The following is a 108,119-nucleotide window of genomic DNA, read 5'->3' as shown; positions in this document are numbered from 1 at the left end:
TGTAACCATTGTGGTAAAGTTAACATTTGGGGAATCTGGGTTAAGGGCAAATGGGAGTTTTGTACTCTTTTTGCAACTTTTCTCTAAACCTAAAGTTATTTCAGAATAAAAACATTTTTAAAAAACAAAAAAAATTATTCCAGATCAACTGAATCAAAAACTCTGGGGGCCCCAGTGAACATGTGAGAAGATGCTCTGCATCAGTAGTCATCAGCAAATCAACAACAAAACCAGCATGAGATACCATTTCACATGCACCAGGGTAGCCAGAAACAAAAAGTCAGATGGTAACAAGCGTTGGCAAGGACGTGGCAAAACTGGAATCCTCGTACACTGCTGTTGGCAAAGTAAAATGGTGCAGCCACGCGGAAAAACAGCCTGGTAGTTCTTCAAAATACTAAACAAAGAGTTAACAAATGACCTGGATTCCCTATCTTAGATATCTATCTATCTATCGCCATCTATCGTATCTATCCACCTGTGTGTCTTGGGCACATATAGATATGAACAAAGAATACCAAAAATACGTATACACAGTTTGAGAAAGGAAAAAACTGTGTTAAAATTGTAATACTAGGCTCGGCACCCAAGGTGGCTCAGTGGTTAAGGCACCAGCCACATGCACTGGGGCTGGTGGGTTTAAACCCGGCCAGGGCCTGCTAAACAACAATGACAACAATAACAACAACAACAAAAAATTGCTGGGTGTTGTGGCAGGCACCTGTAATCTCAGCTACTGGGAGGCTGAAACAAGAGAATCGCTTAAGCCTAAGACTTTGAGTTTGTTGTGAGATTATGACAACCATGGCACTCTATCAGGGGCGACATAGTAGGACTCTCTGTCAAATAAATTGTAATACTAAAATAATCAATAACATTTGTTATTTTGCATATTGTATCTCTTGGGAGGTTTCGTGTGTGTGTGTGTGATTTTTTTTTTTTTTTTTTGAAACAGAGTCTTACTCCGTGGCCCTGGGTAGATAGAGTGCTGCAGCAGCATCATAGCTCACAGCAATCTCACACTCTGGGGCTCCAGCAATCCTCTTGCCTCAGCCTCCTAAGGAGATGAGACTACAGGCACCCACCACAATACCTGTCTAGTTTTTTCTATTTTTAGTAGAGATGGGGTCTCACTCTTGCTCAGTTCTCAAACTCCTGAGCTCAAGTAATCCACCACCATGGCCTCCCAGAGTGCTTGGATTACAGGCATGAGCCACTGAGCCTGTGTATATTCTATCTCTTATAATTGCAGAGGTCAAAGGTGATGGGAGTATTACAATTTTAATACAGTTCTTTTTTTTTTTTTTTTTTTTTGAGACAAGAGTCTCATTGCCGCCCTGGGTAGTATACCATGGTGTCATCGCTCAGAGCAACCTCAAACTCCTGGGCTCAAGCCATCCTCTTGCCTCAGCCTCCAAGTAGCTAGAACTATAGGTGCCCATACCATGCCCAGCTAGTTTTTAGTAGAGGTGGGGTCTCACTCTTGCTCAGGCTGGTCTCAAACTCCTGAGCTCAGGAGATCTACCCACTTTGGCCTCCCAAAGTACTAGGATGACAGGCATGAGCTGCCGTGCCTAGCAGTTTTTTCTTTTCTTAAAATGGATATATAAAGTTTTGGCACGCTCTGTATATACATCTACATATACCCAAGAGAAATGAAAACATATGCTTATTCAGAAACTCATACACCAATGTTCATAGCAGCATTATTCATAAAAGCCAAAGGGTGGAAATGATGCAAGTTTCCATCAAGCGATGAACAGACAAACCAATGTATCACATCCACAGGGTGAAATACTATTCACCCATGCGGAGAATGAAGTACGGGTACACAGCACAACACGGATGAGCCCGGGAAGTATTACACTAAATACAAGAAGCCAGAAAAAAGGCCACATGTTATATGATTCCATTCACAAGAAATGTGTAGAACAGGGAAATCCACAGAAACAGAAAGTCGGTCCATGGTGGTTTAGGGAGGAGGGAGTGAGGATGAGGGGACAGGATAGCTAAAGACTATGGGGTGAAACGTCTTAAAATTGTGTCGATGATTGTACCTCTCTATGACTATATTAAAAACCACTGAATTATACATCTTAAATGGGTGAATTGTATTTGAATTATATATCAATTAAATTGTTTTTTAAGACTCGGGTTGTGTGTGTGAGAGAGAGAGGAGAGGGGAGGGCCTGGGCCTCCCTAATGTCTCCAATGTGAAGAGCCCTCAGGGACTCCAATGAGCGCAGGGCTGAGAACCACAGAAAGGTGGTGTCTTTGTACTGATGGTATGTGGATACATGTTTAAACCATCCGGTTAGTCTACAGCCAGGGTAATGTCCTTAGAGGTCTACAGTTGAGCAACACTGGGAACTTTCCTTGTCTAACCCATAATCATTATCTAATCAGCCAGTCTGTGTCCAGATGAACCTCCATGTTGTCCTCCCTGCAGGCTGGGAGTTGCCTGGCACCGAAGCCTGCCCTGCCCACTGGGCCCGGACAGTGCCAACCACATAGCAGGCATAGTTTTGTGTTTGGGGGTATTAAACAGATGCTTGCGACAGCAGCCAGGTCTGACATGAAAGTAATACATTTCTATCTTTAATTTACTTTCTTCCCTTGAAGTCCATTTTTGATGTGACTTTCAGCTGTCAGCTGTCTGCACTCCCAGATGGGGCAATGGCCTGGCACCAGCACAGCAATATCCCTGATGAATCATGGCCGAGGTACTTTTCCACTGGGCCAGCCGCCACAGCCCCTTCTCCATCCTTTGTGAGAACCCTGCCACCTTGCACTGGAGACGCTCGGTGTCTCTTGCACTGGCCTCCAACCCTCATGAGCAATTTCTGGAAGCTTAAGCCTAGCCCAGCTCCTGGCACCCAGTTTTGAAATTAACTCTCTATTCTTTTAAAAAGAATCATCTCCACTTGGAGAAATCAGACCTGAAAGTCGAGTCTCTGCATTCTCATCTGCCTTCTTTTCACAAAGACCTGCAACTTGGGAAAGGGGAGGGAGAAATAGCCCTGAGCTTCAGGAAGACCAAGCCCTGCCACTGTGATGATTCCAAGGAAATCGAGGAAATCCTCACTAAGGGCTGACCTTCCCTGGTTTGAGATTTAAAAGGAAATCAGGTCCCCCGGGGAATGCTTTTACACTCAGCAAGAAATGCAGATTATAAAACTGCATTCTGTTGCTCATGAATGTTTACTAAAGTCATGTTCAGACTCCAGCCTGAAGGAGCTGAGCCCCTGGGTGGAGGGGATAGCTGACATTTTCTGTCTTTTATTTTCTGCACAGGCCATTAATACTGGGGGAGATGAACCACTGAAATAGAAGGAAGAAAAGGTAACGAAAGCCAGAGCCTCTTCCTGCTGTGGCCTTGCCCGTTGCTGCCGGGCCATGCTGTCCTCGAGGCAGGGGCTCTGTCTCTGACACCCAACCCGACACCGGGCCCAGCTCCTTCCTGTGGTCACTCCTTGCTCCTCATACCTTCAAACTCCACCTCTCTCGCCTCTGGGCTCAGCATCTGGGCTGTGCCCTCCCTTTATGAATGCCATCCATGACTTCCTTCTGGGAGATGGCCACACACTTAGACCCGGTGATTACAAAAAGCTTATTCCAGATGTGTATTTCTTTGACATTGTAAAAAGAGAATGATTTTCCACACTTTGTAAACCCCCTGCCCCCTGAACATCTGTACATCTTTTTACAAAGCGCCTTTCAGTCTTTAGAAAGCTCCTTGAGTATCTGGACATGTCTTATTTGCCCCCTCTATTTCCAGTGTCACCTCTCCCAGTCCTCATGGCCAGCACTTCTGTTTCCTGGCACAGAGAAACAGCCTTGCAAACCCTCGATACAGGAGCAACTCCCAGGACACTTTTAAAGATGGTGTTCAGATATTACAACATACTTTGACAAGAACGAGGACAGTTTGGTATTGGTAAACAGGATAATGGAATAGATGGGACCCAAAGCCAACTCACTCGCCTACAGTCACCTGATTTAACAAAGACAAAGCTATAATTCAATAGGAAAAGGATAGCCTTTTCAATAAATGGTGCTGGATCAACTGGCTTTTCATGTGCAGAAAAAAATGAACATACATACACAAGATATAAAAGTTAGTTCGAAGTGGTTATAGACACAAATCTGAAAAGCCAAAACAATAAAGTGTCCTGGAGAAAAAGGGTCCAGAGAGGAGAATAGCTGTATGACCTTGGGATAGGCAGGAGAACTCATCCCCAGAATATAAAAACCACTAAAAAAAAATTGATAATTATGACAATTAAAATAAAGACTTTACGTTCATCAAAAATGAAAAGGTTGGCTGAGCGCCTATCGCTCAGCAGCTAGGGTGCCAGCCACGTACACTGGGGCTGGCAGGATCCAAGCTGGCCTGGGCTGCCAAACAACAATAACAACTACAACAACAACAAAAATATAGTCATATGTTGTGGCAGGCCCCTGTAGTCCCAGCTACTTGGGAGGCTGAGGCAAGAGAATCACTTAAGCCTAAGAGTTTGAGGTTGCCGTGAGCTGTGATGCCACAGCACTCTACTGAGGGCAACATAGTGAGACTCTGTCTCAAAAAAAATTGAAAAGGTTAACAAACCATCAATTACACTTGTGTCCAGAATATTCAACTCAATTCAAAGAGAAAAAGGCAAATAACACACTCAGAAAAAAGTAGGCAAAACACTACACACAAAAGAAATATAGGCAGGGCACAGTTGCTCATGTCTGTAATCCTAGCACTTTGTGAGGCCAGGTCACTTGAGGTCAGGAGTTTGAAACCAGCCAGAGCAAGAGTGAAACCTTGTCTCCATAAAAAATTTAAAAATTAGCTGGGCATTGTGGTGAGTACCTGAAGTCCCAATTACTGAGGAGGCTGAAGCAGGAGGATCACTTGAGCTTAGGAGTTTGAGGTTGCTTTGAGCTATGATGATGTCAGTGTGCTCCAGCCCAGGTAATAGAGCAAGACCCTATCTCAAAAAGAAAGGGGTAGCACCTGTGGCTCAGTGGGTAGGGCACTGGCCCCATACATCGAGGGTGGCGGGTTCGAACCCAGCCCCTGCCAAACTGCAACAAAAAATAGCCAGGCGTTGTGGCGGGCATCTGTAGTCCCAGCTACTCAGGAGGCTGAGGCAAGAGAATTGCCTAAGCATAGGAGTTGGAGGTTGCTGTGAGCTGTAATGCCATGGCACTCTACCGAGGGGCGATAAAGAAAAAAAAAAAAAAAAGAAGGAATCTTCTTCTTTTAAGAAGGTGTCTCTTAAAAAAAAAAAAAAAGGGCAGCGCCTGTGGCTCAGTCGGTAGGGCGCCGGCCCCATATACCGAGGGTGGCGGGTTCAGGCCCGGCCTGGGCCAAACTGCAACCAGAAAATAGCCGGGCGTTGTGGCGGGCGCCTGTAGTCCCAGCTACTCGGGAGGCTGAGGCAAGAGAATCGCCTTAAGCCCAGGAGTTGGAGGTTGCTGTGAGCTGTGTGAACGGCACTCTACCGAGGGCCATAAAGTGAGACTCTGTCTCTACAAAAAAAAAAAAAAAAATGAAGGTATACAAATGGCCAGTGACATCATCAGGAAAATGTAAATTAAAATGACAATGAAACACACCCACAAGATTGGCTAAAATTAAAAAAGCAAAAAAACTTAAACCCTAAGGCAGGCAGAATTCTGATGTGATCTCCAAGATGTCCACCCTTGGAGTGTACGCCCCAGGTGCCTTGAGTGTGAGCAGCATCAGTGGATATGCAGATGTCACTTCCGTTACTTCACATGCTAAAGATGGTGGGATTTTGTACTGCATAATTAAAGTCTCTACATTATTTTGACTTTTGAGTTGGTCAAAAGGCATGGTACCCTGGCTCGGCCTGACCTTGTCAGGTAACCCCTTTAACAGACAGCTCAGGCCCGCCCTGAGCTTAGACAGATTTTCTTGCTGTCCTTCAAGATGCAAGCTGCCCTGAATTCTTTCTTCGGCTGCCCAGAAATGAATTTGGCCAGCAATGGCGTGAACTGCACTAGAGCTCCCACGAGCTCCCCATCCCATACTGCCTTCCCACAGGTCATTTATGCCTGGTAGGGGCACAGGAGCTAAAGTCTCTGCCCCCTCCGGACAGGCCTTGTCTGTCAGTCTTTCATTGCCTCTCCCAACACCTTACGCAGAGCCTGGCACATGGCACGGACTCAGCACATTTTAAGTTTATTTATTTAGACCTGTTCCTTAAAGTTGAAATCCAAAATCAGTGGCCCCTAAATTCAACAAAAAGGTTTATGTGACACCCCGGTGCTTTTATTGCCCATTTCTACACAAGAAAACATTGGTTGTTTGTGGCCATCTCAAACGAAATACAGTGTTTCTGAGTTAAAATTTTCACCTGAAGTTTTAAAAAAATCTGATAGCTATTTTGCAATTTTGTTGTTAAGGAGTAGATTGCATTGTTCAAATATTCATTGTCCTCCCTATAGAGAATTATGCTAGGTTAAACCATATTCAATTTAGATATTCAATATAATTTTTTTCTGAGACACAGTCTCACTGTGTTGCCCTCGGTAGAGTGCCATCGTATCATAGCTCACAGCAACCTCAAACTTTTGGACTTAAGCGATTCTCTTACCTCAGCCTCCCGAGTAACTGGGACTACAGGTGCCTGCCACAACCCCTGCTATATTTTTGTTATTGTTGCTGCAGTTGTCATTGTTGTTCTAGCTGGCCCGGGTCAGGTTCGAACCTGCCAGCCTGGGTATATGTGGCTGGTGCTCTACCCACTGAGCCATGGGCACCACCAATATTCAATAATTTTTGACCTAATAAAATGACAATCTCATATGGTTCGAGCTAATATTTCCCTGCTCCTTTGATGGCTACTTTGACTATGTCATTTTCCTTCTAGGCAATAAAACACAAGCTTGTTGCTTCTGAACAAAGTGTTAGGAGTGATCGCATGTTAGCCAGCATATGTTTTTCTTCTGCCGTGGCCACTAGATATTTTCCAGATAGAGGCTGTTTAATTTGCTTGGGTCCCAGGGTGAAAATGACGAACAACAGAGCCACGGCCGATCCCCAATGGACATAAAGCATAGTTGATCAATAAACCTGTATGATCAGTAAACCTTTGACATTGTTGTTACTGCAGCATAACCTAGTATGTTCTATCAACTTGTTCTCTTTCAGTCTACCTTACAATAGAGGTAATTGTGGCTGCCTCACTTATATCCCAGAGTTCAGCAAAGTATCTCATCTCACTCTTCTATAAGAAGCCCTTGCATAATACTGATTGAATTTAATTAAGCACAGTATTTCTTCTGCTGGGGAAAAATAGAAAAAACTGGTTGAACTCAAAGACACTTTGTTGATGTGCACTTATTAATATGCATTCTACTTTAAGCCTAAGGACAAGAATCAACTGTGAGCCAAGCCATATTATGTCAGCAAAAATGCCAGAACAATTAGGCTCCTTGAAAGTCAGCATGTTGTTGTTTCCAAAATCAGAATGAAATTCAGTTCTCGGCACCTATCACTCCAAGCAGGAAGATGGCTTCAAACACAGGAAGCAAGAGGTAAGCTAGAACTAGACCATGCTACGCTTTCATAGACCAAGAGCTGCCAAGCGGTGGAAACCTGTCTATGGAAAACTATCAGAGCTTTTTATGCAGGGGAGCACCCATTTGATATTTTAAATGTTGTGACAGCTTATTGGCTAGAAAATAGACTATAGGGAGGCATGAGTAAAAACAGGGATGGAATAAAAGATTTTCTCAGAAATCATAAATTACCAATTTTGACAAAAGAAAACATCTTAAGTAAACCAGTATCTATGAAGAAAAAGAAACATTTATTAAAAACACACAAACAAAAATCACTTTCAAAAAGGTTTTGAAGCCAAAAGTTTTTATGGTTGAATTCTTTGAAACTTCAAGTAAGCAGATAATTTCATGTTCTTTCAACTGAAATAGACCACAGAAGAAAATGACGAATTTTCCAATTCATTTCATAAATCCGAATGCTAAAACTTACCAAAAATGGCATCCCTTCTCCTCCTGCAAAAAACAAAAAATTTACCAATCACAATAATTTATGGGTACAGGCACGGAACTACTAAAGATAATATAAGTACATCCACTTGGTGTTATGTTAAGGAATAAAATACAAATGAAATAATTGTATAGTATTAACACTTATATTAATATACTTTTCACATCATCTCATAAATTGCCAAAAAGTATCTAATATGCAATTCCTAAAGACAAAAAACATTTTTGGTGAACTAATAAGAAACTCCCTTCCCATGATAATGAATATCTTAATGGCCTTCATCATACAAAATAAAAAAACATCAGAGATGGGCGGCGCCTGTGGCTCAGTCGGTAAGGTGCCGGCCCCATATACCGAGGCGGGTTCAAACCCAGCCCCAGCCAAACTGCAACCAAAAAATAGCCGGGCGTTGTGGCGGGCGCCTGTAGTCCCAGCTACTCAGGAGACTGAGGCAGGAGAATCGCTTAAGCCCAGGAGTTGGAGGTTGCTGTGAGCTGTGTGAGGCCACAGCACTCTACCGAGGGCCATAATGTGAGACTCTGTCTCTACAAAAAAAAAAAAAAAAAAAACATCAGAGACATTCCCATTAATATACGGACTGCCTAGTGGTAGAAATTCTGGCCAATTCAATAAGAAAAAGAAAAACCAAAAATAAAAATGGTAAAGAAGGAGGTAATAGGGTCATTTATTGCAGATGACATTATTGTATTACTAAAAACACAACATAATTCATTTAAAAAACTAATAATTCAGTATGGTGCCTAGTTTAAAAAATTAATTTATACAAGCATTAGCTTCCCTATGGACCAGCAATAAGAAGTTAAAATAATAGGGAAAAAACATTCAAAGAACCAAAAATATAAATAGAAAAATTAAAAATAATAAAAAATATAAATAAATGTAAGAATATTTCTAAAAATAAATATAATTACCTAGGGATTTACTTGACAAAAAAATATACAGGAGCTATATAAAGGATTTAAATAAAGACTTGGCTAAGTGGATAGATATACTATATTATTTCTAGATGGGAAAAATATTAGATAAGTGGAATTTACAAATTCCTTAGTCTGTAGATAGGCAAATTTCCCCTACTCACAGGCCCCTCCTCCATGACTATAGACTCCACCTCTGACCTCAAAGTTTCCCGGATTATTTCTAATAACCCTGAAGTATTGCCCATCACATAAGAGCAAGATCTTCTGCTCTTCCTTTGCAGCAATTCAAGCCACCTGTTGGCAAAGGAGGGGCAAGTCCATACTGTCCCAGAGCCAATGGTTTATGGGAAGGTCCCCAGAACTGTTAAACATCCCATTCCCTTTCCCCCATATGTACAACACATGAAGCAGGTGTGCTGGTAAATGTTTCCTTTCTCCCCCAAAATATTAAGTTTATTATAAATGTTACTTATATAAGAAATAGGTGGCATATGATTATAAATAACATACAATGCTCTAAATCCAGTTCATCCCTTGATTTTGTACAACCCACAGTCTAAAAATTGTTTTTGCATTTTTTAATGATACAAGAAGGTCTAAATAGTAATATTTCACGGCATACGAAAATTATATGAAATTCAAATTTCAGTATCCACAAATTAAAGATATATCGGAACACAGACTTGCTCATGCATTTACATATTACCTGTGGTTGCTTTTGCTCTGTCACAGCAGAATTAGTTGTGGCAGAGACTATATAACGCTATACGGCCAAAAACACTTATTATCTTATCCCTCACAGAAAAATTTGCCAGCCCCTTGTCTAGGCAATCAACAAAACAATAAATCAAAACTTAATTTGTAGCATTTGTCAATTTCCATGGTATAAATACTCCCACGGGGCCAATGTCAGGTTTACAACGTGACATCATTGAATTTCATTATACAGTAGACATCATTATACAGTGTTTCTTTGCTTTTTTTTTTTTGAGACAGAGTCTCACTATGTCACTCTTGGTAGAGTGCTGTAGCATCACAGCTCACAGCAACCTCAAACTCTTGGGCTCAAACAATTCTCTTGCCTCAGCCTCCCAAGTAGCTGGGACTATAGGTGCCTGCCACAAGCCCAGCTATTTTTGTTTGTTTGTTTTAGCAGGCCCAGGCTGGGTTGGAACCTATCAGTCCCGGTGCATGTGGCTGGCATGCTAACCACTGAGCTACGTACAGGTGCCAAGCTACAATAGTGTTTCATTATGCAAGCAGGAATACATGTAAATAACCTCAAGAGTACAGGTAATAGGAAGGTGTAGGAAAATAACTAGAAGTGATGATTTTTAATCATTTATTGCTTTTGTTCTTAACATTATTTAATTATAAGTTGATATAGTTTAATTTTTAATAATGGCTCTATTTAACAACCAGCTTGCAAAATTCCTGAAAATCTAACAGTTGGCCCTCAGGAGCCAACCCCAGCACAGCATTGATTAGGAGTGACTAATTGTTCTTGTCCACACTGGGTTCCACAAAAACAGGGAGAGGGCCCTTTTCTGTGCCCTGCTCTGCCACTGTGGTCCTGAGGCGCAGCACTCCTTGTTATCCCGACCTTCCAATTGCAGCTTTTATTCACTGCCTTCTCTGTGTTCAGAGCACTAGCCTGATCTTTCTCTCTCCATGCACATGGCATCCTCAGAGCCAATCTCCCTCCCTCAAGGCAAACAGTTACCTGAGAGATCCCCAGCTGGGAGAATCATCTGTCCACAATCACCAAACACAGCAAGGACTATAGTCTGACTGTTGGTGTCCCCCAAAATTCACATGTTGGAAACTAATATCCAAACTGATAATATTTGGGAAGGGAGGGAGACCTTAGGTGAGTGATTAAGTCGTGAGGGCTACACACTCAGAAATGGGATTAGCCATGCAAGAGCAAAGGCTCCAGCCAGCCCCTTCGCCCCGTGGCCATGTGAAGACACAGGAACAAGAAGCCATCTTTAAGCGGAGAGCAAGCCCTGGCCAGATACCAAATCTGCTGGTGCCTTGATATTGGCTTTTCCAGCCTCCAGAACTATGAGCAATAAATTTTCACCGTTACAAATTACCCAGTCTCAGGTATTTTGTTACAGCAGGCCAAATAGAATAAAACAGGCAGAATCCAAGTGTCATCTCTGAGAGGTCAAAGACTGAAAATAAAAAATTATTTTGAAACGTAAACGAAAGGAAATGGAGTCCAGGTTCTGTGTGGGCAACATAGGCCTTTATTTCTACCTGGGTGCAGTGAGCTGAGTTTGAGAAGGAAGTTAGCACGTGGGTTAGGGTGAATGGAAATTTAAAGGGTTGCAGGGGTAGGAATTGGCACATTCATTCTTTCCTAGGTAGAACATTAATGCATTCATTTCTTCCTGGGTGGGTCAGTTCTATTTGACTCTATCAATCTCAGGTTTATAGGAATGAATACCCTGACAATATTATAAACTTACTGTAATTCCAAGTTGGTTTTTTTTGTTTGTTTTTTACACAGTCTCACTTTGTCACCTTTAGTAGAGTACCATGGGGTCATAGCTCACAGCAACCTCAAACTATTGGGCTCAAGTGATCCTCTGGCCCAACCCTCCCGAGTAGCTGGGACCATAGGTGCCCACCACAATGCCTGGCTATTTTTAGAAATGGGGTCTCCCTCTTGCTCAAGCTGGTCTCAAACTCCTGAGCTCAAGCAATCAACTGCTTCAGCCTCCCAGAGTGCTGGGATTACAGGCGAGTCACTGTGCCCAGGTCCAAGTTTTTTAAAGTAGAGCTTTTTGGAACTCCAAAATAAGCGGTTGGATGTTCAAAAACTAGTGAGAATAGAAAAACATTTCTATTGGATGTTAAAATGTATTCTAAACTGCAATTACTAATATTACATGATCAGAAATGGACATCATTGTAAGAAACAGTGTCTGATACGAGTAGTGTTTCAGATCAGGGGGAAAAAATAGATTTTAAACACAAATAGCATATGGGCAGCGCCTGTGGCTCAGTGAGTAGGGCGCTGGCCCCATATACCAATGGTGCCCCGGCCAAACTACAACAACAACAAAAAATAAACAAATTATTCAAACAAACAAATAGCATAGAGAAAACTGGCCAAATTTTGGTCACAGGGTAGGGGAGTATATTAGATCTTTATGCCATTTGCCTAAATTATTCCACTTGTATTTAACTTTTAGAAGTAAAAAAATAAAATAGAATAAATATATACAAGTATATACAATAGAACCCTTGTACATGGACCACCCAGGGGACTATAACAAACGGGTCAACATACAAAGGTGGTCAACACAGGGAACTAGGCCCACGGTACTGATATGTACATGTGGAACATGTCTGGTCTATGAAAATTAGGTCAACTGGCTCGGCGCCTGTAGCTCAACAGCTAGGGTGCCAGCCACATACACCAGAGCTGGCAGGTTCGAATCCAGCCCCAGCCTGCCAAACAACAATGATAACTACAACCAAAAAAAGAAAAAAAAAATAGCTGGGCGTTGTGGCCAGTGCCTGTGGTCCCAGCTACTTGGGAGGCAGAGGCAAGAGAATCACTTAAGCCTGAGTTTGAGGTTGCTGTGAGTTGTGACGCCACAGCATTCTACCCAAGGATGGAATAAAAGATACCCATAAATAAAAGTACCATAAGCAAAAGACACATGATAAACAAGAATTATAGCTAAATACAGGGAAAAGTTAAGTAAATATAGAACAAGGATTAATATTTTCCACATAAAAATTCTTAGAAATATGAAAATGTCAAACAGCAATTGGACAATAGAAATTAAAAATAGGCAATTCACAAAAAGGATACATAGAAATGGACAATCAACATTAAAAAAACTTGGGCAGCACCTATGGCTCAAAGGAGTAGGGCGCTGGCCCCATATGCCAGAGGTGGTGGGTTCAAGCCCAGCCCCGGCCAAAATCTGCAACAACAACAAAAAAAAAACATTAAAAAAACTTAACTTCTAATAATTTTCCAGGAAATATAAATAAAAATCACAAGATACTACTTTTTGCTCATCAAATTGCCAAAAGTTAAAAAAGTATTGACAAAACTCAGTATGTCCATGATGTGAGAAAACCGGCACTCTGGTGCCCTGTTGGTGGGAATGTAAATTACCTCATCCCTCCCAGAAAATCTTTTGACAATGTCAGGAGGTGACATGCACATACACACCTCTGAGACCAACAAACATATGTCTAGGGAATAAACCACCAGAAAAGATGTGGCCTGTGGTATTGTTAAAATATTTTTAAAAATGGAAATTTAAAACAAATGTCCAATAAAGGAATGGTTAAAGAATTTTTTGTATATAGACGCAAGGGAGGACTAAAGCTTTAAACCTTTATAATAAATAGGGGTGTCAATACATATTTATTAATAAGTAAAGGTGTCCATAATATATTGCTACCTGAAAAAAGGCTACAAAACAACATTGTGATGTTAGCAATATATTCCATGGAGCAATATATATTGAGGGGATCACGGGGAAACCTGCCCTTTTCCCTTGGTTAAGATTTGCTGAAAGATCAACTCACAATTATAGCAGGTTAATAAGAGAAAAGTTTATTTCCAAGTAGCATGCGCAAGGGACCACAAGAATGATCACCTAAGTCTCAGTGAGGGTCAGAGACCTTTACAGATGCCTTTTGGAAGGGAGGGGGAGATTGTGGAAAGTCTATCTACAGTAAGGGGTTGGGGGCGGGGGTGTGTGTGTAGAGGGTGGAAACAGACTGATTTGTAGATTAACCTGAGGGACAGGTATTGTGCTTCAAATGACCTTGGGGCCAGGGCTATCAGGTTACTCAGGTTTTATGTAGATAGAGGAAAGGCCTCCTGGTCATGAAAGGTCTTTAATTCAAAATATTCTTTAAAGAGTCATATTTGGGGGTAAAATCTCCTTAGCTCCTCCAATACATATGCACACATATCACGATCCCAAATACGTCAACTTGCCACTGAAGGAGCTAAGGAAATTTTACCCCAAAATACAACTACTGAACATAAAGAATATTTTGAATTAAAAGCCATTCACAATCAGAAAGAAGTGGAAAGGGCTTTCCCTCTGTCTGCATAAAACCAGACTGACCTGACTTCCTTTCCTCCCTGAATGCTAACAGATATGGCCCAAATCATTTAAAACACAATACCTGTCTCTCAGGGAAGTTTACCAGTCAATCCGTTTCCCCCACCGGGTCCTCCTCCCCAGAAACCACTTACTGCACCCATACTCCACCTTGTCTCCCTTCCTTCAAAAGACATCTATAAAGGTATCGGACCATCGATGAAACATTGGCTAATCATTCTTATCATTCCCCCTCTGCATATGGTATTTGGAATTAAACCTTTCTCTTATTAATCTGCTGTAATTGTGAGTTGATCTTTCAGTGAACCAACCAAGGGAAAAGGACGGGTTTCCCGTGATCCCTCCACCACGCACTAGTATAGATACACACAGGCATTCAGAACAAAGCTACGTGTTAAGAAAGGTGATTTTTGCTTTTTTTATTTTGTGTGTTGTGTATGCGTGACATTGGGCTTGTTTACAAAGAAGATGGGAACATTTTTACACACAATTAAAGCTACTTACATATACATGTAGTGAAAGAGATGGGATAATCACTGCAAATGTCACTTCTTGAGGATGAAATTATAAGTTATTTGCACTTTATTTTTTGCTTTCATGGATGTTCCACAATAATGTGTTTATCTTAAAATCAGAAAAAAAAATTAAGGCTACTCTTTTTTTTTTTTTTTTAATTAAGACAGTCTCACCCTGTCACCCTGTGTAGAGTGCCTTGGCATTATCATAGCTCACAGCAACCTCAAACTCTTGGGCTCAGGAGATCCTCTTGCGTTTGTCTCCTGAGTACCCAGCTAGTTTTTTCCTATTTTTAGTAGCGATGGGGTCTCGCTTTTGCACAGACTGGTCTCAAACTCCTGAGCTCAGACAATCCACGTGGCTCTGCTTCCTGGAGTGCTGGGATTACAGGTGTGAGCCAGCGCTCCCAGTGAAGGTTAGTCTTTTTTAAAACAAAGATCTTTGTCGTGAGGAAGTCTTAGTCTTGTGAAAGAAAAAAAAAGTTACCAAATACAGTGTAGAAATAGTCATGTCGCTGTATTCATGGGAGCTTGGAGACCCCGAAGTAAGGCATGGTCACTGCCAGCCAGGGAGGTCAGGAAAGGCCTCTCAGAGGATGTCACCTGTTGTCATGTGGTATACTGAGTCACGGAAGGTGGCAAGGTGGTTACAAAACGCTCAGAGAGGGAGGCAATAGGTGTTCCAGCCAGAGCACACTCATTCCCACAGAATTACACTAAATGGATTGTTCTTGGTTCTAAGGGTGGCTGTGGAAAACCACCTACAGAATTAGCCATTTTCTACAAAAACTGTTAAGGACATTAGTCTTCAAGGTACTCAGCGTCTCCTGTAGCACAGTCTCCATGGCAAAAGTTTTTGCAGATTTAATACCCATTATCTAGTTGGAGAAGGTGACATGCTTCATTCCATCAAATGACAAAAGACTATTCTAGAGCTCAATGTTTGCCTTTTCCATTTCTGCGAAAAGCTCAGAGTCAGGGGGTAGTAAGCACCTTTCCAAGATTCCTGATAAAATTCTGACTGTATAAAAGACTATCAAGTACAGCTACTCGGGAGGCTGAGGCAAGAGAATCGCTTAAGCCCAGGAGTTGGAGGTTGCTGTGAGCTGGGTGAGGCCACGGCACTCTACCGAGGGCCATAAAGTGAGACTCTGTCTCTACCAAAAAAAAAAAAAAAGACTATCAAGTAAAGAAAGCTTTGTATTCCCACCTGTATTTCTCGTTTGATTGGAGAGAGCAGGCCATGCATCAGCGCTTCTCACTGGGCTTCCTCATCTGAACCACAGAACACAAGGATTGGGGGATCATTTCCTTAGTCGATGTAACGGATGCCACTTGAGATGCATAGGAGAGAGGTTAGTTCAGTACATGCAAAAGCAGCCTAAGGTAGGGGACCTCAGCCTTTAATGGGCCTCAGAATCACTTTGGCCCCACCCCCAGAAAAATCTGATCCGTAGGACTGAGTTGGAGCCAATAATTTGCATTTCTATTAAGTTCTTGGTGATGCTGAACTTGTTGGTCTCAGGGACCACAGTTTGAGGATTACACCTGTAGGGGATTAGAGTTTAATTTCTCTTATTGCAGGCAGAGAGGAACCCATGGAGTTATTGTAAGCCCCTGAAATTGAATGTAAAATTGAACATGTAAAATTAAGAAAAAGGCCCAGGACCAGCTGCTGAAACCACCGCATCAGTACAGGGCTTATACAGAGTGGCCATTACCACCAGAATCTGTTTGAATTTTCCTTCTTTCTGTCTCCTTTGAGCCAAACTAATCAACAAAGAGCTGGATGTGGCTGTTTTCATTTTATGATCTCTTCCAAATTTTGAAGTCATTGGCTTTCAAAAGGGACTTTAGTGAAGAGAAAAAAGCTTATTTAGTCATCCCAGAGATGAAGAGCAAAAGTTTACGGTCAATTCCATTTGCACTGTACTGAAGGGAGAAGGGAAGCAGGTGCTTTGCGGTCATCAAGGCTTGTGGTGGGAAAAGATGAGAAAGCATTATAATCCTAACACCTCAAGGAGAAAGTTGCATTTTAGCGAGAATGGAAGGATGGGTAGAGTTAACAGATAATGATCATTAGGAAAATGGCATTCAGGCAGAGGAACAGCCAGAACACTAGAGGGAGGTGGGAGAACCAGGAAACGAATGGTCCAAGTTAGAGACAGGGAACAGGGTGAGAGAGGAAAAAGAAAAGCAGACAATTGCCGAGACAAAGGAAAGTGGGCAGTTGCGGGGACAGAGGAAATGTCCTTAGCTTAGACATAAGCAGGGTAGGGAACAGAGACTATTCTGGGCTGCTAGCCAGGAGTGTGGTTGGAAAGTTTTGAAATTCAGGTACTAGTCAACTCTTAAGACCCCTACAGAGGGCTTGATCCGTAGCAACTCCCCATGAAGAAGCCAGTCAGCAGCCCATGATTAATCACTGCCCGATCAGGATCTCGGAGACTTTCCAAAGGTGTTAGTTATGTGTAGTGTGGAGTCAGCTTGATCAAGACCCTGCATGAAAGGTATGAACATGAGTTAGGAAATACATAAATATTAGAAGTAGGCAGGGCAAAGGTAGTAATCAGGCAATAAATACGAGCAAAAAAGTTTATAAGGCGTAGAGATCCCTGCTCCCTCGTCGTGTGCTCTTAGAAGAATTAAGCTTTCTGTTAAATGGACACTGCTGCCTGACTTCCTTTTTTTGTGCCATCGCTGCTGCTACCGCTTGGTTTCCTCTTTTTGTGCTGGCCGAGTCAAAGTGCTTTCAGATTCTGGGGGGCCACTTGCTAGTGACACCCAGAGGAAGCTCAAACTGGGGCTGGGGTCTTCACAACCCCCCCGACACTTCAGGTGAATTGGAATGAAGGCTATACGCAGTACAGGACTTCACTGTGTGAAAAGGGGGAAGCAGAGGGTCGTGATATAAGCTAAAAAGTTTAAACACTATTTAAAGGATAGTATCTCTGAAATAGGGAATCTAGACATGTTCTCCAGGGATCAGAAGTTTTTATGAGAAACTACACACTCTACTTTGAAGGTTGAATTTATTTTTATTATTTTTGAGAGTCTCACTACGTTGCCCTCAGTTGAATTATGTGGCGTCATAGCTCACAGCAACCTTAAACTCTTGGGCTTACGCAATTCTCTTGCCTCAGCCTCCCAAGTAGCTGGGACTACAAGTGCTTGCCACAACACCTGGCTTTTTTTTTTTTTTTGGTTGTAGTTGTCATTGTTGTTTGGCAGGCCTGGGCTGGGTTTGAACCCGCCAGCTCCAGTGTATGTGGGTGGTGCCCTAGCCGCTGAGTACAGGCACGGAGCCTTTTGATATCATTTTTTAAAGAATGTAAGGTTGATTTAGATGGCCTGCTTATACTTGACTACTACCACTTTCTTCTGGGGGTGTTTTTGTGATCACGTTGCTGCCAGGTAAAAATCAGAAGATATCACAACTTACCACATAAAGTTTTCACAGTAGTTGTGTATTCTGAGTTGAAAACAAAGTGGGGTTGCAATGTGCTTCTCTTTAAATAAGGTCTGTATATTCTGCTCAGATCCATGTAAATGCAATAGAAAATTTAGATTAAATGCATAGTTTTATAGATATAATTTATCAAAATTGACCCCAGAAAAGATAAACCTAAGCACATCAATTTTCATAGAGGAAATAAGGAAGTTCCCAGAAGTAAACTCTCAAAAGAACATCAGGTCCAAAGGGTTTCATAGGAAAAACCCACCAATTCTTTAAAGAATGGATAATTCCAATTTTTTTTTTGCAGTTTTTGGCTGGGGCTGGGTATGAACCCGCCACGTCCAGCATATGGGGCTGGTGCCCCACTCCTTTGAGCCACAGGCAGCACCCAATTCCAATTATTTTTAGCCTATTCTGGAACAGCTTTTAAGAAGAAAACCTCCAAAGTTCTTTCTATAAAACTAGTATAACACCACAATACAAAGACCACATGAAAGAAAACTATAGACCAGTATCACTTATATTTATGCAAAAATCCCAAATAAAATAATAGACAGAATCAAGCATATTAAAAAAATAATACATCTTGGCCAAATGAGATTTATTCCAGAAATGTAATAATAGCTAAACATTAGGAACTGGATTAGCATTTTTTACCAATTAAAGAAGGAAAAGATTATTTCCAGAGATACCTGACAAAATTCAGCCACCATTCTTCATGAAAAACCACTCGATAAAATATGACTAGTTGGATACCTGTTTAATAAAATATTTCCGTTTGTCCAAAAGCCAGCAGCATCGTTGACGGGGAGCCACTAGACCAGAGGTCTTTCCAGTGAGGTCAGGAGCGTGGCAACAAGGACTACAGTTACTGCCGTTATTTAACCCTGTGATTCATGAGCACAGAGCTGACGGGCTCTCCGCACCACCCCAGACACCTACACCTCCTTAGTCCCTTCCTTCTAGACAAGTTCACATCTATTCTCTCGGACCTCTTGCGTCTCCTCTCCCATCTTACTGGCATTTGAAGGTTCTTTTTCCTCCCTGACTGAGACAGGTAAACAGCCTTCCACCCTCCACATCTGCCGGCATGCTGAGCCTCTCTACACCAGAGCGTCTGTGTGCCTCTGCAAAGTCCAGCTGTCTACTGGTGCCCTAGCTTTCATCTCTGCTCACCTCCTTGTTCCAACAATTCCTGTCTCCTGCTTCGCTGATCTTTCTTTTGCTACTAGGTCATTCCATCAACAAAAAAACTGCTTTCCATTAAAAAAAAAAGAAAGAAAAAGAAAAAAAGGTCTTCACTTTCAACAGGAGCAACCATGATCCCATCTGCGTTCCCCTTGCAGCAAAACTCATGAGTTCTCTGTGCTCCTCAACCCCGACTCCCCCAGAACCACTCCCATCAAGGTCACCAAGGCATGTTGTGAAGCACAGCGGGCATTTGTTGTTTGACACGTCTGATTACCCTCTCCTCCTTGACTAATCTTCTTCTCTTTCCTTCCAACACACCATATACTCTTGATATCCTATTGACCCTGTGTTCCAGCCTTCTCATGCTCACAGCTACTTCCTCATCTTCTTCCACAGCCTTTAATGTTGGAGAGCCCAGGGCTCATTCCACGCAGCCTCTTGCGTTCTTTCTTCTCCAGTCTCTCTAAAGGTGATCTTATCCTGTCTCAAGGCTTTAAAAAGCATCGAAGATGTTGAAGACTTTCAAATTTTTATTTCCAATAAATTATTTCTCTCAAGATTTATGTACCCATGGCCTGCCATTTATTTTTGGATGTCTAACAGCCATCACAGACTTCACACATTGGATACAGTAATCATGGTCTTCTCCCTCAAACTGCCCTACCCGTAGCCTTTGCTACTTCAGCTCATGGCTTTCAGTTGTTGAAGCAAAAAAAACCTGTCTGTTCCCCTTAAATGCTTTACTTCCCCTCAGTTGCTGTATCTAACCCATGGGAAAATCTTCCACCCTCAAAATACAAATAAAGAATGGGAAGAAAACATAGCATGAGAGATAACATGAACCAAGACCAGGATGTATGTGAAAGTCATCAAGAGACAGACATCACGGGACCAAAGCCTCCTATTTGGAAATAATAGTAAATAAGTTCTAACAGGGAACAGGTTACATTCATATGTAACTTTTGTGAGCCATGAAGGTACCAAAGATAGGGGGGAAAAAGCCCAGCAAGGCTTATGTGGTAAATTCCTGAATCATGGAAAGTTCCCCACATTCTTCAACCCTCCCTCCTCAAGAAAACTAGCATGAGAGGTACAAGCACCATAGTTCACCAGAGAGAAAAAAGCCATGAACCTTTAAGAGAACAGTTTAAATTTTATGCACCACTTTGGACCTTTCGAATTTCACATCAACATTTACCAATCTGCCTTGTCACACAGTTTTGACTTAAAAGCACCCTTTTCTCTTTGGGGGCCTTCTAAAGGCCCTATCTACCACAAAGCTTCTCTTACCCTGCCATCATCCACAGACCATTTGTCTCTGGATGTGTAGTTTTCCATGCTAGATTTTATCACATAGTACACTTTATACTTCTTTGGCAAGGTGTCCTCGTGGACATCATCATCTGCTTGGGGCTCCTGTGTGCTGCATGCTGGACCCTGAAGGCACTGATTTGACCTAGATGACATCTGGTCAAAAGCTTCTTCACAAGGAAGAACACCTCACTCTTCACCCACACCAACTAATGATCTTCATAATTAGTCTCTAAAACTACTAACTCAAGAATTTGGCATTTTAAAGCTACTTTATTTTTTGAAACAGAGTCTCACTCTGTCACCCTGGATAGAGTGCTGAGGTGTCATAGCTCACAGCAACCTTAAACTCTTGGACTTGACCAATCCTCTTGCCTCAGCCTCCTGAGTAGCTGGACTACAGGCATGTATCACTACGCCCGGCTGGTTTTCCTGTTTTTAATAGAGAGGGTCTCGCTCTTGCTTAGGCTGGTCTCAAACTCCTGAGTTCAAGTGATCCACTTACCTCAGCAGCCCAGAGTGCTAGGATTACAGACATGAGCTACAACACCGGGTCTTAAGGCTATTTTAATCTAATAATTTTACTTACTATTTACCTTGTTCTGGTAAGCTTATTAATTTATATAATGCCAAATATCAGGGCTTGAAATCTTTCAGGGAAGTTGTGATCAGTATACTTACCTATGATTTGACTCTCACATGTTAACTTGAAGGCATGCATAAAGAAATGTGTTACTACCTGGCTTATTGTACCCTCAATGAATCCCCAACAATAAAAAAAAAAAAAAAAGAAATGTGCTACTTGAAATAGTATGGCTTTACAAAGGTTGAAAATAGATTGAATAAAAATTCATTTCGTTTTATCTGAAGATAATACAGTATTAGCAAAGTGCAGTTTTTGACTCCTACTGAGGCAGTAATACCATAGAAGTTAAGAGTCCAAACTTTGATATCAAAAGGATACCATTTTAAGCCTCATGGGACTTTGGGTAAGTGACCAACTCTGTTTCCAAATCTGTCAAATGGGAGATGGATGTGACTGTAAAAAGGCAACAGAAAGGGATCTTTGTGGTGATGGAACTGTTCTGTATCCTGACTGTATCAGTGTCAATATCCTGGTTATAATACCGTATCACAGGTTTTCAGGATGTTATTAGGAAAAACCGAATGGGTACGCAAGTTCTCTCTGTATTATTTCTTACAACTCCCTGTGAATCTACAATTATCTCCAAATAAAAAGCTTAACTTTAGAAAGCCATTTGTAACTGTTGGGTTAGATTTTATGTTGATTTCAAACTACCCTAGGCAATTACGTATCTTCTCTAATTTTCTATGATGGGTGAGATAAAAGTGAAAAATAGACTCCACCTTACTTCATTTTGAATTTAGCAATAATATAACCAGGAGGTGGCGCTGTTATCACATGAATCTAATATGGTAAGGCACACTTCACTTAAACACATCAAAAGATAATTAGGATTTCAATCAAAACTCTAAGTGCTAACCTCGGTTCAGCAGCATTTTCAATATATATCTTACTTGATGTTTGAAAAATAATTTTCATAAATCATTTAAAATGCGACAGCATACACAAATCCTGCATGGACTAACAAACCCTTCCAAACACAAAGATCTGGTAGTCATACCAAATCTGGTACTAAGTGTATATGCAAAGACACACATTTCTCATGGAAATACTTCTTACCTCATTAACTATTAACAGAACTTTAGATAAAGGCACAAGTACCACTTCAAGAAAATTCCTGTCCTACAGCTAGAAAAGCTGAGGAAGGGATCTGTTTTTTGTTAAGGCAAAAAAATCTAGAACTTTTCCTGCCCATTTTGGGTTTAAGATAAAACATTTAAATTACTTTTAAAGGGCAAAAAATTAAGTTGTATCAGTTAATGAAAATTTCCAAGGCAGAGAGATATCTTTTATCTGATTGTCATTTTTATATAATATAGAAAGTGAAGTTCCAAAACACAGAGACACTGGCCTAAAGTCAGATACGGCAGAGATAGAGTTGAATCCAGGGCCTAGGACTCCCAGGTTAAGACAGCCATTGAGTACAGACCAACAAGACACTAAGGCAGAAAGAAACTTCTAATGAAAGGCAGTGCTTTTGCCTTAACTGTGTATTATTAGTCTAATTTTAATAGTTTAGTTTCCACTAATTTGAAAATGTAGCTCTTTTTCAAAGCACAACCACTTAGAGGAACATGAGAAGCATCAACAAAACCACAGCAAACAGGACAATAATAATGAAATCTCCAAACCCAATGGGAAGGAGAGAACCAAAGGTTGGAACATCAGTCACTTCCAAAGAGGGAGACTCCCAGACAAACGTGATTCAGATTATTATCCTGGTTATGATTGCCTCCCATGGCTAGTGTGAACAAGAAATCATGAGCGATTCAGGCAACGGCACTGTTGATAATCTCAATCTTTCAAGAAAAATAAACCGACAGGAAGGATGTAATAAGAAACTAAAACCTTATTTGCTAAACCAGGTCAGTCCTTGGAAATAAAGTTCTTCCCAAATAAAACCAATAATACATGCATTCTCCAAGTGTTGAACATGCCACATGTAGGCATTATCAAATTAATATCAAACATAAAATATCTACGGTGTAATAGAAATACAGAAAACAGGTTTCTACCAAGTATTAACACACAGACCCAAACCTCAAGTTCCTTGCATTCTAGGGCAAATTATGTTCCGATGTAGCAGCAGCAAATCAGAACACACATACCAACTATCATAGTTAGGCTGCTGTTCCATAACTAGATTTTCATAAGTCATTTGACTCAATAGAGACCTGAAGGCCTAAGATGAAGAAGCATTTCAGAGAACAAGGGGCCTTAGTAGAGAGAGAGATTGAGAGGAAAGAAGTAGCATACCAAATGACTTATGTTTGGGAGACGGCTGGAGGGACTCTCAAAGGACAATAGGCTGAGTTACTCCAGGGTAAAGATTCTAATGCCTTTCTCAAACACAGTGAGAAGCCACTAATTCCAGCTTTGTTGCTCACTTGCTCCATGGGTTAGTATAAATCCTCTTCCTTCCTGGAGCCTTCATTTCTCTTAGCTGGCACTGATGACGGCAGGGGTTTGGCCTATCTGATCTTTAAGATGTCACTCAGTTTTTGTGACAAAAGTTTCTACTTTGATGCTTACCCTGAGCAATGACAGGAATAAGGTGATCCAGAAGAGCCCCAATAGGACATGAAAAGGTGAGAGGAGACACTTTCAATGGCATTCTAGGCTGCATCTCCAAGGGCATAATACAAACACACAGGGAAAAGCAGTAGGATTTGACCATAAGCCAGATTAAGGCAGCAAAACAAGACATCTAAAATGATTGAAGGTTGCTCTCTAGAAAAGATTCCACATTTCAAAAGTAAGCTTTATATTTTAAAGGAAACTGGGATACACTTTTCTATAATGTCCAAAGTCTGTACATTCTGTATTTATACCCTGTCCTCACTCATTCAAGAAGTAATCCGAGCTTTATTTATGCATGATGCACTGTGCTAGGCTCTGGATATGGTGGTTACTGAGACAGACACAGGGTATTTATTACCAACAGGGAATATTTGTGAGAAGCAGCCTCTAACACTGGACACGAAGTCTTTAATGAGTACATCTCAGTGCCCAACTGGGGATCAAAAGGCCCTCTGCATTCAGTCTTATATCATGCCTCGGCTAAACAATAACCAAGTACTATAAGCGGCCCAGGTGATTTGAACTATGCTCTGACACCAACATAATTTTGCTTTTGAGAACATGTTTGTTTTTTTTTTTAATTAAGCAAAATAGGCAAGTATTTTCTTTAAAAAAAAAAAAAGAATTCACAGATCTGAAGTTTCTTATTCTTTCAAAGATTACCAAATTATTACTTTGCCCTTAAACATGTAAATTCAAGGCAATTAACCACTTTCCGTACTAGTTTTATTTACTTGTTCACATAAGAGCTGGACTAGACAAAATGAGAAATACATTAGAATAAATTCTGAGTTTATTCTCAAGTCATTACAGTGTTCAACCAGTGTGACGTGTATAAAGATAACAGTAAACATTGGGAGGCACGCATCTATCCCCATTCCAGAAGACACGTTATATATACAGAAAAAAATGCAGCAAAAATTAAGGTATTCCAAGTAATTTTTTGACAACTCAGATGTGACATATTTACAAAAGTGTAAGTTTTAAAATAATTAAATAATTTCCATAGACTTATAAAGGAACTGAGATAAATATAAGGAGACCCTGACAATCACAAGAATATTTCCTACTAGAATAAAGGTAGTTCTATAAAAAGTCCCAAAATAGAGCTAATATTTTGCCACTGAGAAATATATCAAATTGCCAATACCAAAATATGCTAAAATAAACACACAAGGCAGAAGCTGTACGAAAGAAAACAGTTATCAGGCTCGTGAATATTGCAAAGATTTCTTAGGAGTGTTCATGAAAAGGGAACTTTCAAAAAAACCATTATGATGGATATATCAGCAGAAAAAGTAACTGCTTAAAACTTTTTCATTCTATCATTTTAAAATGTAGCTGCAAAAGAGAAAAAAATCTAAATATACCTTTTAAAAATATTAGCTTATGAATAAAAAAAACTGAGTGGTGCCTTCTTTATGCAGTTTTTAAACGGACAGTATGTAGTTCTGGTACAATGCCTCTTCCCTTCTGGGCCATACTACCATAGCAGGAAATTTCTCTCTGCCTCAGATAAGAAGTCATCTTAGAAAATAAACAGGACAAACAGTGATATGTATGAAATCAAAACAAAACAGTATTATAAAATGGCAAAATATCATAAAAATAGCAGCACATGAAATTCAAGACTGTTTTCTTAAAGCAAATGTTTAAGACTGAAAAAAAAAAATGGTACTTGCTCAAACTGGTCTATAATTCAACACCTGAAACTCAGGATTCTTTAAAGAGGTGCTTATATTTGTGATATCCCCAGGACTAAATGTATACTCAAATTTGTTTTTAAAGGATATATATTGCACAGGTAACAGAATACCCCCAGCATTCTGGTATTTCTAACAGAAAATGATATCTGATTTATTAACACATTGAACTATGCTGATGAAAATTAATTTTATCCCAATGTTTAAAACCAATCACATAGAACTTTTAAGCACATTAATCTCAAAACATTCCTAAACAAGATGAAAAAACACAGGCACTTGAATATAGGTTATTAGTGACAACAAGTAGAGGCCACAGAATTTCATGACTAAGGGCAGTTACTTCTTTACATATAAACTTGAGGTCTTTCACTGATCTAAATATGGAAATTAGAACTATTTACAAAACATTGGTAAGAAAATCAGATCTCCCAAAAGTTTTCTACCAAATAAAAAGCATTAACTGCTGTAAGTCCCGATTAAGTTTTTTCAAACAAATATCGAAGATATAGTTGTTTGACTTCTAATTTTCCCCATTTCTCTACCCCAGTACAACCACAACCCTCACTGATAATACCATTTCTGCAAAATTTACCACTCACCTCAAAATCCAGAGCATCAAAAATGGTTGTAATTTCAAAACAGTCCAAATTATATTATAAATTTGAAGCACCACAGAGTTCATGAGTTTAGTTATTCAGTCTGGAGATATTTCATTTAGTAACATTAACCAAAAAGAATGTATAAACATCAAACATCTAATAGGAAGTCATAGCAATTTTTAAATGATCAAAATTATCAATAAGCATTTTTCATGTTTTATATTGTTAAACCGCCAAAGTCAGTAAGAAAAAAATCACACACACATTTTTACCACCCACATGAGAACACACAAAGCTTCAGACAGATGATACTGAGACTCTTAGCACTTTCCCGTTCTTTCTTTTTTTTTTTTTTAAAGAAATTATATTTAGTTTGGCTACTCCCTAGATTCTTGGTTTACCAGCTTTTTATAAAGGGTACATCTAAGAGGCAGTATAACATATGCATTAAAAACATTTCACCCTTTATCATCTTTGGCTAAAGGCCTCAGGGAAGGAAACTGAGGATGGCGAAGGCGACAGCTTCCCCCAGCTTCTATCTCACACGTCACTGACGGGAAGGCTTGCATCATCCAAGTCCACTGGGTCACTATCTTTTTCCTGAGGGCCATTTTTACTTTGAGGTTTTAACAGAGCTTGTTCAGTCACTTTGGAAGCTGGTTCTCTTGGAGAGACAGTCTGGACCTTGAAGTTCCCTGGCTTGACCTTGGCAAGAGATTCGTAAAATCCTCGCTTCTCCATGGTAAAGCTTGAGACCAAAGAGTTGCTGCGAGTGGCTGTGGAATGTGAGGCGGTGGCTGCGCTGGAAGGACGGAAAGCGTGCTTGGATTCTGAATGCTCCTGTAAAGAGGAGTGTTGGTCAGACATGGTCATTCACTAAAGACAAGGTTAGTAACTCAGTGTGAGACTCGATTCTCTGAAAAACAAACACAACACACACATACACACACAAAGCAGAAGCGTGAGCCATGCAGCGTAATGTGCAAGTTCTTTCGCAAAGCAATGCATGTTTAGGGGTGAGATTGAAGCAATGACAGCCAACAACCACTTCCACTAGGAAACCAGTTCTGTCACCAAAGATGAATTTGGCAGCTTATGACACTTTGAAGACTCAGCCAGCCTAAACTAGAATACAGTGTTCCATCTGCAACTGAATTGTGTTTGAAAGGGAGCCTACACATTTTATCATTTTATTTAAGAGTATATTTACAATCAACAGTAGGAATTATCCTACACATTTTAGAAAGACAAAAAATGAAAATACAGAATAACAATGAAAGGCCAGATTTCTTTAATAAGCAGAAATCAATATTTTCAAACATTACTTGCTGGCAATCTGACAAAAAGGTTTTGCATCTCTGAATTTCTCTGCAACCAATAATAGCACAGTCTTTTTACTTTTTATTTAATTTCATTTATTTAGTCAGAATATGTCATCAATTCATATGCTTTAAGATTCTAAAGGTAACAAACGGCACTATTCAATCATTTTAAAAACTGGTGAAATAACTTAGTTGTGAATGTTAATTTCAACATGCTTCTAACTGGAGCAAATCTGATAATATCCTTAAATATGATAGCTCTAACTGTATTGCCATATACTTCTTAGTACAACATGTCATTTATGATTCTAGTGGCTTTGAAAACAAAGTGCTACAAATTACCAAAATGCTAGAGTCCCATCAGATGGCTCAAATTTCACCAGAGATTTAACATGCCATGCAAACCATCGCAATGTAGTTTATCCAATGCGTATGCATGCATGGATTTGTGTATATTATTAAAACAAAGGTGCATTTCAAGTGTTGTAACATACCAAAAAATCTCAAAATATATAATATAGATATTGAAACTCTTGCAGCAATTCAGTAATTTATTTTTAGAAGCTAGCTAATGTTTCTTTCCACTAGTAAAGTTATATATTTTTTAGATATACATATCCAACCTGATGACTATAGTGAAATAGTTTGTGTTAGTATTGACAAAATCAGTTATAACTGCAAAAGGCAGGTCGGTTAACTCAACTTTCTAAGATCAGTTGTGAGTAGTGAGTAAGTCTGGGCCCTCTACTAAGAAGGCACGTTTGCGTGAGAGCCACATACGTGCTGCATTCACCAGCTCTTGATGTATACCTCTGTATACAAGGGTTCGACAGCCTTCTGGCCTGCCACATCTGGAACACAGTGCAAAGCTAAGATTAGAGTTAACCTATACTGGAAAGAGGGAGGAAAAGAGAAAGTTCTGCTGATAGTCACAGCTAGATAGTCCGATTTGCCCCCACCACAAAGCACAAAATGCAAACGATTTTTCCTCTTCCCAATAGACATTGTGTTTTTACAGAGAGTCTCACAGTAGACTGCTGAAAAAGTCAATAAAATATAGGCTACAAAATTAACATCTAGGAAAGAAACTTCTTAGATATTCCAAAAAAGGATATAAGTAGAATAGCTTAAGAAATGAGAAAAAAGGTATCTATTTACTTATCTGTAACCAGGAAATTAATAAAAGGCAATATTATTATACTACCCTGTTTCCCTGAAAATAGGACATCCTCCGAAAATAAGACCTACTTACAGGAAAGATAAGATGTCCCCTGAAAATAAGACCTAGCGCATCTTTGGGAGCACACCTTAAAATAAGACACTGTCTTATTTTCAGGGAAACAGGGTATTACTCTAGGAAAAATATTAAAAGTACAAATATCTAGCATTTATATTGAATCTAAATCAGAAAGGGGATTGAGCTACATATCAGATTACTTTACAGATGACAGTACTACATTTTAAGATTCTTAAAATTTTTCATTCCTCTACAGAATTTATATTTTTAGATCACAGATCAGTGGCAAAGTTTTCAAAACCAAAGCTAATTCCTATGATATCCTTGAATATGACAAAAAAATACATTTTTCTTACAATTTCTAAGTAAAATTTTTATCATACTACACAAGAGAATTAAGGTATTTTTCAGAAGAAGGCTCTTAAATCAACCTGCTGGAAAATGAGAATAAAAGCATAGAACGAAAATATTGACTGGGAGTCCTGAACTGCACTTAAAGTTCCAGTTGTTCAACGGTCTTACAGTAGGTTCCACTAAAAAACCTGAACAGATATTCGAGGAAGTAAAAAAGAAAATGAGATGTTTGTGAAACCATGTAATACTACAGTTAAAGGTGTCTTCCGTGATTAGGCCACATACCATACTGTATGTCAAATTACGCCAAATCTACACCTACCAACAAGTAACAATTCCCAAAACAAAGCAAGGAAATGTTTATTCTTTAGTTGCCTTGCTTGTGCATTTCACACAATACAATGCACAGAAAGTTATGTATACGTAACACTATGAGGAAGCATTAAATTAGAAATGCATTTTTTTTTGCAAGTCCAATTGGTATAAAAGTAAACATGCAAATAAATCTCAATAAAGAAAGAAACCAGATGGATTAGGGGGAGAGGAAGGAAAACAACTCAACAGGATGGGAGGACTCAAGGGACTGTCACCCCAAAGAGCAGGAAACCTACAGAAGAGGCTGACCGGCCCGGTCCCCGCTGTGCTACAATGGCACCAGAGACGGCTTTAATCCAACTGTGCATCTCTTCAGGGCTATCAGCCTAAAGGAAAATAGAGGACTCATTCAGTCAGTTTTTCTTCAAAATCAACTTCTATTTCTATAAATTCAATGTATTTATAAATCATTTTAGAAATCACTTTTTAAAACCAGGTTTTGCTGGGTAAGTAAGTACACGTACACAAAGGAATAAGTTGGGCACTTAATGTTCTAAGATCAAACATATCAAAAAGTGCCAATAATGAATATGAATGAATGAATGACAGAAAACAAGGAGAGGAAGTAAAGAAAACCCTTATAATTCACTCTATCTTTTGCTACATTATCTGATCTACTACAAGAATACTTATAGAATTGCGTAATTTAAAAAATTTTTGAAGATAATTTTACATGTATTTTTCTAGAAATACCCTAAATCCAACAAAAATTATTGATAGGTATATTCCAAAGTATCATATTCCTCAATAGGGCCTGGCTTTCAATGTGATTAAAATTTACTATGAAATAATCCAATTAAACAAGACCCTGAAAAGTATACAGAAATATTGTCTATTATTTATATTTTAGAATTCTAGAAGCTAGAATCTCTTACTTCTAGATTCCAGAATCTAGAAATACAAAATTTTAAATATACAGAATATTTATGAACGAATGTTATTAACAAAGACTTTTAAGAGGAAAACCTCAAAGCAGGCAAAGATAGTATACTTTCGTCTACTACTAACAGAAACACAATTCTAGAAATCAACTGGACAAAATAAAAAGGTTCATGCTCTGATTGTTAATCTTGATCTACTCTTATCCCAAGAAATAAGAAAATCAGGCAAATTTACACATTTGTAAGATGTCTATCACCACATTATTTATCATAGTAAATGTATGAAAACTATGCAAATTCAATGTGTTTAGTAGCATAGAGAAATAGTTTACTTATGAAACATCCGTACAAACAGTATGGTGCCATTCTAAAAGGTTTTCAGACAATTTTTAAAACATGAGGAAAAATGACCGCAATATTTATGAAATAAATAATATGTTAGCAGTAAACTTAGTATGCCCCCACAGAAGATACGCCTTCAGAAAACCAAAAGAAAAAGGCTAATGGGGCGGTGCCTGTGGCTCAGTCGGTAAGGCACCGGCCCTATATACCGAGGGTGGCAGGTTCAAACCCGGCCCCTGCCAAACTGCAACCAAAAAATAGCCGGGTGTTGTGGCGGGCGCCTGTAGTCCCAGCTACTCGGGAGGCTGAGGCAAGAGAATCGCTTAAAGCCCAGGAGTTGGAGGTTGCTGTGAGCTGTGTGAAGCCACGGCACTCTACCGAGGGCCATAAAGTGAAAGACTCTGTTTCTACCAAAAAAAAAAAAAAAAAAAAGTCTACTGTGAGATTGTGTTTTACAAATCACCTTTAATATTTTTCTATATTTTTCAAATTTTCTGCAATAAGCATATGTAACTTTAATAAAACAAAAACAAATCTTTTATAATTTTTTTCTATTTAAATAATTCAATGTAGTAAGCAAAAAGTACAAATAACTTAAATACAGGATGCTCACCATTAATGAAATTACATAGATCTATTTACTTTGATTATGAATTATTATATTTATAATCATGAGCCTTCCCTTTTTATAAGATTACCAAAAAATGATATAATAAAAAAATAAAAATTCTAAAATATGTACAAAAATAATCCAATGTGAAAGTAAACACTTAACTTCTAAGTTAAAACAGCATTTCCCTTCCTCCAAATACTACTTAGTTTTATTTCACTAATTCATAACAAAGAATACTCCCATTTCCAGATTTAGTCCTATTCCACTAATTTATAACAAAGAATACTCCCATTTCCTGACCTGGTTTTATTTCACTAATTCATAACAAAGAATACACCCATTTCCTGACCTGGTTTTATTTCACTAATTCATAACAAAGAATACACCCATTTCCTGAACATATAACCTACCAAGAACTCTACATATACAACATCCTTTTGCCAAGCTGGTAAGTTACAATTGTCCCATTTTTTTAAACCTCAAAAGCAATAAGCTTGTTTATTTCACCTTTAAAAATAGTAATTTCTTGTTAAGAGGATCTACCATCTTTAAATAAGTATCTTACCTGCACATAGAAAGTTCGAGACGTTGTTACAATTTCAAAAAGGTTGTCCCTCATCATTATGTCACTATTATAAAAAAAAAAAAATTATCCACTTGTATTTAAACAGCAGTTTGATAGTTTTTCTTTCACTTTTTTACCCAGCACCACATATGTTAATAAATGTAAGAGGTAAAACAATGTCTTAAAATCAAATTATCACCTTTTCCCCTTTTTTGCATTAAATTTTACATATTTTATGTAGTTATACTTTTTTTTTTTTTAATTATTATTTTTTTTTTTTTTGCAGTTTTTGGCCAGGGTTGGGTTTGAACCCACCACCTCCGGCATATGGGACTGGCGCCCTACTCCTCTGAGCCACAGGCGCCCCTGTAGTTATACTTTTAATAAAGTTCATAAAGCAACTTTAAAAGTTGAAAGTTTTTCAGTGTGAAAAATTTGGGTTTTCTCAAAGAAACACTGACACAGCTAACATGCTTTCTTGTAAAGCTCTTTTCTCCAGCACTTTTTTTTTTTTGAAGTTTTTGGCCAGGGCTGGGTTTGAACCCACCAACTCTGGCATATGGGGCTGATGCCCTACTCCTTTGAGCCACAGGTGCCGCCATTCTCCAGCACTTTTAAAATACTAAAATTAATATATCCATCTGTCAAATCTGATAAGTGGTTCATATTATTTTTTTTCCGTTAGTAAGTTATTTTTGCATTTTTAATTTTCAAATAAATACACAAAACGTTTGTTTCCTAACTTTCCGTTTTGAAATACACAAAAATTTCAATACTTTGAGAGTTTTGAAAATTCTAGCATATCACAACTATATTTAAAAATAATCTTAGAATATAGAAAAATAGAAAAGCACATTAATCAAATAAGGCACTATTCTGTCTCAGTAAGCTGTGCAGACACCAAGTCAGAGCTGATCCTTACCTTTGCTTACATTCCTGGACTTTATGAACCTCTTTAAGTGGTATTACACGGAGAGGTTCCTTTTCCTGGCAAAAAAGCAAATAGATACTTAAGTTTATTCTTTTTTTATTTTTATTTGAGACAGTCTCACTGTCTTGCCCAGGCTAGAGTGCAGTGGCATCATCATAGCTCATTAAAGCCTCTAATTCCTGGGCTCCAGCAATCCTCCTGGCTCAGTCACCCAAGCAGCTGGGACCACAGGTGCACACCACCACACCCAGCTAGATGTTTATTCTTAAAATCTTCTACAAGTTAGTTGTCTTATTTGAAGATCTATGTGAAAATTATACTTCTTTCTTGAAGCCCATTTAAGACATAAATATACCCTTTTAAATCATTCAACCTCAGAATAGCTCTATAACCTTATATAGAGAGTTGTTTGACACAAGGAAACTACATGTACCTCTTATTCACATTATTTCTGGCCTTAATGACAGTGTAGCTTATTAAAAGCCATTAACCACCAAACTTCCCCTGACAGAACCCTGAGTGCAGTCCTTCCTCTTTTAGAACGTCTCTATGATATGTAAGCTAACAGAGCAGTGGACATCCAGCTTCTCTGACTTAAGTTTGTCCTTTTATAAATATCACTTTTATATGAATACATTATTTTAACAAGTACCATTTATTTACTAAGCATTTACTAAGTGCCAGGACATCTGCTAGGTTTTAAATGTTTGATCTCGTACTTTCCATACACTACAATATATGTGCTATTATTCACCTGAGACAATTGAGGATTAGACATACTATTTCCTCACCAAGTACGTGTGTCGCCTCACTCAAGTTTACACAACTAGAGGTAAGATACAAATATAAGACATAACTGGTTCCAAATAGTCTAGTATTTATACTCTATATTCCATGAAATACTGTTTACATATTTCACTGAATATACCATAAGATTAAGACATACCATTATTCTATGTAGCACCTCAAAGAAAGAAATTAAACTATGACAGAACTGTTTTTTTAAGTTTTACAAAATTGCTTCACTTTGAAATACTTTCAGACTGTAAGAGACTTAAAAAATAGTACAAATAATTTCTATATATCTTGTACCCTTATCTTCTAAAATGTTAATATTTTACATTTGCTTTATCAGTATCTGTGTTTATACAAATACATGTCGTAGGTACAATGCACCTCTACTACTAAATACTTCAGTGTGTATTTCCTAAAACATAGATGTACTCTTTCATAACCACAGCACAATTATGAAAACTGGAAACTCAACGCTGATACAAGACCATTATCTAATCTACAGACCATCTTCAAACTTCACTAATTGCCCCACCATTCATGAATGGTAAGAAAACGATTTTCTGATCTAGGCCCCAAGCCAGAATCATAGTTTGTATTCAGACATCATGCCTCTTAGTTTCCTTCATTGGGTCTTTTTTCTCTTTTAAGAGCTCTAGTGTTATAAAAAGTCCAGGCCAGGATTTTGTAGAATGTCTCCCGATTTAGGTTTGTGTGATGTTTATTTGTGCGGAGGTTCAGGTTATAATTTTGGACAGGAAACCACACATGTGGCACTGTCTTCTGCAGGCATGATTACAGAAGGCACGCACCTGGCAGCGTCCAGCCCATCATTGATGTGTTAGATTTCTTGCTTAAGATCATGTTTGCCAGTTAATTGTGCAAACATTTTTCGTTGTTACGAGTCTTGTGAGGAGATACTTGCAGCCTATGAAATACCCAGATTCCTGTCATAATTCTGCCCACTGGCTTTCCCAAACACTGAGAATTCCTGCCTGGAACCATTATTACTACAGTGGCTGCCAGATGGTGACTTTTCTAACCCCATCAATCTATCCACATACGTTACAAAAGAATTTTACTCCAAGGAAATGCTTTTCCTTCTCCATTTATTTATTCATGACTATTTTTATTCTATGGGTTATAATATCTTCCTTATTTTTATTATTTTATTATTATATTAATTATTACATATTATTTTATTGCTTAAAATGTCTGAGTTTTGGTCACTGGAGGTCCCTTCAAGGGGTCTTCTATGTCCATTTGACATGTCCCCCTCATTCTTTGAATTACTTATTTTCTGGCATTAACTAGATGTTCTGGGCTCAGCTTATCCTTTACCTGGTCCACCTGTGAAATCTTCAAGGACTCCTGGTTCCCTTTGTTTATAAAATGGAATTTATAGCTGTTTTTTGGAGGGGAGAAGGTTTGTCAGTCTCTTACTCAGCCCTAGACTTCTCATGATAGATGAGAAGTTACATTTCGGTGAAGTTTAATTTATATTTCTCCAGTTATGAGTGATATTAAATATCTTTTTTATGTTTTAAGGGCCACTTTAATTTCTTTTTAAATGAATTGTCTACCCGTTCATTTTCCTACCAAATATTTCTCCTTTGATTTTCTTTTTTTTTTTTTTTAAGACAGACTCACTCTGTTGCCCTGGGTTGAGTGCCATGGTGTCATAGCTCACAGCAACCTACAACTCTTGGGCTCAAAAGAGCCTCTTGCCTCACTTTTTCTATTTTTAGTAGAGACAGGGGTCTTGCTTTTGCTCAAGTTGATCTTGAACTCGTGAGCTCAAGCAATCCACCCGTCTCAGCCTCCCAGAGTGCTAGGATTATAGGCGTGAGCCTGAGCACCCAGCCTCTTTTTTTTTTTTTTAACTTTGAAACAATCATGAATATACAGCCCAAAGAAGTGGGGTTTTTGAACCATTTCAGGAGTTGCTGACTTGTCCCAAACTCTCCCTACAAAGATTATCTTTTTACATAATCACAATACAACCACCAAAATCAGAAAATTGTGCCCGAAATGTCTTTTTATTGGAATAGAAGGAGTCCATTCATCAGTGTCTTACATCTCTTTTCTTTCCTTTAATCCGGAATAGCTCCTCATTCTTTCCTTGACTTTCATAACCTTGATTCTTGAAGAATATGAGGCAGTTCCTTTGTAGAATGCCCCTCATTACAGTATGCCTGATGCTTCCTCAGGATTAGGTTCAGATTATGCACCTTTGGCAGGAGTATCACAGAAATGCTGCTACATTCCTCTCATGCTACCCTGTCAGGTGGTAAATGGTTTCAATTGATCTCATTACCAACGAAGTTCACTTTAATCATCTGGCCAGCACATTAAAGTGGTATCTGTCAGTTTCCACACTGTAAAGTTACTCTTTTCCCTTGTACTTATTGTAGAAAGGTAGTTAGAAACTATATTAACTATCTTGTTCCTCATTAGACAGTTAGACATATATCCATTTCAAAAAGAGTCAAGTTTCTCTGACAGCAAGAAACTTGGCTTTTATCATCCTTAATAGATCTCCTTATTTTATCACTAAGGATGTGTGCAACCATCTCTGCCAACACCCCTTCCCCATGGACATGCCTTCCTCTCCCTCCTTTATGCAGGGTTAAGCCTCTTCATCCTGCAGAGGCTCTGAATACCCACAACCGGCTCCCACTATGGCTACCCACCTTGCTTTGTTCCACCTAATAAATTTGGGTCTCAGATTTGTTTGAGACTGACAGAGAAGAGGGCAAAGAGGATGAGGAAGAATCCCTTCAGTTTTTATGACTCCTCACGTCTGAGGAATATTAATGTTTTATCACTAATATATTTTCTATCACTTTAGAGATGGGGTCTCACTGTCAGTCAGGCATAATTACAGCTCACTGCAGCCTCAAACTCTTGGGCTCAGGTGATCCTCCTGCCTTAGCCTCTCAAGTAATTGGGACTATAGGCACCCACCACCACACTTGTAATGTTTTCAAAATTTTTTTGCAGAGATAGGGTCTTGTTATGTGATCCAGGGTGGTCTTAAACTTTTGGCCTCAAGAAATCCTCCCACCTCAGTCGCTCATCAATCCCTTCCTGGGATTATAGGAATAAGCCACTATGTCTGGTCTATATTTATATATTTATTTATTATTATTAATTTTTTTTCTGAGACAGATTCTCATTATGTCACCCTCAGTAGAGTTCCATGGCGTCACAGCTCACTAAAACCTCAAACTCTTGGGTTCAAGTGATCCTCTTGCCTCAGCCTCCCAAGTAGCTGGGACTACAGGTGCCCATCACAAAGCCTAGCTATTTTTTGTTGCAGTTTTCACTGTTATTTAGCTGACCTGGGCTGGGTTAGAACCCACCAGCATTGGTGTATGTGGCTGGTGCCCTATTCCCTGAGTTATGGGTGCCGCCACGTCTATATTTATTTTTAAAACTTTAAAATTCTCTTTTAGAGATACATACTAAAATATTAAATACATACAGAAGAAATAACGAAAAATCTGTTTTTGTCTCAAAATATGAAATGGGCAGTGGGTGGCAAAACTGAAGAAATGAGCCAAGCTGAGCCACGTGTCAATAATTACGGAATCTAGATGATGAGTATATGTGGGTTCTGTGTACTGTTCTACTTACTTGATGTTTACAACTTTTCCATGATAAAAAGGTATTATAAGAGAGCCTATATAGACTTTTAATATTTTTTATCATGTTGTTCTTGAGTGCATATAAAAAAGAAACATAAACAAAATAAACTGGTTGTAGTTTTTAAAACTTCACGTTCAGATTCTAGCTCTTCTGAGTCGCTTTTTGACTTGGAGCCATCAATGCCCACGTTTTTCACTTGATGCCATTCTCTGTGCCAAGAGCCTCTGGTGATACAGCATTTCTCAGGAATGTTCCATGTGTCCCTGTGATTTTCTTCCAAGCTGCTAGCACTCTGCACATGTCGATGCTGGTGTCTTCTGGATCTTACCTAAAGGTGCTGCGCCCATCCAAGCAGTAGTAACTCCAGTCCAGCTGCTGCTTCCTGACTGCCCCTCACCTTCAGCTATGCCAAGACATACTCAGAAGATTTCAGAAATGTTGAAAAAGGGAAAGCTGGGAGGGCTGTGCATCTTAGTATTGATGAAGGGCAGTAATTATAAATTAATTACAGAGAGTAATTTCCCTATCTCCTACAATAGGGAAAGAGTAAGAGTTCCTTACTCTTTTTCTCGGATTTTATAGCATAATACCTAGCATGCAGGTTTTCAAAAGTTAGTAAATATTTCTATAACAGTTCTTGACTCATTCATGATGATGGGGCATATGTCAACTTTCCTGGTAAAACTAAACTCGTGAAGGCCAGAGACAAATTGTTAACTGTTCTTTTAAGTTCCCAGAACAGTGCACAGGATCATGAGGAGCTCAGTGATTGTCTAGTGCATAAATGACTTTTCCCAAGAGTATTAGCATTAATTAAAATAAATTAGCCTGGCCAGCACAATTGCTCACACCTATAATCCTAGCACTCTGGGGGGCTGAGGTATGTGGATTGCTTGAGCTCACAAGTTAGAGACCAGCCTGAGCAAGAGCAAGACCCCATCTCTATTCAAAACAGAAAAATTAAGGGAAGAGGAGTTGCTGTGAGCTATGACGCCATGGCATTCTACACAGGGCGAAAGCTTGAGACTCTGTCTCAAAAATAAATAAATAAATAAATAAACAAACAAATAAGCTAGCCTGCCTACTAAATAAGCATAAGTGTAGCCTTCTGAGGCTAAGTACCAACACTAAGGCTGGTACTTTTTGAACCACGAAACTATTACTTCTAGGTAAGACTCTTTAACTTAAGTCTGAGAAAGGGGCCATGTCAAAAAAGCTCTTCTTTCTATGCTACACCATTTTCATTCATTCAAAAACACTTGTTATCATCTATTAAGTGCCAGGTCCTATGTTTGTAAAAGGGTACAAGAGTACTTTTATCCTCAAGAAGATCACTTAATTTAGTGGCAAAAACAAGTATGTGTGTGATTTAAAAATACAGTGGGATGTATTATAACCTAAGTATGCACAGGGTACCATGGCCATGTGAAGAGCAGACACTTGAGGTGAATCTTAAACTATTCCCCTTCTATTCTCTAGTGTTCCACTGGCCAATACAGTAGCCACTAATTTAAATTTATATAGTTACACATAGCGAAAATAAAATAAGATCAGTTTTAGTTTTTTGTTTTTTTTTTATTGTTGGGGATTCATTGAGGGTACAATAAGCCAGGTTACACTGATTGCAATTGTTAGGTAAAGTCCCTCTTGCAATCATGTCTTGCCCCCATAAAGTGTGACACACACCAAGGCCCGACCCCCTCCCTCTGTCCCTCTTTCTGCTTTTCCTCCCCCCCCCATAACCTTAATTGTCATTAATTGTCCTCATATCAAAATTGAGTACATAGGATTCATGCTTCTCCATTCTTGTGATGCTTTACTAAGAATAATGTCTTCCACTTCCATCCAGGTTAATACGAAGGATGTAAAGTCTCCATTCTTTTTAATAGCTGAATAGTATTCCATGGTATACATATACCACAGCTTGTTAATCCATTCCTGGGTTGGTGGGCATTTAGGCTGTTTCCACATTTTGGCGATTGTAAATTGAGCTGCAATAAACAGTCTAGTACAAGTGTCCTTATGATAAAAGGATTTTTTTCCTTCTGGGTAGATGCCCAGTAATGGGATGGCAGGATCAAATGGGAGGTCTAGCTTGAGTGCTTTGAGATTTCTCCATACTTCCTTCCAGAAAGGTTGTACTAGTTTGCAGTCCCACCAGCAGTGTAAAAGTGTTCCCTCTCTCCACATCCACGCCAGCATCTGCAGTTTTGAGATTTTGTGATGTGGGCCATTCTCACTGGGGTTAGATGATATCTCAGGGTTGTTTTGATTTGCATTTCTCTAATATAAAGCGATGATGAACATTTTTTCATGAGTTTGTTAGCCATTCGTCTGTCATCTTAGAGAAGGTTCTATTCATGTCTCTTGCCCATTGATCTATGGGATTGTTGGCTTTTTTCATGTGGATTAATTTGAGTTCTCTATAGATCCTAGTTATCAAGCTTTTGTCTGATTCAAAATATGCAAATATCCTTTCCCATTATGTAGGTTGTCTCTTTGCTTTGGTTATTGTCTCCTTAGCTGTACAGAAGCTTTTCAGTTTAATGAAGTCCCATTTGTTTATTTTTGTTGTTGTTGCAATTGCCATGGCAGTCTTCTTCATGAAGTCTTTCCCCAGGCCAATATCTTCCAGTGTTTTTCCTATGCTTTCTTAGAGGAGTTTTATTGTTTCATGCCTTAAATTTAAGTCCTTTATCCATTTTGAATCAATTCTTGTGAGTGGGGAAAGGTGTGGGTCCAGTTTCAGTCTTTTACATGTAGACATCCAGTTCTCCCAACACCATTTATTGAATAGGGAGTCCTTCCCCCAAGGTATGTTCTTGTTTGGTTTATCAAAGATTAGGTGGTTGTAAAATGTTAGTTTCATTTCTTGGTTTTCAATTCGATTCCAAGTGTCTATGTCTCTGTTTTTATGCCAGTACCATGCTGTCTTGACCACTATGGCTTTGTAGTACAGACTAAAATCTGGTATGCTGATGCCCCCAGTTTTATTTTTATTACTAAGAACTGCCTTAGCTATATGGGGTTTTTTCCGGTTCCATACAAAATGCAGAATCATTTTCTCCAAATCTTGAAGTACGATGTTGGTATTTTGATAGGAATGGCATTGAATAGGTAGATTCAGTTTTAGTTTTAAAAGGAAATAAAATCAGCACCTTAGTTATATGAACCACATTTCCATAACTTAGCAGCCATGTGGCAGTGGTGTTAAACAACACAGCTATGAATGAAACATTTCTATCATGCAGAATGTTCTAGTGGACAACAGTATTCTGGTGCCTTCATTCAAATAATAAATATGGTTCCCTTCTCAAAGATTCCATCCAACAAGAGGTAGGACAGATGTCTGAAGTATAAAACTGCATCCAATTTATCCAGCAATTTATTACAGGACCTCAGGTTACCTGACAATATTTTAAATAAGGATGCTACTCAAACAAGGGAATGAGGAAATTTCTTTCTTTCTTTTCTTTTTTTTTTTTTTGAGACAGACTCATTCTGTCACCCTGGGTAAAGTACCAATGGTGTTATAGCTCACGGCAACCTCAAACTCTTGGGCTCAAGTGATCCTGTTGCGTTAGCCTCTTGAGTAGCTGGGACTACAGGTGCCTGCCACATCACTTGGCTAATTTTTCTATTTTTTAGTAGAGATGGGGTCTCACTCTTGCTCAGGCTGGTCTTGGACTCCTGAGCTCAAGTGATCCACAGCCTTGGCCTCCCAGAGTGCTAGGATTACAGGCGTGAGCCACCACACCTGGCCTGGAAAGAAGGAATTTCAATCTTTGATTCTATCTTCAGATAGGACAAAAACATCTTAGTGATCTTAAGTCAACCTGAAATAGGGAAAGAAAATGTCAAGGCTGGGTAAGTGACTCATGTCTATAATCCTAGAACTGTGGGAGGCTGAGGCGGGAGGCTTGGTTGAACCCAGTTAAACTAGACTGATGAAAGGCACTCTAATCTGGGTGAGAGAGTGAGACTCTGACTCAAAAAAAAAAAAAAAAAAAAGAAAGGGCCAGGCATGGTGGGTCAATCCCAGCACTATGGGAGGCCAAAGTGGGTGTGCTGAGCTCAGGAGTTGGAGTCCAGCCTGAGCAAGAGTAAGATCTCATCTCTACTACAAAATTAAAAACTAGCCGGCATTGTGGTGGGCACCTGTAGTCCCAGCTACTCGGGAGACTAAGGCGGAAGGATTACTTGAGCCCATGAGTTTGAGATTGCTGTGGGCTATAACACCATGGCACTCTATCCAGGGCAACAGAGTGAGACTGTCTCGAAAAGAAAATGTCAAGAGCAGGCAGAATACAGAGGGAGTTGAATATTTACTTTTAGAGACCTAATTCCACACACCAGCTCCTCCAATGTCCCTTTAGTAGAAATCTAAAATAGACTAAAGGGGAAGAAGGGGGATCTGATATTTTTAGGTTTTTCAAGGTGCTACTTTGAAGATAGAATCTTTTTAAGATATAATTAAGAAACATAACATTAACCAAAAGCATCACAATAAAATAAACTGTATGCACCTCTCAGAACTAGAATTATCCTGAAAACAAATTAAGAGTACAAAAAATTTTATGTATAATCACTACAATGTAACACTTTTTAAACATTTTTAAAGTGACATAAATGACACAGCAACATACCAGTTCCGATTTGAAGTAGCCTATTGTATTTTCATCCAATTGAAAATATCTTCTCTTCCAGTTTTTCATCTACCAGAGATGAACACAGACATCAAATGTTAATCACCACTGAATTATTCAGATACGAACCCACAATGAGAAAGGTCAAGCACTGACAGAAGTCTCCCTCAGTGAAGAGATAATGAAGGCCTTCTGCTGCCCAGGCCTTGAATTCCGAACTCAAGTTTTGGTGACTAGTTTGATGGCTAGTCAGCTTTTATTATATGAATTTTATGACACGACTTCATATTTTTAATGCTCTAACCGTTTTTTAAAAGTGCGCTTCCCCTTCCTCCCCATCCCCCCAAGAACAAAACAAAGGAAATGTTAATAAACCACATCAAGTTTCTCTATCTTTAAAATACATGAATTGTCCTAACAAGTACTTTGTACATAATAGTAAAGCAATATTTAATAAAGCAAATCTATTTTGTACAAATATTTTTTGTCAATGTGATACAGTTTTTGTGAAAGTACTTCAATATCTCTAAGTTATTATTTTGGACCTGAGAGGACTTTTTTTTTTTTTTTGCAGTTTTTGGCCAGGGCCGGGTTTTTGAATCCACCACCTCGGGTATATGGGGCCAACGCCCTACTCCTTTGAGCCACAGGCACCGCCCCATAAGAAAACTTTTATGGAAAAGACTATCTCCTTAGAAGTCCTAATTAACACTCAATTGGTATCATAGCTTGATGAAAACTCTGACTCTCCCTGTAGGTATCTACAGCGAGAAACCTCCAGCCACTGCTGCCTTCATTTCCTTTAGCCTAAAGAAGGTCAAACAGGCTGAAAGAACTTTTCCTTGACTGACCTAAGGAAATTAGAGCTGTCAGTAAGTGATGAGAAGTCAAACAGCCAGAAGAGTTTTAAGTACAGCAGAAGCTCCACAGATGACCACCTCTCTACACTGACCACCTCCTTTAGTTGACCTACTTTTTTCACAGACTAGACAAGCATCACATGTACCTATCAGTACAGTTCCTTATGTTGACCACCTCCGTATATTAACCAGTTTGTTACAGTCCTTTGGGTGGTCAACTTACAGAGCTTTTACTGTATTTCTTTACTCAGACACCTTTTTTCCAAGCTTTAAAATTTATTTTCTCATGAAATTCTAAAGATTTATTTCATACAGAAAGAATAACTTCACTTTGATAAATTTACTTGCTCCTGTAGAAATTCCTCAGCAAGGAGCTGAATGGGTGGGAATATGTAGGCTAACCTGCAATAGCTCTCACTAAGCACCAGGTACTGTGTGATGGGTTATTCCTCTCTTATTTACATCTTAAAAAAAAAGAAAAAGAAAAAATTCCTGGACAGCAGGATTTATATAATAAAAGCTAAAAGCTAGTTTCTTTAAAAAGAAACTGAGAGCCTGAGAGGTCAAGTAGGCAGCCCAAAGTCATACAACTTCCTGTTGAGGTCAGCCCAACTCCAAACCAAGGAAGGAAGGGTCCTTCCCAACCCCACTCTTCCTCCCACCCCTGGCCCTTGACCTCTCCACTAGAGATCTCTTTCCTTGACCTACTCCAGAGGAAGGGTGGGGATCAATAGAAAATATTTCCGGAATAAATTTCAAACTGTTAGGAAAGCTCATTTAAACTGAAGGCCAGTGATAATAGGCATTAACTTTCCTGGCTGCCTGCAGACCAAAGAAATAATAGCATTGAGTTATCTACAAATAACCCTTATTTTATCTCTTGACTCTCTTCTCAAAGGTGGTCTCTCACTTTTGTGGGTCTTTCATAAAATAAAGCAAATAATGGAGAGTTTGCTGGTATATGTTCATTTTTCATTATTTCACATATTTTGTTAAGCTACTCACCACTGCTCCTTGTTTTACACAGTATCCAGCTTTTATAACTGCACTATCTGGAGGTTGTTTAGGAGTGAAGTAAGGAAGATGGCTTTGCGACCGTTTCAAATTATTTCTATCAATACTTTCACCACATTCATTTACTTCTTCTTTCTAAAATGAAGCAAAATAAACAAATTCTTTTCTTTCTTGTTTACTTCAAAGCATACTTTTATTTCATGTTGTTATCCTAGTAGTAAACCTTAAAATCTATCTTAGCTCAGATAGGAACACAGAGTTTGAAGAATTTTCTAATTAATCTGAGATACTTTAACTTTCCCATCATCGATTAAAGCATAAATTTCCACTTCTCTCGTTCTGTAAAAGTCCTGCCACTGGCACTTTTTTTGGTAGGGAATTCTAACTTTTCATTTTTAAATAATTACACAGATTCATAAGAAACTGCCCCCCCCAAATGGACAGAGGATCCTATGTACCCTTTAACCAGTTTCCCACAAAAGGAAAACTGCATAACTAGAGCACATTATCAAAGAAACTGACCTTGGTTCATCCCACACTTTATTCAGGTTTCGCCAGTTTTAGAAGCACTTACTTGTCTCTGTGTCCGCACAGTTCTATGCAATTTTATCCCACGTGTAGGTGTGAGTAACCACCACATTCAAAATATAGAACTGGTCACCACTGCAAGGTTCCTTTTTGCCTTCCCTTTAGAACATCTATCCCTAATCCCTTGGCAATCACTAATTTGTTCACTATCTCTACAATTTTGACTTTTTGAGCATATAAATAGAAGCACCCAGTAAGAGTACTGGGTGTGATTGTCTCTTTTCATTCAGTGTAAGTCTCTGGACTTACAAGTTGTTCCTTGTACCTACAAGTCACTCCTTTTTATGCTGTTTATGCATGGACTAACAGTCCTGAAATTATTAACCCATTAAAGGACATTTGAATTGCTATCAGTTTTTGACTAATTAGAAATAAAGGTGCTGGGTGGCACCCGTAGCATAGTGGTTATGGCGACAGCCACATACACCTGATCAGGCGGGTTCGATTCCAGCCAGAGCCCGCCAAACAACGACAGCTGCAACCAAAAAATAGCCAGGCACATTGTGGCGGATGCCTGTGGTCCCAACTACTTGGGAGGTGGAAGCAGGAGAATCGCTTAAGTCCAGGAGTTGGAGGTTGCTATGAGCTGTGATGCTATGGCACTCTATTCAGGGCAACAGCGTGAGGCTCTGTCTCAAAAAAAAAAAAAAAAATAGCCAGGCGTTGTGGCTGACACCTGTAGTCCCAGCTACTTGGAAGGCTAAGACAAGAGAATTGCTTAAACCCAACAGTTTGAGGTTGCTGTGAGCTGTGACGCCACAGCATTCTACTGAGGGCGACATAGTGAGACTCTGTCTCAAAAAAAAAAGAAAGAAAGGTGCTGTGAACATTCATGTTTTTGTGTAAGCATAATTCTCCATTTCCCCAGGATAAATGACCAGAAGCGTAAACGCTGAGTTATAGTAATTACAAGCTTACTTTTATTTAAAAAATTGCCAAACTTTTTCAGAGTAGCTGTACTATTTTACATTCCCACAATCAACGTATGAGAGATAGCGTTTCTCCTCATTTTTGTAGCATTTGTATTGTCAATAATTATTTTTTCACCCTTTTTGGCAGGTATACAGAGGTATCCCATTATGATCTTAATTGTATCTCCCTACCAGCTAATGACAGGGATCATCTTTTCATGGGCTTATCTGTCCTGGGTGTATCTTCATGATTTTTGCCCATTTTCTGATTAGATTTCTTGAGGTTTTTACTGTTTAGTTCTGAGAGTTTTTTAACATATTCTAGATACAAGTCCTTTGTTGGATATGTGGCTGCAAATATTTTTTCCCAGTTTATAGCTTTTGTTTTCATCTTCTTAACAAGGTCTTCCACGGAGCACACATTATTAATTTTGATGAGGTCCAATTTATCAATTCTTGCCTTTATGAACTGTGCTTATGATGTCAAGTCTAAGAACTCTATACTTTGTCATAAATCCTGAAGATTTTCTCCTGTGCTCTTATCAATTTTATGTTTTACATGAAAGTCTAGTGTTTTTTGGGTTTTTTTTTTTTTTTTTTTTTGAGACAGTCTCACTATGTTGCCCTAGGTAGAGTGCTGTGGCGTCACAGTTCACAGCAACCTCCAATTCTTGGGCTTAAGTGATTCTCTTCCCTCAGCCTCCAAAGTATCTGGAACTATAGGTGCCTGCCACAACGCCCAGCTATTTTTGTTGTTGTTGTTGCAGTTGTTTAGTTGGCCCAGGTCGGGTTTGAACTCACCACGAGGTGGTTCCGGTGTATGTGGTTGGCACCGGAACCACTGTGTTATGGGCGCCAAGCCAAAGTCCAGTGTTTTGTTGTTCTTTTTTTTGAGACAGAGCCTCAAGCTGTTGCCCTGGGTAGAATGCCGTGGCATCATAGCTCACAACAACCTCCAACTCCTGGGCTCAAGCAAGTCTCCTATCTCCGCCTCCCATGTAGCTGGGACTACAGGCACCCGCCACAATGGCTGGCTATTTTTTGGTTGCAGCCATCATTGTTGTTTGGTGGGCCCGGGCTGCATTCGAACACGCCAGCTCAGGTGTATGTGGCTGGCACCTTAACCGCTTGAGCCACAGGTGCTGAGCCTCCAGTGTTTTTTTTTTTTTTTTAAATACTGGTACCAAGATTTTCCTGTTCCTCAAAGCACTGGTGTCCTGTTTACTTACAGCATTTGATAAACTAGAATCTCACAAATAAGCTCAGAGTGTATTTTTAGAAATTTCTAAATTTCAAGAGAAAAAGTAAGTCATAAGCCTCACACATACCCTGAATTATGTACTTAACTTTGTAATCTAAGCACTTAACTCATTGTTTTACCCAATATTTACTGAATAAATTAATCATGCAAATGAGATTTACTTAATTTTCTTATTACCTTATTGTGTAAATGCTTGAATGATAAGTAAATATTGCTTTACAAAATTTAAAACCATATTACAAAATAATAAAGCAATAGAATTCTTTGGGATCTTTTTAATAGCACCTATCATAGAATCCACCAAAACATCTACACCAATATTAAAATACAACAAAATTTTAATTCTATACAAAATTAAGACAGCCATGAATACAAACTAAAGAGTCAACACAAGTCATAATACAGGTGAAAGCAGCTTAGTCTAGTCACAAATTAATGAAAATTTAATAGATTAAAATCATTACTTTAGGAAAAAGGAAATACACATACACACCCCTAGCTTATATTTAATCCAACTTTGGTGAAAAATGTAAGCTCTCACTAGAGCAGAAATTTTTGTTCATTAACACACACCCTCTGTAGAACATAAAGAAAGTGCTCAATGGTTAATTAATTAATGTTGTAAGAGTTCTCTTTCCATTAATCACCCTCCCCTTGCAAAGATCTGAAAATATGGTATATAACACAATTTGATTTAAAAGATTTATATAACGTTAAATTTTTTTAAGCTTAAAAGGCACATATGTAATAAAAACATCCTAGATTAGCAATATTGATTAACTATTTTAAAATTCTTGGTTTCTCAACTACTAGTAATTCAATTTACACTACAAACTCATTCACTTAATAGCAATACAAGACATTTAAATTTATACAAAAGTTTTCTTTAATTTTTTTCCCCACTCCCCCAAAGTTTTAATTTTATCAAAAATTGTTTATACATTTTTTCCTAATAACCAAATGAAGACTTAATTTAGTATATCTGTACTTTGGGGATAGAATTAAGTCAAAATTCCAGTCCTCTGTTTGGCTTACCTAGGCCAGGTTCTTAAAAAAAAAAACGGTTTAAAAAAAGTATATATATATATATATTTGAAAACTCTGACTCAGCAATTTTATTTTTACAAATTTTTTCTTTAAAAATATCATCTACAACTCTATAAGCTACAAGAACATTCATCATACCATTGTCTATAAAATAAAAAAGAACTCGATTTGTCCACAACAAAGGATTCGTAAATTATTGTAAATCCATGGAAGAACTATTATGTGGTCATTAAAAATGATATATAAGAACTTCTAATAACTTAGAAAATGTTCAGGATGCAAATAAAAAAATCTGTTTATAAGTCTAATATATAATTCCTATTTCCATTTCTGAGGGGAAGAGTATATAGAAGAAAGGCTCAGAGAAATCATGCACAACAGTGTTGTTTATCTCCGATCTCCATATTTTTCACAATACATACTTTTGTTTTTTTTTTTTGGTTTTTGGCCAGGGCTAGGTTTGAACCCGCCACCTCCAGCATATGGGACCGGCGCCCTACTCCTTGAGCCACAGGCGCCGCCCAACACAATACATACTTTTGAAATAAAAGTTTTTTAATACTTGTATATTTATTTAGTTGATATATTGTTTTAGTTTTGCTAATAAAACAAAAATCAATTAGACCCTCACACAACACAAGAATTAATTTACTACCTGAGTTGGAGTAATGATGGGTACACCTCCAACAATATCAGTTCTGTAAGACACTTGCTTCTTCCCACAATCACCTTGGCGACTCAGGTTATCAGAATTAGGTTGTGAGTCTGACTGCTTTGGTACCTGAAATAATAAATCAAATTAATCATTTTGCAACCAGCATTATATATGTGATCTTCTTTTATCACAGAATTTCTAATTAATTGTCCATTTATAAGTAACTGACAAATCCATATGAAATTATTTACAGTGCATATGTATGTACTCTAAGTTCTCACACTTAATTTTTGTGTTAAAGAAATACTTTATAAGACAGTCATCACTCCCTGAGCACTTCTGCAGGAAGGTACTATTTCATACAGTTTCTCATTTACTCTCCCTGTCAACCATATGCATAGGTACAGTATACCCATCTGAAAGGTAAAAAAAATAGAGGCTTAGAGGTATTAGGCAACATTACCCAAGTTTATGTAACCCTTCCAAGTCAAGCAACCCACCCCATACTCTGCTTATTAGAGAACTTAACACTGACTTACAGTTTGTTATCATCCCTTTCCTCAGTTCCTACACAGGTCTCAAGGACAGGGATTGTGGCATAGTCAATCTTTCCTGACTTCAAGACAAAGCTACTACACTTGAACCCAAGAGTTTCAGGTTAGTATGATGCCATGTCACTCCACCCAGGGCAACAGAATAAGAATCTGTCACCAAAAAAAAAAAAAAAGATAAAATGGAATCCAAAATCAGAGGTATCATGAATATGGAGCATGTATTTTAGCTTTTCCTTCTTATGTGGCCTGATCAGGGAATAAGGTACTCCACTAATCATTATTTCTATCTATGGACTGTTAAGCACGTAGTCTGTATTTGAATTATAAATTTCAAGGCTGTGAATAAAATATAATAAAATACTTGTAGCATCAATTATGATGTTCAGCATGATTTAATCTCTTCCCAGTGATTTAAATGGCATTTGGAGATCTTACAGTCTTTCAGAAACATTATGACAAATACTACTGACAATCACAAAGGTAGTGATATAAAAATATTTATCTTAAAATTACATAATTTTCCTGTCACATGGCTAATCCCTGTTAACAGGGTACTGGCAGAGCTACAGAAGACACCATTCATTATATTTCAAAGACTCAACCATTTGTTAGTATGATCCCAAAGCAGTGTGAATTCTCACAATTTAGAATACATAAAGTATCACCTAAGAACATTATTAAAAATGTAGGATTCCTAGGCTTTATACCCCAAAATTCCAATCCAATAAATCTAAAGTGAAGCCCCCCAAACTGCACTTCCAGCAGGAACACCAGGTGTTTTTGAGGCAGGTGTTTCATAAACCACAGTTGGAGAAACACTGGTCTGAAACCTCTCTTTTCATATGACGCCACTCCCACCAGGCTTGTGGATAAGCAGGTATACAATGCAGACAAGAATTTACAAACGATCTTTTTGCAAAATATTGACCAAACAGGGTCTATGTGTATGAGGAGGAGATGTATCCACAAATGTAATTTATGGATATAAATGACTTGTCTCTTAGATGGCTTTTTAAAATTTCTCTTTCTCCACTCTACCTCCCTTAAGATGGTTCCCCTTCAGAGGTTCCCTGAGGCCCAACCCTCTAGCCTCTCATTCATATTCATACTACAATGCCAGTCACTGGCAGAAATAAAAGAGAAAAAAAAAGGAAAAGAAGTGAATTCTATACTTTTTAAAGGCAATATAACAATAGACAGAAATTAGTCAAATAAAATTAAAAGGATACTATAATCTAGAACAACTTGCTAAAGAAGTCTATTGTATTTTCTAATGAATAGCATCATGTGCCTCCAATATTTTGACAGAGAAAGTATGGCTCAGTTACCTGGGAACAGAAAACAGCATTGAGAATTTGAAACCAGAGAGAAAATTATCTATTTAACTGTATTAGATAAGAAGAGCTGCTAAGAGGTTGACCCATAAGAAAAGTAGTATTCTCTCGAGAAGTTGAGAGTTTAGTCATACATGGGAATTCTCCCCCCCGCCCAAAAAAAAAAAACAAACCTGTAATATCACCTTAAAAATATACTGAAACCTATATTGGTTTTTACATTTCTTTCAGGAGTGACTGTATGGCCGGGGGTGGTGACTCATGCCTGTAAACCTAACACTCTGGGAGGCCGAAGCAGGAGGATCCCTTGAGCTCAGGAGTTTGAGACTAGCCTGAGCAGGAGTGAGAACCCATCTCTACTAAAAATAGAAAAATTATCCAGGCACCATGGTGGGTGCCTGTAATCCGAGTAGTCAGAAGGCTGAGGCAGGAGGATCGATTTAGCCCAGGAGTTTGAGGTTGCTGTGAACTAGGCTGAAGCTACAGCTCTCTAGCCTGGGCAACAGAGTGAGAAAGTCTCAAAAAATAAACAAAAAGAGAAAAAAAAAAAAAAAGAAAGAAATGACAGTATATTAAAAATCATGCTTATGCTATTAAACCCACTGCTTCTAATTTGTCCTTATAATAAAATCTAATGCTAAAAGAGCCTAATTCCAAGTTAGAATCTAATAATTAGAATTACACTTTACAATAAAAATTTTCTAAATTATAATCATCTTATTCCCTAAGAACATGAAAAATACAAGCAAAATACCCACATATATAGGCAACTCTCTTAAGAATTATAGGTAACTCTGAATGAGAAGTCAGTCTAAATTCAGCCATTAAGATAAAAACTTTCAGGACCCCTTTGTCCCCTGAAATTGGCCAACTGTTTGGCATCCTCACTGGGCAGGTAGCCAGTGTCAGACAATCAGTCTGCTTGGTTTCTTTGTCGACTGCCTTTCCTCCCTTTCTCTTTACTTCTATCCTTTCTTACATGACTGCTTTTTTAAGAGAGAGACAAATGTATTCCTGGCAGGTATTTGCATGTGATCCTAAAAGTAGGAAATTATAACAGTATTAAAAGTTAAAAATGACTACAGAATAAAGACATCAACAGAACAGATTAAAGTATTTGTGAGTAAAATAAATGCAATTGTTGCAGACTTCTCAAAAGTTAAAGAGAAGGATGTTCGGTTCATCAAGAATAATGACAAGAGTTTGAAGACTTAAGCCTATGATGTTCAGACAACAACCTCCTGGGTCTTATTACCTTTCTGAGAGCTCTACCCCTGACTTGCTGGTTGAAGAATGTGAGTGTAAAGTAGAAGGCCTAGCTTTGGGGCATACAGACTATTTTGCTATAACCAAAGTCACACATTCAGCCTATTCTCTACTTGCTCCCAGTTGCCATTCAAATAAAAACAAAACTTATGGAGTTTCTGTCACAACTTCAAAAGACTAACTTATGGACACAAATCAAATATTGATTTTTAAACTTAAAAAGACACATACATAAAAAAATAGCAGATTTCTTTTTAGGAATAAGCTGTATATGACATATACATCTTGGATATCTCTTAATCAATAAGGAACCAGAAACCACCATATTTATGTTGCTATAAATATAAATAGTTGCAAGCATCATTTAAAATTTAATTTTCCAAACTCTAGTCATTGACATTCCTTTCAAGATTGATCTCTCTACTATTGCACTTATTCCTTTTTTTGTTTTTAAATACAGATGGTACCAGTTACAATGGTTCACCTTTATGATGGGTTTATCAGTGCTGAAGGCACATTTTTTCTTTTAACACACAATAGCTCAACTTAACAATTTTTCAACTTTACAATGGGTTTATCAGGATATTAAATGTATTTTCAACTTAGGATATTTTTGACTTCTTTTTTTTTTTTTTTTTTTTTTGTAGAGACAGAGTCTCATTGTACCACCCTCAGTAGAGTGCCGTGGCGTCACAAGGCTCACAGCAACCTCCAGCTCTTGGGCTTACATGATTCTCTTGCCTCAGCCTCCCGAGCAGCTGGGACTACAGGCGCCCGCCACAACGCCCGGCTATTTTTTTGTTGCAGTTTGGCCGGGGCTGGGTTTGAACCCGCCACCCTCGGTATATGGGGCCGGCGCCCTACTCACTGAGCCACAGGAGCCGCCCGATATTTTTGACTTCTAATTCTAATGGGTTTATTGGGACATGAAACCATCATAAATCAAAAAACGTCTGTAATGGGAAAAGAATTTCAAATGGCATCCACGTAGACTTGGAAAGTAAGGAAAGTCACAGACAAGGTGACAGTCTATGTGGGAGGACAGTTTATTAAAATGGCTAGATATTATAATCATGAAATAATTAAATAATCACCATTCCCTTACCCATACCCTCTAAGCACCTCTACTATGAAACCATACAACTCCAAGTCCTAATTTTGGATTTCCAAAAATTTTAAGCATATATGTCACATAGTACTCAGGAGAACACTAAATGACATCGTTAACCAAAATGTCATTTGGAATGATTTCATAGAAACGTAAACTACACATATATTAAAATGTAAACTTTAAATTTTCAAATAATCTACATGTAAATCATCAGCAATTTTCATAGGAAAGTATAACAAATTAGAGATTCCACACTTTAGTGCACTTAAATGTATAAAATGTATATGTATAATAATTAAACCTGATAATATTTTTAAAGGATAAAATTAACATAAAAGGTATATTATTCAAGCATAGGAAATTCTTTCATTGCTATCTTATGAGTTAAATGTGTATCTATCTAAAGTTGATTTTAAATAAGTGCTATCAATTCTATATTCACTTTACATAGTTATAATCACTTTATTAATGAGCTAAGGATTTCTCAATCTTATATGTATTTATATTTTATAAATTTGAATTACAAAAACATGAAAATCATTTGCAACAGATTTACCATAAAAACTTGAAATTTCAACATGTAAAATAAAGCCTCAAGAACCATAAAAGCTATTTTAAAGACCCCATACTTTGAAATACCGTCTAATGCCTAATGTACATCTTCTTCATGTTAAAAATCTTTACAGTGCCATCTGTATAAGACTGTTTCATATCATTAATATCTTAGACATACAAATTCAAGAAACTCCCAAATGTTAAAGACCTGAGACCATTCACTTTTTCTCTTAAAGCACTAAGAAACTAGTAAAGTTACCAGATATTGTTTCTTAAAGAAATTTTCCAAGTAGGGAATATTTACTAAAAGAGGTAAAAATGACCAGCTAAAACTTTTTAAAAATATGTATGTCTGAATCACTTCAAAAAACTGCTTTCCTGAAACTGCAGAAACCTAAAATAACTTCAGCTTCATGTACAGATCAGAGTAGCGTGTAGGCGTTTTCTGCTACGTGGTAACAAGCTGTTCTAGTACAAGACAAAAAAAAATCTGACTTAACTCTGAGAGCAGCTTTAGCTGTATTAACTCTTTATTGTGCTGTGAAAGTAAGTGGAATCCTTCATTTTTATATGGAAACGAACAAGTGTGTAACATATGCTGACTTTCAGGACAAATGTTCTTTAAGAATAAGTCATTTAGGATCAGTAAATTAACTGTACTTCTGTAAAAACATGCTTCAATCAACACAACCCTCACACAGGAACTCCCTCTCTACCCTTTCCAGGTACGCCTACTATATGTTTCTCTACAAATGTGTGAAGGGGAAAGGGTGAGGCAAGGTATGATTGGAATAGAACCTGTCTACTCGCTTGTCATCAACAGCAGTAAACTCTTTGAGTAAAGTTTGTTTTTTGCTTTAGGAACAAAAGAATAGGGAGAAGGCTCTTTGTTCAGGAAGCAGTAAGGCACTACACTTCAGAATTCTGGATTTAGAGCCCAGCAAACTGGACTGGGTTGGGCTCCCACTTCTGTAACCTATCAGCTATGAAAACTGCAAAAGTTATTCAATCCTTCTAAGCCTTACTTTCTCAGATAATTTGAATAAAACCTTCGGTCTAAGACCTGGCACAATGTAAATAATAAATGCTAATGTTCGTCAGAAAATCAAAAAGAAAAGAAGCCCTGGTTGGAAGCAAGAAGTTGTAGCAGTAGAAAGGAGGGTGAGGGCATCAAGCCCTGGAACTCAAGGGGGAAAATCAGTTGAGAGAGGAAGTTTAGAGCCTGAGACAGACTCCTGGAGGGCACATGGACAGAACCATCTGGCTGTACAATTCTTCAGAACTCATCTCCACCCCTCATTTCTAGCCTTCATCTCCCCTTTCTTGCTCTTATATTCAATTCCTACCCTGTCTGATGACACCAGACCCAGTCATGGTTTAGAAGACACGAGTTCTCCACTAGACACTATTTCTATGACCTGGGTAGATGGCACGAAGTCTCACACTAGTCCAGAAGAAAAAAATATATACATATATTCTGAAGGTAGAACCCTACATACTAAGTTCATTTCCACCTAGAAACATCATTACTAGCAGTAGTAATATATATCCTTATTAGGTATTCGGTACGCTAAAAAGGCATTCATGGATTGATTAAAGGGCTGATAGTCACTGAAATTTCACAAGAAAATATAGTCACATTCTAAATAGCTGCATTTTAAATAAAGCTGGAGTATGAAATGTATTGGTAAGCGGGGAACAATCAGTAAGTATATTTTAAAAACATAAAGATTACTTTCAGACACTGAAAAATTTTCAAAAATACAAAAATACTTACTGTAATTTTTATAGCTTTGTTAAGCACGTTTACCCATTCTACAAGGTCCTGCTGATCATTGGCTTGTAGGAAGTACTTCCTCATTCCTGCATTCATAACTGTCAAGAGAAAAACAAACACCACAGGAAATATTGTATAAATTACCTCTAAATAAGTTTGCAGTAGATGAAAAATCTTACTAGGCTCAACATTATGACTCTCTTGGATTTTGCAAAATATTTCAGACCACATAGAACACTGCTTTTATCACATAGTAACACATAGGTAAAACTCTTTTTTTTATGATCATGTTTTTCATTAAATGGACATACCACAATATATTCAGTCAATCCACTAATGATGGACACTTAGGCTATTTCTAGTTTTTGAAATTATATAAAATAATCACAATGAAACATCATAAATATATTATATATAATATATAAATGTCTCCATACTTGGGCTAAATTTTCTATGGGATAAATTTCTTGTCATAGACTGTCAAAAAATTGTTGAGTCAAAGACAATTCACATTTAAATTTTTTTTTTTTTTTTTTTTGAGACAGAGCCTCAAGCTGTCACCCTGGGTAGAGTGCTGTGGCATCACCGCTCACAGCAACCTCCAACTCCTGGGCTCAAGCGAGTCTCTTTCATCCGCCTCCCAAGTAGTTGGGACCACAAGCACCTGCCACAACACCTGGCTGTTTTTTAGTTGCAGCTGTCATTGTTGTTTGGCAGGCCCAGGCTGGATTTGAACCCACCAGCTCAGGTGTATGTGGCTAGAGCCTTAGCCACTTGAGCCACAGGTGCCAAGCCACACATTTAAAATTTTTATAGGTCTTAGCAAATTGTCCTCTCAGACAATAGAATCCATTTATTCTTTCACCATAGACAACATATGCCAAAAGCCCATCTCATCAAACACCCCTCACCAAAACTGCTTACAAGCACCTATGGATACATCCAGTTTCTAGTTTTCAAAGCCTCTATGACATTGGGGCTGGGAGTCTGCAAACAATACTTTCTAGACCCCAGATAGTGTATTGCTCTGCAATGGGAGGTACTGAGCGGAGACTGGCAGGTGGAAGTGGGGGATGAGAGAAAAAAATAACAAAACACTCCTGCTGATTTCTGTTGGTAAGAACCAACCTCCCTCAACAGGAGCACATAGGAGCTTCTCTTCCAGGGCCTTCTACTGCTCCCTCCTCCAGCCTAGCAGAGTCCTCTTAGATGCTAATAACTAGCCCTGCGGTAGCTTCCCCTCCACAGCCCAAGGTTGGTGTCTCTCAAGCCTTAGCAGTGACAGTTGCTTCATGTAGTTTCTAATTTCTGGGTTACTTCAGTATTCTTTTGTGCTCTTTCAGCCTTCCAGTGCGTAACTAACCAATTTCTGGTAAAAAATCCCTTGGGTTTGAAATACCCAGTGTGGTGTTTTCCTAACTGGACTCTGACTGATGCAGTGCTCTTTTAACAACCTAACTAGTGAATGAGTATAACTTGTTTAAATATGATTTTCTTTTTTTTTTTTTTGAGACAGAATCTCAAGCTGTTGCCCTGGGTAGAGTGCTGTGGCCTCACAGCTCACAGCAACCTCCAACTCTTAGGCTTAAGTGATTCTCTTGCCTCAGCCTCCCAAGTAGCTGGGACTACAGGCGCCTGCCATAATGCTCTGCTATTTTTTGGTTGTAGTTGTTATTGTTGTTTGGCAGGCCCAGGCTGGATTCAAACCCGCCAGTTCTGGTGTATGTGACTGGTGCCTTAGCCGCTTCAGCTACAGGCGCCAAGCCGATTTTCTTTGATTAATGAGTCAAATTAGTTTTTTATGTTTATAATCCATTTGTATTTTGTAGATCTTATTTTCCTTACCCATACTTCTCCTGAGTTATTCATTTATCTTTTATTAATTTATAGGAGTGTCTATAAATCCTTTTTATTACAAGTACTTTTCCCGGTTTGTTGTTTGCCTTTCACTCTGTTCATGATATCTTTGATCAAACAGAGATATCCTACCAATCTTTTCCTTAAATGCCTCTACATTTCATATGTAGAAAATCTCCCTAACTTTAGATTTATTTTTCTAGCCCCTATGAATTTTCTTTACATTTAAAGGCTTAATACATTTGAAACTTTTTTTTCCCTACATTTGCGGCATGATTTGCCTTTCACATTTTATTGATTTCCAAGTTTAAAAGTATAAGCACAAAGGATAATATTTTATAATATTGAATAACATGCACAGTCTAAGAAAATTCTTCTCTTTTAATCAAGTTTATGGACTCTTCCTTTCTGATTCTACACACTATCTTTATGTTATTGTTGTTATAAAAGTTTACATTATCAACTATTTAAACCCTCAGGACCCAATTACCCTTAAATTTTTCTGAAGAAAAGGTACCCCTCCAAATTTTTTCAACATTGCATCTTGGGCCTCTTTTCTGAAAAAGGATAGAGCTTAAGTTCAATTAGTACTAAAAAAAAATTTTTTTTTGAGACAGCATCAAGCTGTTGTCCTGGGTAGAGTGCTGTGGCACCACAGCTCACAGCAACCTCTAACTCTTGGGCTTCAGCGATTCTCTTGCCTCAGCCTCCCAAGTAGCTGAGACTACAGGTGCCCACCACAACGCCCAGCCATTTTTTGGTTGTAGTTGTCATTGTTGTTAGGCGGGCCCAGGCTGGATTGAAACCCGCCAGCTCTGGTGTATGTGGTGGCACCTTAGCCGCTTGAGCCACAGGCACCGAGCCAATACTAAAATTTTTTAATGCACAAAAATCTGCTTTTTAAAGCAAATACGAGGAATAAAAATATAGCACTATTCCAATAATCAAATGGCAATAAAAATGGCACAGTAAAAAAAATTTAGCAAATCTTAAATACAACAAACTTATAATTAGAAAACAATGCAATGATTTCATTTTAGTGTGAAAAAAGCAGCTTAATTTGGTAAAAGAAACCAAATATTGTATTATATTGAATACTAAGCTAAATAACCATAATTAATCTTACAAATTCTCTTAATTTCATAAGATTTGAATAAATAGCTAAAATTAAGCCTCTTTTTTTAAACTAAATGCCTATTCAAAAAAGCTAATTAGAACATTTATGCAAATTTACATTCTAGAATAATGTAATAAGGAGTAATAAGGAGACTGTTTGAAGATGAATTAGAAATAGATGAATTTTTTTCTTCATGAGTGTGATGAGGTTGCAAAGGACATAATTTTCTATTTGCTTTTCCTAAACCACTGAATCTTTCCTTTTCAGAAATCTCATTCTTTTTATCTTTTTTATTAAATCATAACTGTGTACACTGATGCATTTATGGGGTTCAGTGTACTGATTTGATATACAATGTGAAATGCTTACATTAAACTAAGTAATACTAAGTAACACATCCATCACAATTATACTCTTAATAGTTTTGAAATGTACCATTGCATCATGCACATTAGGTGAGGTCCCTCCAAATATCCTCCTTCCTTCCCTCCTGTCTCCTCTTCCCTTCTACTTTCTGGACTATAGTTATGTTTTACCATTCGTATGCATGTGTAGGTGATTATATATTGATTTCATAGTAGTATTGAGAACACTGGATACATTTTTTTCCATTCTTGAGATACTTTACTAACAAGAATTATGTCCCAGCTCTATCCAGGTAAACATAAAAGACCTGAAGTCTCCATCTTTTATGGCTGCATAGTATTCCATGGTGTGCATATACCACAATTTGTTAATCCATTCATGGGTCGATGAGCACTTGGGCTGTTTCCATATCTTGGTAATTATGAATCCGGTTGCCATAAACATTCTAGTGCAAATGTCCTTGTTGTAAAATGATTTTTGATCATCTGGATATATACCTAGTAAAGGAATTGCAGGATCGAATGGTAGGTCTACTTTTAGTTCCTTAAGTATTCTCCAAACTTCTTTCCAAAAAGGTTGTATTAGCTTGCATTCCCACCAGCAGTGTAGTGTTCCCTTCTCTGCGCATCCATGCCAACATCTATAGCTTTGGGGTTTTGTGATGTGGGCTAATCTTATTAGAGTTAGATGATATCTCAAAGAGGTTTTGATTTGCATTTCTCTGATGATTAAGGATGATGAACATTTTTTCATGTGTTCATAGGCCATGCACCTGTCTTCAGAAGTTTCTGTTCAAGTCTCTTGCCCACATAGAAATGGGGTTATTTGATTGTGAAGTCGGCCCGCTCCTATGCACCATGGTGCGGTGGTGGCCTGGCGGCGTGGCTTGAAATCCAAAAAGCTGCTCTTTGGCGTAAATTGCAATTAATTAGGGATCGTTTCTCAGAATCAAGTTAGAAGTTAGAGTTCAGATAAGTGAGGCCGCCATTGATGCTTTGAACACCTCAGAAAGGGAGAATGGATTTATCAGTAGTGAAAAAGAAGAGCTTGCTAGGAGTCAAAGAAAGTAATAAAAAATCCAGCACTAGGGCTCCTTCTTCTACCAAACACAAAGACTGCTCTGATGAGAAGTTCAAGGATGGCTCTAAAGATAAAGGGGCCACCAAGGAGTCAAGTGAGAAGGATCGCAGCAGGGATAAAACTTGGAAAAGGCACAGTGCTTCCAGTGGTAGCAGCAGCACCAGGTCTCGGTCTAGCTTAACCTCCAGCTCAGGCTCCAGCATCAGCACCGGCTCCAGCAGTGACTCCAGCTCCTCCTCTGCATCCAGCCGCTCGGGACGTTCCAGCACATCCCACAGCTCCAGCTCAAGCAGTTCCTCTGGCTCTCCAAGTCCTTCTCGGCACCCCCACTCCAAATCCAAGCCACCTAAAAGGGATAAAAAGGAGAGGAAAAGGCGGAGCCCTTCCCCTAAACCCACCAAAGTGCATATTGGGAGGCTCACCAGGAATGTGACCAAGGATCACATCATGGAGATATTTTCCACCTATGGGAAAATTAAAATGATTGATGTGCCCGTTGAAAGGATGCATCCTCATCTATCCAAAGGCTACACATATGTAGAGTTTGCAAATCCAGATGAAGCTGAGAAGGCTCTGAAGCACATGGATGGAGGACAAATCGATGGCCAAGAGATCACTGCCACTGCTGTGCTCGCCCCCTGGCCTAGGCCACCACACAGGCGATTCAGCCCTCCCAGGAGAATGCCGCCACCACCTCCCATGTGGCGCAGGTCCCCCCACCCCCATGGATGAGGAGAAGGTCCCGCTCCCCGAGACATAGGTCTCCTGTGTGCCGGCAATCTCGCTCCCCTGGCCGCCACTCCAGCTCCAACTCCTCCCGATAAGCAGGGCCACTGAAGCTCATGCCCCCTGTAACTTACATCCTAACCCATCTGGCTCAGTTTTGTCACTTTCCTAGCCAAAGGAGGATCAGTAGGAAAGGAAATCCCTCACTCGGGCAGGCTTTCAAGGCAGCTATTGAGACATTTCCGCAGGTTGGTTTCTAGCTGCAGAAGTGTTGTCAGTTAGGGGCTGTGCCTATAAAAATGCCCTCAGTTTTCTGACTAGAAAACTCACCTGTTTCCACTACCTGAGAAGAGTTCAGTGGCAAAGCCACCAGTGATAAGCAAGACTCCAGGTGGCAGTGTGGCCCAGCCTGGGAGCTTGCTTTTCTTTACCATGGGTGGCCTAGTTGTGCCTTTGTTGTTACTGTGCAGCATCCTTTGGGGAAGGGAGCCACACTTTTGCACAGCCAAGGTCTGGACTTTTTTGCCCTCTGTTTGAGTCTTCTGACCTTGAGAGTTGCCACAGATGGTTGTCTGTTGGTGTACCTGCACACATGCCACACCCCCGTACCCCTATTCTCTGAAATTGGTGATAGCCAGTGCTGTTAGGGTTGGCACTGAATCTCCACTGGGCCTGTCTTTCATGGTGGTTGTCTTGTAGGTTACCTTGGCAACATGTATATTGCTTCTTTTTGCTTTTATTGTACAGTTAGTACTATAAAATTTGTTTTGAGTTTTGTAACTTTGTAGCATTTTAGATACCATTGTATTTGTACTTTGTTGTGTAGAGTGAAGGAGTTGTGTTGAATAAACCTAGGATTAGAGTGAAAAAAAAAAAAGAAATGGGGTTATTTGTTCTTTTCTTATTGATTAGTTTGAGTTCTCTGTGGATTCTAGTTATCAGAATCTAGTTATAAAGATCAGAAGCATAACCTGCAAAAATCTTCTCCCATTCTGAAGGTTGTCTATTTGCTTTACTTACTGTGCTCTTGGCTGTGCAAAAGCTTTTTAGTTTGATCAGATCCCAGTAATGTATTTTTGGTATTGCTTCAATTGCCTGGAGTGTCCTCCTCATAAAATATTCTCCCAGGCCGATTTCTTCAAATGTTTTCCCTGCACTCTCTTCCAGTATTTTTATAGTTTCATGTCTTAAGTTTAAATCTTTTATCCAGTGAGAATCAATTTTTGTTAATGGTGAAAGGCAGGGGCCCAGTTTCAGTCTTTTACAGGTTGTCAGCCAGTTCACCCAACACCATTTATTAAATATTCCCCCACTGAATATTTTTGATAGGCTTGTCGAAGATCAAATGACGATAAGTAGCTTGTTCTCTATTCTGTTCCATATATCTACCTCTCTGTTTTTGTGCCAGTACCATGCTGTTTTGATCACTATACATTTATAGTATGGCCTGAAGTCTGGTAACGTGATACCTCCTGATTTGATCTTATTTCTGAGTAATGTATTTGCTATTCGGGGTTTTTTCTGATTCCAAATAAAACAAAGTACTATTTTTTCTAGTTCTTTAAAGTATGACAATGGTGCTTTAATAGGGATTGCATTAAATCTGTAGATTGCTTTGAGTAGCATGGACATTGTAACAATGTTGATTCTTCCCAGTCATGAGCATGGTATGTTTTTCCATTTGTTAACATCTTTAGCTATTTCTTATCTCAGAGTTTCATGGTTCTCTTTATAGAGATCTTTCACATTGTTAGGTAAATTCCCAGATATTTCATCTTCTTTGGCACTACTGTAAAAGGAATAGAGTCCTTGACTATATTTTCAGCTTGCCTATTGTTGGCATATATAAAAGCTACTGACTTTAATTGATTTTGTATCCTGAGACACTGCTGTATTCCTTGATCACTTCTAAGAGTTTTGAAGTTGAGTCCCTGAGATTTTCCAAGGACAGGACCACATCATCAGCGAAGAGTGAGAGTCTGATCTCCTCTGACGCTATTTGGATACCCTTGATAGCCTTCTCTTGCCTGATTACAATAGCTAAGACTTCCATTACTATGTTGAATAGCAGTGAAGACAGTGGGCATCCTTGCCTCATTCCTGATCTGAGTGGAAATGTCTTCAATTTTACACCATTCAATATATTGGCTATGGGTTTGCTGCAGATGGCCTCTATCAGTTTAAAAAATGCCCCTTCTACACCTATTTTCTTAAGTGTTCTGATCATGAAAGGATGCTGGACATTATCAAAGGCTTTTTCTGTGTCAATTGACAGAATCGTATGGTCTTTGTTTTTTATTTTATTGATGTGATGTATTATATTTATAGATTTGCGTATGTTGAACCAACCCTGTAACCCTGGAATAAAACCAATTTGATCATGGTGTATAATTTTTTTGATGTGTTGTTTAATTCTGTTTGCTAAGATCTTATTGAATATTTTTGCATCGATATTCATTAATGATATTGGTCTATAATTTTCTTTCTTTGTTGGATCCTTTCCTGGTTTGGGGATCAGGGTGATACTTGCTTCATAGAATGTGTTGGGAAGTAGTCCTTCTTTTCCTATGCTTTGGAAAAGGTTGTATAATATAGGTACTAGTACCTTTTGAAAGGTTTGATAGAATTTGGATGTGAAGCCATTTGCTCTCAGACTTTTCTTTTTTGGGAGATTTCATATTGTTGATGCTATTTCACTGATTTATAGAGGTCTAGTCAAGATTTCTAATTCTTTCTGGTTGAGTCTAGGAAGGTGACGTGCTTCCAGGTATTGGTCCATTTCCTTCAGATTTTCAGATTTCTGGGAATAGAGTTTTTTATAGTAATCATGGAGAATTTTTTTAATTTCTGAGGTATCTGTTATTATTTCTCCTTTATCATTTCTGATAAACGATATTAGAGATTTTACTTTTCTGTTTCTGGTTAGGCTGGCCAAAGGTTTATCAATTTTATTAATCTTTTCAAAAAACCAACTTTTTGTTTCGTTGATTTTCTGAATGATTCTTTTGTTTCAGTTTCATTTAATTCTTCTCTAATTTTGGTTATTTCTTTTCTTCTACTGGGTTTGGGGTTGGAATGGTCTTCCTTGTCCAGTTGCTTGAGATGATCCATTAAGTTGTTGGCTTCCTCCCTTTCTTTTTCTTGATGAAGGCTTCCAATGCTATAAATTTCCCCTCTTAGGACTGCCTTTGCAGTATCCCACAGGTTTTGATAATTTGTGTCATTATCATTTTGTTCCAAAAATTTGGTGATTTCCTTCTTAATCTTGTCTTTGACCCAGCTATCATTAAGCCTATGATTAGTTTCCATGACTTTGAGTATGAATATTTCTATTGCTGTTTAGTTCAACTTTATTCCATGGTAGTCCGAGAAGATACAAGAAATAATTTCTACTCTTTTAAATTTGCTGAGGTTAGACTTGTGTCCTAGGATCATTCGGGATATTTTATGCAATTTAATTTACAGGGAGTATCTATTTGTATCAAGCAAAGCACATCTGCACATACAGTTGTCTACAAACTATCATAGTCAACTCTTAAATTATATTATGTGCATTTAATTTTTTTTATTTTTTATTGCTTTATTATTATTGTTTTTGGAACAAGGTTTCACCCTGTTGCCCTGAGTAGTGTGCTGTGGCATCGTACCTCACAGCAACCTCAAACTCTTGGGCTTAAGCAATCCTCTTGCCTCAGCCACCCAAGTAGCTGGACTACAGGCCCCTGCCGCAATGCCTGGCTAGTATTTTTAGTACAGATGGTGTCTTGCTCTTGTTCAGGCTGGTCTCAAACTCCTGAGCTCAAGCAATCTGCCTCTTCAGCCCCCCAGAGTGCTAGGATTAGAGGTGTGAGCCACCCAGTCCAGCCTCACTAAGTAGTTTAAAGTAATAGTAACAGCTGACATTCATGCTATCATTATGGTTTATAAAAGAAGTTTTGCCTGAACTCAGGATTTTGTTCCCTCAATCTGGTCATCTTTCAGGGATTCTTCTCCCAGAAAATGACACCAACATGCATCCAGTTGCACAAACCAGAAAACCAAGAGTCACCAACCCCTCTCTTTCCCTTCCACCCATCACATGCAGCCCATCACTGGAGCATCTCCTGAATCTGTGCATTTCTCTCTGTCATCCATGACCTCAGTCCAAGATACCATCACGCTTTCATCTGCAGTGCTCCAAGAGCCTCCTGCTCAGCCTGCCCACAGCCCTGAACCTACCTTCCTGACTCTTCTCCATGCTGCAGCCACAGTACTGGCCTCAGTTTTTGGCCAGCCTGTCTTCCTAATTGAGCCCCATAGTGTTCGTTCCTTTGGGATAAAGCCTCGCCTCTGCCTACCTGCCTTGCCTCATCTCACACAGTCTTCTCTTCCCTTTCACTCTCTCTAGCCACCCACCTCCAACTATTCTGAAGTCTCTGTCCTATTGGGCTTCCTTCTGTTGAGACTGTGGCACAAACTCTTCCCTTCCCTCTTTGCCTTTTATACCACATACCTCTGATCTTAGTCCAGGTGTCTATTCCTCTGGTGAACCCCCCCTCTGACCGCCATGACTAGATCGGATCCCCAAAACAGAGACTCTTGTGCCTCCATCTTCTTTCTTTTAATGGCCCAGTTATGGGTTCATATCCGCTTTGGGTTTATTGGATGAATGTCTGTTCCTTGACTAGTTTGTAAGCTTGCATCTGGGTTTATTTCCTTCTGCAGCCTTTCCAAAGTCTGGTCAGGGACAGCACATAGTATGTTTCCAATAAGTATGTATTGAAAAATTAACATTTCACTCAGGTTACTGTGAGCTCCATCAGTGCAGGATCCCCACCTCAATGCTCCCTCCCCGGCCCACAGCAGGTATATAATGGTGACAGATGCCCACACGGGCGACCTGTAAGGAAGGGGGCAAGTAGTACAGGAAAGGTGGAAGAGCCAAGGGAATGCGGAGTCTGAGTTAACTGCCGCCTTTGCCTGCTGGATGTGCATTTATTTTTAAAAGCATAAATATTATTCTAGGAGCTAAGGCATCTGAATAGTTGCACTGTTTCAATTGTTCAAATACAAAAATAACTTCCAAAAGTCTGTAACATTTTACATGATACACTAGCACCCAGCTGAGTATCACTAAGAAAAGGGGGAAACGAAAACCCTCAAGGAAAAAGTTATTTCTTTAACACAAAAAATTTTGAAATTCAGACCAAGACCAAAACACTGTAAACCAGAGCTTCCTTGAATTGAGAGGACAGTCTTAGAAAGGAACTTAAACCATATCTTATGAAGTGCTACAAAACAAGCAATCTGGAAACTTAAATTTAATGCACTGTAAATCTGTTCTTTTATACCTTTTGTATCTTTCTATGGCATTTATAAATACCATAAATTAACATAAATTACTAACTCACTAGGACATTATGTATGTCAATAGAAAACTATTTTGTTTTTAATTTCTAGCAATCACTAAGCTATCCTTTTATAATCTTTTTCCAGCTTAGGCTGAAACTGAGCTCTCCTCATAATGGCTTCTTCCCTTTAATATTATTTTGGGAATCTGCCCAGAACATCTGAAGAGTTTGAAAATTTAAGTGCTTACTGGGGCCTTGGTGTGTGTCACACTTTATGGGGGCAAGACATGATTGCAAGAGGGACTTTACCTAACAATTGCAATCAGTGTAACCTGGCTTATTGTACCCTCAATGAATCCCCAACAATAAAAAAAAAAAAAAAAAGAAAATTTAAGTGCTTATTATTCACACACCACACATGCCACAAAGAATGCTTAATACATGTATTTATGTAAGGTCCAAAGACAAACATATATTCTAGCCTAAAAAGACTCTTAGCACACCTTGCAGTTAGAATAAATGTTCATATTCCTTAAGAATTATTTCATAGCAACAGGGGCATGGTCATATGATATAGAAAAGAAACAGAGCCTGGAACCAGTCAGTCCTGATTAGCTTATGCACTTACAAGCAATAGCATCTTATAAACATCATTTCATCTCTCTGAGCGTCATTTTCCTCATCTATGAAATGAAGATGAAGAATGTATAGGAACTAACACAGTGCCTGGGACAGAATAGATATTCTTCTTTATTGTCATCATCTGGAGATTTCCAAAAAGGAAATATTGTAAAAAAACATAAAGCAAATTACTAAAAAGTGGTATGTTAGCAATATGGGGCAGGGGGACAAGGAAGGAAAGAAAAAAACTTTGAATTATTTAAAAAAACCCTCAACACCTCTAACACACAACCTTGCAACACATTTGAAAGGTTTCATCATGACTAACAAATGCATCCCCAGGGGCTTATGTCCTTCCTACCTTTTCTACTTGAATACTTCTTTATTTTATCTCAAATCTTTACTATCAGAGTGAATCCATCAAATGGATAAAACTTTAAGCATAAACATTAGCTTAACTACAAACAAAATTTACCTCACAACCTAGAATCAACTGGCTATGGTTCAAATAAGGTTAGGGATTAAATGCTTATAAAACATTTTATCACATTATTTGTCTATTTTCTCCATCCTCTCTATTCTTTTTCTATTAAGATGTTAGACTTGATGGAGTTTCTAATTTTTTTATCCCTTTCTTATTTTCTATCTTTACCTTTGTTTTACTTTCAGATGACTTTTTCTTCTGAGTTTTGCCTAGCCTCAAGTTCCTATCTGGTAGTTCTCCTCAAATTTTAATAATCCTGGGCTGTCCGTTCATATTTAAAAACAAGTTACTCTAACAAAAAGACTGATATGACAGGATTCTCTCTCCAGTTATCATGGGGTTTCTGATTGGTGGACCTCACTAGTCAACTATGGCAAGTTCTTCTAGTAAAAACGTCCAGATGCCAGTGCCTATGGGTCTTTTCCCTAGCATATTCAGATTCTTATCCCACCTAAACCTGGCTGCCCAGTGCTCTCAGATTTGATGTAGAAAAGGGTTGCACTCAAGTGTGTAGACTTGCATTTAATCCTTGTATTTTCAGTTTCATGCTTTATTCCTTTCCCCAAGTATGGAGTCTCACTGATTCTATTTCTGGAGATAGCACTCATCCCATTTCCTTCTAGAATAAAGGAAGGGTGGCTGCTTGACTGAGCCAGATGGACTAGAAGCAGGGGTGTCCAACCTTTTTTTCTTTTCTGCTGCACATTGGAAAAATAAGAATTATCTTATGCCACACAATAAATCAACAAACACTAAAGAAAATTAATTAGCAAAGAAAAAAGTTCATAAATACTTTTCATAATATGCAACACACAGATAAGCAAAAAAAGTCCTCACAAAATCAGCATGTAGCCCATGGGCACAGGATGGACACTCCTGGACTAGAGGTTGTTTCTCACAGAGACATTCAAACAAAGCCCCTATTTTTGGTCCCTCTTCACTATTGCTTTCCCCAGAAAAGCAACAGTGTACCTAAGCGTACCTAGAGTTGGGGTGGGGGCAGTATACAAAGAGCGAGCCTTTCCCTGGCGTATTTCTGTACTCTAAGTCACCTGCCGTTCCTCCATCTACTTTCAATCTTTATATACCAACAATTACACACATCTGCTCCTTTGATTAAGATAATTTGAGCGTTTCTTGTTCTGTTTTGGGGCAATTTAAGATGATATATGTTATCATTTTGAATCAAAGTGATGGTTCTATTTTAGAAGCCAGTGCCTTTCTCTCTGAAGACAAGCATTTTATGAATCTTTACTCCTACTAGTAGTAGAGGACTAATAAAACTATTGACAGAACCAATAAATGAATAATTTTAATCTTTGATTCCAATGAAAATCACCTACTCTAAATACTCCCCATAATGATGAATGTTGAATTTATTACTACATATATTTTTTCTAGTATAATTTTGAGATTTTACTGAAAAAGATTTGTCCAAAGTATGTGGATTATACATTCTAAAATTCAAAGTTCTCTGTTAAATTGGCAATAGCCTTTCATTCACAAGGCTCTAAGGCATTTTCCTACTTAGTAACCAAAATTATAATTTGCAATAAACATGTTAACTTTTTAAAAAGTTTCTTAGTAGTGATAAAAATATTACAGAGAATTCCCTAAACAGCTATATTTCATCCTGCTCATATCACATTTTCTTATTGGATAGATGTAACTCCTAACATACCATCTACAGAAGAAATCTGTCTTTTGTAGGCAAAAGAAAGCAAAGATCTTTAACATTGATTCTACCCCCAAAAGTATCTTTTTAATTTTCTGGTATCTGTTTGCCACCTCAAATTTTTGTTCTTTTCATCACTGATGCCCATTAATACACTCAGAGAGGATATCAATTCTCTCAGCTCCAACTCTCTAAACTTCTCCATTCTTCATCTTCAAGTGCAACCCAGTCCTCATGTACTGTTACCAGATGATTTCCACTGGGAAGTTCCCCCACTATTTCAAACTCCTTAAGCAAACATTTCACCCTATCTAATCAGATCTCCCTAATTCTTCATTTCAACTTAAAGAAACCTGCCTTCTACCTCTCTCTTTCCTTCAATTCCCGCATGTCCAGCCACCAAGTGCCTGCTCTTTCTCTTCTGATGTTTTTCATTTTTCCTTTTTCTCCCATTGCCCACCATCCTAACTCAGGCCCTTACATCAGCATAGCAGTTCAAAAGCCACTTATTAATCGACCTGCATCAAAACTTTCCTATTCATACATTAAAAAACAAACCAACCTCCTCCACCTTACGTCTTCTACATGCTCTTTCTTGCCTCCCTTTCTCACAGTAGGAAATAGTTTAAATAGTTCCTTTCAGTCCACACAATGAACCCTGACTCCTACTGCCCTTACACTCTCCAGCTTCTCAGCATCCCTTCCAACCTCACTGAGTGTCAGTTCCAAACAAACCATTCTCTCCTCCCCGAATGCTTCTATCTGTGTGGTCCTTCTGCTTATTCTCCCCAGTGGGAAAGATGATCAGAAGTCTAGCAGTCACCAGCTCAAGAATCTCCTCATCTAGTGTGGCTCCCCTGACTCCTGAGCTCCCCCATAAGGATGTGAAGTTCTTAGATTATGTTTCTTTAATAGACTGCACATCCACATATACCTACTAATTGTGACAAATGCAATGATAATTACCTGGTATTATATCTGTCTGTGAGATCCTTAAAGGCAGCAGCTGCTTCTTGATCATCTCACAGGCCCAGTGCCAAGCACAATGCTGGCATGTAACAGGCATCCACTAAACATTTGCTGAACGAGTTAATTCAATACTGTCAACTACTTCTTCCCCCAACTATAAATTTCCCTATTATCCACAAGCTGAACACCAAATCCTTTTTGTTATTTATGTATTTAATATAGAATGGTATGAGATAGAAAGTTAAAAATTACCTGAAATTTCTCTAGAGGGGATCATTAAAAATACCAGAATAACGGTTACATATGAATGGAGAGGGACGGTTGTGACTAGATGTGCCATAGAAAAGAGGTTTCAAGGATGGGAGTAGGGGGGCAAAGTTTTATTTCCTCACTGGTATGGTGGTTATAAGGGAATTCCACTTAGAATAGCTCATTAAGTCACAGGTTTGTTTTGTGTGGCTTTCTGTGGCTGTTTTCTTTTACAATATGATATAATTATATCAGTTTAATTTAAAATAACTAACATAAAATATGGCTCTACTTACCAAAACAGAACTCAGCCTTTGGCCTTAGCTTAGTAGCATCGCTAACCTAATGAGAAAAATAAAGCTGAGTTACCTACCTCTTCATCATTCCCCTATAACAAATCTTAGATACTGTGTAAACGTCCACATGTAAGATTTCCCAATAGTCATACACATTTAGCAAACAGATCTAAAATTAAACTTTAAATGCAACTGAATAAGAACAGCAAATTAAACATAGGATGTAAATCTCAACTATAAGATGCAACAAATGATATTTCCTCTTTTTCTTTAAGCAAAATTGGTTTTTTCAAAGAAAATGTGGAAGTTACTTTTTTAGTCTAACATAATTGTCAAAATATCCTCAATGAATATTCTACAGAAACTATGAATTCTTCCCAAATAACGTATTTCTAAATTAAGTGGGAACAATTTAGAAATTGAACAAGCAAAAATGGTGGTAGACAAGGGAATGATTGTGTATTTAAATCCCTAAAATACAGGCATTTAAATTAATATGAAAATTAATTAAAGCATTAATCTGTTATGAGAAAACCAAAATGGTACTTGATCCCTTCTTGTACAGGAAAATACTCCAAGATAATGTGGTCACTTTATTAAATGCAGCACATGGTTCATTACAGAAGGTAAAGTAACAAGTTGCACCTGGTTGCTGCTATCCCTTTAAATAAAGGAGCTCCTGAAACACTATTCATGATTCCTGCCATGCTACAGCCCAGTGATGGAACTCATAATTGTAACATCTGTTTTGTGCCTTCAAAAAGAATTTTCAGTCTGGGGTTCCTCAGTGATCCAAACTACAAATTCACAGCTCTGAGTCACACTAAAGCCTATTCCAGAAATAAATTTTAGGGGGAAAAAAAAAGACACATCTAAAGTAGAGTACAAACTGTATAATTCAAACTTAGGAAAGCTAGGCTGGGTATGGTGGCTCATGCACATAATCCTAGCACTAAGGGAGGCCAACGGTGGATGGCTTGAGCTCAGGAGTTCAGAGACGAGCCTGAGAAACAGTGAGACCCTGTCTCTACTAAAAACAGAAAAACTGAGGCAAGAGGATCGCTTGAGCCCAGGAATCTGAGGTTTCTGTGAGCTAGGATGCCACAGCACTCTACCGAGGGTGACGAAATGAGACTTTGTCTCAAAAAAAATAAATAAATAAAATAAAAACTTAGGAAAGCTTAGGACAGAGATGAAAGTTAACAGAACTGCAGAGAAAAAAGGTTATGTATTTTTTTTTTTGTAGAGACAGTCTCACTTTATGGCCCTGGGTAGAGTGCCATGGCGTCACACGGCTCACAGCAACCTCTAACTCTTGGGCTTAGGCGATTCTCTTGCCTCAGCCTCCCGAGCAGCTGGGACTACAGGCGCCCGCCACAACGCCCGGCTATTTTTTTTTTGTTGTTGCAGTTTGGCCGGGGCCGGGTTTGAACCCGCCACCCTCGGCATATGGGGCTGGCGCCCTACTCACTGAGCCACAGGTACCACCAAGGTTATGTATTTTTAAAGAAGAGCAAGGAAGGTGGGGAAAGTAGTCGGCCAGTCACCCGGCCTACTTCACTGAGTTAATGCTTTATTTTTAAAAACAGTGCTCATTTTTTAAAAAAGAACAGGCAAGAAACAATTGAAAAGATACAGGCAAATGGTCACTATCTCCCTCAAATGCATATTCCAATAAAATAGGACTTCCAGGGTGGTGCCTGTGGCTCAGTGAACAGGGCACGGGCCCCATATACCGAGGGTGGCGGGTTCAAACGCAGCCCCGGCCAAACTGCAACAAAAAAATAGCCGGGCGTTGTGGCGGGCTAGTAGTCCCAGCTACTCTGGAGGCTGAGGCAGGAGAATCGCCTAAACCCAGGAGTTGGAGGTTGCTGTGAGCTGTGTGACGCCACGGCACTCTACCGAGGGCAATAAAGTGAAATTCTGTCTCTACAAAAAATAAATAAATAAATAAATAAATTAAATTAAATTAAATAGGACTTCCCACATCATTCTGTTGAGAGTAAAAACTGCTTGGCAATGCATTTATGTTATATTAGACATGTAATCCAGCAATGAGGCAATCGAGCAAACGGGGGCGCTGAAATTTGTTTGACAATGGAATTCTATGCTTCCTAATAATAATCTGTATAGAATTTAAGCTGCATGCAACCCTAAAGTATTTTATAAATGTCTGAATTTACAGGAATACTTCAGGTATACTTAAACAATATTTGCCTGTTGTAAATTTACATAGTATGACTTTAGTAGAAAATGTTTCCTTTTAAATATCTAAGTATTTTCTTTTTTTGGCCAGAGCTAGGTTTGAACCCACCACCTCCGGCATATGGGACCGGCACCCTACTCCTTGAGCCACAGGCGCCGCCCCAATATCTAAGTATTTTCAAGGTTAATTTTTTCGGGGTGGAAGAGTTAATGAGAATGAATAGCTCTATGTAATACAGATATTAAACTATCTTATTTTAAAAAATCTGTCTTTAAACAGAAGTACATTTGTAAATTACCTATTCAAAATCCTGTTGAAGTGATCCAACCTTCCCAACAGATCCCAGTATACACATAGTAGTACACATTCCTTAGTAACACTGTGTTGCAACCTTACGGATCTCATATTTTAAGTCATTAAAAAGTTTTATGGCTTCTGTGTAAAACACAAAAATCCCCACAGAGCCAGCACCTCAGCATCTCTAGTGCAGTTCCCAAACAATATGAGAAGAAAATAAGGGGGGAAAAAAACTACTTGACCAATACAAAACTCTGCAAGTTTTTGAAAATAGAAAATAAATAGTAGAGCAAAAATACCAGAAAAACAATCAACAAACAAGAAAATGTAATTTAGTAATAACAAAGTGAAAAGAGGGACAAACCATCCTTTTGACATGAAAATACATTTTCCTCAAAACAAAACATTAAGAAACACAAGGTCAAAGACAATGGAATTTAAAAGTTGGAAACAGTCTAAACAAACATAAAAAATTCTCCAGACTTTCTCAAGGTAAAACCCTTTATGAGATTCAGATGTCTGACCATAAAAAAGCTGATGCTGGGTGGCGCCCGTAGCTCAGTGGGGTGCCAGCCACATACACCAGGGCTGGTGGGTTCCAACCTGACCTGGGCTAGCTAAAACAATAATGACAACTGCAACAACAACAAAAAAAAGCTGAGCATTGTGGTGGGCTCCTGTAGTCCCAGCTACTTGGGAGGCTGAGGCAAAACAATCACTTAAGCCCGAGAGTTGGAGGTTGCTGTGAGCTGTGATGCCACAGCACTCTACTGAGGGCAACAGCTTGAGACTGTCTCAAAAAAAAAAAAAAAAAGTTGATGTTAACTTTTGCAATTTGCCATATCCTATATGTCAAATTCATATTCTTCCTAATTTTATCAATTTAAAGCACTTCCTAATTACACACAGTAATCAGGTACTGTCTTCAATATACGAGCCTGAATACCACTGTTAAAAAAGGCGTAAGTAACTGCTACTTCCAGTCATACTCCCACTCAGGACTTTTATTCACAAATGATTATGAGACAATGTATAAGGACTACCTTTGAAATGTAGGTAAGCTTAATGGCTCCAACACGTGATGATCCAGAAGGTAGGTTCTGGAAACAAATTATTAACATATAATTAATGTCCAACATGACAAAATTTACTTTAATAATATAATGTTCCACATATACTAAAAAAAGAAATTAGATTTTTTAATATCGCATTTTACAAATCAACTTTTTTCAGTTCAAGTACTTACTAGGTCGGAAATCAAATTGACAACTTGGATAACAAAACTGGATCCTACTCTGCTCTATCATAATGCATTCTAGGACTGCACAGCTATTTTTATTATTGTAGCTAAACTAATAATCTTTTAATGAGCTTACAAAGCCATCAGCAAGATGAGATTCTATTCCTAAAAGCAGAGGGAAAATATTTAGAGAAATAAAACAAATACAATTTAAAGAGTTTAAAAGACTACACATATTACTTTGTTCTATTAAAATTTCTTTAGCAAATATATCCCTTGAAAAAATGAATTGGATTTCCCATTTAAATAGTTTAGTTGTTGTAATATTATATTTAATCTACATTGATACCTTTTTCTAAAAAATTGCTGATTCTCTTTAAATAGCACACAGGGAATGTACTTATCGGTACTCGCACAAAATACTTTTATTCTTCCCTTAACAAGTTTTGGATGTGGTCTGTGTCATAAAAGACATAAGGATAAGAATTACAAAGGGAGAGAATCATTTCTGGCTGAAGCTATGAAGAAAGACTCTGAAGGAATGAATAACATTCAATCCGGACTTTAAAAGAAAATATTGAAAACACAAAAAACAGGACAGAGAATATTCCAAGCAGAGAAAACAAACTACCACAAGCAGTTAAGAGTACAGAGAAGCTCTGTACTAGAGTGGGTAAGATGCTGCGCTGAGCTGTGCAGGATGGTAGCACAAAGTGATGATCTGAGAACTTGAACTGAAAAGATAATCAAAGAGGACCTAAATAAAAAATAAAGTAGCAAGGAATTTATATTGTAGAGAATATGAAACCAATGAAGAAAGTGTGTGAGACCTGTAATCAAAATTATGCTTTAATTAATATATCATGTAATATAATAAACTAAACTGATTATATAGGGGGATGATGGAGGTAGGAAAAACAGATAAAAGAACTCAGGAAAAAGTGACAAAAATATATGAAATATATTAAAATACATGAAATGACTCATAGAAGATTTCAAAAGTAAAATTAAAACATTCTTGATGAAAAAAATCAATTAAAAAAATTCTTGATTTTGAAAATTACCTCCACTGGAGATTAAATAGGATTAATTTTTTGACTAATATATATATATGAGACATTTGGGTTTATTTATTTATTTATTTTTTGAGACAGAGCCTCAAGCTGTCACCCTGGGTAGAGTGCTGTTGCATCACAGCTCACAGCAACCTCCAAGTCCTGGGCTTAAGCGATTCTCTTGCTCAGCCTCCCAAATAGCTGGGACTATAGGCGCCTACCACAACGCCCGGCTATCTTTTGGTTGTAGTTGTCATTGTTGTTTGGCAGGCCTGGGCTGGATTCGAACCCGCCAGCTCTGGTGTATGTGGCTGGTGCCTTAGCCGCTTGAGCTACAGGCGCTGAGCCTTAACTGACTTTATAATAATATATCTTAAAAAAAAAAAAAAAGTCTATGATCTTATCCTAATGAATGATTAGGAATTGCCCTTCTCAGACCTCTATAAGCTTACCATAAGACTGAACTATATTAAATTGCCATTTTTAAGTAATTCAAAATACTTGTATATTGGAAATTTCATATGGTTCAACTTAATATAATAATCTTAGCAAGACATTTCACTAAAGTTTTCATGAAGAGATATTTCTTGATTATTACACTTAAAAGTGATGGGCAGCACCTGTGGCTCAGTGAATAGGGTGCAGGCCCCAAACCCGGCCCCAGACAAACTGCAACAAAAAAATAAAAGTGACATAAAATTGGTAATAATATCTAATACACGGGTTAGCAGAATCAAAATTTTAAAAGAAACTAAGTTGAAAAGAAGAGATAAAAAATAAGAATGAACTGAAAAGACAAATTTAAAATTCTGTAATATGTCTAGAAAAAACAATGCATTAATTACAACACAGAGATCTGGCTTTAACAAAGTTCATGTGAAAAACACCTAGCTGAACACAAACCTTAATAAATACTCCCCCCATTACAGCCAAAGCAAACTATTCTCCAGTACACCACATGCTCTCTTGCTTTGATTTCTCTGCCCACGTTGTTTTTTTTTTTACAACTAGACTACAATATTTCCATTTTTTAGGCAGAGTCCCCCTTGTAGTTGTGTCCTGCACCCAAAAGGTGTGCCACATACCCCTACATTGTGCCCAGTAAGTGGAAGCACACCAATCCCTTCCCCTCATTCCCTCTCACTCCCTCCTCCCCAAAACTTGAATTGAGGTTTTCTTCTCTGTGGGTGTGTATTAAATCATCTACTGACTTTATATTAGTATTGAGTACACTGGATATCTGCTTTTCCATTCTTGTGATACTTTACTAAGAAGAATGTGTTTTGACTCCATCCAGGTTAATACAAAAGATGTAAAGTCTCCATCTTTTTATGGCTGAATAGTATTCCATGGTATACAGGTATTACAGTTTGTTAATCCATTCCTGGGTTGTTGGGCATTTAGGTTGTTTCCACATCTTGGTGATTGTGAACTGAGCTGCAACAAGCAATCTAGTGTCCTTATTATAGAACAATTTTTTTCCTTCTGGGCAGATGCCTAGTAATGGGATTGTAGGGTCAAATGAGAGGTCTCATATGAGTTCTTTGAGGATTCTCCATTCTTCTTTCCGAAGAGGTGGTATTAGTTTGCAGTCCTACCAATAGTGTAAAAGTGCTCCCCTCTCTCCACATCTGCGTCAGCATCTGCAACTTTGGGACTTTGACATGTGGGCCATTCTGGGGGTAGGTGATAGTTCAGGGTGGTTTTGATTTGCAGTTCACTGAGAATTAGGGATAATGAGCATTTTTGTTTGTTAGCCATTCATCTCTCTTCCTCAGGAAAGGTTCTGTTCATGTCTTTTGCCCAGTGATAGATAGGATTGTTTGCTCTTTTTTTGTTGATTCCCCACACTTCTCCACTCTTGGCCAAAAATCACAAGTAACCTAGGTCAATTTCAAATGTTACCACTTTCATGAAGACTTTAACACCCTCTACTTGCTATAAATACAATTCTAAGGTCAATTCTTAATTCTAAGGTAGTATTTCATTCAGGGTAATAAATACATCCTATTTTGAACTTATCCTCTTCTTTCAGCTCTGTTAATTTGGAAGGACTAGTAAAAGAAGGAATTATAAGAAGAATCTATTATGCATGAAAATAGAAAAACAAGAAGTTTTAAGTAAAATTTAGCAAAACCATTTCTAAATCAATCAGACTTTTTGAAGAGAAAGAGACAAATCAGGGAGAACAGTTCAGCACAGGTAGAACTGTGCAATGGCCTACATTGGTGAGGAAAATCAGGAATGGGAATCCAGTAAACAGTAATTGGGGGAGTCAAGGAGGATGACATTTCTACTTTGGGAAATGAAGTTTTCAAGGGAATTGTGCCCTAGATAAAGAGAAACGGGAGAAATATGACTTATGTTAAAAAAGAAAAAGGTAAACATGAACCTCTGCTTGTCTGTTCCTTCTCCCACAGACTCTCATCAAGTAAAGAAAGGTAATAATCATATAGTTGCATAGCCAGATGGCTACCACCCAAGAAAGCTGGTTACACCCAGAGATATGAGAGAAAAATAGGACGTCAATAAGCTCTATAAGGATAGTGATAGAAAACAGACAGTTCCTATCAAAAAAAAGTATTATATAAAGTCAGCACTCAAATAATATAAACTGAATTAACATACAAAAATTATCCTCCAGAATTTGAAAGGCTACTTGTGCAAAAAAGGACTAAAATTTACTTTAAGAGAATCAGAGGGCAAAAATAGAGTTAATGTGTAGAAGATATAAGGAATTACATTTGGGGTTGCAGAAAAAAATTCTAATTGAAGCTGTCTCCAATATAATGCTTCTTAGTAACTAGTAGTTCAAACAGCTAAAATAAAGACCATGGATGGATGAGTTTCTTACATTAAGAGGTTGAATTAATACAAAATTCCATTATAACTCAAATTCTACATAAAGAAATGTACACATATTAGTATATATGTTTCTTATCTAATCTAAAAATCAATAGTCAGTAGTAAAGAACACCAGAGTAGTTACCAGGAGATCTGGTCTCTGGTCTATGAAACAGAAGAAAAGTCTTTGCTCTTCCCCAGACTTTCCATGTCTTACTCCAACGAAGTCTACTGAGAAAATCAGCTTAGAAGTTCCCTAGGAATTCATCCCTTGCTTTGGACATACTTCCTTGCAACATATATGTCCATTTTAAAATTTTAACCAGTTTTTACTTGAAGACCAAGAGTTCTGGGGATTCAGAAAGTTTAAAACTACTTTACAGATGATCTTTAATCTTACGCCTCTTATAGATCTTAAAACGGAGACTCCAGTTTTTAATTTGTGACATTTACCCCAAAGATTTGCAAGGCAACAATAAAAATGCATTTGATTTTCACAGGTGGCATTAAAATGACTGGCAATCAAGACTGACACAACAAGATGAACGTGCACAAGAGTTTAAAGTAGGTATTTGTTAAAAGATAGCAGTCTCTATCCTGGACACAGCATCTTAAATTTAAATGAAGTAAGAATTGTCTACCAGAGAGAGCATTTTTCTTTCAAGAAGAGAGAAACATATACAAAAGCATAAATTTTCTTTTAATCAAATGAATTTAGTTTTACCTTCTGAAATTCTAACAAAACAATAGGTGCAGAGCAGGAGAGTAGAGCCAGTGGAAATAAATCTAAACATACAGTATTGAAGAAGACAAATTCTAAAACCTGTCAGTATATTAAGCACTGAAATAAAACATTTCTATGCTTTTAAAAGGTAACCTCTTAGAGTTTACAAACCTGTGGATTATCCATGTACCATACAAAACTGTCTTCTGTGGTATCCAGTATGAAGTACCTTCGAAGAAATTTCCCACTGTTTTCATTTTCTTCAATGTCTAGAAAACCACAAATGCGATTCTGACGATCCACATAAGGCATTTCTGGGCTTGAACATTACACTGTAAAATAAAAACATTAACAGTAATCTTCCTATGGGGGAAAAACATTTCTCAGCAGACTTCAAGTATAAAATATACCATGGTATGTACATATACAATCTGTTCACCAAGGAGCCTACCCTTCTAGCATTAAGTGGGGCCAGTTAATATGAATACATACCAACACATCCAGCCATAAGCAAAAATCACTTCTGAATTAGCTATTTGTTCACCTTGATAGGAACAAAGGAGAGATACTCGCCTCACTGAATATTACTTTCGTTTTCCCTAAAATAAACCCAGATGAGCCAAAAAAATTAGCCATCCTAACTTTAATTTCCTCATTTACAAACTGAGATAATCTACCCTTTAGATTTATAATACTTTAAAATCCACAAAACTCCTTGGAGTGTGTCACACTTTATGGGGGCAAGACATGATTGCAAGAGGGACTTTACCTAACAATTGCAATCAGTGTAACCTGGCTTATTGTACCCTCAATGAATCCCCAACAATAAAAAAAAAAAAAAATCCACAAAACAACAATAGTTAATGTTTATTGAACCCTTTGTTAGGCTCTGTGCAAGGTCCTTCTTCATGCATTACCTCTTTTAACTCCAAAACAACCTTATGAAGCGTCATCATCTCCATCACACAGATAAGGAACTTAACACTGAGAGGGAAACTGACTTTCCAAAATTATAGAAATAGTGAGTAAAGAATCAAAACCTCTACCCAGATTCTTGGCCTGTACATCTCACCACCATTCCATCTCTCTAAAATCCTTTGAACCATTAAAACTAAAGTGAAATGAGATAAACTTAAGCTAACATAATGGAAAGAGAGATAAGCAGGTATGATATACTTCCTAAACGGAAGACAGAAACATCACCTATGAAGTGAACATATAACAAAAAAATTTTTTTTTGCTAAAATTTGATCAAGTCACTAGGATCCCCCCATATCCAAATACCAACTTATAGGAAATGTACAACACAGGAATGTATTAAACTGTACCACTGCAAGAATTCAATCAACAAATGCTAGCTAGACTACAGAAAACAGAAGGACAAACAACTCAGTTTCTCTAGCAAATAAATTATTATAGGGAAAAAAAGAAAACGATTAAAATAGACTTAATTAAAAGGCATATCACATTCTGCTTCTAAAACACTTAAACTTCTGTTGTATTTATTAGAGTAAAAAACCATAACCTGGGAATGAAAGAGTATTTCCAACCATCTTTTCTCTAGATATGTGATTCCTTCATGATGTAACAGTCCAAATCTGCTGTTCCTATTCTGGAACTTCTATAGGTGGTGCCATCACATCTTTTGGCAGTATGAATTTATGGAACTAGGACTTCATTTAGAGGTTCAAGATAAATTTAACTCATGGTGAAAATTCAATTACAATGCACCCTTATGTTTATCTATATCACTGTTGCGTATGCAGTCAGAGAAATGAGGAAACATATCAAAAACTTTAAAAATAAAAACATCTAAGTTTACATGTGCATGTTAGATGAAATAATATTTTTAATAAATTTACTCAAAGTTTTAAAAAATTTCTAAAGTGTAATCAAAGCTTGAAAAATCAATACATCATCCTAGTAATACTACAGATAAAAACTATCAACTTGTGTAGTACTGCCACGAGGACACAGAACAATGAAAAAGAACTGGAACAAAGCTATACGCCCATGGTCAATTTTCAACAAGGATGCTAACATTCAATGCAGACAGAATAGCCTCTTCAACAAATAGTGCTGGTACAACTGGACAGCCACATGTAAAAGAATGAAGCCTGACCTCCACCTCACACTGTATATAAAAATTAGGTCAAACTATATGAATAATCTCAATAGTAAGAGCTAAAACCATAAAACTTTTAGAAGAAAACACAGGGATAAACCTTAACCTTGGATTTAGCAATAAGTTCTTAGATATAACACCAAAAGCATGAACAAAAAATAATTTTGACTTCATCAAAATTAAAAACTTTTATCAAAGAACATCAAAAGACAACTTATAAGATCGAAGAAAATATTTTCAAATAATACATGTCATGAAGATCTAGTATTTAGAATACATAAATAACTGTTACAACAACAAAACAACAACCCAATTTTAAAATGGGCAAAAGACCCGAAGAGACATTTCTCCAAAGAAGATATACAAATGGCCAACAAGAACTTAAAAAGACGCTCAATATCATTAGTCATTTGGGAAATGCAAATCAAAACCACAAGGAGATATCATTTCACACCCACTTGGATGACTATAATTAAAAGAGAGGAAAATAATAAGTGTTGGCAAGGACATGGAGAAATTGGAACCCTCCTACATTTCTGGTAGCAATGTAAAACAGTGCAACAGCTGTGTAAAACAGTTTGGCAGGTTTGTAAAAGTTAAACACAGAACTACCATATGATCCAACAATTCCCCTCCTCTCTCATTTTATAGCACTTCCCTTTATTAGGCTTCACAAATACTAATATTTTTAACAATTTAAAAGTTTGTGGCAACCCTGAGTTGAGCAAGTCTATTGGTGCTATTTTTTTCTAACACCACCTGCTTACTTTGTGTCTCTGGGTCACATTTTGATAACTCTCACAATATTTCAAAGTTTTCCATTATTAATACATCTGTTATGGTTATCTGTGATCTTCAATGTTACTACTGGAAGTGTTTTGGAACACCATGAACCATGCTGACATAAGATAGTGAAAATCAATAACTGTATGTGTTCTCACCACTGTACTGACTACTGTTCCCCTCAACTCTCTCTTCAGGCTTTCCTATTGCCTGAGACATAATATTGAAATTAGAATTAGTAACCTTATGATCACCTCTAAGTGTTCAAGTGAAAGGAAGAGTCACATGTCTCTTACTTCAAATAAAAAGCTAGACATGGGGTGGCACCTGTGACTCAAAGGGGTAGGGCACAGGTCCCATATGCCGGAGGTGGCGGGTTCAAACCCAACCCCGGCCAAATAAATAAATTAAAAAAATATATACATATATATATATATATATAAAGCTAGACATGATTAAGCTTAGTAAGAAGGGCATGTCAAAAGCCAAGATAGGCCAAAAGCTAGGTCTCTTGCACCAGCTAACCAAGTTGTAAATGTCAAGGAAAAGTTCTTGAAGGAAATTAAAAGAGCTGCTACCGTGAACGAACACACAAATGATAAGAAATAGAAACCGCTTTAATGTTGATGTGGAGAAAGTTTTAGTGGATAGAAAAAGATCAAACCAGACACAACATTCCCTTAAACCAAACCCTAATCCAGAGCAAAACCCTAACTCTCTTCAATTCTTTGAAGGTCGAGAGAAATAAAGAAGCTGTAGTAACTGAAAACTAGCAAGAGTTTGGTTCAGGAGGCTTAAGGAAAGAAGCTACCTCCATAACACAAAGTGCAAGGTTATCCAGATGATCTAGCTAAGATCATTGAAGGTAACTATCCTAAAGAAGAGATTTTCAGTGTAGCTGAAATAGTCTTCTACTGCAAGAATATGCTATGTAGGAGCTAAAGAGGGAAGTCGATGCCTGGCTTCAAGGCTCCAAAGGACAGGCTGGCTCTCTTGTTGGGGCTAACACAGCTGGTGACTTGAAGTTGAGCCAATGTTTATTTACTATTCTGAAAATCCTAAGGCCCATAAAAATGACACTAAATCTACTCTGCCTGTGCTCTCTAAATGGAATAATAAAGCCTGTAATGACAGCATAACTGCTTACAGCACAATTTGCTAAATATTTTAAGCCCGCTGTTATGATCACCTGCTCAGAAAAAAAAAAAAATTCCTTCCAAAATAATACTGCTCATTGACAATGTACCTGGTTACCCAACAGCTCTGATGGTGATATAAAAGGATATTAATGTTGTTTTCCTGCCTGCTAAGACAACATCCATTCTGTAGCCCTGGGTCAAAGAGTAATTTTGATTTTCAAGTCTTATTATTTCAGAAATACACTGTTCATAAGGCTATGGCTGCCATAGACAGTGATTCCTCTGATGGATTTAGGCAAAGTAAACTGAAAACCTTCTGGAAAGAATTTACCATTCTATATGTCATTAACAATAGTTGTGATTCATGGGAAGAGGTCAAAAAATCAACATTAACTGGAGCTTGGAAGAAGCTGATTCCAACACTCATAGATGACTTTTAAGGGATTTAAGACTTCTTCACTGATTGAAGTAACTGCAGATGTGGTAGAAACAGCAAAAGAAGTAAAATTAGAAGTATTGCGCAAAGAGGTAAGGGCACTGAATTGCTGAAATCTCATGATAAAACTTAAACAATGAAAAGCTGCTTCTTATGCATAAACAGTGCTTTCTTAGCTTCTTAGAACAGAACCTATTCTAAGTGAAGGTGCTGCAAACATGGCTGCAATGACAAAAGGAACTTAGACTATTACACAAACTGATAGAGTAGCAGCAGGGTGTGAGAGGGTTAACTACACTGTTCAAAGAAGTTCTACGGTGGGTACAATGCTATCAAAAAGCACCTCATGCTACAGAGTAAAGTTTCCTACTGAAGAGTCAGTCAATGCAGCCAACTTCATTCTTGTTTTACTGTAAGAAATTACCCAAACTTCAGCAACTACAACCCTGATTAGTCAGCACATCAACAGGAAGGCAAGATCCTCCACTAGCAAAAGATTATAATTGGATGAAGGCTCTTATGATTTTTAGTATTTTTTTTAGCAATAAAGTACTTTTTAGACATGTTACAAGTACATTTAATAGACAACAGTATATTGTAAACATAAATTTTACATGCACTAGGAGACCAAAAAAAATTGTATGACTCGGGTGGCACCTGTGGCTCAGTCGGTAAGGCACCAGCCCCATATACCGAGGGTGGCAGGTTCAAACCCGGCCCCGGCCAAATTGCAACCAAAAAATAGTCAGGCATTGTGGCGGGCGCCTGTAGTCCCAGCTACTCGGGAGGCTGAGGCAAGAGAATCGCTTAAGCCCAGGAGTTGGAGGTTGCTGTGAGCTGTGTGAGGCCACGGCACTCTACTGAGGGCCATAAAGTGAGACTCTGTCTCTACAAAAAAAAAAAAAATTGTATGACTCATTTCATTGCAAAATTTGCTTTATTGCAGTAGTTTGGAACTGACCCTATAATGCTTCCAAGGTATGCCTATGGATTTAAAAACAGGCACTTAAGCAAACCCTTATATGTGAATGTTCATAGCAGCACTATTCACAAATAGCCAAAAAGTGAAAACAAGCCAAACATCCATCAATAGGCAAATGGACAGATCAAATGTGGTATATAAATACAATGGAATATTTTTCAGACATAAAAAGGAATTAAGTACAATACATGCTACAATCTGGATGAACCTTGAAAACATTATGGTACGTGAAAGAAGCCAGCAACAAAAAAGCACATATTTTATGAATCTATTATTTTTTTTTTTTGTTTGAGACAGAGTCTCACTTTGTTGCTGTTGGTAGAGTGCCATGCCTCACAGCAACCTCAAACTCTTAGGCTCAAGTGATCCTATTGCAAGGAGCTGGGACTACAGGCGCCTACCACAATGCCCAGCTATTTTTAGAGAAAAAGTCTCACACGTTGCTCAGGTTGGTCTCAAACTCCTGAGCTCAGGCGATTCACCACCTGGGCCTCACAGAGTGCCACCTAGGATTGCAGGGGTGAATCACCACATCTGGCTGAATCTATTTATATAAAAGATCCAGATCAGATAAACAGAGAGACAGAAAGCAGAGTGGTGGTTATCAGAGGCTGGGGGTGGGGGAAATGGGGAAGGGCTGCTTACTAGGTAATGAAACTATCTTGACACTAGATACAGGTGATGGTTGCACAATACTGTAAATACATTAAAAACCACTGACTTGTACACAATAAAATGACTACTTATGTCAATTTTTCACTTTGCTTGAATGAAATTAAAAGATGTTTTAATGTTACTAGCCAATTTCTACAATGATTGCCCCAATGCATTTATTTTACTTCTTAGTTTTAAAAGCAGATTAGTTAAATTACCTAACTGAAAAACTCAATTCTTTGGACTGCTTTGTCTAGAAGTTGGCTACCATATAGGAAATTTGACTACTTGAGACTGTTCTGTTGTTTGGAAAGCCAACTTGACCCACCAAGAATCTATGTGGAGGGAGGTGGCCACGCCATGCCCAGCTGCCCCAGCCATCACAGCAGAGTGAATACAGAGGCTTTGTCTATCTTGACCATCCAGCTCAGCCAACCCCAAATGATCCTAGCCCTAGCTGCCATCTGACTACAACTGCACCACATGAGCCCAGTTAACCCATAGAATAGGGAGAGATAATAAATTGTTCTTTTATGCCACCGAAAAATCCTCAGGCATATACCGTATAAATACTATATCTAAACCATTTAAGGAATTATATGAACAAATATATTCTAAATTTTTGCTGGTTTTTGATGCTGTAGAATTATCACCTGGATAGCTATTTAAAAATTCAAACAATACACTTTTAAATAAAACATAAGTAAAAGACGAAATCAAGAGAAAAATTAGGAAAAATTGAAAACTAAATACAAAAATGAGGCTCGGCTCCCCATCGTTCAGGGGTTAGGGCGCCAGCCACATGCGCTGGGGCTGATGGGTTCAAACCCAGCCCAGGCCTGCTAAACAACAGTGACAACAACAACAACAACAAAATAGGCAGCCTTTGTGGTAGGTTCCTGTAGTCCAGCTACTTGGGAGACTGAGGCAAGAGAATACCTTAAGACCAAGAGACTGAGGTTGCTGTGAGCTGTGATGCCACAGCACTCTACCAAGGGCAACAAGTGAGACTGTCTCAAAAAAAAAAAAAACTCAAAATGAAAAAAGTCAAAATTTGCGAGGTATAGCAAAAGGTTTTCAGAGGAAAATTTATCATTTTAAAATGCTTTTATTAGAAAAGAAGGTTTAAAATCAGTGGCCTTAAAGCTCTACCTTAAAAAGCTAGAAAAAGGAAAGAGGGAAGGAGGGAGGGGGGTGGGACCTTGGTGTGTGTCACACTTTATGGGGGCAAGACATGATTGCAAGAGGGACTTTACCTAACAATTGCAATCAGTGTAACCTGGCTTATTGTACCCTCAATGAATCCCCAACAATAAAAAAAAAAAAAAAGCTAGAAAAAGAAAAGTAATTTCAAGTAAAAAGGAAATAATATTAGAAATTAATGAAATAGAAAATAAGCAATGAAGAAAATTAATCAAAAGCAGATTCTTTGAAAAGATAAACAAAATAGAAACCAACAACTTACAGGCATCTAATCTCCAATAAACCAAACAAGAGCATCCACTGGGGGAAAGATTCCCTATTCAATAAATGGTACTGGGAGAATTGGATATATCCACATGTAAAAGACTGAAACTGGACCCACACCTTTCTCCACTCACAAAAATTGATTCAAGATGGATAAAGGACTTAAATTTAAGGCATGAAACAACAAAAATCCTCAAAGAAAGAATAGGAAAAACACTGGAAGATATCAGCCTGGGAAAAGACTTTATGAGGAAGACTGCCATGGCAATAGCAATAATACCAATAATAAACAAATGGGATTTAATTAAACTGAAAAGCTTCTGTACAGCCAAGGAGACAACCAAAGCAAACAGACAACCTACACAATGGGAAAGGATATTTGCAAATTTTGAATCACACAAACACTTAATAACCAGGGTCTATACAGAACTTCAATTAATCCACAAGAAAAAAACCAACAATCCCATACATCAATGGGGAAAAGAGATGAATAGAATCTTCTCTAAAGACAACAGACGAATGGCTAGCAAACATGAAAAAATGCTCATCATTCCTAATTATTAGAGAAATGCAAATTAAAACCTGAGCTATCACCTAATCCCAGTGAGAATGGCCTGTATCACAAAATCTCAAAACTGCAGATGCTGGCACAGATGTGGAAAGAAAGGAACACTTTTACACTGCTGGTGGGACTGTAAACTAATACAACCTTTTTCAAAGGAAGCATGGAGAAACCTCAAAGAACTCAACCTAGACCTCCCATTTGATCATGCAATCCCATTACTGGGCATCTATCCAGAAGGAAAAAAAAGCCTTTTATTATAAAGACACTTGTACGAGGCTGTTTATCACAGCCCAATTTATAATTGCCAAAATCTGAAAACAACCTAAATGTCCTTCAACCCAGGAATGGATCGGTAAGCTGTGGTATATGTATACCATGGAATATTATTCAGCCACAAAAAGAAATGGAGATTTTGCAGCATTTGTTCTAACCTGGATGGAGGTGGAACACATTATTCTTAGTGAAGCATCACAGGAATGGAGAAGCATGAATCCTATATATTCAATTTTGATATGAAGACAATTAATGACAATTAATGACATGGTGGGGCATGGGGGAAGGGGAGAGCTGACAGAGAAGGAGGGAAGGGGTAAGGGAAAGGAAAAGAAGAAAAAGAAAAATAAATAAATTAAAAAAAAAAACAAGAAAAGAAAATAGTGACTAATTCTCCCATAAATTGGATTTAATTTTGACCAAAGTACATTATTTAAACATTAATTTTTAATTCAACTTGTTAATATGTTGTTTAGGATAGTGCATCCTTATTTATAAGTGATATATGTTTGTAATTTCCCCTTTATAATAATATATTTTCTCCAATTTTAGTATCAGGTGTACCCAGATGAAGTAGAATGATTTTGAAGTATTTCTTCTTTTTCTATTGTCTATAAGATTTGGCATGATCTGTTTTTCAAAATTATCTTTTACTTTTATTTATAAATATTAGTTGTCTATTTTTTTTTTTTTTTTTTTGCAATTTTTGGCAGGGGCTGGGTTTGAACCCACCACCTCCAGCATATGGGGCTGGTGCCCTACCCCTTTGAGCCACAGGCACCACCCTAGTTGTCTATTTTTTGATACTTAAAAAAAAAAAATAAGAAGTTAACTGATGACTCCATACTGAATCTCAGAGTCAAAGCATTCTTTAATAGACATACTCTTATTTGACAATGTGAATGTTACTTTCTTGACATTATTATTATTATTGCTTAATATTTCGATGTAGCAATTGTCTGATTCCTTTTCTGAATGTATTTATGTCCGTTTGTTCCTTACGAGGTTAAATAGTTCTTATCTTAAACATTATTATTGTTATTAAATTTTAAGTCTTTTTTCATTTTGTGAAGGCAAAAAAAATGGAAACCTAATAAACACATGTAAGAAAAAAATAAGCAAACCACGTAAGCACACACTGTATGATTTTAATAAAAAAAAAAAAAGATAAAATAGTAAGTTTACAGCTATGTGAACCAACTAAAAGAGAGAAAACAAATCACCAATATTAGGAAGTACAACGAGGTTATCACTACATCCTACAGATATTACGTGGGTAGTAAGAGTATCATGAACAACCTTATGCAACCAAATTTGCCAATTAGAGGAACTGAAAAATACAACTTTGAAAAAACTGACAAGATGAAAAAGAAAATCTAAATTGCCTTATATATACTAAAGAAATTGAATTCATTACTAACACCTTCCTCAAAAGAAAAGTCCAAGCTCAGAATGGTTCACGTGTGAATTTTATCACTTAAGAAATAATAATCTTTAACAACTTCTTGCAGTAAACAGGAGGAAAGAACAGCTCCTAACTTATTTTATGATACAAATCAAATACCAAAATCTAACAAAGATATTATGAAAATGAAAATGACAGACCAATATCCCTCAAGAACATAAAAAAGTTTCTAACAATATTAGTAAATTAAATCCAACTACAGGTAAAAAGGATAGTATATCGTGATTAACTAAGATTTATACCAGGAACTCAAGGTGTGTTTAACATTTGAAAATTACTATAATTTTAAACATTAAGAGAAGACGAAAACCCATATGATTTTCCAACGTGTCAGAAGCATTTATATTAATAAAATGTAATACCCATTCGTGATAAAAACTGTCAGCAAACAAGGACTAGAAAAGAATTTAATGCTATAAAGGATACCTATAAAAAACACACAGTTTCATCATACTTGGTTAAAAAAATCAAATTGCTTCCCCCTAAGTTCAGGAAAAAGGAAGATGACTGATCACTTCTATTTAACATTGCACTGGCCGTTGCAATAGGCTGAGAAAAAAACTGGGATAAAGATCAGAAAGGAAGAAGTAAAACTCCCTGTATTTGCAGGTAAAATGATTATTTATATAGAAAATCCTAAAGATCTACAAAATGATCAAAAGTAATAAGTAAAATTAGGAAGAATATGTGAATTCAGAAAGGTCAAAAAAGCTTACTTATTTTTATATACTAGCTACAAATAATGGAAAGTGGACTTTTAAAAATTATATTTAGAATAGTATCACAAAACATAAAATATATTGCAGTAAATATAATGAGATACACAGGACCTCCATATTGACAACCCATTGCAAACAGAAATTAAAAAACCAAAATAAATGAAGAGTTATATGATGTTCATGGATTGAAACACTTCAAATTAAATAAAAATTAAGATAAATTAGAATTTAAAAAATTAAAATGTTGATTCTTCCTAAATTGACAACTTAATCCATTCAAAATTCTAGCAGGACATTTTGTAAAATATTTACAAGTCCTCTGTAATATATATTGAAATGCAAATAACCTAGAAAAGGCAAATCTGTTTTCCCAAAGAATAAAGTAGGAAGATTAACTCCATTTGGCTTCAAGACTTACAATAAAGCTATTCTAATAAAGACATTGTAGGATTAGTGAAAAGGTAGACATAAACCAATAAAACAGAATAGCATCCAGAAATAGACTCATACATACACTGTCAGCTGTTTTTTACCAAAGTTGCTAAGGCAATTCCATAGAGAAAATACAGTCTTTTCAGCAAATGGTGCTGGACTAATTGACTACCTATATGGAAAAAAATGGCTCAGTCTAAATGAATCACAGACCTTACATAAAAGCTAAAACAATAAAGCTCCTAGAAGAAAATATAGGATTAAAGTCTTCATGACATTGAGGACAAAGATTTCTAAGACAAGACACAAAAAGCCTGAACTATATAAAACTGTACTTGATACACTGAACTTAATTAAAATTAAAAACATCTGCTCTTCAAAAGACACCAAAAAGAATTGAAGATAAGCCACAAAATGAAGAGAAAATACTCATTATACATGTATCTTTAAAACAACTGGTATCCAAGAACAGGCAGGTAATTACTATAATTCAATAATAAGACCAGATGTGGTGGCTCACACCTATAATCCTAGCACTCTGGGAGGCCCAGATTTCAAGACCAGCCTGAATAAAAATAGAAAAATTAGCTGGGTGTAGCGGCACACATGTAGTTCTAGCTACTCAGGAGGCTGAGGCAAGATCACTTGAGCCCAGAAGTCTGAGGTTGCAGTGAGCTATGATGATGCCACTTACTCTAGTCTGAGTGACAAAGCCAGACCCTGTCTCAAAAAAAAAAAAAAAGACAACCAAAGGTAAATGTGCAAAAAACTTGGCACAGACAAGTTGACAAAGAAGATGAAGATAAACAAATGGTAAATAAGCACACAAAAAGACTCTCATCATTAGGAAAGTACTGCAAATAAAAACCATTAAGATACTACCACGTATTTACAAAACAAAAACAAAAAGACCTGACAATACCAAATGCTATCAGAAGACATGCAACCAGTGAAATCTCAGACATTTCGGGTGGGAATGTGAAATGATACAGCAACTTGAAAAAACAGTTTGGCAGTTTCTTACAGTTAAACATACCCTTACAGTACAACCCAGCACTTCCACACCTAGGTATTTATCCAAGTGAATTGAAGGCTTATGTTAACACAAAATCCTGGATGCAAATGTTTATGCAGTTTCATTCATAATTATGTAAAATTAGGCAAAACGCAGAAATAACCAAAGTGTCCTTCAACTAGTGAATGAATAAACAAACTGTAGTACGTCCAATACAATACTACTTGGCGATACAAAGAGCAAACTACTGATACACACATAACACTGATGATCTTTTTTTTTTTTTTTGTAGAGACAGACTCTCACTTTATGGCCCTGAGTAGAGAGCCATGGCATCACACAGCTCACAGCAACCTCCAACTCCTGGGCTTAAGCGATTCTCTTGCCTCAGCCTCCTGAGTAGCTGGGACTACAGGCGCCCGCCACAATGCCCAGCTATCTTAAATGTACTCTTTGCTAGGTGAATGAAGCCAGACCAACAAGGCCATAGGGCAGTGGTTCTCAACCTCCCTAATGCCGCAACCCTTTAATATAGTTCCTCATGTTGTGGTGACCTCCACCCATAAAACTATTTTTGTTGCTACTTCGTAACTGTAATTTTGCTACTGTTATGAATCGTAATGTAAGTATCTGATATGCAGGATGGTCTTAGGCGACTCGACCCACCAGTTGAGAACCACGGCCATAGGGACAGAGAACAGACGGTGAAGGCAAGAGTTAACTTCAAAAAGTAACTTTTGGGTTGAAAAAATTGTTCTCTATCTCGATTGTGGTGGGACACCTGACTCGACCCACCAGTTGAGAACCACGGCCATAGGGACAGAGAACAGACGGTGAAGGCAAGAGTTAACTTCAAAAAGTAACTTTTGGGTTGAAAAAATTGTTCTCTATCTCGATTGTGGTGGGACACCTGACTATGCATTTGTCAAAACTATAAGACTACATACCACAAAGAGTGAACTGAACTACACGCAAAATAAAATTAAAAAAGAAAAAATTACAGTGACAGAAAACAGATTAGGGTTGGTAGGGCTTGGGATGAGGAAAGGATTAATTACAAATAAACATGAGAGAATGCTTTTTGTGCCTGTAATTGTACAACTTGACTGTGATGGTGTTTACACAGCCATACGCAGTTTAAAAGAAGATACCTGGGCGGCACCTGTGGCTCAGTGAGTAGGGCGCCGGCCCCATATGCCGAGGGTGGCGGGTTCAAACCCAGCCCCGGCCAAACTGCAACAAAAAAATAGCCGGGCATTGTGGCGGGCGCCTGTAGTTCCAGCTGCTCGGGAGGCTGAGGCAAGAGAATCGCGTAAGCCCAAGAGTTAGAGGTTGCTGTGAGCCGTGTGACGCCACGGCTCTCTACCGGAGGGCAGTACAGTGAGACTCTGTCTCTACAAAAAAAAAAAAAAAAAAGAAGATACCATACACACTCAACAAAAGAGCTAAAATTAAACAGATGGACAAAACCAAATGTTATCAAAGATGTGGAGCATCCAGAATTGTTGACAGGAAGGTAAAATGGTGTGACCACTTTGGGGAAAGTTCTGGCAAGAGAACCTATACTACCATATGACCCTATGACCCAACCACTACATTCCCAAGTATTTACCCAAGAGAAATGAAAACACACATGCACACAAAGACTGACAAATGTTTATAGCAGCATTATTCATAAGACCCAAACTGGAAATAAGCCAAATGTCCACCAACAGATGAACAGATAAATAGGGTGACGCCTGTAGCTCAGTGAGTAGGGCGCCAGCCCCATATATCAAAGGAGGCGGGTTCAAACCTGGCCCCAAACTGCCACGACAAAAAAAAAAAAAAAAAATAGCCAGGCGTTGTGGCAGGCGCCAGTGGTCCCAGCTACTCAGGAGGCTTGAGGCAATAGAATCACCTAAGGCCAAGATCTGGAGGTTGCTATGAGCTGTGACACCACAGCACTCTACCGAGGGCGACAAAATGAAACTGTCTCTAAAATAAATAAATAAATAAAATGTGATACATCTATAAGTGTATAAAATAAAAATATCACCCTGTAGTAAAAGGGAAGTGTTGATACATGCAATGTGGATGAATCTCAAAATAATTACTCTTGCTTACTCGGAGCAAAATAATAAAAGCCAAACATGAAAAGCAACAGACTGCATAAATCTATTTCTATAAATTTTTTTAAAATGCAAACCAATCTATAGAGATAGAATGCACATCAGCAATCGCCTGGGTCTGGGAGTGAAGGAAAGGATGGACTCTGACATGAGAACACTTCTCATTTCTCATATAGAAATAAATGGTATCTTGATTGCAGACATGGTCAAAACTCATCAAATTGTACATTTTAAATGGATATAGCTTACTGTATGTAATTTTAAAAAGTTAAGAATCCAGTAGCAATAGAAAATTCACTTTAAATGACTATAAATAATTTTATTTAAAAGTTGTGCAAAGTCAAAGTCACTAGAAAATATTTGCAACTTGCATCACAAAGGGTTAATCTAACATTGTATAAAATGTCAAGAGAAATATACCAAAAGTTCAATAGAAAAGTGAGTAAAAGACATGAATAGACATTATACAGAAAAAGACAGTAAAGTGGTCCTTAAACATATGAAGAGATGCTTGATATCATTCATAATAGGAGAAATCAAAAAAACATAAAGAGATGTAGACACTGACATTTAAAAGAGGCAACCAGACTTCATATGCTTCCTGACAGAAGAATGTGACACCACCTATGAACACTTTCGCCAAAACACACACACACAAAACCAATTTACAGGAAATACAGAAGACAGAGCAAGAACAAACTGTACCACAGGTATTCAAACAGTAAAACCTACACTGTAAGGAATTTATCAGGACAGATGACTGGCTTTCTTCAAAATTAAATTCAAAAGCAGTAGGGGAGGCTTGGCACAGTGGCTCATGCCTATAATCCTAGCAGTTTGGGAGGCCCAGGCAGGTGGACAGATTGAGCTCAGGAATTCAAGACCAGCCTGAGCAAGAGTGAGACGCCATCTCTTAAAAAAAAAAAAATAGCTGGGTGCTGTGGCAGGCGCCTGTAGTCCCAGCAACCTGGGAAGCTGAGGAAAGTGGATCATTTGAGCCCAAGAGTTCGAAGGCTGCTGTGAGCTATGACGCCATAGCACTCTACCAAGGGCAACAAAGTAAGACTCCGTCTCAATTAAAAAAAAACAAACAAAGAACCAGAGGAGGAAGACTTTAAAAGACATGTGGATCGATCACAACATGAAGACCTTATTTAAATCCTGAATTTAAAAAAAGTGACATAGTAAGAAAATTGGACATTTGAATATTGTCTGATGATACTAGGAAATACTATTTTTGGTGTGATAATGGTATTGTGGTTGTATCAAAAAAAAGGGAGTCCTTTTCATTTAGAGATATTTACTAATATAAAGATAAAATCTGGTATTTGCTTCAAAATAATCTGGGAGAAGGGAATGAATGGAAGAGGCACGGCCTGGGTTGACAGTTGTTAGGGCTAAGTCAGGAGATACAGAGGATTAATTACACTATTTTTAGTATAATTTTACTTCTATGGATGTTTGCAATAGAAAAAATATATTTTAAGTCTGTACTACACAAACATACCATTTCTCATGTATAAAACTGGCAAAAACTCAAAAGCTTGAGAATATACTAATAATACATTGGTGATGTAAGAAAATAAGAACTCTTACATTGCTGGTGAGAATGCAATAATAAAACCTCAACAGAAGTAAACTGGGTAATATTTAACAAAATCACATATTCATTTATCCTGTAATCTAGTTTCCTACTTAGTACTGTAATCTGAGACTATGTTATGTATATGGTAGGACTTGATGTACATTATAGAATAATGTAAATATACTGACACTATTCATTATATTTAAAATAAAATTAATAATGCATAAAACATTTATTTTTTATTAGGAACCAAGATTTTCACAGTGAGACAAGACAGGTACAAAACATAAAAGGAAAAACTGTGCACAATGCATTTGAATTAGAAATACTATGAAACTTATGATCTCCGAAATATGACAGTAATAGAAAATCATCACTTTGCAATCCCAATGTAATCACTGATTTAAGCAAGCTTCAATGCTAAATGAACACTAAAACTGCTAAATGAAACATTAGCAAACAGAATATTCATAGTCTCAAAATATACCACCACAGTTTTCTCACTAATTACAAACAGAAAATGTATCTTTAGAACAGAGATATCTTATGGCCCCTCCATCCTTAGCAAATGATTTAGTACCTAATTAATTTAGAAGGTAAGTACTAACGGATACCAACCACTTCTCTCTCTTTTTTTTGAGACAGTCTCACTATTTTGCCCTTGGTAGAGTGCTGTGACATCACAGCTCACAGCAACCTCAAACTCTTGGGCTTACGCGATTCTCTTGCCTCAGCCTCCCAAGTAGCTGGGACTACAGGCGCCTGCCACAATCCCCAGCTATTTTTGTTGTCATAGTTGTCATTGTTGTTTAGCTGGCCTGGGCCAGGTTCAAACCCACCAGCCTTGGTGTATGTGGCCGGTGCCCTACCCATTGAGCTACAGGCACCGCCACAACCACTTCTCTCTTAAAAGACCATGTATTACATGATTCTGCTGATATTAAATAACCAGAATGGGCAAATCCATAAAGACAGAAAGGAAAGTACTGGTTACATAGGTATGGGAGGATAGGGGGAAAATAAGGAGTTGCCTAGGGATAAAAGGGTATAGGGTTTCTTTGGGGGATGATAAAAAAAATTCTAAAATTGGTGATAGATGCACAATTGTGCATACACTAAAAACTACTGAAATGTATACTTTAAGCAGACAAATTATATAGCAATAGAACTTTTTTTTTTTTAAGAAAGAAAGAAATGAATTACAATTGCCTTTCATTCAAGAATACATTAGAAATCCTAAGAAACATTCCACCTCCCAGACCTTGGATAGCTGGACTTTCCCAGGAAATGGTCTCTGGACCACTTCTCTATACATGTGCAGTCGTTCGGTGAGCTCGCTCATTCTCACAGATCCAGCCACTAATGACTTCCCAACTGTTACCTCCAGCCTTGAACATGCTACTGTACTCCATCTCCTGTAGTACAGACATCTCAAACTTAACAAACTGAGCTGTACATATTCCCCTCAGAAACCTGGTCCTCTGTCTTCCCCACCTCAGTAAACAGCCGCTCTCTTCTTCCAGGTGTTCAGGCAAAATATCTTAAAGTCACACTTAAGTTTTCTTTCTCTCTTATTCCATGTCCAATCCATCAACAAATCCTATTGACTCTATCTTCAAAATATACCCAGAATCCCACCACTTTTTACCACTTGCTGCCACTATGGTCCAAGTGACCATCACCTCCCACCTGGATTACTGACTGCTAAGGTCTCCTTGCTTCTGCCTTCGCCCCACTTCAATCTATTCTCAACACAGCAGTCAAAGTAACCCCATTAAAACATACAGTCAAGTGTTTATTCAATACATACACATATTACTACTTGTGAAGTACTGTTCTAAATTTTATATATTAGTTTCTTTTTTTTTTGAGACAGAGTTTCATTTGCTGACCCTCGGTAGAGTACTGTGGCGTCTTAGTTCACAGCAACCTCAAACTCTTGGGTTCAAGTGATCCTCCTGCCTCAGCCTCCTAAGTAGCTGGGACTACAGGTGCCCACTACAATGTCCAGCTATTTTTACAGATGGGGATCTCACTGTAGCTCAGGCTGGTCTCCACTCTATGAGCTCAGGCAATCCACTTGCCTCCGCCTCCCAAGTGCTGCGATTACAGGCGTGAGCCACTGCGCCTGGCAGTTTATTTAATTCTTATAACAACGATTTCACAGATGAGAAAATTAAGGAAGCAGCAGAGCTAGGATTCAAACCAGAGGGGTCTGGCTCTAGAGCCATACTCATCAATACTATGTATTACTGCACTCTGCTCAAAACTCTTCAAAGCAATGTTTGTCCACTTCAGCTGCTTATTAGAATTACAAGGGAATTTTAAAAAGTCCAATGCCTAGGCTGGGCAGCGCCCCCCAGCTCCAACCAATTAAACAGAAACTACAAGATGGGATTCAGGCATCAGTACTTTTTTAAAGCTTCCCAGACAATTCTAATGTATACCAAGGTTAAGGAACATTGTTTCAGTAGGATCCTATCTCAAAGTAGAAACCTAAAACCCAAAGCTTTTACAAAGACCTACAGGGCTCACCTAACTCCTCACCCCATTCCAACTACCTCCTCACCATTGGGCTTACCAAACCAGCTCCCCTCTCAGGGCCTTTTAACTCAAAAGTCACTTGAACTGGTTGATTTAAATGATGGAAAGAAAAAAAGGATCAAACACTATTATCTCCTTTTTTTTTCCTAATTGAGACAGACGTCTCACTTTGGTGCAGTACAGAGTACTGTAGCATCATAGCTCGTAATCTCAAACTCTTAGGCTCAAGCAATCCTCTTGCCTCAGCCTCCCAAGTAGGTGGGACTATAGGCACTTGCCCCAATGCCCAGCTATTTTGGGAGACAGGGTCTCACTCTTGCTCAGGCTTGTCTTGGACTCCTGAGCTCAAGCAAGCCACCCACCTAGGCCTCCCAGAGTGCTAAGATTACAGCCTCCACACCTGGCCCAAATGCTATATTGCTGTTTGAATGTGTAGTATTCTTAGTAAAGCTAGTATGGAACAAAAACAGATAAAATTATGTTATTAACCCCACCACCATCACCAAACATATCCTCCAGCTTTACTAATGGATTTTAAAGTCTTATATAAATCAGTCTTAAGTTAACATATTCACAGTTAACACTTCATCAGTCAGCAATCAGAAAGTAAGCCAAAAACAAAACAAAACAAACAAAAAATCAGAAAGAGACAGACATAAAGAAAAAAAGACAGGCTGGGAGCCTGTTGCTCAGTGGTTAGGGCACCAGCCACATGCACTGGGGCTGATGGGTTCAAACCTGGCCCAGGCTCGCTCAGCAAAAAAATAAAATAAAATAAAGCCAGGTATTGTGGCAAGTGCTTGTAGTCCCAGCTAACAGGGAGGCTGAGGCAAGAGAATTGCTTGAGCCCAAGAGTTTGAGGTTGCTGTGAGCTGTGATGCTACAGCACTCAACTAGGGCGACAAAGCGAGACTCTGTCTCAATTAAAAAAAAAAAAAAAAGACAAAATGAATTCTGCAGGAAGACCTCATCGGGCTCACAGACTTCATTATTTGTTAACAGACACCAAGTGGGACCAGTCTCACTGCTCCATAATCATGGCAAACAAAAGCTGAGACATGGACATCTGGATCAAACATCTATGGAGTCAGGTATGGCTCTAGCACCCTAACAACCACCTAACCATCCTTTCACTCTATGAAAGCAGAAGACAGAAGACAGAAAAAGAACTAGAAGTCTTCAAAGAGAACACAGGTAAAGGAAGGAGGTAGTCACCCCAAAACAATGGCAGAGGCCTCTAAGAGAAATCATTCAAGATCAGAAGTGCCTAGAAGAAGAAGCAATTGGCCTCTCCTGCTGCAGTTCAATGTCTGCCTGTGCAGTAACTAGTCACTGACCTGTGCCTATTAGAGTTGCGGAATAAAGAGAATTGATGGGAAACAGCAGGGCACGGAAAGGGAACAGCCTGCAGGCCACCATTTGACATCTCGAAGAAGTGAGTTTCAGTGGACTGAGTGGCAAGTATAGAAGTGTCTGGGCTAGAGTTGTCATGCTGTCACCCAAAATCTGGCTGTAAAAGAGAAAAGATACCCATCTCCACTCACCCCCACACTCAAGAGGGTAGACTGACAGAATAAGAGCAAGCAGATGGGTAAAGGTTTAGCCACAGAAATTTTCATATCCAATAACAGTGCAGGAGTCACTCTGTAAGATCTCACCAAAAACACAAGTTTGTTTGCCTACTAGTGGACATGAAAGGCTCACCACTGTTAATCAAAAGAGAGCTTTAATAGCCCCAGATAACAAATACTTATCTCTTTCCATTTCTCTTCTGACTAGTCCACGCACAAGTAGATCCCTGGAGGGGGACAGAAGTAACCCAGGGCATACCACAACCTCTCCTACCCCAAGCACTTCAGGCAGTAAGTAGGCAGTGGGATAAGGGAGGAAAAGAGTTTTAAATTGAATATGAGATTGAAGGCTTAAACTGGAATAGATGAGACTAGAGATTTTAATAGCTGTAAATGATAAAAAAAAAAAGCTATCATTTACCCAAGATGTCATGAGATAGAGAGAGACAGGAAGATGCTACAGAGCACAGTTAAAAGCTGTGAATGGTGAAAATTGAAGTTGTCTTATGTTTGTTTGCACTAAGCTCCGGCTGCTCAATAACATGATGACATACTGAAGAGCATTCCCACCCTTAATAATGGGAGGAACACCTGACGCAGAAATTCTCATGAGGGATTTACTGTACCCAGTAAAATGCTACATTAGAAGCCCTCTAAATTTGCTTACAATTCTAGTGCCTGTGATTATGCTTTCTTTCAAGAGGTTAAATTGAACCCAGAATCCAGAGTTCAGTTGTTAAACAGTATAAGATTAGGTGGCCTAACTGGCTAACATAGCACTTTTCAGAAAATAAAGCAATCAGATCAACAAGTCTCGTAAAGGGTTCCAATAGGAAACAATATTTTACACTAAAAGTTAATTTAGGCTTGGCGCCAGTAGCACAGTGGTGCAGCACAGTGCTTACGGCACCGGTCACATACTCTGATGCTGGCAGGTTCGAACCCAGCCTGGGCCTGCTAAACAACAATGACAACTACAAAAAATAGCTGGATGTTGTGGCGGGCACCTGTAGTCCCAACTACTTGGGAGGCTGAGGCAAGAGAATCATTTAAGCCCAAGAGTTGGAGGTTGCTGTGAGCTGTGATGCCATAGCACTCTACTGAGGGCAACATAGTAAGACGCTGTCTCAAAAACAAACAAACAAAACTTAATTTAAAAAAAAGAAGAACGGGGTGGTGCTTGTGGCTCAAGGAGTAGGGTGTGCCAGCCCCATATACCAGAGGTGGTGGGTTTAAACCCAACCCTGGCCAAAAACTGCAATAATAATAATAATAATAAAAGAAGAGAGACTGGGCACGGTGGCTCATGCCTATAATCCTAGCACTCGGGGAGGCTGAGGTAGTGGAGTCTACTACTTGAGCTCAGGAGTTCCAGACCAGCTTGAGCAAGAGCGAGACCCTGTCCCCAAAAGTAGCCAAGCAATGTGGCCTATACCTATAGTCCCAGTTACTAGGGAGGCTGAAGCTAGAGGACTGCTTAAACCCAAAAGTTTAGGGAGCCTTAATGTGATGGCATTCTACTGAGGGAGCCAAAAGCTCTGTCTCAAAAAAAAAAAAAAAAACAAAAATCCTAAATGACTCCAATGTTCCTTTATAGTCAACAGAAATTCCAATACAAAGAAAACAGATATAAAATTCCCCAAAACACCATTTTCCTGAATCAAAACAATTCAACTACCCAAAAGCCTTACCAAAATAAATGACAAACATGTTTGCTTAAACACGTCTATAAATTACAAACTTGTATATCCTTTATCACACAGCCCCAACAAGAAAAAAAATATTACTTAGGGTTAAATGGCTTAATGTTACTAAATGTAACAGTTCTACTGCTATAACAAATATCAACAGGAAGCTTTATATATACATAAAACCATTCCATATTTTTAATTTCTTTTGTTGTTGTTTTTTTTTTTTTGAGGCGAGTCTCGGTGTGTTGCTCTCAGTAGAGTGTCACAGCATCACTGTTCACAGAAAACTTAAACTCCTGGGCTTAAGTGATTCTCTTGCCTCAGCCTCCCAGATAGCTGGGACTACAGGCACCCGCTACAATGCCCGGCTATTTTTTTTTGTTGCGGTTGCATTGTTGTTGTTTAGCTGGCCTGGGCTGGATTTGAACTTGCCAGCCTGGGTGTATGTGGCCAGCGCCCTACGCACTGAGCTAAGGGCACCACCCCATATTTTTAATTTCTAAAAATAATTAAGCATTGTAGACAAGCATCTAAAGCTCCTAAAAGTTTATGCCCCAAGAACTCCCTTCAAATACCATGTTAATAAATGTGGTGTATGTTTTCACCAATGGTCAAAAGATCTAATACCAAATTTTAGTATTTATCTCCTACTAAAGTAATTTTGTGGTGTCACCACAGATCTGAAATTTTAAAGATTTTTAAAATCTTGAAAATTAGAATTAAATTTTAATATTACCAAAAGTAAATTGCTCCAAAGTGTGAAAAAGTAAATATTTGCATATTACTTCAGCTCAGAGCTAGAATCAAGTGGGAAGTACATTAACACTACAGTTATTTGAAATTTTCTAGTAAAAGCAGGTGTGAGTAATTACTATCACATCTGAATAATTACTACATTACATTCAGAAAACTATCTTTCCCATTCTTAAATGTCAGAATCACTTAAACAAAAATAAGCAATATGTCTACATCAAAGCCTTATCAATTATGCTAATAAGTTATTTTTTAGATTTCATTCTGGGTTACTAATTATTATACAGTCAAAATAATGGTGGGATTTGCAGTATCACTACAAGAATAATAGTAAAGAACTTTCAGACCTAAGGGGAAAAAAGTCACATTTTAAAAAGCTCTATTAACTTACTTGGCGCCCAAAGCACCATGGTTACGGCGCCAGCCACATACACCAAGGGTGGCAGGTTCAAACCCCACCCGGGCCAGCTAAACAATGACAACTGCAACAAAAAATAGCCAGGCACTGTGGTAGGCACTGTGGTGGGCACCTGTAGTCCCAGCTACTTGGGAGGCTGAGGCAAGAGAATCGCTTAAGCCCAAGAGTTTGAGGTTGCTGTGAGCTGTGACACCACAGCACTCCACTGAGGGCAATAAAGTGAGACTCTGTCTCAAAATAAATAAATAAAAATAAAACAAAACAAAAAACTCTATTAAGTGATTTTAAGGAAAAAGTCCCAATAAAAATGTAAGATGTTGGGGTGGCGCCTGTGGCTCAGTCGGTAAGACGCCAGCCCCATATACTGAGGATGGCGGGTTCAAAACCGGCCCCGGCAAAACTGCAACAAAAAAAAATAGCCAGGTGTTGTAGTGGGCGCCTGCAATCCCAGCTACTCGGGAGGCTGAGGCAAGAGAATCACTTAAGCCCAGGAGTTGGAGGTTGCTGTGAGCTGTGTGAGCTGTGTGAGCTGTGTGAGGCCACAGCACTCCACTGAGGGCCATAAAATGAGACTGTCTCTACCAAAAAAAAAAAAAAAAGTAAGATGTTTCCACCTTTCTTAAGTGTCTTCCTAAGAGTCTTCATATCACCATGATGATGTCAATCAACACTTGAATATTGCCCATGATGACTTTTTAAAGACAAGAACCCAATACTATTCTTAACATCCTTAAACACTCTAAAAAGGTCCTTCTGGCTTATAAACTCATGGTAGTTAACTCACCATTGTTTCACTCTCTCCTACTCTATGACAAACTCAGATTTACAGGCCATCTCTCTTTCCGATTTTGTTACATTGGTAAAACTGTGGGGGAAAAGATACAAACCTGATACTTCTCCCTCCCTCCCTCCTACAAGCAACAGTAGAAACACTAATTAACAAAATAAAGCAAGATAAGAAGTTTGTGTATGTCTATATATATATATATAGATACACACAAATACATACATCTCACATCTTTTAATGTCAAAAAAGTTATCCACTTATTCCAAAGGATAAATCCACAGCCATGTCTTGACACTCCTCAAGAGAAACTTATGACTACGTTGTAGAGTTTATAGCACTATAAAATAAACTTAGGGCTTTAATTGAAAATCTGCCAAGCTTTGAATATTTTTGTTTATATGTATCACTGTCTAAAATGTAATTTCCCTTAGTTAGATTTGGCCAAGATAAGGAATATGTAAACTAACCCTACTTGGGGGAAAGATTTTCTTTTTGCCACAAGCCTATCAATATGAAAAATTAAGAGTATGAAAAATGGGCATTTTAGTCAGTAAATCTTACTGTTTTTGCAATAACAGTTCTTCAAGTGCTTCAGATTATGAAGAAAAATACAGTTTTACAAAATGATATTTTAAATTTTTTTATGTGAATCATATAATGCTTATCCAAATTTTGCTGGGAATTGTTTCGATGGCATTAAACATAGAAAATAAGCAAGTTGAGTACTCTGGGGAAATAAAGCAGACTGGTGGTTCTAAGATAAAAGACAATGGTATAAACCTCATAGTGCGTTGTTCGTTCCAGTCATTAAACACACAGGAAATAAGATTTTCTGTTTAGAAAACTAATTTATAAAGAGCAACGACTTCATTAAAGCAAAGGAAATCTTATTAAAACAGACAAGGATCAATTGTAAAATATGAAAATAAGTATTATAAAACTGGAAGGTGAAACAGAAGGCAAAAATGGAATAAACTGCCTAAAATTTGTTCCTTAACTCTCTTCTTGGACCTATCCCCAAACAGAGCAACTGAGTGTTATTATTTACACTCCCAAGCCTCGGCAGATGCTTGGCTTCGGGGCACAGCATAACTAGAATTCTACCAAAGGCAGTTACCACTCTAGAAAACAAGACCGCTTTCATTATGACACTTTCCCTCTTTCCAGGAGGGTCAATAGAAAGCATCTGAAATAAACCACAAACCACTCAGGATGGCCCCAGGGGGCTGCGGCTGGCGGCTGGCAGCTGGTCTCAAGTCAAAAGACCTGGTTCTGGTCACCTTCCTGGTCCCACCTGCGTGACCCTGGGCAAGTCACTTCCAACTCTCCAACTGACCATCTGCACCATGAAGGTGCGAAGAGAAATCACTACCCACGCACGACTCTACGGCCCAGGGCGGAATCGCCTTGGGCCTCGGCGAATCCTGAACGCGCATTAAAAACCCAGAAGGGGATGCCCAGGGCCATGCAGCCCCCGCGGACACAGCCCTGGAGCCCGGCCACTCCGACGGGCGTCGCCGCCGGGAATCCCCGGACAGCTGGCCGCGCGCGCGGCGTCCGGAGCGGGGCTTCCCGGAGAAAGGAGGGCGCCACCAGACGGTCCAGCGGGCACCCCGAGGAGCCCGCTGGCCCCGCCGCCGCCGCGGGCCTCCCCGCCCTCCCCGCCGAGGCTGAGGTCAGGGAAACAATCAGGGACCCACGAAAAGACGCCGCCGCCCTGAGCCCGCGCGCAGGTGAGCCGGCCCGGCGGCCTCGCCCAGGTGCAGCGCGCGCGGGCGGACACGCCGGGAAGGGGGCGCCGCCCCGCATCCCCGGAGCCGCCAGCCCCTCGGCGGACGCCTTCCCGGTCGCCTCAGCGAGGGAGGCGCTCCGGGAGCCCCGCCGCCGCCGCCGCCACCTGACCCTCGGCCCCGCAACCCAGCGCGGCCACGCTCCTCACGCCAAACTTTACCGCGCCCTTGGCCCGGAGCACCCGCGCCGCCGCGACCCCAGCTCCCACAGCCACCGAGCTGCCCTCAGCGGCAACCGCGACGGCCGCCTGCGCACTGCGCACGCGTCCCCGCGCAGCCTCAGCCCCCAGACGGCGGCTGAGATTCCGGAGCTGGCACTCCCAGCCACGGAGACTACAAGTCCCGGCAGGCCCCGCGCAGCGGGCAGAGAGCGGGCGTCTTCCTGCTCCCAGGGCGGAGGCCTAGTGCGCGGTGTGGGGCGGGGCTGCGCGCAGAGCGCTGGAGGTGGGGGCGGGGGGGCTTGCCGCGCTGCTTCCTGGGATTCGTAGTTTTCGAGGACCACTGAGCTTGGCAAGGAGGTGGAACTCCGGGTTCTCTGATGTCATTGCCCAGAGCTGAGAGGCACAGGGATCTTTAAAAATAGGCTGCGTTAGTTTGCAGATAATTTGTTTGCAAGCTGTCCCATAGTCTGTCCAAGTGGCACAAATTCACAGGCTGCGGCGAATTTGCAGAAAAATGTTTTACAGCTCTGTGTGCCAATTTTTCGCTCCTAACCATTTTTCTCTTGATAGAAATGGAGCTCCACCTCCGACTTACAGTGGTGTTAATAATACAGGAGGCTACCCAAAACTTAAAGGATTAATTGAAATTATTTTAGGACGGGTGGAGCATAAGTATTCTCATAAATATTTGTAAATGTTTCAGATGTTTGTTGAGCACCTACTATGGACCAAGTACCGTGATGGACAACTAGGCATACATCTTTTTGCAAGACAAATACTGGCACTGCTCTCATGGAACCTGCAGTCTGTACAAGAGCTAGACCACAAACAAGCGAGATCATTACAGGTTTTAGCAGAATGGCAAAGCTGAGCGAGTTCAAGAGAGTGGCAGAGGAGGCCTCCTCAGAGAGGGCAGTTAGAGAAAGTTCTTCAAGGAAGTAATCTTTGAGCTGAAACCTGAAGAATGAGAAATATTCAGACATGCAAAAGAACTAGGAAAGAGTTACATGCCACCACACCCTTCACAGGGCATGCCATACTAGACTCTCAGTAAATATTTGTTCCTTTTGTGTCTTTTTTCCTTTCCTCTCCCTGAACAACCTTAGATAGCATCCTTCCCCTTTCAAAACCCTTAAAAAACCTTTATCACCACCTTTCAGAACATCCTTCCTATGTGAAGATGTACATGAGACAAATCAATGTTATGACAAGACAAGCTGTATACGGCTGCTGGGACAACAGATAGGAGGCAAATGCCAATTAGTCTGGTAATGTGGCTGGAACCCTGACTACTTAACTCCTTTATTTGTGAGCTGGGTTAAAAGTCTGGGCACTCAGGCTGACTTCCTGATTTGCTTCTCTTTATGACACAGAAAATTAGATTTTGAGTTTGTTTCTATTCAGATCCTAAAGGAGGCTAGACATGGTGGTTCACATCTGTAATCTTAGCACTTTGGGAGGCCAAAGCAAGAGGATAGCTCAAGACCAGGAATTAAAGACCAGCTGGAGTGACACAGGGAGAATCCATCTGTACAAATAAAAATTAGCCCGCATAGCAGCAGATGCCTGTAGTCCCAGCTACTCAGGAGGCTGAGGCAAGAGGATCACTCAAGCTCAGGAGTTGGAGGTTCCAGTAAACTATAATGACACCACTGTGTTCTGGCCTGGGCAACAAAGTGAAACACTATCTCAAAGTGAAAAGCAGCCCTATATTTACCTGTGCAGATTTATCTGCATACCTTTAAAAGGTAGAGGGTGACACTTTGCCTTTCTGACCTCTCATGACCTCAACTGTAAATGAGTATAATTCACCCTACCTACCTTACAGACTGTTCTTGGCATCTGATAACACGATGGAGTGAGAACACCTTACACAGTGCACAGAATGCCTCCATGCTGCCTGTTTCAGACTGCTCATTTTCTATTGCCTTTCATCCACCATGACTGTTTCATTATCTTTTGAGAAACCTTAGCTGTACAGCCTTGCTGGCACCTGTCTCTTTGGGGTGCCTCATTTCCTCATCTGAGAGATGACTGAAAGGGTTTGGCCTCACTATCATTTATAAAATGGCCATAAGAAATGGTTTCTTTGGTCCACACAGTGGGTTTTCATTGATTTCACTGAACGTGTGATTGACATTTAAAAATAAAGAAATTTCACACAAAAACCCAGATGTCACCTGTCTGATCCCTGTGGGCTTATGGGCTTGCTTTCCCTGGCTAGAAGTTCTGGAAGATGTCTCTAAGTTTTTAGCTTTAGAATCCTAGAAAATTCCAGGTGGGATATTTGAGACACACTTAAAAGACATTCTTTTTTTGTTTGAAATTCAAATTCAAATTTAGCATCTTTTATTTGATCTGAAAATGCTAGTCCTGGAGTCAAGCCACTGAAGCAGAGAGCCTCTCACTCCCTCTAGGCTGGACCCAGAGGAAATCTTTTTCCTAACTGTTATCGCCATATGCCATTTGAGTGGGTGATGTGAGATTGTTCTTTTGCTCTTTTAGGGATAATGAGCCCCAAAGATTGTTTTGACATTGAGAGTCATATTTACATATAGTAAAGAAAGCCAGAAAAGTGACTCAGTTTGCCCAAAGACTCAGAGCAAGGTAGTTCCAGGGCTACTTTGAAGTTATGATATAACTATAACCAGAACTTGATAGCTCCTAATTAGCCAATAAATGCTGCAGAGACCAATAACAACAACAACGACGATGACGACGATGATGACAACAAAGCTCTCTGCTTTTCCTCAGGCCTTTTTCTTTTTCTTTCTTTCTTTTTTTTGGATGGCAAGGTTTATTACATAAGTGTGCTTTCCGTGCTATTTTTAAAAAAAGTATGTGGAAATTACAGTCTGGGAGCAAACCAAGAACACTCAGGACCCACTGAGGGCACTAAGGAATACTGGAATATTCCATGGATACTTGTCGTCTGAATGAAAAAGGGAAAGTCTGAATTCAAGGTTCTGCAATTTACCTTTAAAACATCACCATTGTCATCATCATGCTGTGAGTGTGTAAAGTACTATGATGTTTCGTTTGAAAATATTTCTTGATCCCCTTCTACATGCTTAGTCCTGGTGCCTGGATCTTCCAAACAGACATCAGCTCCTTGGAACAACACTGGGTGGAGCAGGACAGAGAAGCTGTGCAACTTATCCAAAGGCACACAGGAATTTACTGAGTGCTGGTTGCCTCGCCAACACTTGACTTCCCCTCCCTTCCTTACTTTATTTTTTTCTCCTTAGCAATGGTCAGTTTCCCACATATTTTATAACAAAAAATATACAAACCTTGCTTACCTTGTTTATTTTCTTCTTGTCCCACTAGAATGTAACCATCATGAGGGCAGGGACTCTGTTATGTTCATTGCTATATCCTAGAACAGACATGTTTATGGAATGATAAATGCCATAGCCCCCTTTATAGACAGAGTCAGAATCAGAAGTCAAGCAGAAGGAGCAACTCCAGAAGTAAACCCCTATTTTAGCCAGAAGTCAGAACCAAGATAGAACAAGAATTGAACATGAACCAAACACTCTGTACAACCAACTTTGTTCTTTTTGTGTACACTCCAGAAACTGGGTTTGAGGGAGTTAAAAACAGCTCTTCCCTATCTTTCAGTGCAAAAATGGCATCAGAACCAGGGAGGGAGTCAGTGAGGTCACTCTGTGGTTGAGGACTCAGGAGCTGGCTCTCTGACCCTGGCAGCAACGAAGGGAAAGGAAGCATGATTCTCAGTAATCACCCAGGGCAGGCCAGGATTAAGTGACCTGCCTAGATTACAAATCATGTGACTAGGTCTCCTTCTATAGCTTCTTCTCGCATCCCAGGGCTAGGGCACAATTCTTTGTCAGGAAGGTTCTGTGAAAGATTGTCCGCATTTTATGCTCACCTAAGTGCAAGAACAGAATTTCTGAACAGATCATCAACCACAAAGGAAGAAATATATTGGGAGTCATAGGGAATGATCATCTTCAAGACTAGTAAATAGCAGAACCAAGTCTTTCCTGATTCAGGATCATCAGGCACCAAGGGAGAGAGCCTTATACCAAATAACTGGATTGGACACCTAATGCCACAGGAGCCCCCAAAGCTCCCCAGCAACCCTGTGATCTCTGGGGTCTGGTGAGGTTCAGCTGCATCAGACACCTGGATAGGTCATACTTTAATTATCCTGACCACATACCACAGGTCTGGGCTGCTGGTAAGCCTTAAAATTGCTGAGTACAACGTGTCTCCTGTCATCCAAACATGTGAATTCTTGCTCTAATGTGACATGAAAACTTGAAAAGCAAGGTTTTCATAAGTTAAAGCGATTGTCAAGGGCATAGCTGGGTTACTAATTGCAGCACTAAAGTGGGGGAACATTCTAGAAGGTGAAGGCAAAACTGGAAGAGGATCTGGGAACATGTGCACCTTGGGTTTCATGAGCTCTTTGGCCCATGGGAATTCCCCCCCCCCCCCACAGATACACACACACACACACACACACACTCCCCTTCCCCTCACCCATCCCACTCTAGCCAAGTTCCGCCAAAGTCATAGGGTAATGTTTTCTCCCTCCATCTTGTTCTCTGCCAGAAGAGTTTGTTTACATAGGTTCAACAACAAGAACCAAGCCTGCGCGGATTCAGAGGGCTGAGTGTCTGTCAAACTCTGACCCATGGAGAAAAAGAAGCTCAAAGTCAGAGCTCCATCATGGGACCCTGGATGCCATGGGCCCCAGCCCAGGAAAGGAAGGCAAGGAACTGGGGCTCTGAAGTCCATGTGCACCAAGGGCTGA

The 108,119-nt window shown here is 38.7% G+C and overlaps 2 protein-coding genes across 7 annotated transcripts; one reads left to right on the top strand and one right to left on the bottom strand.

The window, feature by feature from the left end:
- Positions 1-24,499: 24,499 nt before the first annotated feature.
- PLEKHA1 (pleckstrin homology domain containing A1) lies at positions 24,500-103,526 on the bottom strand. 6 transcript variants are annotated; one of them, XM_053585147.1, is made up of 13 exons: positions 103,334-103,526; positions 78,039-78,199; positions 73,048-73,104; positions 69,502-69,547; positions 54,732-54,829; positions 48,135-48,260; positions 43,664-43,807; positions 41,799-41,867; positions 32,701-32,765; positions 31,779-31,842; positions 29,614-29,703; positions 28,115-28,262; positions 24,500-26,929 (listed from the first exon to the last, which is right to left on the bottom strand). In XM_053585147.1, exons 2-13 carry the CDS (start codon positions 78,177-78,179, stop codon positions 26,730-26,732), a joined length of 1,248 nt encoding a protein of 415 aa, XP_053441122.1. In that variant the 5' UTR covers positions 78,180-78,199; positions 103,334-103,526; the 3' UTR covers positions 24,500-26,729. The 6 variants fall into 6 exon arrangements, with proteins under 6 accessions (XP_053441122.1, XP_053441125.1, XP_053441123.1 ...); XM_053585150.1 differs by having other exon boundaries at positions 28,222-28,262; positions 103,334-103,481; XM_053585148.1 differs by lacking the exon at positions 28,115-28,262 and having other exon boundaries at positions 103,334-103,481.
- Positions 59,089-59,883, top strand: LOC128581852 (RNA-binding protein with serine-rich domain 1-like). The gene has a single exon (XM_053585153.1). The coding sequence runs from the start codon at positions 59,089-59,091 to the stop codon at positions 59,881-59,883; it is 795 nt and encodes a 264-aa protein (XP_053441128.1).
- Positions 103,527-108,119: the final 4,593 nt, after the last annotated feature.

This window comes from Nycticebus coucang, chromosome 3 (genome assembly GCF_027406575.1).
Source record: "Nycticebus coucang isolate mNycCou1 chromosome 3, mNycCou1.pri, whole genome shotgun sequence".
Taxonomy (NCBI): Eukaryota; Metazoa; Chordata; class Mammalia; order Primates; family Lorisidae; genus Nycticebus; species Nycticebus coucang.
This window is presented reverse-complemented; position numbering and strand designations above follow the sequence as displayed.

Coding starts and splice junctions, on each gene's coding strand:
- LOC128581852 (XM_053585153.1), top strand. CDS start 59,089: ATGGATTTATCAGTAGTGAAAAAGAAGAGCTTGCTAGGAGTCAAAGAA.
- PLEKHA1 (XM_053585147.1), bottom strand. CDS start 78,179: ATGCCTTATGTGGATCGTCAGAATCGCATTTGTGGTTTTCTAGACATT. Junction 73,105..78,038: donor GGTACATGGATAATCCACAG/GTTTGTAAACTC, acceptor ATTTGTTTCCAG/AACCTACCTTCTGGATCATC. Junction 31,843..32,700: donor GTCCAGGAATGTAAGCAAAG/GTAAGGATCAGC, acceptor TTTTTATAATAG/TGACATAATGATGAGGGACA.